Genomic DNA, 144,179 nt, shown 5'->3' with positions numbered 1-144,179 from the left:
GAGCCCCTAAAAAATCAAAGTCCAGATAAATGTCGATTCCATAGCTTGGCATGCACTTTGTTTTGTGTTTGTGTCTTTGTTTGTCGCATATGTGATATCAATTAAATGTGTCAATTATAGCTCTTTCCAATACGCTAAACGTGCTACAGATCAAATATGTTCTTTCAGACTTTCAGTTGCTACCCCTTGTCCTGCAGCCATGAGGAAATGACCTCGATAGAATGTGGGCAGCTCGACCATGGCAAGCGCTCGTTTGCTGAAGTTGTGAAACAAGGTGTGGGTATGGCTGAGCGTCGTCCTTCTGGATCCAGCTCCGGGGCAGCATCTCAACGAGGCCCTGCCCAACGTGCCCTAGCCCCCGTGCAGCGTAGGCGAGCTTCTGCTCCATCTGGTAAGGACCCTATGCCTGCACAGAAATCCAAATCTACTGCATCTACAACAACGTCCTCTCAAGTTCCTGCGTCTCAAGCTGTAGATGGTGAGGTAGAGCAAGTGTTAGACCCCAGGTATAAGGATATGATATGCTTCAATTGTGGAGGGCCTGGTCACGATGTTGGGAACTATGTGAAAACCAAAGCTTGCTTCATTTGCCAGCAGAATCATAATGTCAACAACTATGCTGCTTGGCCCAACACTACAAAAAAAAGACACATCCGTGACATTTTGGGCCGAACAAAAAAAAATTATGTCATACTTATGACACTTCTATGACGATAATTGTGACAAAACCCGGTATCATCATAGATGTGGTGGGCTCCTACTTCTATGACAAAAAATTATGACAGAAAAATGGGCTTTTCGTCCTGGGCGGGCCGGAGACGCAATTGCATGACATTCTTTGGGCCGTCCATGACGGAAAAAATCATGGTAGAAGCGAGGGCGAGGAAAATATCGGGGGAGTTCCCGGTTACGGTGGATGGTCGGGGCCGAGCGATGCGCGTTCCTCTCGTACGTACGCGTGTGTGCGAGGCGTTGGGCTCTAACTGAACCCGAGCGATTGCACTAGATACATTACTGAACCTGAGCAATCGATCCCTTGCTGTTAACTGAACCCGAGTGATTCCTTCACTACTGCTGCTAACTGAAGCTGATCGATGCTGCATATGGATGAACAGTGAGCGTTGTTGGGGGGTTTGGATGAACAGTTCCCGGTGGGGGGTTGGATGAACAGGAACCCGTGGTAGTAGAGGCCGTTGCCGCTGGATGAACAACACCCTGATCGATCGAGCCGGTGGATGAACAGGACCCTGTGGAGGGCTGGATGAACAGGACCCCGTGGAGGGCTGGATGAACAGTAGCCGGTGGAGGGCTGGTTGAACAGTAGCCGGTGGAGGGCTGGATGAACAGTAGCCAGTGGAGGGGTGGTTGAACAGGACACCGTGGAGAGGGGTGGTTGAAGGACCCCGAGAAGAGGGCTGGTTGAACAGTAGCCGGTGGAGGAGCGCGCGGTGGAGGCTGGATGAACAGGAGCCCGTGGATGAACAGTCACAGGTGGAGGCTGGAGGAGGTCGACGGTGGAGATGAACAATAGCCCGTGGAGGCTGGAGGAGGTCGACGGTGGAGATGAACAGTATCCCGTGGAGTCCCGTTTTACGGTACGCCACACCCCTCCCGATGAACAGGACCCCCGTTTCGACCATAGCGCTCCAACACAAGTCCGTTTCCTCCGTTTTGCGATACGCCACACCCCTCCCGATCAACAGGACCCCGTTTCGACCGTGGCCGGTCGAACACAAGGCCGTTTCCTCCGTTCTGCGGTACGCCAGGCCTCACTTCCATCGGCTGTTCCGTCCAAGCCGGTTGGCTCCCGATGAACACGACGACGCATTCCGTTCCGACCTAGCCGGTTGCCTCCCCATGATCACGACGACGGCGCAGCTTCTCCGTTCGGACCCAGCCATTTACACAAGCCATGGCCGTACGTATGCGCGAGTAGGCGTTCAAGACCCCGCCTGTATGTACGTACGTGGCCGTATTTACTTTCTTGCACCCTGGCCGTTGTACGTACGTGTACATGCTACGTGCGCACCATTACTATGACACATGCCCTTCCTTACTCGGCCACGGTTCATCGCTGCAGCCTGCAGATAGACCGATCGACAAGTATGTACGTACACGTTCGCCACCAGAATGACAACGCTACGTACGCTTCGACTAGGTGGGTCCCGACTGCCAGGCACTTCCTTGCGTGTGAAGATGTAGCTCGTGGGTCCCAGCAGTCAGGGAGAAATATTTTTTTCACGAAATACGGTGGCCCGTCCGGTGGGTCCCTGCTGTCAGGTGGAGGAATCATTATTTTCCGCGTAATAAGGAGGCACTTCCTTGCTGCGGCCATGGACCCAGCTGTCAGCCTCTCCACGTACAGTACTCTTTCGATGGAAGTCGTTCGTTGACCACATTGACCACGCCACGGCGAGAGCACCAAGGCGGTGGACGACGGCGAGGCCTAGGAAGGGAACGACGCGGAGCCACGGAAGACGCGGCAGTGGATGCCCATGCGGAGAGGAGTACGAGGGTTCACTGGTTCGATTGCGGTGTGAGGCTGCCGTCGCCGCACGGCCTGGCCAGCGGTGGGAATAGTAGGGGGCTGTGAGGCCTCCGCGGCAGCACAGCCGGCCACTGGAGGCAGGAGCAGGTGGCACGACCGGCGCTGCTTTGGGCGGCTGGAGCAAGAAGACCAGAGGTTGAAGAAGCACGACAGCTGTTGGATGGACATCGTACGGTCACTGCAGCTAGAATCGTTTATATTGACTAAGTTGACAAAGCCCTTGGTACGCGTCAACTTAGTAGGCCCACAGGTCAGCCTCCGAAACGGTGCACCCCAGATGTCATGGGAAGAAATTATTTTTTGGGCGGGTGAAGCTAGAATATCCGAGATTGAAGAAGAAGCACAACATCCGTTGGATGGACATCCAACGGCCACTGTTGCTAAAACCGTGTGTTCACTATAAGTTGATAAAGCCTTGCATACGCGTCAACTTTTTTTTGGGACGCGTCAATTTAGTAGGCCCACAGGTGTGTGGTAGAGAACTTATAACCCATTTGAGATTTGTAAGAATGTACAGCCCATTTTTGAATTCTAATGAATTTACTACAGCTCATTTACAGTTTGTTAAAAGTACAACCCATTTTCTAGCTAGGATAATGATTAATAATTTCAACCAACCGTTCAAAATAGAATTCAATAGAATTTACCATATTTTGATGGGATCCAAAATATTTTTATCCCTAAATTTCTAGTCAGATTAAATACAATTTCAATATAAATTTGTCTTACATAAAAATCCAACGAAACATTGCGCGCGCAACAATTAATGAAATTAAAATTTTCAAAATCCAAAAATAATATTTTATAAACTAATTACGTGTTTGGTGCATTTTTTATAGTTACAGCCCAGTTTTTATAATTACATCCCATTTATTATTTCTTAAAGCCCATTTTCTTTTTAAGCCTAATGCATCCGTTTTAGGAAAGATTTGCAGTCCGGCGGGGCGGAGAATAACAAGTTGACCTTGCCTGGGTATTCCTCAAAAAAAGTATAGTTGGGCTAGCCATTTTCAGCTTAAAAAAATTAATATCTGGGCTGGATATCTGGCCTGGGCTAGACGGGCCACAACCCGCCCAGTTAATACCCTGCTCTCCTCTGAACAACAACGAAAACGTTGCTCTTGTCTCAAAAAAATGAAAACATCGCTCAAGAAAAACTCTGCAGTGCTCACACCTCAAAACACACAAATACTGCTCGAGTTGCTTGGTCCCAGCTGTCGGCCGCTCCTTGCGCAATTCTCTCGTTTATTGACTACTTAGGTTGACAATAGTGTGGGACCGTGATGTCAGGAAACCAGGAGGAAGCAAAAAAATTTACAGTTGTAGTATATAATAAGGAGGCACTTGCAGACGTGCGGCTATGGCCCTGGTGGGTCCCCACTGTCATCCTCTCCAAGTAAAGTCATCTCCTCATTCCTCATGTCTGTTGACCATGTTGACAACGTGAGACGGCGGCGCCACGGCGAGCGCAACAACTCGAAGGACGACGAAGAGGGCCTCGCAGGCCCTACGGATGGTCTGGTACAACGCCTGCTGCTCATTCGGGAAGCCAGGATCATAGGGCCACATGTCCGCGACGGCATTGTCGTTCGCTTGTTCACCAGTGCTCGTTGACGAGACGGAGGTTGCAGCACAGGTCCTCCTGCGCTGGTTGCTCTTCCACCATTAAGGCATCGAAGTGCGGCCGCACCTGCTCTATGGTGAACACGGCATGAACCGGCTTGGACAGTGGCGCCGGCTCCTGGTCGGAAGTTACGTCCATCGTCTGATTGTCGTCGCTCAGCTCGGCAAGCTCGCTGGCGAGCCAGCATGTCCGGCTGCTGGACCGACCCGCTGCCAAACACGAGTCTGACTGCCCTGGCTCACCCAGACCGCCTCCCTCGCCCGCGCGCGCTTTCTGCCCGAAACGTTCAGCGGCGCCCGCCCCGCTTCCCCGTGCAGGCGATTGCTCCGCCTTCAAACGACACAAGTGTCGTCCGTCCGTCTGTCTACCGCCTACATTAATGATACGCGGTTGCCGAGGCGGCAACTTCGGCGCCACACCGCCGCCCACCATTGCTATATAAACTGTTGCGCAGGTCATAGCCGCAGTCATCCGCCTCCGTTCCCTTTCTCTTGTCCACACCACTACTGCCCACCATGGCTTCCTGATACGTCTCCATCGTATCTACTTCTCCAAACACTTTTGCCCTTGTTTTGGACTCTCACTTGCATGATTTGAATGGAACTAACCCGGACTGACGTTGTTTTCAGCAGAATTGACATGGTGTTATTTTTGTGCAGAAATAAAAGTTTTCGGAATGACCTGAAACTTCACGGAGAATATTTTTGGAATATATAAAAAATACTGGCGAAAGAATCAAGTCCAGAATTGCTACCCCAACCAAGAGTTACCCAAAGCGCAGGTTGCTACCTCAACTCGAGGAGGAAGCATTGAAACCTACATCACCAGCGTATGATGCGGCTGATCGGCCACCTCGCGGCCGAGACAGAGAGGCATTTCAGCCTGAAAACCAGCCCGCACCCCGCCGCCACCCAAACAAAAATACCAAGGGCCGGGGCAACATGCGGGACCTGCGATATGTATTGGAAAATAAGGCAAAACATGCAAGATCAATCTACGGATCACGGGGGCGCGCACCAACGCGGGACGATGACCGTCACGCCGGATACACTAAAAGAAAATCCGGCCGGGCCGAATACAGCAGGCAAGACTCATATGAACTGCGTCGTGATATAGCCCAGCACAGAGGCGCCGCACACCCCCTATGCTTCACTAATGAAGTAATGGATCACGAATTCCCAGAGGGTTTTAAACCCGTAAATATTGAATCATATGATGATGGAACAATAGACCCCGCGGTATGGATCGAGGATTTCCTCCTCCACATCCACATGGCTCGCGGTGATGATCTACATGCCATCAAGTACCTCCCACTAAAACTCAAAGGAACAGCTCAACATTGGCTGAATAGCTTGCCAGCAGACTCCGTTGGCAGTTGGGAGGATTTGGAAGATGCATTCCTTGACAACTTCCAGGGCACTTATGTGCGACCACCGGATGCTGATGACTTGAGCCATATAACTCAGCAGCCGGGGAAATCGGCCAGGCAATTCTGGACCCGGTTCCTAACTAAGAAAAACCAAATTGTCGACTGTCCGGATGCAGAGGCCTTAGCGGCATTTAAGCATAACATCAGTGACGAGTGGCTCGCCCAGCACCTCGGCCAGGAGAAGCCGAAGTCTATGGCGGCCCTCACGACGCTCATGACCCGCTTTTGCGCGAGCGAAGACAGCTGGCTGGCTCGCAGCAACAACACATCAAGAAGTCATGGCACTTCAGATACGAAGGATACTAACGGCAGACCGCGTCGTAACAGACACAAGCGCCGCAACAACGGCGACAACGCCGAGGACACGGCAGTCAATGCCGGATTCAGCGGCTGTAAATCCGGTCAGCGGAAGAAGCCGTTCAAAAGAAGCAATCCGGGCCCGTCCAGTTTGGACCGCATACTCGATCGTTCGTGTCAAATTCACGGCACCCCCGATAAGGCAGCCAATCACACCAACAGAGAATGCTGGGTGTTCAAGCAGGCCGGCAAGTTGAATGCCGAAAACAGGGACAAGGGGCTGCATAGCGACAACGAGGAGGAGCCCCAGCCGCCGAACACAGGAGGACAGAAGAGGTTCCCTCCACAAGTGAAAACAGTGAACATGATATACGCAACCCACATTCCCAAGAGGGAACGGAAACGTGCACTAAGGGACGTCTATGCGATGGAGCCAGTCGCCCCAAAGTTCAACCCATGGTCCTCTTGTCCGATCACCTTCGATCGCAGGGACCACCCCACTAGTATCCGTCATGGCGGATCTGCCGCATTGGTCCTTGACCCCATCATCGACGGATTTCACCTCACCCGAGTCCTTATGGACGGCGGCAGTAGCCTGAACCTGCTCTATCAGGATACAGTGCGCAAAATGGGCATAGACCCCTCGAGGATCAAACCCACTAAAACCACCTTTAAAGGTGTCATCCCAGGTGTAGAGGCCCATTGCACGGGCTCAATCACACTGGAAGTGGTCTTCGGATCTCCGGACAACTTCCGAAGCGAGGAGTTAATCTTCGATATCGTCCTGTTCCGCAATGGCTATCACACATTGCTCGGGCGAACCGCATTTGCCAGATTCAATGCGGTACCGCATTATGCATACCTCAAGCTCAAAATGCCAGGACCTCATGGGGTTATAACAGTCAATGGAAACACAGAACGCTCGCTCCGCACGGAGGAGCACACTGCGGCCCTCGCAGCTGAGGCACAAAGCAGCCTTTTAAGGCAAACCGCCAATTCGGCGATAAAGCCCCCGGACACCTTCAAGCGAGTCCGGAGTAACCTGCAACAGGATCGCCTGGCACATTCAGAGCTTGCCTAGCAATTCGGCCCCCGTCCTAGTCCCGGTCAAGCGACGAAATCTGTGCCGCGCGTACATAATTACGCACTAAAAATACCATGGGCATAGGCGGGGGCACGACCAGGGCACGTCCCACAATGCGGCTCAACCGCCCCAGGGGCTGTATACCTTTATCATTTCCTCTCTTTCAGGACCTTACTCTCTGGAAGCCCTTTCCGGCAGTCTGATTGCTGGACACATTACGGAAAGGAACAACCAAGGAGGCAAGAAGCTAAGACGTACAAGGGAATCCCCAGGTGGTCTCTGATAACACTCGAAGTACCCATTTTTAATACCCATACGCAGCTTACCCTTGGATAGGACATGTCAAATAGTCCTATTTTTTGCTTATTGCACTACTTGTATCAGTACGCTTCGACGTATTATTTAACAAGGTGTAGCATTAGTCTATAATTGCATTACCCTTATTTTTTCTTGTCTGTTTATTTACGACAACTTGCACCCGTACATTCTGGTACGACCATTACGCCAGGGGCTTCAGTATACCCCATAATACGGCGTGAGAAGTCCGAACACTTTCGACAGTGCGGCACCCCGAACTTATAGCATTATATGCATCAGCTCCGAATCATGTCTTGGGTCAATAGTTGGGTTTGCCCGGCTCCCATGTTTTGGTACCTTACGTTCCGCAATATCGGCTAAGGTAGCGTTGGGAGAACTACTGCGATTGTGTCCCGGTTCTTCCGGACGAGCACCTCAGTAGAGAAAGCCGAAAACTGACTGCCATGATAAGGCGAGAGCTGGTCGCTGTTCGAGAGGTCTCAAGTCCTTAAAGACTTTTTCCGCTTCGGGCAAGGAGTCAGCCTTGCCCGACTTAGGCGTATATAGCGCCCCAAATTCGGCCTTCCGAATACTAGGGGCTTCGCCAAAATTTAAAATTGTAGACTTCTATGGCTAAGGGAGAGTGATAAAGCCTTATAGTCCGATTGCCTGGTTCGTTGTGCTGAACACCTCCCTCGAAGGACCCAAAATTGGGATAAAGAGTGCTCAGGTTTATCCCGAACACCTCAGTACTAGTTACATGGGGGCAGAAGCCGACGACTGGCCAACTCTCAGATTTTATAAACGGCCGCACAGAAGGTAATATTTTAAATTCACAAGCATTGCATAGCACAAATGAACTCGTTTCATATAACAGGATCGCATGAGTACATTCATTCGAATGTTACATCCTTAGTACATTCCTCCGTCACAAGGCGAGAACCCTTCAGGACACTGTTATAATACATCTCGGGGTGGCGATGCTCCTTGCCTTCTGGCGGCCCCTCCTTCACCAGCTTCGCCCAGTGCACCTTTGCTCGGGCAAAAGCCATGCGCGCGCCCTCGATGCAGACATACCGCTTTATGACGTCAAGCCGCGGGCAGGCATTCACAAGCCGCCTCACCAGGCCGAAGTAGCTATCAGGCAGGGGATCGCCAGGCCACATCCGGACTATAAGACCCTTCATGGCCTGTTCGGCCGCCTTGTGGAGCTCGACCAGTTGCTTCAGCTGGTTGCTCAAGGGCCTAGGGTGTTCGGTCCCAGTATACTGAGACCAGAACAACTTCTCCGCCGAGCTCCCCTCCTCGGCCCGGTAGAATTCCGCGGCATCTGATACACTGCGGGGTAGATCTGCAAACGCTCCTGGAGAGCTCCGAACTCGGGTAAGTAAAAGGAAATTTTCTCTCACATGGTTGCTTTGCATACTGAATGCCTTACCCGTCGCTATCTTCTTAACCGCCTCAATTTCCTAGAGGGCCTTTTGGGCTTCGGCCTTGGCATGTTGTGCATTTTCGAGGGCCTTCGCAAGCTCGGACTCTCGCGTCTTAGAGTCAAGCTCCAAGGACTCGTGTTTCTTGACGAGTGCCTGGAGCTCTTGCTGCACCTCGCCCACCCGGGCCTCTTGTTTTTCCCGCTCAATGCGCTCCTTGGCCGCCTTGTCCTCGGCCTCGGACAGCGCCTTCTTTAGGGTCGCCACTTCGGTCGTGGCCCCTGGCAAAATTCATGACGATCCTATGATCTAAGCAACCATCCTTTTTTTCTTATCAACATACAGACGGGGTATAACTTACCTTTGTTCTCTTCGAGCTGCCTTTTGGCAAGGCCGAGCTCTTCCTTGGACCGCTCAAGGTCCCGCTTCAGTGCGGCGACCTCCGCAGTACGCGCGGCAGCGGCTAGCATGAAGCCTGCATATGCACATAGACATATTTCGATTAGACTCCTGCGGTTATTATTTGATCCTCTATTCGGCCTTTCTTCGCAAATGCCAAACAGAGCATCAGGGGCTAGTGTCTATGCGGTGACATTCTCTTATAATCCGGTTACTTACCTCAAAGCCCGTTAGGAGGCTGGCACAGGCTTCAGTCAGTCCGCTCTTGGCGGACTAAACCTTCTTGACCACCGCACTCATGATAGTGCGGTGTTCTTCGTAAATGGAAGCGCCGCGAAGCGCTTCCAGCAAGTTGTCTGATGCCTCTGGATGGACAGAGGCCACCGGCACATGCGGCTTGCCCCTCTTAACCGGGGGTCGCCTGACAGAGTCCGGAACCACTGGAGGTTCCGGCGCAGCGTTCGGCTGGGGGCCGAATTCGGAGCCCATGGGAGTCTTGCTCCCCTTGCGCCCAGAGTCCGGAACGTCGCCACGAGGCGCCTCCAGGACTACCTCCCCTCGGCTCGGTGCCCTTTGAGACAACACCACGACGTTGTCCGTAGGGCGAGGGGTGGAGGCGGTCGGAAGTGAATCGCTATTCATATCCGACGGGTCCAAAGAACCATCCGATGAAGATACGTCGATATGGGCTCGGGATGGACTGCATAATCATGTTCGGCGTGATGAGAAGCAGTGCAATAAAACATACCATGAATTACTATGGAATCCGGACACTTACGACCTCGCCAGGGGCTTGTCCCTGGGCAACCACTCGTCGTCGCTGTAGGCGGCCGTCGTGGAGCAGTCTGGGAGGAGGGTCCTTCCCTTCTTGGACCCTTCGGCCTCCCCGGTTGGGGCGGCCTTCCTTTTCTTGTCCCCCCGGCTGGGGGGGGGAGAGCTTTCCTCTTCCTCCTCCTCGTCTTCGTGGGAGGAGTGCGCCTCGGAGTTTTCGGACGATGAGTCCGATATAACCCTGCGCCAGAGACCCTTTCGGGTCCCCGTGGCCTTCTTCACCGGCACCTCGTAGGGCGCCGGAACCAGCATCTCCGTTAGGAGAGCATTTGCAGGATCTTCAGGCAGGGGGGCTGGGCAATCGATCTGCCCCGCTGTCTCTACCCAGTCCTGTTAAATGGCATGGAGGCTTAGATCCCGCACATGATTAAACTGGAGAAAATAAACATCCCATGAGATATGAAAAACTCACCGGATTGGCAGGATGCGTTGCGCTGAGTCCGCGGTCCTCGGTAAGGGGAGGAGGTACCTCGGCGCCCTTGAACAGCACCTTCCAGATGTCCTTGTGCGTCGTGTCGAAGAGCTCTCGTAGCGTCTAGTGCTCGGCCGGGTCAAACTCCCACAAATTGAATGCCCGTCGTTGACACGGGAGGATCCGGCGGAAGAGCATGACCTGGACCACGTTGACAAGCTTGATTTTCTTGCTCATCATGTTTCTGATGCATTTCTGGAGTCCAGTCAGCTCCACCGATGAACCCCAGGACAGGCCCTTCTCTTTCCAGGAGGTAGCCGCGTGGGGATTCCGGATCGGAATTCGGGGGCCGCCACCCAGTTGGTGTCGCGCGGCTCGGTGATGTAGAACCACCCCGATTGCCACCCCTTTATGGTCTCCACATAGGAGCCTTCGAGCCAGGTGACGTTAGGCATTTTTCCCACCATGGCGCCTCCGCACTCCGCTTGCTGATCGACCACCACCTTCGGTTTAACGTTGAAGGTCTTCAGCCATAGGCCAAAGTGGGGCCTGATGCGGAGGAAGGCCTCGCACACGACGATAAATGCCGAGATGTTGAGGATGAAATTGGGGGCCAGATCGTGGAAATCCAGCCCGTAGTAGAACATGAGCCCGCGGACAAACGGGTGGAGGGGAAATCCCAGTCCGCGGACGAAGTGGGTAAGGAAAACCACCCTCTCATGGGGCTCTCGCGTAGGGATGATCTGCCCCGCATCTGGAAGCCGGTGTGCGATATCCGCGGCTAGATATCCGCCCCCCCCCGTAGCTTTGTGATGTTCTCCTCCGTAACGGAGGAGACCATCCACTTGCCTCCTGCTCCGGACATGCTTGGAGTGGTTTGAGGAGAAAAACGCGAACTTGGGCGCTGGAGCTCGAGTGCGCAAGAATGGATGAGCAAGGAGGAAGAAGGCGTGGGTGAAAAGAGTGAATCCTTGTCCCTTTATAAGGGCGGAAGAGGCGATGCACCTCCCCACTCACCTGGTAAAATCGCTTATTCCCCAAGCATCGTAATTGATGGCGCGGTTGGGTTACCCACACCCGTATTGATGAGAATCCCGTGATAAGGGGACACGATCTCTGCTTCGACAAGACGTGCCAAGGAACCCGCCTCGCGATATGTGCAGTGGCTGGTTGTGAAAAACGGTTCGAATAATGACCGGGCCGTGGTGTGATGTCATGCTACAGAATGCGTCAGCAGATTAGATTTGTGGGAATATTATTCTCTCTATGGTGGTATGTGGAATTTGTTTTGCAGAGCCGGACACTATCCTTGTGTTCAAAATCTTCTATGGAATATTCGGAGGAGGAACCCGCCTTGCAATGCCGAAGACAATCTGCGCGCCGGACTCATCATCATTGAAGCCTGGTTCAGGGGCTACTGAGGGAGTCCTGGATTAGGGGGTCCTCGAACAGCCGGACTATATCCTTTGGGCGGACTGTTGGACTATGAAGATACAAGATTGAAGACTTCGTCCCGTGTCCGGATGGGACTCTCCTTGGCGTGGAAGGCAAGCTTGGCAATACGAATATGTAGATCTCCTCCCTTGTAACCGCCTCTGTGTAACCCCAGCCCCCTCCGGTGTCTATATAAACCGGAGGGTTTAGTCCGTAGGACAACAACAATCATACCATAGGCTAGCTTCTAGGGTTTAGCCTCTACGATCTCGTGGTAGATAAGCTCTTGTAATACTCATATCATCAAGATCAATCAAGCAGGAAGTAGGGTATTACCTCCATCAAGAGGGCCCGTACCTGGGTAAACATTTTGTCCCCCGCCTCCTGTTACCATCCGCCTTAGACGCACAGTTCGGGACCCCCTACCCGAGATCTGCCGGTTTTGACACCGCCAGGGGGCCCACACCCTGTCCACGAGGGTGGGGGGCGCGCCTACCCCCCTGGGCGCGCCCCCTGACACGTGGGCCCCCTGAGGCTCCACCGACCTCAACTCCAACTCTATATATTCACGTTCGGGGAGAAAAAAAATCAGAGAGAAGGATTCATCATGTTTTACGATACGGAGCCGCCGCCAAGCCCTAATCTCTCTCGGGAGGGCTGATCCGGAGTCCGTTCGTGGCTCCGGAGAGAGGAATCCGTCGCCGTCGTCATCATCAACCTTCCTCCATCACCAATTTCATGATGCTCACCGCCGTGCGTGAGTAATTTCATCGTAGGCTTGCTGGACGGTGATGGGTTGGATGAGATTTACCATGTAATCGAGTTAGTTTTGTTAGGGTTTGATCCCTAGTATCCACTATGTTCTGAGATTGATGTTGCTATGACTTTGCTATGCTTAATGCTTGTCACTAGGGCCCGAGTGCCATGAATTCAGATCTGAACCTATTATGTTTTCATGAATATATGTGAGTTCTTGATCCTATCTTGCAAGTCATTAGTCACCTACTATGTGTTATGATCCGGCAACCCCGAAGTGACAATAATCGGGACCACTCCCGGTGATGACCGTAGTTTGAGGAGTTCATGTATTCACTTAGTGTTAATGCTTTGGTCCGGTACTCTATTAAAAGGAGGCCTTAATATCCCTTAGTTTCCAATAGGACCCCGCTGCCACGGGAGGGTAGGACAAAAGATGTCATGCAAGTTCTTTTCCATAAGCATGTATGACTATATTCGGAATACATGCCTACATTACATTGATGAACTGGAGCTAGTTCTGTGTCACCCTATGTTATAACTGTTGCATGAGGAATCGCATCCGACATAATTATCCATCACTGATCCAATGCCTATGAGCTTTTCACATATTGATCTTTGCCTAGTTACTTTACCGTTGCCACTGTTACAATTACTACAAAACTGCTACTGTTACTTTTGCCACCGTTACCGTTACTTCCATATTACTTTGCTACTAAATACTTTGCTGCAGATAGTAAGCTTTTGAGGTGTGGTTGAATTGACAACTCAACTGCTAATACTTGAGAATATTCTTTGGCTCCCCTTGTGTCGAATCAATAAATTTGGGTTGAATACTCTACCCTCGAAAACTGTTGCGATCCCCTGTACTTGTGGGTTATCAAGACTATTTTCTGGCGCCGTTGCCGGGGAACATAGCTCTTTTCTTTGAGTCACTTGGGATTTATATCTGCTGATCATTATGAGGAACTTGAAAGACGAAAAAACCAAGATTTATCCCTCAACTACGAGGGGAGGTAAGGAATTGCCATCTAGCTCCACACTTGATTCACCTTCTGTTTTGAGTAAACTTGCGACACCTAAACCTGCTTCTGCTATTAATTTTGATATGTCGCATGTTATTGATGATGCCACTTCTGCTATGCATGATGCTTATGATGAAACTACTTCTATGCTTGATAATACTGTGTCACTAGGTGAATTTCTGGATGAACAACTTGCTAGGGCTAGAGAGAATGAAATTATTGAAACTGATAATATTGATGAAAGTGATGATGAAGATTCTCCCCTAGATATGAATTGCCTGATGTACCTGAGGGTTATGTTATGGATGAAGAAACTGCTAGAGACTTTCTTGCTTGCAATGATAGATATGATCTTAGGAAATTATTAGCTAAGCTGAAAGAAAAATCTTTGAATGCTAGAATGAAATATGACCCTGCTTTTGCTACTTCACCTATCTGTATTTCCGATAAGGATTATGATTTCTCTGTCGATCCTGAGATAATTACTTTGGTTGGATCTGATCCTTTTTATGGCTATGAATCTGAAACTGTTGTGGCACATCTTACTAAATTAAATGATATAGCCACCCTATTCACTCATGAGGAGAAAATTCGTTACTACTATATCCTTAAGTTATTTCCGTTCTCATTAAAGGGTGATGCTAAAACATGGTTTAATTCTCTTGATCCTGGTTGTGTGCGTAGTCCCCAGGATATGATTTATTACTTCTCTGCTAAATATTTTCCCGCTCATAAGAAACAAGTCGCCTTAAGGGAAATATATAATTTTGTGCAAATTGAAGAAGAGAGTCTCCCACAAGTTTGGGGGAGGCTTCTCCAATTACTTAATGCTTTGCCTGATCATCCTCTCAAGAAAAATGAAATACTTGATATCTTTTATAATGGACTAACCGATGCTTCCAGAGACCACCTGGATAGTTGTGCTGGTTGTGTTTTCAGGGAAAGAACTGTTGATCAAGCTGAATTGCTATTGAATAATATGTTGAGCAATGAAAATGATTGGACACTTCCTGAACCAACTCCTAAGCCAACTCTGAAGAAAAGGGGTATTCTATTTCTCAGTCTTGAAGATATGCAAGAGGCAAATAAATCTATTAAAGAAAAAAGTATTAAAGCTGAAGATGTTAAGAATTTACCACCTATTGAAGAAATACATGGTCTTGATAACCCGACACAGGTAGTAAAGGTAAATTCTCTCTATAGATTTGATGAAGGTGATATTCCTTGTTATAAGTCTGCTAGCCAATGCTTAGGTGAGTTTGATAATTTTATTGTTAAACAAGAAAACTTCAATGCTTATGTTGGTAGACAATTGAAACGAAATGCTTATATGGTTGAACACTTGAGTGATTATATGTCTAGAGTTAAAGGTGAACTTAAACTTATTAGTAAACATGCTTCTATGGTTACCACTCAAGTAGAACAAGTGCTTAAAGCTCAAAATGATTTGCTCAATGAATTAAATAACAAGAAAAATGGTAATGTTGTTAGAGTTGTGACTAGAGGGGGTAAAATGACTCAGGAACCTTTGTATCCTGAGGGCCACCCTAAGAGAATTGAGCAAGATTCTCAGAGAACTAATGTTGATGCACGTAGTCCTTCTAAGAGGATGAAAAAGAAAAATGATAGGACTTTGCATGCTTCTAGTGAACCTGTTGTAGACACACCTGAGAATCCCAATGATATTTCTATTTCTGATGCTGAAACACAATCTGGTGATGAGCATGAACCTAGTGATAATGTTAATAATGATGTTCATGTTGATGCCCAACCTAGTAATGACAATGATGTAGAAATTGAACCTGTTGTTGATCTTGATAACCCACAATCAAAGGATCAACATTATGATAAGAGAGACTTCGTTGCTAGGAAGCACTGTAAAGAAAGAGAACCATGGGTTCAGAAACCCATGCCCTTGCCTCCTAAACCATCCAAGAAAAAGGATGATGAGGATTTTGAGCGCTTTGCTGAAATGATTAGACCTATCTTTTTGCGTATGCGTTTGACTGATATGCTTAAAATGAATCCTTATGCCAAGTATATGAAAGATATTGTTACAAATAAAAGAAAGATACCGGAAGCTGAAATTTCCACCATGCTTGCTAATTATACTTTTAAGGGTGGAATACCAAAGAAACTTGGAGATCCAGGAGTACCAACTATACCATGCTCCATTAAAAGAAACTATGTTAAAACTGCTTTATGTGATCTTGGAGCCGGTGTTAGTGTTATGCCTCTCTCTTTATATCGTAGAATTGATTTGAATAAATTGACACCTACGGAAATATCTTTGCAAATGGCCAATAAATCAATTGCTAAACCTGTCGGTATTTGTGAGGACGTGCCTGTTGTGGTTGCAAACGTTACCATTTTAACGGACTTTGTTATTCTTGATATTCCCGAGGACGATAGTATGTCGATTATCCTTGGTAGACCCTTTTTGAATACTGCAGGGGCTGTTATTGATTGCAACAAAGGCAATGTCACTTTTCATGTTAATGGTAATGAGCATACGGTACACTTTCTGAGGAAACAACCTCAAGTCCACAGTATAAATTCTATTGGAAAAATTCCAACGATTACTATTGGAGGTTTTGAATTTCCTCTTCCTACTATCAAGAAGAAATATGATATTCTTATTGTTGGGGATGTGCATATCCCCGTTGAGGTAACCTAGTGTTATTCAAAAATTCTCCGATTTCATGCGATTCGGAATGAGTTTGTTAACAAGACTTGATCAACCTTGTTAGTGGATTCCTTTTGATGAGCATGAGATGGATGAAGTTAGAAAGCACAACTCTCTGTACCCTCCTTTTACTTTTTGTTATTTAGATTAAATAAAGCAAAAATAGTATTTTTTGTCTGTTTTCTGAATTATCCTTGTAATAAAAAATACCCCGAAAATAAAAGTTCTCCAAATGTCCCGAAAATGAAATATGATTTTTTGTAGAATATTTAAGGATATCTAGCACTGAGAACACACCAGAGGGGGCAACCACCTGGCCACGAGGGTGCAGGGCGCGCCCTACCCCCCTGGGCACGCCCCCTGCCTCGTGGGCCCCTCGTGCCCCCTCCACTTATTCCTGCACCCATACACTTCGTCTTCCTCCAGAAAAAAATCCCCACACAGCTCAAACTCGTGTTCTAGCTCGTTTTGCTGCGATTTTCGATCTCCTTGCTCAAAGCTTCATTCACAAAACTGCTTTGGGGGATTGTTCTTTGGTATGTGACTCCTCCAATGGTCCAATTAGTTTTTGTTCTAGTGCTTTATTTATTGCAAATTTTTGCTGCTTAGGTGACCCTGTTCTTGAGTTTGCATGTCAAATTTATATGGTCTCAAGTAGTTCTAATGCATGATATAGTCTCTAGGCACTTGTGGGAGTAGTTGCTATCAATCTTGTTGAGTTTGGTTCACTTTTATTTTGAGTTACTAAAAATTTCAAAAAAAATCAGAAATGATGAAGAGATTATTGAGGGGCTCTTCGAGCCGAAGCTCGAAGGATAAGCAAAGTGAAGAGAATAAGAAGCCCAAATATAATCTTACCGCGCAGGTTCGGCCGTGTGAATGGCCTTGTGATGAGTTCTTGAGAGCAGTCGGAATTTATGAAGATTTTTATTACTTGGCTGAGAATGCGGGCCTCGTCGACTTCCTCCATGACCAGCGCGAACAGTATCTCCTCCTCACTAATATTTTCGTGCAAAATTTTCATTCCCATGCTAGGAGATCGCCACCTTCGGTGGATTTTTATTTATATGATGAGTTTAAGGAGATGTCACTTTATGATTTTTGTGCGGTTTGCAAGTTACCCTTTGCGGGCAGCATAGAGGAACCACATCGTAATGATGTGGAATGGTTTACTGATATGATTGCTGTAGGGGAAACGAGGAAAGTTTCCGATGCAAGAATTACAGCGTACATTTTCCTATTTTGCGTTACTTTGCAATATTTGCTAGTAGATGCTTAATTGGTCGTGGGAACAGCGGAAACCTTAGTGCCCCTAATATTGTTATTTTGCGCCATGCCTTGTTTCGTGATACTACTTTCAGTTTAGGCGCTATTGTTGCTAAACGGTTAAATCTGAACCGTACAAGGGGTCCCATCTTTGGAGGCATCTTTGCTTTGCGCCTTGCCGCACACTTTAACATACCTATTAGGCATTATGATAAAGAGGAAAAGTTGCTGCCTCCTATTTCTCTAGATTATAAGGGTATGGTAGCACATGATTTTATTGTTAAAGATAAGAAGAAGATGCTTAAGTATAAATTGATATTTGATAAAAATTACTGTGAGATTATTACCTTGCCTGCACCCTCTCTGTTTAACATACTTTCAGGCATGTACCTCATCTTGCCGGAGGCCATTTATGCGTACTGGAGCCTGACACCAGTTCTAGAGCCTGAGCCACCCCTGGACCCTTATCGATACTCTGTTTATCAATGGGATTCGGAGGAGATCGCCAAACAATGGCACCCAGAGGACACTCATCTGCACACCGGAGAGAGCAACTTTGATCCTTGGGCATAGACCAACTTAGGCCAAAAGCCTAAGCTTGGGGGAGTACGTATTTCTCACCGACATTACATTCATGTTCACACTCATGCTAGTTGTCGGTGCTCATACTTTTTCATTGTACTATCCATGCTAGTTTATTTTCTGTTTTAAGCCTTCTTGTGTGCTTGAAAAACCTTAAGAAAACCCAAAAAAATTAGTTGTAGCTTTTAGCTAGTTTACTTTCCATGCTTGTAGTAGTAATAATTAAAAGAAAACCCAAAAAGATTGCTCGTTCTTCTTTTGCTTGTTGGGAGCTTTCCCGTGTAAATAGTTTTATTTCTTTTCTTACTCTTTGGGGGCCGAGAGGAGAAGACCATGATGAAAATGTTGAAGTGGCTCTTGTATGTATTATTGTTGATTTAACCAAGAGCCCATATTACCTTGTCTTCTCCCTTGAATTGAATGCTTGCAGATTCCAGCTTAGTCCAATGCACGTGCACTATTATTATTATCCACACCGTTCGGTCGTGCAAGTGAAAGGCAATAATGACGATATATGATGGACTGATTGAGATGAGAGAAGCTGGTATGAACTCGACCTATCTTGTTTTTGTAAATATGATTAGTTCATCGTTCCTGATTCAGCCTATTATGAATGAAACATGTTTGCAATGACAATTAGAGATTATAGTTGCTCATGCCATGCTTAATTAACTAGGAGTTTATAATAGTCTACCTTGCATGCCAACATGCTATTAAAATGGTTGTGATGTGGTATGATAGGATGGTATCCTCCTTTGAATGATTCGAGTGGCTCGACTTGTCACATGTTCACGCATGTAGTTGAAACAAAATCAACATAGCCTCCACGATATTTATGTTGATGGTGGATTATATCCTGCTCATGCTTGCACTCAATGTTTATTAATTTTAATGCATGTTCATGACTGTTGTCGCTCTCTAGCTGGTCGCTTCCCAGTCTTTTTTCTAGCCTTCACTTGTACTAAGCGGGAATACTGCTTGTGCATCCACTTCCATAAATCCCAAAGTTATTCCATATGAGTCCACAATACCTTCCTATATGCGGTATCTACCTGTCGTTCCAAGTAAATTTGTATGTGCCAAACTCTAAACCTTCAAATGAAATTCTGTTTTGTATGCTCAAATAGCTCATGTATCAACTAGGGCTGTCTGTATCTTCCATGCTAGGCGGGTTATTCTCAAGAGGAGTGGACTCCGCTCCTCACTCACGAGAAAATGGCTGGTCACCGGGATGCCCAGTCCCATGCTCAAATCAAAATAATTGCAAACAAAACTCCCCCAGGACTGTTGTTAGTTGGAGGCACCCGTTGTTTCGGGCAAGCCATGGATTGATGCTTGTTGGTGGCGGGGGAGTATAAACTTTACCATTCTATTTGGGAACCGCCTATAATGTGTGTAGCATGGAAGATATCGAGATCTCTCGGTTGTTATGTTGACAATGAAAGTATGCCGCCCAAAAATATTATTTATCTCTATTTCAAAATCGAGCTCTGGCACCTCTACAAATCCCTGCGTCCCTCTGCGAAGGGCCTATCTATTTACTTTTATGTTGAGTCATCATCCTCTTATTAAAAAGCACCAGTTGGAGAGCACCGCTGTCATTTGCATGCATTACTATTAGTTTATATTGAGTGTGACTATGACTGGATCTCTTTTACCATGAATTACAATGTTTAGTCAGTCCTTGATCTTCAGAGGTGCTCTGCATTTATGTTTTGCGGTCTCAGAAAGGGCTAGCGAGATACCATCTTGTTATATCATATTATGATTGTTTTGAGAAAGTGTTGTCATCCGAGATTTGAATGGACTCTAACTTGCATGATTTGAATGGAACTAACCCGGAGTGACGCTGTTTTCAACAGAATTGCCAAGGTGTTATTTTTGTGCAGAAATAAAAGTTCTCGGAATGACCTGAAACTTCACGGAGAATATTTTTGGAATATATAAAAAATACTGGCGAAAGAATCAAGACCAGGGGGCCCACACCCTGTCCACGAGGGTGGGGGGCGCGCCCCCTGAGGCTCCACCGACCTCAACTCCAACTCTATATATTCACGTTCGGGGAGAAAAAAATCAGAGAGAAGGATTCATCGCGTTTTACGATACGGAGCCGCCGCCAAGCCCTAATCTCTCTCGGGAGGGCTGATCTGGAGTCCGTTCGGGGCTCCGGAGAGGGGAATCCCTCGCCGTCGTCATCATCAACCTTCCTCCATCACCAATTTCATGATGCTCACCGACGTGCATGAGTAATTTCATCGTAGGCTTGCTGGACGGTGATGGGTTGGATGAGATTTACCATGTAATCGAGTTAGTTTTGTTAGGGTTTGATCCCTAGTATCCACTATGTTCTGAGATAGGACCCCGCTGCCACGGGAGGGTAGGACAAAAGATGTCATGCAAGTTCTTTTCCATAAGCACGTATGACTATATTCGGAATACATGCCTACATTACATTGATGAACTGGAGCTAGTTCTGTGTCACCCTATGTTATAACTGTTGCATGAGGAATCACATCCGACATAATTATCCATCACTGATCCAATGCCTATGAGCTTTTCACATATTGATCTTTGCTTAGTTACTTTACAGTTGCCATTGTTACAATTACTACAAAACTGCTACTATTACTTTTGCCACCGTTACCGTTACTTCCATACTACTTTGCTACTAAATACTTTGCTGCAGATATTAAGTTTTCCAGGTGTGGTTGAATTGACAACTCAACTGCTAATACTTGAGAATATTCTTTGGCTCCCCTTGTGTCGAATCAATAAATTTGGGTTGAATACTCTACCCTCAAAAACTGTTGCGATCCCCTATACTTGTGGGTTATCACTTCCTCGCGCTCCAGCGCTCTTCGGGACGGGCGGACGACGGACCACAAGGAGATGGCAGGCATTGCTGCCGACTGCCTGGCCGGCAGGCAGCTGGAGGACGACGACGTCCCAATGGAGAACATGGTAGTCGATGATCCGGCGCCAACCCCCTCCTTCGCGCCATCCTCGCTGGTGCATTGCACCATGACCATCGGCGAAGCCCGTGCCCAATACATGGGCACGGTGAGGCAAAAGCGTGAGGAGCAGTTCCGGGAGGCGCAGGCCGACGCCGCCTACAACCACCATCTCCTCCAGGAGCACCTGCAGGCGGAGGAGCAGATCACCGCGGAGCAGGAGGCGCTGCTCGACTCGTACCGCTACGCCCGCGAGGGCCGCCTCGAGCGCTGGCGGTACCGCATGCGGGTGGCGGAGGCTGCGGCCGCCTACAAAGAGGGCACGAGCGAGGCGCTATTTGGCGAGACCGAGGACGAGGCATAGGACAATGCCGGCTCCGACGAGTCCCCGCTCCACTGGCGTCGACGAGGCCCTGCTCCGTCGAGGCCCCTCGGCGCCAACAACGAGGCTGAGGACACCGCCAGCTCCGCAGAGGCCCCGCCCCACCGGCACCGAGGCGGAGGCCCTACTCCGCCAAGACCTCGCCCCGCCAACAACGAGGCAGAGGACATCGCCGGCTCAGCCGAGGCCCCACCCTGCCGGCAACGAGGGGGAGGATTTCCCCCACTCCACCGAGGCGCCGCCCCGCCGGCAACGAGATAAAGGACATCGCCGGCTCCGTCGAGGCCCCGCCCCACTGCCAACGAGGTCGCGCCATATAGAAAACGAGGAAGAGTAGAACACGGTAGGTCGCCGCCGCTCGGGTCCAAGTAAGGCCACCGCTGCTACCCTCCGGTTGAAGCCAAGCTAGGCGGCTTGACCATTGATGACCGATTAGCTTCTTGGCGGCGACGTGGAGTCGGAGAGCTATGTTGGAGAAGGACGCTGCTTCTACTTAACTGCTGGTGCAGTTGGCTCACTGACACGTGGGCCCAACAAGCATCTGGGCCACATGTCAGTTACGCAACTGCACGTGCAGTTAAGTCACTAAGCTCAGTCTGCTGGAGAAGAAGCTTCTGTTCGGCTCAGCCGGACACAGGTGGGTAGCTTCGGTTAATTAATTATACCTCCAGCGCACCCCCTTTTAGTTGAAGAATGTATGAAATGTAATGAAATCCGACATGTTTATATGAAATGCGACCGATCATGAATGAATTTAGTTCGATTAGTTCGAATTCTTGTATCACTGGCATTGGATGAACATGCAAAACAAAACGTACTAGCATTATTCCCAGGGTGATCACCTCGTTTGCAGCAGTTTCACATGTACTCCCTCCGGTCCTTTTTAGTCCGCATACAAGTTTTGTATGCAATCAAAGTATCTCTATTTTGACCAGAGTACAAAGAGTTTGAGCAGCTTTTTAGCGTTCCTGTACATTGCAATCAAACACACATGCCTGGCAATTCATAGAGAACATTCAAAATAATCGATGATTATGCATCTCAGTGATTCACATGTCAGAGCCAATATTTACTTCACAACTAAAGAATAAAGAAAAATAGATCGACGCTGCTGACAGCAAAGGGCGTCCCATTCGAAAATATCAAATGCATGTCTTATTGCTAACATCAATGAGCAAAATTTGACAAGGTTGTCCCATTCCAAAATGTCAAATGCTTGTTGTTTTTGTGCATCAATGAGCAAACTTTGACAAGGTTTTCCCATTCCAAAATATCAAATGCCTACGATTGTGGAATGGGCAGGGTTTGCCATCAGTTCAGACACTGACATGGCACCTCGTGCTAAATAAACCAGCTGTTCTTTTTGTGCAGTTCCACCAAAATCAACCAAATTCGCGCGTAGCTTGTATGATTTTGCCCTTATATGTTGCAACACCTTGAACATATCGGCACCTCCTTTCTTGTGATGAAAATGAATGATTTGATGTATTCATAAACATTTTGTGCAGTTCCCATTGAAATCAAGCTGAGCACCCCTGTTTGCACAAATACAAAAAAGTGATTAGTATAAAGCAAATTGTACTATGAATTGATAGTTTAAACAGGCACCTACACGGTCCATGTAGAGCACACCTTTAAAAAATGGAACTCACCGGAAAGAATCCTAGAACAACATTGTACTTGCGCATCACAGCAAAAAGATGGAGATATGTTAGTCCTTCTGAGCTGAAGTTAGTTTGGTCTTGTGGGGAGTAATGTAACCATCCTTCAACTGCTCCTTCTGATGAGAAGATAGACAGGGCTTCTTCATCCTGGCATAATCGGAACTAGTCACTTCACATACTCCGTATTCTTCTTCAGAGGAAGATGATCATGTTGTGCAAAGACAAGAGGACAACTAAATGCTAGCATCTCTGTTTGCTCGGAAAAAAAGGAAAGGAAATATTTAAAACAGCACAGATGAACTACTTTCTCATGACAGTATCTAAACAGTAGCACAACACCAATAGAGATGACAAAGCTCAATCATATGGATGAAATCTGTGGGCGAGTACCAACCTTTGTCAGGAGGCTTATTGTGTAGAGCATACAGATAAAACACTTCTCCGGAACCATCTGTTGTTATATACTGTGGTTGCCATGCTTACTATATACTCCTCGATTAGTTTAATGTTTCCAACATCTTCTTGTGCAGTTCCACTAAAATATATGGTATCTTCAAAGAAGATCCCTGTTTGCACAAGTAGAGATAATTACATATTACATTAAGAGTGGCATCAAATCAGTGGCAAAACAATTGCTCGTTCCAGCCATAGCAATTAATTAAGATGCAAAACTATAACATTACATGTGTCATCACAGTTCCAGTGCTTCATTACAGCACCGGGAGTTGATTTTTGTTTTTCTTCCACTTGTTCTTCCCCTTTATCACTTGGTTCAATAACAGACAAGCTTCGCCTTCAATGTAAGATTTGGCATGTTAATTAGGGAGCACAAGTATAGCACTAAACAACAACATTAATTTTTTGATGAAAGTGACAAAATACAGGTCAACAGTTGTGAAATATCATTATCTTACCTCAATGGGATATTATGGTGCACATACAGATTGGAAGTCTTGTCTCCATTTGTGCAGTTCACTAAAATCAAGCAACATTACCGTACAAGTAGCACAACATATATGAAAGCACACTGCACAATCATGTGAAAGAAAGCTAGTACTGACCTCTCATGACGTGGAATTCAAACAACTCACGAGAAGAAGATCTGAACCAAATTTGCCAACACGGATAGGAAGTAAGATCTCCTCTTGTGCAGTTCTACTAAGATCAAGCAATCAAGCAACATTGTCGGTGTGAAATTTTGGTTGAACTGCACAAAAAACTCTTAAACAAAAGTGTTTTGTGCAGTGCAACAAAAGGTCACAATAGCAACAAGGTGTAGTAGATAACCCTGTTTACACAGAGGTGCAAAGGAAACAACTAGTGGTCAATAACGGTGGATGACACAGAAGCCAACAAAAAGAAGCATCTAACTTATCTAAATGGGAAAGAAAGCAAGACAGTAGCATTTCTCAAACGGTGGCATTGATTAACATTAATAGAGAGATTATATTAACAATAAAATTCATTAAACATGTAATTTGCTTTTAACTATGGCATTGCATCAATTTTCCAGCGGCATTATTAGAGGGTGTCTGTTTACAGGGACTTTTTGGTGTAGGGACTAAAAAAAGTCCGTGCCAGTCCCATCTAAACCAAACAGGTGGGACTTTTAGGGACTAAAAGTGGGCATTTGGGACTAAAGAAAGAAGACCCCCAGGGAGAGTCTTTTTGGGACTTTTTCCAACAGTTGCCCCTGCCCCACATCACACGTTGTCTCTATTAGTTCATTACAAGGGGTAACATGGTCTTTTAGCATGTTATTTAATAACCTCTAGTCCATGTTTAGTCCCTAGAACCAAGCAGGTAGGGACTAGGGACTTTTTAACCAAACAGGGCCTTAGATTAACAACAGCTAAAGAGTTGCACGGGGCAGTGGACGCACCAGCACCATGTGCATCTACCGATGTATGAAGGGGTGATGCACAGTCTGTTGCAACAAAGAACAAACAACCAAGGAGCATATTTGTGTTGGTCCCAGCTTTGTTATCTTTAGACTCCTTTCCCTATGTGAGCGCAGCAAATCTAGTCATGCTCAAACTCTATAGCCTTGTCCCCCAAAACAAAAAGATCAGTTCGTTACAGATGTGCGTACTGCGTTTGTCATTGTTTTCCCTTTTCGGCCAACGTAGGTGCTGGATAGCCAGTCTGTACTAGTACTTTCCCCCTTCCTTTCCTCTTTGGACCACGTCCTAGATTCATGCTATACAACTTTCCCCACTACATTCCCCCATTCCTTTCCTCTTTGAACCACGTCTTAGATTCATGCTATACAACTTTCCCCACTACTTTCCCCCCTTCCTTTCCTTTTTGAACCACGTCCTAGATTCATGCTATACAACTTTCCCCACAACTTTCCCCCATTCCTTTCCTCTTTGAACCACGTCCTAGATTCATGCTATACAACTTTCCCCACTACTTTCCTGTTTGATCCAACACCTAGATTCGAGTGCAGAAGTGAAAAAAGCCCACATGCAGCTAGAGCAATGCATGTGGAATAAGTAAATTATACCTTAAGGTTCTTGGGGTGTGGTTCGGTGGGCGACCGGAGGCCGTTCGGCCCACACTACGTACGGCGGCGAGGAAGAAGGTGTCGGAGGCCCTCCCACGCCGCCGCTGGGTGAAAGAGAACAACTGTGCTGGTGGTGGATTCCCTCCCTCGCTGACGGCGACAGCATTAAGCCTCCTTCCCTTCCCGGCGGATGGATCCTGCCGGCTCTTTGACCAACAACGAGGGGAGAGAGAGAGGCCAACGAAGTCTTGTTTAGATCTGGAGAGGGTGAGAGAGTGTGAAGAGAGCAACTACAAGCGCTGAGGCTCCAGCGTGTATATATATACTGGAGAGAGAGTGTGAAGAGTGCAAACCCTAGAAAACAAGCATCGAGGCTGCAGCGTATACGTGATGAGGTGATTATACGGTCACTACGAGATTGTATAGCTCCGTGTCCATCCATTTTGACCAGTCAAAGAATCCTCCTGGCACCGCCCCAGATCACTTTCTCTCTCTGTCATGCGGGGCCTACCTGTCATTGGGTGGAAGAAAGAAGTCGAACAAAAACAAAATTATGCTCAAGTGTAGTTATCCAACCCGAGACCTCAAGTTTGATGAGTGAACAGGCTAACCAGCTACACCACCCTCCCGTTATGTTCAATGAGAGGAAAATAACCTTTTATACATTCCTGCATTCATGTGACAAGCATGCCGTGTTTTTTTTGCGTGCGAGTCATTGGGATTTAAATCATAATCGTGTCATGTGGCTTTGTTGGTAAGGTCTTTTGGGATTTAAAGCAGTGTTGGTAGTACAGAAATAATGCAGCCTTAGTCACCTTACCTCTCTCCACGTAGTACGTTGGGTCCCACCAGTCAGAGGGTGAAACAAACAAATTAATAAGAAAAATTAAAAGCGCCAGCAGTGTATCTTACCTCACACATCTCGCTACTGCTCGTGAACAGTGTCCAATTGATCCCTTTGTTCGCTCACGTACTATTTTAAGTGAATCCTTATTATAACATGCACACAATTTTGGGCACTTGTATCGACCTAAGTTAGTGTGCCACTGTATCTCGTACTACTCCCTCCATCTAGGTGTAATAAGTCACGTTAGAAGGTGCAGCGGGACCAAGGTGCAAGCAGATTGGAGGAGAAGGAGAAACTTGACCGGTCCTTCCTCTAATCAAAGCCCTGATTTCTGTCTCTACACGCAACAATTAATCCCAACAACTAAGAGATGTCGTTTTAGCTACCATGCAAGGCCACATATTAACTCGCATGCTAGCCGACTTTGATTTCTTAACTGATCAACGCGTAGTTGCGCTCCATGCATTGGGTTTCCGGGGGAGATAACAAGGCAGAGTAAGGAGCGTTTGGTTACATTGCTTAGGCTGGTCATAGTGGTGAGTAACTTGGACTAGTAACATGCACGATATTCCTATTCTATGAACCTGTGTGTGCGTGTGCGTGTGTGTTTAACAACATGTGTGTGTTAGAGAGAGCGACGCATCGACCTACTCCTATAGAGAGATGGTGTGTAGTGTATGATTTAGCCGCGAGAGTCGGTGCATCCTCTTCTGGGTGTCCGCTCGGGACAGGCGGACCGCTGCCACGCCCGCTCCTGACCAGCCTGGCCCACCCAAAGCCCCTCCATTTCCCACGCGCGCTTCCTGCCCAAAACGGTCAGCCGCTCCAAAGAATCGGTGCCGCATTCATGCCCGGGCAGAGCGGACGCGACCTCTCACTGGCGCATGCGTTGAAGAGAGAAGCGGATTCAAGAGTGATGGTTGCTTCGTCCGTCCAACTTATTGCTGGGTCTATGTGATTTGACGGCTCATTGGTCATTATTACTAAGGTGGTAGGACTGCTGGATGTCCCACGCTTTCGGCGAAAGGAGGCACTACTAGATTACATTTTTCTCCATTCTTACAGCGGAGGAGTGTGAGAGCAGTGAATACACACAGGCTCAGTGATTACATGGCCCACCTCACATTATCACCATATTTTCTGGACACTGTGCGACACCTAACTCTTTACATAGTACTACTAGTATAGTATGTACTGTAATTTATCAGCGAGATAAATTTGTACAATGCTATGAAGCTTCTAGCTTCTGTTTCATGTATCTTGCGTCCAAGGTTGCCCGTTGCAACATTTCATCAAATACAAAGGATACTAACATGCATGCTATTGCATCTCAATGATTGACAGATCATAGCCAATATGTACTCCCTCCGTTCCAAAAAGAGTGTCTCAACTGTATGCAAACTCTAGTACAAATAGTTGTACTACTACTAAAGTTGACACTTATTTTGGAACAGAGATAGCTAAAGAAAAAACGATCCATGCAGTCCCTAGCCCTTGAACTATAAACCCTAACCATGCTTTAATTTGCTGGCAACGTTGGAGCTTCCGAAGAAATGAAGTTTGCAACCCTTTGACCATCAGATCATTTTGTGCAGTTTCACCAAAATTGAGATGAGCATCCCTGTGGCAAAGAAATTGAAGAAGCGTGATTAGAATAAGATTACTGGGGCTAGTTGATGAGACATAAACTCATCACAAATACAGTACGTAGAAGCCAATAGAGATATGTGCGGGGCAAAGAAGTAGAGAAATATCCACATGGAGTGATGTGGGCAGCTGGAGCAGTGGTGCAAGCCGGCTGTAAAGGGAGTTGTACCTGAGGGATGTCGGGATGTAGCTCAACCTAGAGGAGGGCGGCGGGAGGCGGCAACTGCCCACGTCGCGGCAGTGAGCAAGGGACAAAGGCAACCTCACCGGCTTTGTGAGAGAGAACGGCGGGGACCCCTGATCGGGACGTGCCAACAGTGGGTTTTCGCCGTCGGCGACGGCGACCGCATCTACACTAAGCATCCACCCCTTCCCCCAGCGGACGTGATCCACCGGGATGTTAGAGATGTGGCCACAGTCGTTTTGTGCGAGAGAGTGTGAAGAGAGCAACCCCAGCAAGCAACCGCGTAGGCTCGTCCTGCCTATGTATATAATGGATCGGTTTCCTTTTCTCTCCATATGAACCTATTTATATTGCGTACGTGCCACTGAAGAAGAAAAAACTTTATTTATAAATGACACGACACCTACTACTCGTTCTCCTATAAACCTTGCGCTTGGCATCTCCAAAATATTAAACTTGCGATTGGCTCTTCGCCTCTTCGGGAAGTCGAGCAATAATAGTACTGCAATATATCACTACAAAAAAATACACTTCCGTGATGATACATGTTTGTCACAGTAGGTCACGTTTTCTGTCACGCATGTACATCCATGACAATTTTATGATAGAATCAAGATAGTCATACATGTGATGTCATAGAAGTGTTCCATGACATTACCAAAATTATCATCACGGAAGTGTCCACTTCCATGACGATAAATCGCGCGTCATAGAAGTGCTTTCATCAAAGGTGACCGACACATGGCATCCACCGTAACGGGATGTTGTTAAGCTATCGGGTCCGGTTTTGGATCCGATAACCCGTTAACAGCCCGGACCAATGGGAAATTTCCACGTGTAAAATTCTGATTGGCCGGAGGAAACACGTGTCAGCTCGTCAGTGGGTCAGATAGGCTCCTATGATATGTCGACACATGCGACTGCCCACCACTGGCCCATTTAGCTTACAAAGGCCGACCCGTTTGACTTGGTCAAAAGATAGCAGGCTGGCCCATGAAAAGCCTGTTAACGGTCTCTTTGCAAATAGCCCATTTTACGGCCCAGTAACTCACGGCCCGTTAGGGCCTACACGAAATCGGCCCAACAACGTCATGTGGGCCGTCAAATATAACACCAGCCCATTTCACTTTTGGCCCATGTATGGCCCACGACGTCTTTCGGGCCATATGAGGCCTTCGTATCTTTAGGCCGCCTTTAGAGGCCCACGGTGACTCTAGCCCATAATGAACAATAAATTTCTTTATACCCGTTAACGGCCCATGATTCACATGGGCCGTTTCCAGCCCGTGTTAGCTTTCGGCCTACTGGCGGCCCATACGTTCTTGGGCTCCTTTTCGACCCTCGATTACTTCCGGCCTGTTATTGGCCTGTTCCCCTAATGGGCCAAATTCGGCCCGTGGCAAGAGTCGGCCCGTTTCTGGCCTGTTAACCCATTGCGCCATTTCCAGCCCGTCCTATATTCTAGCCCATTAACGACCCGTTATGCCTGTGACAGAATTAAGCCTTTGCTGTCCTCCGGCCTGTTAACGGCCCGTTACCGTGCTGGGCCGATACCAATTACGCCCGTTTACGGCCCATGTAGATCCATTTATCCGACGGCCCGAGGCCCACCAATTCTACAGCCGTGTTGGAGGCCCATTTAAAGACGGCCCGTAGGAGGCCCATGGATCCTACGGCCCGTAGCAGGGTCAAGGTTACCACGGTCCGTATATGGCACATGGTTGTTGCGGCCACTAGCAAACCAGGGAAAAAGAAGACTAGGAAATAAATAAGCCCGAAACTAACACTAGGCTATTAAGGCGATTGCACAAATTACATCCAGTGGGCATCAAAGATCGCCACCACTGCAGATATAGGGAACACCCTACACTATACAAAAATGGCTTGCTATTTTCTTCAGCCGGTGGCTGGACGTTAAGAACAAAATTTTTATCGCAACAAAACAAATTACAACTATAAAACAAAAGGAAGATTGTCATAGAAGTTAACAGTCTGGCAGACAAATGCACCACCAGAAGTTCAGAAGTTCAGTTCATTTGACATGATTGTTATGTTTTCATGTTGTATTGTCCGATGGAGCACCATAACCTTCGCCTTCATTTCTCCCAGGCTCCTGAACAACATAGCAAATGTCTGATAGTCTGGTTTCAAAACCATGCATATCTTGACGACATCGAACAATGTCTGTCCTTGTTTCACAAAGGGTCTCTGTTAGGGAACGGACTTGTGTCTGGAGCGCAGATATAACATTGTTTTGAGCTTGCATATCTTGATCATGAGGTAGTTTGGACGAGATTGCCTTAACAACCAACCCAGTATTATGCAGGAACGTGCTTTTGGCACTGTTAGTGGACAGGTACTGACCCACTGCAGCAAGAGCTGACATTGCGGTTATAGTTACCTCGCCACCTTCAGAAGGTCGCGGTTCCACCATTTTTTCCATAGCTTGCTGAAAAGTTGAGTTTTTTACATTAGTAGTACCAGAACAGAAGATATTAAGGAGGCAGCAAAACCAAACAAAATAGCTTTGGTCTATATACAGAACTTATTCTGGTGAACCCTTGTAAAATATTAGTTGTATTTGACTGCAAAGTACATAATAAAACCAGGTTCCAAACATATGACCATGTACCATGGCTAATGTATTGTCTATTTCTTCATATTGTATTGACAACTAAGGATAAAGAGACAAAGTTTATAATACGGTAAGCATAGTATGACATCATTCATATCACAAAACAACTGAGAACTGACAAACAGGCAATTGTAATGTTGTGTGGGCAAGTCCAGCATGGAACTAGATTACAGGTCAAGATCAAAGGAACATCATTCCTCTCTTTTAAACCTTGTAAGGTGCAATGATACGCTAAGACAATTGTGTATAAAATTGAAAAGAGTAATAGGCATTGGCTGCAAACCATGAAGTTCAAGGCACAAGTCAGAGTAAGTAGTAGTTAAAAGGCATGAGGATTAAGGACCTACAACAGCGGCTTTGACTGGTGTAGTCATGCCCTTCATCTTGCTGGTGTGACAGTCCTTGAAGATTTCCACAGCATTTGGTTCAGGTACTTTTTGGTCCTTGCGAGCTTTCCTCTGCATTTGGAACAAGTCAATATAGATCTGATAATATGGTACAGCGAAAAGAGTGAAATAGCAGCTAATTACAAGAGCCTCGCAGTGTGTAATATAGCTACGAGATCCTGTCGGCTGTTGGAATTTCACTTTTGTACGGTTGGCCTTGTTCTTTGAACAATTCACCTACAAGAAGATAGATTTGTGTGGCACATGCGTAAATAGGACTTCAACATATGATCTGATCACATATATATATAGTGTACCTGATGCTTCAGATCAGACCAGTGTTTAACGAGGCCTCTCCAGTCTTCATCCGATATATTTTCCACTGGAGATGTTTGGGCAAGTTCACTGTTAGCCTTGCCTTCAAAGTGAGTTTTCCTCAAGTTATACCGATACTGTCACAGAGCAGACTTGAAAACATGGGTGCAAGCTTGTCTGGTTGCATCATCTTGGCTATCCAACTTGAACCTCATCTGTTGAAAATTATGGGAGTCTCATTATCAGCAACCTAGAAAGTATTGGACAGAGCAAGACGATATTACTAGTTTCCATACATAACCATACTTACAGATAAATGGTCGAGCAAGGTGTTGAACTGGGTTTCGTCTTTGTCATTCTTGTACTGAATCCATGTTGGGAGGATACGTACATGACACCTAACGGCAACCGCTGCCCCTGATACTAACTTGGCTGACTCTGTAGCATCACGTGGCCTTTTTAAACCTGCCTCAAAACGGATCTCCATTATTCCTCCTCTAGATTTAGTTAACCTATCGAGCATTATCCCTGATGTTTGTTTCCTCTTGCGCCTAGGTGCTAGTCCAACAACGAACATAGAAAGTGTTAGTGTACATCAAACTGTGAGACTACATATAAAGAAGCTTGCAACTGTAACTTGACTCCAGAAACTACCTTCTTGTTGTTGAAGCTCACAAAGTTCATCTGATCTTGCTAACTCATCTTGTGTCAAGAGTGCTTTGGAAGTAGTGCCAGGTGGCAAGGGAGCTTGGGAACGTGCTGCTAGCTGAGTTGATCAACGAGTAAATCGTGCAGCTGGTGGTACCATGGAAGGTGTTGCAACAACTAGGGTTGTCTCTGCTTGTTTGGTGGCAGCTATTTGTTTCTGTTTGGCTTGTTCTGCAGCTCGTGTAGCACGGGATATCCTGTCAGTACAATTTTCTGCTGGACTTTGACCTTCTATTGCACCATCAGTATCAGCAGAATCTGCAGGATTCTTCCGCTTCCCTTTCCCTGTCGTTCTATGTTGCTTCCCCTTTCTCTGTTCCATGTTAAGTCAAGCCGACAAGAAAAATGAATAACAATTTAGTTCTTTAGAACAAATTGATGCGTGATACAGACGAACTGAACTTTGATGTTAGACAACCACATGATAGGAGGATGTAATATGTATGAAAAACAAGACGGCATGAGATAACCAGAACTATGTCAGGGCGAACGACACATGGTTACAACGCATGTGTTCGCTGTGACAGGAATCCACTGTCATACGCAATACTTAGCAAGATCTATTACATTGGACACTGCCATTTCCTTGCCAAGGACAAGCCGCGTCCTACAAAATACCGAAGACGTGTGTTCAATGCAAAGCATGAAAACCGTGATGCGCCAAAGAGGCTCACCGCCGATGAGTTGCAAGTGGAACTAGAGAAGGTCAGACATATTACACCAGGAAACCATCCTGGTAATGGTAGCGGGAAAAGGAAGCGTGTCAACGCAGAAGAGAGATTATGTTTACCCGTAGGTCCACTTTGTGGGACTTGGAGTATTGGAAAGATTTGGATCTGCGGCATAATCTTGATGTGATGCACATCGAGAAAAATATATGTGACAGCATTATCGGCACACTTCTTAATATTGAAGGCAAGACGAAAGATACCTTAAAATCTAGGATTGATTTGACACACTTGGGTATCAGAAGGGATTTGCAGGTGCAAAATGAAGGTAAACCACGGGATATGGCACCAGCTGTGTACGTCTTGGACAAGGTAAAAAGAAAAGAATTCTGCGAGGTCCTGTCACGTGTGAGATTCCCACATGGATTTGCTTCCAACCCTGAAAGGAGAGTCAATGCAGATGGAAACAAGGTACAAGGGTTGAAAACTCATGACTGCCACGTCCTACTTCAAAGGGTTTTACGTGTTATCCTTAGAGGATTGGGCCGCCCTGACTTATACAGAGCAGTTGCAGAGTTGGGACAATTCTTCAGGGAACTCTGCAGTAGAAATATCAGGATAGATGCTTTGGAGCGTCTTAGAGACAAGATACCAACTATCCTATGCGACCTTGAGAAGATATATCCTCCAGCCTTCTTTGATGTGATGGTGCATTTGACTGTTCATCTACCTGATGAGGCACTACTTAGAGGTCCAGTACAGTATGGCTGGATGTACCCTATTGAAAGGCGGCTAGGCACTTTCAAGGGCTATGTTAGGAACAGAGCTAGACCTGAGGGTTCCATTGCAGAGGCCTACATTGCTACAAAAGTGTTGCATTCTGCTCAAAATACATTGAAACAGCTGATCAACTTAGCAAAGAGGTGGGTGAAGACAATCCCGGGCTCAATGTTTTCGATTATTCTGTTCGAGTTACAGGGAAGAGTCGACAAGTGGACAAACCTAAAGATTTGGACAAAATGGTTTGGTATGTGTTGAATAACTGTCCTGAGATACTACCTTATATCAAGTAAGTGCTAAGTACTGCAGCTTATACATGGTAATATACTAAACTTGCAGCACATTCTTATATATTTAGATGTTTGACGCGATCACTATGTTGTGTAGCATCTACAAAAAGGAGTTACTGCCGCAAAATCCAAGAAACATTAACAAACTGGTTATGGCAGGATTTGCGAAATGGTTTAAGAGCCATGTAAGCTTTTGAATTGCACTGTCAGTTTTTTTAATATATTGAGTACATAAGATGACCAGCTTGTCTATTTTCTAAACATAGGTTAAGAAGATTCGGGAGGATGGGTAGGCAGTTGATGATGCCCTTTACGTACTAGCAATGGGTCCTGATACTCGGGTAAGACATTATGAATCTTGCGTTGTTGGAGATGTGCGCTACAACACCCTTGCACGCGACGAAGGCAGGAAGACACAAAGCAGTGCCATCATGAGCACGGATACGTACGACAGAGTGACAACTGAAATGTATGCTAACATAATAGACATTATTCAGTTACAGTATATCTCCAGTTTCGAGGATCATCGGTGTATGGTTCTGTTGTGCTGTCATTGGTATAACCTGTTTTCTAGGATCGCAAAACCCAGATCTAATGATTATTTCAAATCCATCAATGTCAAGGCAGCGTACCAGACCAACGAGCCTTTTATTTTGGCAAATCAAGCAACACATATATTTTTCTTGGAAGACACATTTGCACATAGCGATGACTGGAGAGTATTGCAAAGGTTTGAGCAGAGGAATTCGTTTAATGAAGTTGCACAACAAGATGATGCTTACACCGCTCTTGATGTACAAGATTTCACAGATGTTCCTAATATCTGTGAGAAGAATCACGTCAATGATGCTGGCGAAAAGATTGCCTGTCGTGCTGTGGACATACAAGAGTTGATCAAGAAGAAGCCAACATTCGAGGACACTGAGGATGAAGAAGAAGATGACACTATGGGGAATTACGATTCAGACTGATACACATGGCGAAGATGTTGACGCTGCTGCTGCGGATGATGATTAGATTGCTTTTGTCGTATTTTCCTGTTAGAAGACATTTTTCTATCTACTATGTGAAATTGTGTTTGCTATGACAACTGAAACCTGATGAACGTGTTGTTTAGTATTTTGCTGTGAGAACATCACTTGTTATGTATGTTGATTTGTGTTTGGTGATTGTATGACGAGTAAAACATGATGACATTGTTGTTTAGTTGTACTCATATTTGGCTGTGAAACTTGAATTTGATGACATGGTTTGCTGTTGGATTGCAACTTGCTCGACGTCTTCGAATGGGAACAAAGCCGACTCGACAGGGCCTCTGCTAATTTATTTATTTATTACCAGAAGGGCCTCTGCTATTTATTTATTTATGAGCAAAAGGGGATACCCCCCGATTTCCGTTAATAGAAATCATTAGATGTTCACAACACTACGCCCAGCCTGCTACACAGGTTTCATTCATTACTAGTTTCAGCAAAGTGCTCATGTCATAGACACTGGATACATCATGAGTGCTACATACACTGCAAATAAAGAGATAATCATCCTACAGAGCACATCGATTTTTCCCATTATCTTCACAAGCTCTTTCATCTCCTCATTACTGTCAAGGCCGTTCAACAGTTGTTGCTTGGCCATGATCAGAGGAACTGCATCTTTAACCTTCTGCTTTGCATCTTCCTCTTCTGTTGTTCCTTCAGTTACTTGTCCAACACCCCAACCTGCTGGTATTGGGATACCTCGGCTAACCAAATAATCAGCGTAGTTGCATTCCCCCACATCAGCAACTTCCCAGAAATACAAATCACACGAATCTTCCCTTTTCTGCACTAATCAAATTGGAAGATCATCAACCAAACTATTAAAAAAATCAGCAACTGAAAGCGGCAGAACAACACTTAAACATATTATTACCCCATTATTCAGGCATTTGTAGAAGACTCGGCCAGGGTTGAGGATTGTGATTGAGACGCGACGGATGACTCTGCATGATTTGCAGCAGTGGCACCACACCAACGGCAGTGGGTTGCGATGAGCAACCGGCTGCGGTGCGTGTGCCGGTGGGGGTGTGATGAGACCCACAGGCAATGGTACGGGTGGCGACTTGGCGCATATCTGGTTGTTGCCTGCTGAAGAGCAGGTGGACGAGCAGCCAGCGGACATGGTTGCTGTGGCCAGAGCTTCTGGTGCTAGGCAGAGTAAGTAGAGAAGAGGAGAAGCGAACGTTGGATATGTCAGTTTCATTACTTGCAGAGTAGCATAGCACCATATATAGTCATAGTCTAGGTTTGGATTCGAACCAGCTACAGGAGCACGTCTCTCTTTTTTCTAAAACTCAGCAACGTCTCTTTACTGGTACACTAGCTTGTTCTGTACGCCTTCTCAAGTCTTTGATTTTCTTCTTTTTTTGCAAGGAAGGAAGGAGGACAAAACTGAGAGTTCCTGGGACTCGAACCCAAGGCCTCTCGGTTGAAAACCAAGGGTGCTAGTCACTTATGTGGCGAACGTTCCCTGGGAGGAGGACGACAGACGAACGCATTTTCCTCGGAGTTTTAGTTGCGACGCAAGATCGAACGGTCGTAGTTTCGGGAATGTTACAAGGTGAACGAGCCCAGTTTTTCTTTTGTTCCTATATATAAAAAAGTATGCTACTTGGTGTTGGCTTAGTCAACAAACGATTGTGCCAACCTTGACCGTTGGATTGACATTCAATGTCTATCGTGTTTCTTCAGTCTCTTCTTCCTCCAGCCGCCAAAGCCAAATCAGCGCCGACGGGACCGCCTGCTCTCGCCTCCCACGGCTGGCTGTGCCGCCGCGCACGCATCATGGCCACATCGCACCCTAAAACTCTGGGCATCTTCCCCGGCTCCTGTTCGTTCCTGTCCGAGGCCTCACCATCGTCCTCCGCCTTGGTTCGCTCGCCGTGGCGCCGCCCTCCGGTGTTGTCAACATGGTCAAAACCGAGAGGAATAAGGAGATGACTGTGCATGGTGAGGATGACAGTAGGGACCGAGCAACGCACGCAGTAATTTTGTTTTTTCGGGATGGAGAATGGGAGAAGGGTATCAACTGGCTTTTATTTCATATGTTTAGCACATGACCAACCTAGTTTGTTTTTTTCCTTTCTGAAAATGGCTAGCCCAGCTATTTTGTTTTTTGCAGAATAACCAACGTAGGCCTACTTGCTTTTCTATGCCCTGTTGGGCCGGAAATCTTTCAAGACGAGGAGGGATGCATTTTGCCCAGAAATTGGGCTATAAGTAATAAGAAATGGGCTATAAGTAAATAATAAATGGGCTGTACAATGAAAAAATACAACAAACAGGCAATTAGTTCTAAAATACTTTTTTCTTTCGGATTTTGATATTTTAAATTTCATTGTTTTTGTGCGGGTAAAATTTCATTGGATTTAAATTAAGGTATGTTTAGTTTTTAAATTAATTTGAATCTGGCTAGAAATTTCGGGCTGTATGTTGTTTGGGACAGATTTGGAGGCTGACTTGTGGGTCTACTAGGTTGACGTGTATGAAAGGCTTTGTCAACTTAGTCCACAAACGATTCTAGCAGCAGTGACCGTTGGATGTTAATCCAACGGCTGTGCTGCTTCTTCAATATCTGATCTTCTTGCTCCAGCCGTCCAAACCAGCGCCGGTGGTACTGCCTGCTCCCGCCTCCCGTGGCCGGCTGTGCTGCCACACAGGCTGCATCGCCCCATCCTACTCCATTGTTGGCCAGACCATTCCTCTACTCACCCACACCTCCTGTTATTTTCCGGCGACGGTAGTCGGACCAGTAAACCCTCGTACTCCCCACCGCGTGGGCAACCACTTCCGAGTCTTCCCCGGCTCCGTGTCGTTCCCTTCCTAGGCCTCGCCGTCGTCCACCGCCCTGGTGCTCTCGGCATAGCGTGGTCAACGTGGTCAACGAACGACATCCATCGGACGTGGACTGTACGTGGAGAGGCTGACAGCTGGGTCCACGGCCACACATAAGGAAATGCCTCATTATTACGCGCAAAATAATGATTCCTCCACCTGACATCTGGGACGAGTGTGCGGTTGTGAGATCGATGAAAAGAGGGGCGAGAGTTTACACGTGTGTGGGACCGTATGAGAGACACGAGGCATGGACACAGAAAGGAGGAGATGGAAGGTGTGTGTGTATGTTGTAGGCAGACATCGCTGGAGAGGTTTATCGATCAGTGTGTGTCAGAAAGGAGTTGTGGAGACTGTGGGAGAACGACCTAAAGAAAAAAATGAATGTGCGCAATAGATAGAATGCTGAGGGAGGGGGAGGGCGAGGAGGGCGTGTGCATGCACGAGAGAAAGTTAGTGCTAGCTACAAAGGTTAGAGGACTGTGTGGGTGTAAGAGACTAACAAAGATCATAATTTGATATGAGAGTGGATTCATATATTTGAATAGGAGATCATAGTGTTATAAACGTATGCATGCATGAATATAGCGGTGATACACGTGCTATGGTTTTGCACATGTTATACCATAATGTGATAATGCATGGTGTTTGCAACTCACAGCTAAATGTCGAGCAATCTAAACCATACTATACATCGAACAATCTCACATTTTACTTGAATTTGTGATAATGTGTGGCGTTTGCAGCTTACAACTAAATATCGAACAATCTAAACAATACTATATATCGAACAATCTCACATTTTATTTGAATTTGTGGCAATGTGTGGTGTTTGCAACTCACATCTAAATACTTGTAGGCGTAGGGGGCGGGGCACCATACATTATGTGATAAACACATTATACATATGAGACATGGTTTAGATCATGAAGATCTAGCTAGAGCTTGAAATGTAATGTGATTTGAAAACAACATAAAGTGGATTCAAAAAATCGAGTTCAAGTTCATATAGTACAAATAGTTCATATCTAACTCGAGAGTAATCATGTGGTGTGCTGTGAAGATAATACACAAACGATGGTTTAACTTGACAATAATGATGATTATAGATCTTATTAAAATAGAGAAATGAATTCAAATGGTTTGACTTCACAACAATCATTATTGTAGATCTTATTCAAATAGAGAAACGAATTCAAATTTAGTTCATATTGAAGCGGTAGTATATACGTTTGGAATGCACTAAAACATTCATTTGAGTAGCAGGTTGCATGCATTATACACCTGCGAAATATTTTAATTGAACATAACATGAATTCGAAGTTTTGAATGACATTTGTAGTGCGAATTGATTTGGTACAGTACACGGGACTAGACTCTCCTGTGTGCTGCGAATTGATTTCTTTTTGTTTTTTCGTCGACGGAAGTGCGAATTGATTTGGTACAGTACACACTAGGCTTGTCCAGAAATTTCAACCCGCGCCTTGTTACCCCGAAATATTTAAGATATATCTTTGTCTCATTGTGCTCCAACAACTCCCTCCATCTCAACCCGCGCCTTGCTATTCCAAAATTACAACGCGCGCGAAAACTTCCACCTCCTGTGAAATCCTGACACGCGAAATGCACGTGATACCCCTGAACCGAAAGAACCGCCTAGCTCAACTCGGTGGGGGTACTTTTGTAACTTACCCCACATTTCAGACAAGCGCGTCCCTAAGCCATGGTTCCCCACTCCCATCCCATCCGCCCACCCATTCGTACACCGAGGCCGCGAAAACCCGCGAAGCCCCACACCCTCCTCCGCCCGCCACCCAGCCGGAGCCTCTTCCCCGGCGATGTTGTCCACAGCAACACCTCGACGTCCCTCATCCACTGTACCTGATGAGGATCCGTCGTCGATCTCGTCGTCCCGCCAGTTCAGCCACCCCGTCCTCCACCTCCAAGGAGCTGCCCCGACGTTCCCCTCGACTTTCACGCCACCTCCATTCCCACACCGCCGTCTTCACCTGCACCACCAGAAGAGCATCATCATCACCGTTTCCTCGGATGAAGCTGGGGCCTAATCGGCGCCACCAAAGAGGTTATACACTAATCGCCGCATTTTCTTCTTGATTCGATCTCACGGTGCTGCCGGCGCTCGGTCCCAAGCCGACACGGCGCGGCTCCATCCATGGTGGTGTCGCCGGCCACTTTCTCCACGGCGTCAATCCCTCAGCGGCGACGTCCACATCAGTAGGAGCTGCTGCTGCTTTAGCTCTCGCTCGCGCCGCTGCTCTGCTCTTGCTCTCGGTCCCCTGCTTGGCCTGCTCTTGCTATTGCTCTTGCTCGCGCTGCTACACTCGCTCTTGCTTGCGATGCTGCTCCGATTTAGCAACACTTCAGTCGACTGAATCGATTTTTGGGTCAGTCGATTTTCGGGGGGGGGGGGGCTCGCCGGAGTTAAGGAAGAACCAGCCGTAGCGGGGAGGGGGGCTCGCCGCAGAGGTACCCCACTATCTATCTTAGTGTTCAGGGTGGGGGCGGTGGTCGCCGGCGGTGGTGGGACGGTGGCGTGGGGATTGCCGGAGAAAAAGCTCGGCACAGGGGGGGCTAGAGGGTTGGCCGGGGCGACGGCGGACCGGCGGTGGGGAGTGGTTTCGGGGCGGCGCACCCCCAGCCGCAGGCGGCGGGGGGCGGCTGTTTGGCTGGTGGTGGCTGGCGGCTCAGGGGGTGGACGTTGAAGATGAACTACAGGCCCTTGATTTCGTATCCAACGGCTGGAAAATCGACTGACCAGAGATGAAAAAGTCAGTCGACTGACATGTAGCCTCACCTGATGCTGCTACATGACCAGCTGCCCCGGCTCTCGCACGCGCTGCTGCTGCTACTAGTGCGTTCAGTTTCGACAGTTAAGTTCAGTTTCGACAGTTAAATTTAGGTTCGACAGTTAAGTTCAGAGATGAGCGGCTGATGTATTTTACATCTAGCACTTTTTTGTTATGTATTTTACGTCAGCTATTGGAGATGCTATTAGAATTCCACTCAGGTTAACGTTGTCTCTCCTGTCCTGCTTCAGCCTCGGCGTCGTACAACTCACCGGAGCTGCTCCAACAACAAAACCCTCCATCACAGCGGAGCAGTACCCCAGGCTCCATCTCAAGATGCCTAAGATCTTCTTCCCCTCCTCCGACAGCCAAGTCAGCCGGATCATCCTCACCGACCAACCCAATCACGCTGAGATCGGCATGGCTTCGCCAAAGAGGTTGTACACTTGTTGCATCTCTTTTTTACTCTACATGTTATATATATTGTCCACTGAGCACACGCAGTAACGTGAAATATGATTAGTTTCTCCTACTATATGACAAGCAGTGAGGTACCAGGCAACTTAGCTATCCGTGATGGACTCTCTTGAACGCCATCATTATTTATTTATGTGTGTTTGAGCTGTGCATTTGTCGATGGGCCTGGGAGTTGAGCTAGTAGGGCAGTGGCTTGGGTCCAAAGTAGTAGAAGTAGCACAAAAACATTTTTTGAGTGTAGGCTTTTCCTTGCTCAAGCCTGCCTCCTAGAATCGCCATTGCTTGAAAGGAAAAGTGAAGGAAAAACATAGGAATTGGAAAGTTTCCTATGGTACTACTATTCATGCATTTCGTTCAAAGGAATGGAGCAAAGGAAAACTGTAGGATTTGTTCCTTTAGTGTCTCCTTGAAAGAAAAACCCTAGGAATTTTAATATCCACTTGTCCTCCTTTTCAAATTCCTATTCATGTAGCACAATACTAAGAGATAGTAGCATAATAGCATTATAACCGTACATTTTCTTGTGGTTTGACTTAATCTCACCATGCTTTTTTGCATCCTGTGATCTTCCAATTCTTGTGAATCAAACACCCAGATTGGCAGAAATCCTGTGTTTTTAAATTCTCTGTTTTGCACGTGCATTCCTATCCTATTACTGTGTATTTCCTATCCCTGCGTTGTTAGAATCCTCCAATTCAAATGAACCCTTACAGAATTACTTCTCTTACAGATAGTTGTCAAAGAAAACCTTGTGTGGTTTGTCCCGCTCCTGCTGCGCCGTCGTCCACCCCAGCTCAGCTGCTCCAATGACAGAAGGGTCCAGCACAGTAGGGATCCGGCCTCCAGACTGTCTTTCGCTGCCTCAGATCTTCTTCCCCGCCGCTGGCAGCCATGACAACTGCATTACCATCATCAACCGAGCAGATGACCTCGAGGACTACACGAGTCCGCAAGAGAGGTCGCACTCTTTCGTGTCTGCTTACGTTATGCATCGCTTAATATTACATGCTACTTTATCTTCCTGTTCACCGATTAGACCCTGAGTTAGCTCCAAACTATTGGTCAAACTTGAGTTTTTAAATGGTTGTGGGGTACATATCGGGGCCGCAATCAATAGTATCTATCTACTATCTGGTTAATCTCTGTTGTCTACTATGATTTTCATGTTGGGTGGGAAATAAACAGTAAAGAAGCCATTATCTGTATTTTTTAACTGAAGCCATTATCTGCCTGCTATCATTGGTTTTGGGTCTATCCACAGGTTGCTACCATCACTCTGGATTTCTGCATGCACTCCTTACATAATCTCACTATGTTTTATTCCTATGCATGTCAGTTATTGTACACAATGGAACTGAACATGTAGATCAAAAGAGATGAGCCTTGCGCGGCAATAAAATTTCATGCAGACGTCGCTACATGGTAGGCGCAAAGGCAGCCCCCCTCCACCCATTTCGGACTGTAATCAAGAGGAAGATATCTGTTATGAGGGGGATTCAGAAGGAGAAGACCACTCCTATTTACCCTCTGAGGTCTTCACTCTAACTTGGCATGCTGATGTTGGTTATATCATGCATATGGTGCCTTGCATTGCTTACTTTATACATCAAATATGTCATCTGCTTAGTTTAGACATGCTTTGTGTGAATGCCATCTGTTTAGTTTATTCATCATTTATGTGAATTATGCAACGCCATCTTGTTTAGCCAGGCATCATATATGTGAATTTTGCAATGCCATCCTGCCTATCCAGTCATCTTATATGTGAATTATATCAGGCCATCCTTTTTTTCCGTTACATATTACATTTGTCAACAACGTTAGTACATTCAACTACTCTTCGTGTGCATCAGCCATTTGACACGGTGATGGAAAATTCTGGAGTGAAAACAAGGTCTTCAGAGTAGACTATGCTATCTGACGAAGCACATATCTCGCTGGTTACAGATAGCTCCTTAGAGGAGGATTCAGAGATAGATGACCAGTCCTATTTCCCCCCCCCAAGGTGTATGCTCTAACTTGGCAGGGTTATGTTACTCATATCGTGCGTATGGTGTCTTGCATTGCTATGTCATTTGATTAGTTTAGACATGCTTTGTGTGAATGCCACCTGTTTAGTGTCTAATTACCATATATGTGAATTATGCATTGCCATCTTGTTGCAAGACATTATATATGTGAATTATGCAATGCTATCTTGTTGCAAAGGCATTATATATGTGAATTATCCAATGCCATGCTGTTTAGCCAATCATCATGTATGTGAATTATATCATGCTATCATTTTTTTGTATTACGTGTTCCATTTGTCGACAACATTTGTATATTCAACAACTCTTCCTATGCATCAACCATTTGAAGCGGTGATGGAAGTATCTGGAGTGAAAACAAGGTATTCAGAGCAGACAATGCTACCTGATGAAGCAGACATCTTGCTGGTTACAAAGAGCTCCTCAGAGGAGGATTCAGAGACTGATGACCAGTGCTATTTCCCCCCTTAAGGTCTATGCTCAAACTTGCCAGGGTTATATTACCCATGTCATGCATGTTGTCTTGCATTGCTTAGTTTTTACATCATATATGGATTGCCATCTGCTTACTTGCTTACTATATAAATCATATATTTGAATTATATCATGCCATCATGTTTACATACACAACATCTATCTGAATTATGCCATGGCAACCCATTTAATAAAGACATCATATAGTTATATCATCTCATCCTGTTTAGTGTTTACAGTCATCATATTTTGAATTATGTCATTCTATCCGTGAATTATATCATGCTATCATGTTTCCATAAGCGGCATGTATGTGAATTATGGCATGCCAACCTATTTAATAAACACATTATATAGTTATATCATGTCGTCCTGTTTACATAGTCATCATATTTTGAACTATGTCTTTCCATCTTTTTTAGTTAGCCATCATAATGTGAAATTGTGTTATGCTATCCTTTTTAGTTAGCCATCATATATGTGAAATTGTGTCATGCTATCCTGTTTGGTTAGACAACATAAATGTGAATTATTTCATGCCCTCTTTTATTCCCCACTATCCATTGCACCTGTCTTATCATACAATGTCTATACATTCAATTACTTTTCTTGTTTATCATCCATTTGAATTGGAGAAGGTGATGGCCGTATCTAAGGGAGTAACAACACGGTCTTCAGAAAAGATAGTGCTACCAGTTGATGCAGATAGAACCACGCTTGTACTTGTCGGTGTTCTGGGAACGGGGGTCCCCAGACTTGCCTGCCTGCAGCCCACGGCGTGGCTCTACTCGCGGCCCAGTACGGCCTGTCTTCACCAACAAACACTCAAGACCCTCGCGAGGGGCCAAGCCTCGCGAGGCGGATGACACAAGACCTCCTCGGGAGCGGCCTCACCAAGCTGGCTCGCGAGGGGCGGAGAGATCAAGGCAAGGTGAACCTCGCGAGGTTCCACTGACGTAAGCCATGATGACCAAGGCCAGGCGGGCGCCAGGCGGGCGCCAGCGCACACAGTGTCCTTGTTTCCTCTTTGGTGCTAAGGAGGCAAGCGCAGGCGAGGAGTACCGAGGCATCAGACAAAGGTTTCCATATCGGTGCAACAAGACCAAGGCCAGCAGGACGACAGGACGGAGGTCACCAGGGAGCCCAAGACGGTGTCACCGCCAGAGCCTTTGGCAGGTGAAGACCACCTTTAGTCAGGATAGCTTGTACTAGCTGTCCCCCTTCGAATTTGGCCGTTGTTGGCTCCCTTCCCGCTCAATATTTGGGAAGAGGACCAGGGCCTCTATAAATAGGAATAGCCACCACAGCAAGACGGGAACAGATTGAGATCATCCTCACACCCACCAAGCACAAGAACACCTCGCCTCAGGAGGCTGTTCTTCCCCTTGTATTGTTCATCCTCAGCCCAAGAGGCAATCCACCACACCACACTGGAGTAGGGTATTACACCACATCGGTGGCCCGAACCAGTATAAATCTCGTGTCTCTTGTGTTGCGAGTTTGTCGAGCTAGGCTTTGAGATCGCGGTGAGGCTGAGGGCATGATTAGGTAGGGGGAAATCTTCATGCGCACCCCAATGTTCGAACCTCAAGGGTTTTGCCAGAACCCGAAATCCGACATATGGCGCGCCAGGTAGGGGTGCATCGAAGCTTTCCTTCCGTGGATTCGTGTCCTGTCGCATCCATGGCGGATGCTCGCCGAGCTCGTGCTGAGCGCCGGGCCGCCCTTGCCGCCCGCGTTGCTCAGACGGCTCCTATCGGCGGGCCACCCCTTTGTTCTCCGTCGCCTGCCGCCAACGCCGTCACCAGCCCGGCGGGGAACGAGCAGCAAGCGTCCTCGCTGCACCACTCGGTGCGGCGGGACGGCCGCACTGCCACTTCGTCGCTGACCCCGGCCGGCTCGTCGTCTCACGCTCGTCGCGCTCCCACGGACGCGCAGGCCGCGTTGCTCATGGCACGCGAACTCCTGCGCTACCGCCCCATCGACGACCTCTATGAGGACTGGCTGGACCTCATTGCCGAGCTCGTCAGCGCCGTAGGGGACTCCCCTGCGCCATCCCTCTCGCTGCCTTACCCTCCGCCAGCTGCGGGTGACGTGGCTCATGGAGCGGCATCACCACCACTGTCGGATGTGGGGTTCCGGCAAACCCTTAAGGTTCGAACACTAGAGTGCGCGCGAAGTCTTTCCCTCCTACCGATCTACCGCCCCAGGGGTCAAGTTCGGAGCACCGCTGGCCCCAAAAGCCTGCGGCCTCGGTCGACGCGTGGCGGTTGATTGGACGTGGGCGTCTCCACTTCCCCATGCTGCCCTTGAATCCGCCTGGCTACGTGGCCCTCACACCTTACACAGTTATTCTTCCTTCGCCCACGTCTGGCTCTTCCAATCTCCCTGCTCCCTCGAGGCCCTGCTTTGCGCTTCCAATCTAACCTGCGCTCCGCCTGCCCCATCGCCATGGCGCCGAAACAAGCTGAAAAGGGGAAGAAACCTCTGTCTCTGCCAACTGCATCTTCGTCCTTCGCGCCTGCGCTCGGCCGGTCTCGGGTGCTCAATGACGAGGCCATGGACAAGGTGCGTCCGATGCTTGCTTCCAGTTTCAACGAGTGGGGGGAGACGGTGGCTTGGCCTGCATCTCGCACCCGCACGGCTCTGGCGGCCACCGAAGTCCCAATCTTCATAGATGCCCTCTGGGCTGGCCTGATCCTCCCTTCTCTTCCTTCTTCAATGCGGTGCTTGAGCATTATCCGATCCACATGCTGCATCTCGACCCTTAGTCTGTGACTCTTCTCGCCGTCTTCGCCTTCGTGTGCGAAGCCATGGCTGGCATAGCCCCTTCTATGGCCCTCCTTCGCCATTTCTTCTCATTGCATCTGACCGACCCCAACAAAGCTCGGGATGCGTGAGCTTCCATGCCGTGGCTGCGACGGCGGGCGAGGGGATTGACTTCGAGCTTCCTCATCCACGAGCGAGTTCCGGACACGATGGGTGTTCGTTGATGCCGGCGTGCTCAGTCCTCTGCTTCAGGCTCCGTCGGGGCCCGCTGTTCCTAACTCCGGCTGGAGCCATCAGCGGCTCACGAGCCCCCGCCTTGCCCACGTCTGGCTCAGGTTGAGGTTGCTGAAAGACCGCGACGGAACTACGCCGATGGTGGTGAAAGAATTCGCCAAACGCCAGGTTGCTCCGCTTTAGCGCCATTCTCGCCCAATGTGGACCTTACTCAGCAGCCAGGACCACATGAGGTTCCAGGAGTCTGGGCTCCTCCTTGGGACGCGGAAGACAGTGCTCAAGGTCCTGACGAGTGTCTTCTTGCCGGCCGAACTGCCTGGGAAGAACTGTTTGCTGTACCGCTGCAAGAACAAGGATGAATTTGTAGAGAACATGCCTCCCTTTGATGAGTGGGGGCCACGGCCGATTGACCTGGTGGGGCCCCGTGAGAACCCCGTCGTCGTGGTTCCCTTCCTCGCCGCTGGCACCGAGCCCACCCCAAGTGATGGTGCAGGTGGGCGAGCTCCGACGGGGGCCGGTGGCTCGAGTGCTGAGGAGCGCCCGCTGAATGGTGATCCTGGGGCGTCGTCCTCGGGAGCCTGCGGCCCTCCTCCTGAGGCATCGGTTGCTGGAGAGGCGCGGCATGCGGTTCCCGAGGTCAAGGCTCCAGGACCTTCGGGAAGCTGTGGTGAGACGGCGCCCGGTCATTCGCCGCAACCGGGCATCCCCGCAGACATCCTTCCGAGCCCTTCTTTGCCCCCGCCGCGCACCGGTCGTCACGTCCAGCGCTTCGGTCGCCTTTGTGTGGACTTCGAGGAGCTCCGCAAGAGGAAAGGATCTCCTAGCGGCAACAATATCTTCGGGCCGTTGAAGCGAATGAAGTATATCGCTGTTGACGTGTAAGTGCCGCACTGCCATGGCTTATTGCGCGCTGTCTTCATCTCCTGACACCAGTCTTTCAGGGCTCCTTCCATCGAGGCTGCTGCATCTCCTGAGAAACGGCCTCCTCCTTCCTCAACTCTTCCGCGAGCCTCGAGCGCTCCGAGTCCACTTGTTGCCCCTGGAGCAGGGTTGGTTGAAGGGGCACTCCTGCCTTCTTGGCGTGCTGAACCTGCGGCCCTATTGCTCCTCCCCCCGGTGTGGCGTGGAGCTTGGCAGGCGTGCCCAAGACTCCTCCGCTGGTCATGGACGGCAATTTGTTGGCTTCGATCTTCGGATCCTCTTCAAGCAGCAGGCCCCGGTCAGCTTGGGCTCCTCGCGAGGACTGGTTGACGTCAGGCTCGGCGTCAGCCCCCAGCCCCCTGCCTGGAGGGGGTGCACCACTTGGTGCCACACCCACAGCCCCCGAGGCGGAGGACGAGGCGGGCCGAGCGTTCGAGCTCGAGCGCGGGCGGAGCGTGGTTCGTCACGAGCTCTTCCAGGAGCGATGGGCGCAATGCGTCGACTTGGTGAAGAGCTCGCGAGTGTCGATTCACGTCTTGAGGCTGAAGGTCTCCGGCTGGCGGAGGAGCGGCGCAAGCTGAAGGTGGCCATCAACCTCGGCCGCTATCAACGTGACCTTGAGAACGCGAAGGCCGAGGTGTCTCTCAAGGTTTCCCATGAAGCCCGCTCACGAGCTTTGGACGAGGCTCGCGAGGCTGACCGCCGCCGCGAGGCTGCGGAGAAGCGCGCGTGGGAGCTCCAGTCCTGGAGCGCGTCTCTTGAGCAGCAGGTGGAGGCGCGCAGGGCCGCTCTTGCGTCACTGAGGGGGACACCCGTGGAGGAAGAGGAGGTCCGGAAGCGTGAGGAGGCGCTGGCCCTGGAGGCCGTGGAGCGCAGCCTCGAGATCGAGCGACTGGAGACGAGGGAGCGTCAAGTTGCCCAAGCAGAAGATGTCGTCGGGGTTCGCGAGGCCGGAGTCGAGGAGGAGGTTGCTCGCCGGGTGGCCGAGGTTCACGCAGATCTGGAGGGTAGGTATGACCTGAAGCTGAAGCTCGCAGGCGCGGAGGATGAGGGCAGGGCCGCTGCCCTCAAGCCCAGGTTGGACGAGGCCGAGAGGCATGCGAAAGCCACGGCCGCCCCCTGGTTACGGCGCAGGCGGACTTGGCCTCCGCCCGCGCCGAGCTGCGTTCCCTCCGGAGGCGGGTTGATGACGCAGAGACCGTCGCGAGGCAAAACACGGAGGAAGTGCTCCAGCGACGAATGCTGGAGCGCGAGCATGCCCCTATGCTTCAGGATCTCCGGAACAGGGCCAATATCGCCCTGGGCCATATTTGCGACGTGGAGGCGCCGGCCCCTCACTCGAATGATTATGCCAGCCACCTGACCTTCTTCACCGAGGTGGTGACGCGTTTGGAGGCTCGATCTGCTAGAGCCCGCCAGCTTGTGGAGGAAAGGGGTCGTGGCCTGCTCGAGCGCGCTTTCTCCCGTGTCTTCAGCCACCTCCTGAATGCCGACCCCAACTTTGATTTCGACGCCGCCATTGCCCCCGTACCCACGGCTGTCCGGGGCGACCTAGCGCGTTGGGTTGAGGACAATGTGGACGCGTTGGTCAGGGCCTTCACTTCGGAGGATGACGCGGTGGTGGTCGTCGCAGACGAAGGTGATGTGGTTGACGACGGCGACGGGGCATCGCCGATGGCGGCGACGATGCCGATGAAGACGACGACGACGCGAGTGACGCATCCGCGGGTGACGCAACGAGCGACATTTCTGGCTGATCCCTTGTTCTCCTGTCATTTCATCCTGCGCACAAACTCGGGCGTGGCCCTTAGAAAACTTGTAAGAGCATTTTGAGAGGGGGAGCCCCTCATGTAAGCAAACTGCAGTTTTTTACTTTCCTATGCAGTGCGAGTTTGTGTCTTCGTGAGCTCATGAATCCGGGTGCGAGTCCTCTATCGGGGTTTACCTTAGTCAGTGCCAGCTTTGAGCTGGGTCACGACGCGTCGAGTTTCTGAGAACCCTGTGGAGCTTGTCGCCCCGTCAGAAGGGGCCCCACTAGAGGTGAGTACCAGTTGTAGTGCTGGCGCGCACTTGGCGTGCGCGCTTCGCGCTGCCCCGCTCGCGAGGAGCTCGTGAGGGGAAAGCGATGGACATGAGTCCCGGACAAAACGAGGTTCAGAAGGCAAGAAATCGCTTGAACGACAAAAGGCTCCCCCCGCGCGCATCAATAAAAACTCAACTTCAACTCAAATCCAGATCCAGAAAGCAAAGCTACAGAGAAAGAGATCCAAAGCAAAAGGCCGCGTCCGGCACCTAGTATAGTCTTCTTGTCTTCAAGTCTTCTCACCAGCACGGAGCTAAGTGCTACCACTAGGCGTGGGAGGGAGCCCCAGGGCCTGAGGCCAGCACCCCTGAGACTCCGAGGCGTGTACAGCCCCAACTCATTATTACGTGAGAGTGTCACGGGCGGCGAGCTTCACAGGCACTGGGCCTTCTTCACAGGTACTGGCCTTGCTTCATATCGCCAGACGAGGGCCCCACCTTGCACCACCCTTGACCTCCTTTGAGCCGACCGGTCACCAGGACGATACAAAGGAGGGAAAGAGGACGCCAGCGGTTCCCTCGGCGACCACAGGTCCTCTGCCCGGGGAAGGGTCGCTGAAGCCTCCCCGGCAGAGGGCCTACCTCCGGGTGTCCCCTAGCTTCGCGCGCCGTGGGGAGGGGCCTGGCTCCCGACCCCTCTCTTATAGCCCCCAACGCGATTCCCCTGGCGGCAGGGAGGCCGCCGAGCTGGGACCGCTTGCCGCTGCGGTGATCTGTTCCTCCTGCGACTCATGGTTAGCGTAAGCTTGCTCCTGAGGGATTAGGGGTACCCTGTAGTTGCCGTCACCGGCGCGATCGTCGTGGTTCTTTGTTGGTTCTTGAAAGGCTTCGGCTCCTAGCACCCCTGCTTCCCAATCTTCTCCAACGAACGAGCTGGGGTCGTCCTCTGGTGCGTACTCCTGGTCCATCATGTGAGGCACGTAGGCTTCCGGGGCCGTCACCCCGAACGCCTCGCTGTAGTGCCCCACGCTCCATGTTGCTCGGCCCAGGGCGGCATCCTGAGGATGGTAGCACGGTACCCGTCCTGGACCATGGGGGCGACGCTTGCGCCCATGCTTGTCACGTGCGGCATGGGGGAGGCGGAGCCCCCTGCGCCGCTGGCCGCACTGATGTTGATGAAGCCCCCCGGGCATGGCCGATGGCGCGCAGTTGTGGTGAGGCCCGTCGTGTGGCCCTGCAGTGGCCTGAGGAGGAATTCGATAGCAGAAGGGCGACGCTCCCGACGCTGCTGCATCCAGCAGCTCGGCAACACACTCTAGCAGTGCATCCCGGCCGCTCTCCATCAGTCTGCATCGCAGCAGCTCCCTCGCCACCGTGAGTGCCGCCCGCATGTTTGCTTGCTCCCGTCGCGAGTGCGGCGCTGTTGCCGCGGCGTGACTAGCTGCTCTCGCGGCGGCTCGTACTTGTCGTGGGGTGAGGGTGGATGACGCCTGGCCGCGCCCGGTGGAGTTCGGTGGCGCTCGCGCCGCCTGGAGCGTGGGGTCGAGGTCTTCATGGGCAGGCGATGCTGCCCGGGCTGGCCAGGCTGCCCAGCGGCCGGAGCCGGCCCTTGGGTCGCCGGACATCGCGGTGGTGGAGCGTCGGCGAGCTGGTTGGTGGAGGAGAAGCTCCGGCGCACCCCTACGTGGCGCGCCAAATGTCGGATGTGGGGTTCCGGCAAACCCTTAAGGTTCGAACACTGGGGTGCGCGTGAAGTCTTTCCCTCCTACCGATCTACGCCCTAGCTCGCTAAGATCTCACGGACGAACTCGACGAACTCGCAACACAGAAAGACATGAGATTTATACTGGTTCGGTCCACCGTTGTGGTGTAATACCCTACTCCAGTGTGGTGGTGGTGGATTGCCTCTTGGGCTGATGATGAACAGTACAAGGGAAGAACAGCCTCCTAAGGTTGAGGTGTTCTTGTTGCTAGGCTCTCGGTCGGGTTAGATCAAGCTAAGGTCAGATCAGATCAGATCATCCTACTACGGTGGCTAGCTCTACTTATATAGGCCCTGGTCCTCCTCCCAAATATCGAGTGGGAAGGGAGCCAACAACGGGGGACAAATTTGAAGGGGGACAGCTAGTACAAGCTATCTTGACAAAAAGCGGTCTTCGCCTGCGAAAAGCTCTGGTGGTGACGCTGCTTTGGGCTCCACGGTGACCTCCGTCTTGCCGTCCTCCTGGTCTTGGTCTTGTTGCACCAATATAGCAACCTTTGCCTGATGCCTCGGTACTCTTCGCCTACGCTGGCCTCCTTAGCACCAAAGAGGAAATAAGGACGCTGCGCGTGCTGGCGCCTGCCTGGCGCCCGCCTGGTGCCGTTCGTCATGGCTCACGTCACGAGGGCCTCATGAGGTTTGCCCCGCCTTGATATCTCTGCTCCTCGTGAGCCTGCCTGACTAGGCCACTCCAGAGGAGGTCTTGCGTCATCCGCCTCGCGAGGCTTGGACCCTCGCAAGGGTCTTGGATGCCTTGTTGATGAAGACGGGCCATACGGCCCGCTGGCTTAGCCACGCTGTGGGCCACAGGCAGGCAAGTCTGGGGACCCCCGTTCCCAGAACGCCGACAACCACCTCCACACCAAGACGGCGTCTTGGCGCCAAGGCGTGCGGCCCCCAGGCATGACCCACCGCGTCGGGCGCCCGCGCGCGAAGAAGGAAGCTGCCAAGAAGTTCCTCGTCCCTAAGAAAACGCTCCCGCGCTCCCAACACCACTACGGCAAAACCGTGCACCACCTGCGGTGGCGGTGTGCGGACATCAAGGGCAGGCTACACATCAGCAAAGGGTCCCGGTGGCTACCGCAGGCTGCCGTGCCTTCACTCCTGAGCTACATAGCGTCGCATGGTCGGGCAAGTTCAAGCCAGACCTGCCTCCACGCTACGATGGCACCCCCGACCCCGCGGAGTTCCTGCAGCTCTATGAGCTGAGCATCGAGGCGGCCAACGGCGACGAAAACGTCATGGCAAACTGGTTCCCCATGGCTCTCAAGGATGGCGCATGTTCGTGGCTCCTGAACCTGCCTCTAGGCTCCATCTCCTCCTGGAACGAGATGCGCGACCGCTTCGTCGCCAACTTCCAGGGCACTCGCGACCGCCCTCCGGCCGCGGGTGACCTACGCCGCATCCAGCAGCAGCCAGGGGAGACCCTCCAGAAGTACATCGAGCGCTTCAACAACGTTCGCCTCAAGATCCCCAAGGTGACGGACGAGGCCATCATCTCCGCATTTTCCGTTGGCGTCCGCGACGTCAAGATGAAGGAGGAGCTCGCCATCCACGAGGAGCTGTGCACGTCCTTGGAGTTGTTCAACCTGGCGACCAAGTGCGCAAGGGCGGAGGAAGGGCGTCTTTCCCTCCTCGACCTCCCAGCTGCCGACCTGGAGGAGAAGAAAGCCAAGGCCAAGGACGTGAAGCGCAAGGGAGTGGCCGTACTCGTGGCGGAGCCAGACACGAAGCGCGGCCGGGACCAGCCCGAGTCATCCAAGAGCAGCCGACCATTCTGCGCCTTCCACAATGTTCATAGCCACAACACCAACGACTGTCAAGAGCTCAGGGCCATTCGAGATGGACGTCTTGGTCGACGCCCCGAGCGCAACGAACGGGGCTCCGGCCGGGGAGGAGGATGTGGCAGAGGACGCTGGGACGACCGTGGCCCTCGCCAGGAGTGGCGTGACCGGCCTCGTGAGGACTGCTGGCAAGACTAGCCTCGCGAGGGCGTCTGGAGGGATCATCCTCGCGAGGACCGTCCCCAGGGCAACGCTGGTCTTCCTCCGCGGCCGCCACCACCAAGAAGTAAGGACGACCACCATCAGGACGAGGAGGCTGGGGGCTTCCAGGAGCCGCGGGCTATCGCCTGCATCTTGGGCGGAGCTCAGGCCCCAGCCTCTCAGCGAATCTTCAAGCAGTTTGCTCGCGAGGTGAACGCAGTCCTTCCCAGGCTCGAGACCACACGCCCGCTTAGGTGGTCCAAGTGCGCCATCACCTTCAGTTCAGCAGATCAGCTCAAGTGCGCGGCCACCGCTGGCGCTCTCCCGATGCTTTGCTCACCCGTCATCAGCAACGTACAAGTCACCAAGACCCTCATCGATGGTGGCGCAGGGCTTAACGTCCCGTCCGTCGAGATGTTCGACAACCTTCAAGTGCCCTACGATCAGCTTCAGCCTACCAAGCCTTTCTCAGGAGTGACCGACGGTTCCACCACGCTGATAGGGCAGGTCCGCCTCCCTGTCACCTTCGGACAGCACGACAACTACCACACCGAGCTCATCGACTTCGACATCGCCCACATCCGTCTGCCATACGATGCCATCCTCGGGTATCCGGCCCTGGCCAAGTTCATGGTAGTGACACACCACGGCGACAACATCCTCAAGATGCCAGGAAGCGGCGGGATCATCACAGTCCCCTGTGAAGAAAGATATGCGGTGTGCTCCCTCGAGCGCGCCTTCCAAGCAGCGTCAATCGAAGACCCCGACAGCAATGCGGTCCAGTACCCTCCTGAGGTCGCCCCAAGAAGAAGCAGCTACTCCGCACAGGGCCTCAGGAGAGCGGCGCCACAAGTGGAGCCACGTCAGGATCAGCGCCCGCGCTTGGGGCGCCTCCCTCCCTCGCATAGGAAGGCGCGCCTGGTGCCCTCCTCGGGCAGGGCTTGGGGGCTCTCTTCTGGAGGGCCTTCGACCTTGACAACGTCACGAGGGAGGCGCTCGGGCACCACGTGGAGGCGTGCTTCGCAGCACGTTTCCCTCGGGAGGACACCGGGCGAGGAGCGCCCGGCGCTCAGGAGTTCATTGCCAAGACCACTCAGGAACTGCAGGATGGAAGAGCCATGCGCGGCAACCGCCGCTCACCCGGCGCGGCTCCCCATCCAGGCGAGGATGGCGGGCTGCGCGTCTGCATCGACGTCCCAGGGCTCAACAGGGCCGCATCTCAGGAGCTTTTCTGGCCTTCACGCGTGGGACGCTGCAAGGGCCCGCCTCACAGCTACGTTCGCATGCCCTTCAGCCTGCCGAGCGTGGCGCCCGCCTCCCAGCGCAACCTGCGGAGCATCCTGGCGGCTCAGGAGGCCAGGCATCACGCAGTCCTGACGGAGATGGAGACAGTCCTCGAGGAGCCGCCCGGACCCCCAGATCCTCCCGAGGCTCAGGGTCCCGGTGACTCGTGAGGAGCAACCCCTTCGTCACGCGTCTTTAGCTGCCCCAACATTCCGTCAACAACAGAACCAGGTGTTCCAAGTTTATTTAGCTAGGAGCGCCCCTCGGGCCGCATCATTCCCAGGCCACGTGGGTCCGTCCCTATGGCATGTATCCCTTTACATCTTTAGCTTACTCTGTCGAGAGCGCCCCTCGGGCTGCATCATCCCCAAGACGCTCGGGTCCAGCCCAGTGGCATGTATCGTTCTTGCATTTACTTGAGCTAGCCTGCTTTTCATGCATAATCTATCTATGGTTATCACCTGCTTGACTGTCACCCACCATGGGAGCCGCGTGCTGATCGTCTTTCTTCAGGATCCTTCGCATAAGGAGGCTAGGCACGGCGTCTGTGCTCGGGCCCGTCCCTGCAGCGTCGATAAATCCAATGGCTGAGCTCTGTCTGGCGGGCCGGCCCCATTCACGTTACCTCCTGGGGTCGTTGGTGCTTGGCCTTCTCATGCGGTAGCCTCAGGAGATTCGTTTGGCGCGGGTTGTCTAACCATCTCGTAGGACCACCACAGCCACCAAGAACCAAGACCAGGCGCAACCCGCCTTGAGGTAGGGCCTCGTGAGTCCCGTGCTGGCTCATGAGTGCCCAGACACACCTCGTCTAGCCCTGCCGTGCAAGCCACGTGTCAGGGCAGGGCTGTACACACCCCGGGGGCTCTCCGCAGTAGCGAGTCCCCTCCCACGTACCAGTGGAGGCACCATGCTCCGCGCTGGCCGTCGACACTGCCGAGGAGCGGCTATGCCCGTGCAAGTGCGGAAGCGCCATGCTCCGCGCAGGTGATAAACAACTGAGGGCGGCCTCGCGGCCGTATCAACCTCAGGGAGCCCTTGAGCTCAGTGTTTGGCCTCATCGCAACACCTCCCCTCGGGAGAGTCGCACGAGGGGGCTGGGCACGGGGGCTGCGCTCGGGTCACACCCAAGCGTACGCCATCCATCCAGGTCCCCCGGACCTGGTCGTCGCGCGCCCCACCCAAGCCGAGCCTCGGCGAGGACAAAGGTATGAAGGTCGTTTGAACATCAAGGGGGACTCCTGAGCATCGCGACTCAGGAGCCTAACTGGCCACGTAGCACCTCACTCCTTGGACTCGTCCTGGTGATCCGGACGACCCAACGGCGGTTGAGGTATGCGCGGGGTCGGGCCCTGCCGACGCAGAACACTAGACCTACCCTTGCATCTCCTTTCCATAAGCTGTTTGCGCGTCAAGGGGGACTCCTGAGCATTGCGACTCAGGAGCCTAACTGGCCACGTAGCCCCTCACTCCTTGGACTCGTCTTGGTGATCCGGACGACCCGGCGGCTGAGGTATGCGCGGGGTCGGGCTCTGCGGACGTAGAACGTAAAGCAAATGGGAAGGAAATCGCAAAACCTCAAAGCAAATATTACAAGACATATTGTTCTCTGAGTATCAAACGCAAGTTTAAACGCCTCCACGAGGCACGGTACATGTTGCAGGAGTTTAAACAGGAAAGGAGCCGCAGGCAAGTCATCCCTGGACACCGCCGGCGCCCGAAAGATGCGCTCCTTCCTTGGTGGCGTCGCCTTCACCTGTACCACCGGCCGGGGCTACAGGATTAGTAGCACCGCCGGTCGAAGGCGCGGGAGCGAAGGCGCGAAACTTCTCCAGCAGGGCCTCCACCTGGCTCTTCACGGCTGCGGCAGCGGCTGCGCAGTGCTCGTCGTCCACAGGCTCCAGCAGCTCGTCAAGGCGGGCGGCAGGATCGCGAAGATGGAGGTGGCTGAAGACGCGCGTCAGCGCAGCTGAAGAAAGGACGCGAGCCTCTTCCTCTGCCATGGGGCCGATACCGCCATGACTTCCTCAAGCGCCTCGACCAAGTAGGGAAGCTGCTGGGCGGGGCCGTCCTCGTCGGTGGTCAGCGGCTTCTCCAAGCCCTTCTCATATAGTGCCTTCAGTGCCACGCGAGACCTCTCCTCGAGGAGCGCGAAGGCCGTACGGTCCTCGGCCAGAACCTTCGCCTTGGCGTCAAGTTCGGCCTTCTCCGCCTTCACCTTCCGCTCCAGCTCCTCTAGCCGGCCGCGCTTAGTGGCCTGCGCCTTTGCCGACTGCTCCAGCTCGGCGTTGCGACCCTTGATGGCGTCCTCCCGGGCCTTCATCTTCTCCTCCTCCGCCTTGCAGCTACGGGCTTCTTCTGCATGCTCCTTGCACAGGGTCTTCAGCTCGGCCTCCAGCGCGCGGCAGTGATCCTGGGCGGCCTCGACGTCCTTCAGCGCCGCCTCGCGAGCAGCCGCTGCTTGGGCGGCGGCCTGCTTCTCCTTCTCGGAGGTCGCTGTGGCCTGGCTCAGCGCCGCCCGAACAGACACGTCAGAATGGAGCGAGCTAGAGACTAGCTCCAGGCGCCCAGCCACAAGGAGGGGGTCGGCGCCCTGAAGATCTTCTCGCAGTCGGGTCATCTCAGAAAGAGCACGCTCCAAGACGTCAGGGGAGGCGGAAGAACCTGGAATCAGCGATGCAACAGGAGGAGGAGGAGAAGGTATCGTCACCATAGCCTGGGAGACTGGGGGCTCCTGAGCCTTGGAGACTTCAGCAGCCAAGCCGGACACCGGTGCCTCCGGAGCTAGCGGGGCCATGGGGGCTGACTCCTCCCGAGGATTCTCCTCCAGGCCTCGTGAGGACGACCGAGCCGGAGAGACATGAGCGCCAACGCTGCCCTTCTCCACGGAGGGAGACGCGGCCGGAGCAGGCAGGTTGGTCCCGAGCAGCACCACCGCCTCCTCCTTCCTCTTCTTCGCCGCAGGTGGCGGCCTAATCGCACAGCAGAGAAGCGTCAAGGTCAAGCAGTAGAAGCAAGAATGAAACAAGGCAAGAGCACTTACTGGTCCACCGCGGTGTAGTCCACCCTTCTCTTGCTAAGCTTGAAGCCCGAGAGCCTCCCAGCCTGGGGCGCGGGCGCGCGGGCTCCAGGAGCAGAAGGAGGGGCAGCAGATGGACCAGAAGCAGCCCCAGGTGGTGTCGGAGCAGGAGAAGCACCTCGGGAGATCAGAGCCGACCTGCCCCTTGTCGGGATCGCAGGCGGCTCCCCCTCTGGAGAGCATCGGACTCGTCATCGTTGTCAGGCAGGGTGCAGAGGATGTCAGCCTTGCACAAGGGGGAGGTCTTCCCCATCCCCTCGGGGGTCGCCTCCGAGTCGCGCTCCTCGTCTTCCTGCTCTTCCTCCTCCTGGCGAGAGTCGTCAGAGGACACGTCCACTGGCGCCGTCGCAGCCGGGACAGCAGGAGGCGCGGCGGCACCAGCCCGCACCCATCAAAGGTTGGCCTGGCAGCCACAACCTGTGCCCTGTCCTTGCGGCGGAACAAGGGAACGAAGGCACTCGGCGGGTATTCTTGGTCGTCTCCGACCAGGAGGCGGAGAGCCGCGGCCAAATCTTCGTTAGGCAAGGCCTCCGAACTCAAGCGAAGCTTGTCCTCTTCGCCCCCAAGCCTCCATAAGGGGCGTGTACGTGCCTGAAGCGGGGCCACGTGCAGCATCAGGAATTCCCTCAGGAGCATGGCCCCTGTCACCTTCGCCGCCTTCGCGTTGCCCGGCTTCAGGTCGGCGTTCATCTTCTCCAGCACCGACGTTGCCCGGTCGTCAGTGAGCTTCGCACAAGACCACCCCGCGTCAGACTGGGGCATCTCCGTTGGCAGCACCAAGCATGGGTGGACGCACTTGGCGTCCATCATGACCGACTTGCTCCTGAAGCTATCGGCCTTCTTCCCAGCCTTCGAGATCGAGTTGGCCTTGCCGGCCGCGATGAAGTTGGCGCACCCGGAGGTACGACCATCGTTGATGCGAAGGAAGAAGAAGTGGCGCAGTAGAGCCACGGATGGCATCACGCCGACATATGCCTCACAGTAGAAGGCGAAGATCGACAGAAGGAGAACAGAGTTGGGATGAAGATGCAGCGCCTGCAGCCCGTAATGGCCAAGGACCTCATAGAAGAAGTCGGAGAAGGGGGGAACCAGCCCCGCGACGACGCTGCTCATGAAGAAGGGGAAGAAGGTGCTTCCCACAGGCTCCAGCACGGCAGAGCCAGCCCGGAGTTCGGTCTTCCCCCTCTCGTTGCTCTCTCCCGCCGTCAGTAGGCGCGTGACGGCGAGGTTCTTCTCTGAGACATTGGGCGCATCCAGAGCCGGCTCATACCAGGCGGTCGGTGAAGAAACCTTGACCTTCCGGGGCGCCATTGGTTGCTGATTCGGAAGGGGATGGGAGTAGATCTGGAGATTTCAGAAGCGAGGGGCGAGAAAGGGGATCTAGAGCAAGGCGGAAGAGAGCAATGAAGGCAAGTGTTGCCCGCGCCAGCCTTTTGTTAGACGGGCAGTTGCCGAGGCAGCGTGGGGAAGCGGAGACGCCCATGTCCAATCAATCGCCATGCGTCGACCAAGGCCGCAGGCTGTTGGGGCCCGCAGCGCTCTGCTCGCCTCGAAGCCAAGTCCGAGCGCACCTTGGGCCTGGGGGCTACTGTCGGCGTTCTAGGAACGGGGGTCCCCAGACTTGCATGCCTGCGGCCCACGGCGTGGCTCTACTCGTGGCCCAGTACGGCCCGTCTTCACCAACAAACACTCAAGACCCCCGCGAGGGGCCAAGCCTCGCGAGGCGGACGACACAAGACCTCCTCGGGAGCGGCCTCACCAAGCTGGCTCGCGAGGGGCGGAGAGATCAACGCAAGGCGAACCTCGCGAGGTTCCACTAACGTAAGCCATGACGACCAAGGCCAGGTGTGTGACGCCCGGATAATTAAGCTACAGTAGCCCTCTGCTAATGATGCCACGTCACCTTGATTACTGTTGCTAGTCTTGCGTTAGTTCGAAACCGATTCAAATTCAAATTTAAATAAAGTCAAACAGTCAAAGTTTTCAAAAGTCAAAACTAAATTGTTCCTAATGTGTCAAATAATCCATAGACCATGTTGGTGGAGAGACCACACCTTTATAAAGTATTTAGATGCACTAAAGTAAAGAAAATTGTGGCTAAAAAATATATTTAAATACCTTTTAAATAATAAAAATGTATCAAGTAATTATTACTACACCAAACATGAACAAGCTAGTGGCCTATATTATAACGATACTTTAGGAGTTTGTTTTGTATTTTATAAAAACTGTAATAGGTGTAACCAAAATAGAACAGAAAATAATAAATAAAAACAAAGCTAAGAAAAAAAAAGACACCCCCCGCTGTGCCAACCGGCCCAGCTAACCAACCAGCCGGCCGGCCCACCCCCGCTGCCCCCTGCTTAACCCCCCACCCCCACCGAACCCTAGCACACGTTCCCCGCTCGTTCCCCTCCCCCTACTCGCTACCCCGATCTGGATCGAGATCGGGGCGAAGACCCGAAGCCGCCCGACGCAGCGCAGCTGTCGTCGCCGTCATCTCGCTGCCCGGAGCCCCCCCCGCCGTCGCCGTCGTCTTCCTCGTCTCCGCCTCGACCTCCCCCGTCCTCGACCGCCCCGCGTCGTCCTCTGCTTGTTGGAGGGTCGCGACGTTGCCGGCCTGCCTCCTCGCCTCCTCGTCCCTCTCCTCGCCAGAACGTCGTCCCCGTCACCCTCCTCGACGCCCGCTACCTAACCCCTACGGCCACCGTGAGCTTCCTCCCTTCCCCTCTCTATTGCCGGCGACGGCCACCCCACTTGTCGCACCGTGGCCGTGCCCCGCACGCGCTCACCCCGCCCCCCAGTTACTCTGCTCTGCCGTGGCCACCCCGCATCCTGCCTCTGCTCCTCGCGCCGTCGCGCACGCGCGCACTGCCGCTCGGCCGCGCCACCAACCCCTGTCGTCGTGCGCCGCCCGGTCCTAAGGCCGCTCGTGGCCGTACTCCGGCATCTCCCCTCTTCTGGCCACTACTCGCTGCCGTCGGCTGGCCTCGCCGTGGCCCTCGCAGCCGATGCTCCGGCCTGCCTCGCGCCCGGGTCGGACGCCCGCGCCCGTAACCCGACGCCCGATAGGCCCCCGTGCCTATGACAGATGGGGCCCACGCCCAAAAATAAAACAAAAAATAAGATTAATTAAATAATAATTGTTAATTAATTAATTAGTTAGTTAGTAAGTTAATTAGTTAACTTAAATAACCTGCTTAATAACCTAATCAACTAGATTAGTTAATCAAATGTTGTTTAGTAAAACATGTATCAATGACATGCGGGTCCCATGGGCCCTTTTGACCAGTCAACGGTCCAGTCAAACGCTGACTGGACATTTGACCAAGGCCCCACCTGTCAGCCTCTTAGACACACTCTGGGTACACTTCCTGCGTACCCGTAGCATCTAAATACAAATTTAATTTCGAATTAAATTAAATCCAAAAATTAGAAAATCATTTTAAATATTTTAAAATTAATATAAAATAAACCGTAGCTCGGATGAAAATACTTTGTACATGAAAGTTGCTCAGAACGACGAGACGAATCCGGATACGCAGCCCGTTCGTCCGCCACAATCCCTACCATAGCAAACACACAACTTTCCCCCTCCGGTTCACTTGTCTGAAAACGCGAAACACCGGGGTTACTTTCCCGGATGTTTCCCCCCTTCGCCGGTATCGCCTCCTACCGCGTTAGGGCACGCCTAGCACTGTTTGTTGTCTTGTCATGCATCATTATGCGTCTGTTTGCATTGTATTCATTCTCCCCCCTCTTCTCTCCGTTAGACTACGAGACTGGCGTCGCTGCTGGTGCCCCGATCGACTACGTTGTTGACGACCCCTCCTTCTTGCCAGAGCAATTAGGCAAGCCCCCCCCTTGATCACCAGATATCGCCTATTCTTCTCTATACTGCTTGCATTAGAGTAGTGTAGCATGTTACTGCTTTCGGTTAATCCTATTTTGTTGCATAGCCTCTCATTGTTGCTACAGTTGTTACCCTTACCTGCTATCCTACTGCTTAGTATAGGATGCTAGTGTTCCATCAGTGGCCCTACACTCTTGTCCGTCTGCCATGCTATACTACTGGGCCGTGATCACTTCGGGAGGTGATCACGGGTATATACTATATACTTTATATACATGACACATGTGGTGACTAAAGTCGGGTCGGCTCGTTGAGTACCCGCAAGTGATTCTGATGAGGGGGCTGAAAGGACAGGTGGCTCCATCCCGGTAGAGGTGGGCCTGGGTTCCTGACGGCCCCGACTGTTGCTTTGTGGCGGAGCGACATGGCAGGTTGAGACCACCTAGGAGAGAGGTGGGCCTGGCCCTGGTCGGCGTTCTCGGATACTTAACACGCTTAACGAGATCTTGGTGTTTGATCTGAGTCTGGCCATTTGGTCTATACGCACTAACCAACTACGCGGGAACAGTTATGGGCACTCGACGTCGTGGTATCAACCGAAGCCTTCGTGACGTCAGCGACTGAGTGGCGCGCGCCGGATTGGACTGGAACGCCTGCTAGGCTAGGTCTGCTTCCGGCCGCGTTCGCAACATGCAGGTGTGCAATGGGCGATGGGCCCAGACCCCTGCACCATAGGATTTAGACCGGCGTGCTGACCTCTCTGTTGCCTAGGTGGGCTGCGACGTGTTGATCTTCTGAGGCCGGGCATGACCCAGAAAAGTGTGTCCGGCCAAATGGGATCGAGCGTGTTGGGTTATGTGGTGCACCCCTGCAGGGAAGTTTATCTATTCGAATAGCCGTGTCCCTCGGTAAAAGGACGACCCGGAGTTGTACCTTGACCTTATGACAACTAGAACCGGATACTTAATAAGACACACCCTTCCAAGTGCCAGATACAACCAGGTGATCGCTCTCTAACAGGGCGACGAGGAGGGGATCGCCAGGTAGGATTATGCTATGCGATGCTAGTTGGTGAACTTACCATCTACTCTCTTCTACATGCTGCAAGATGGAGGTGGCCAGAAGCGTAGTCTTCGACAGGATTAGCTATCCCACTCTTATTCTGGCATTCTGCAGTTCAGTCCACCGATATGGCCCTTTACACATATACCCATGCATATGTAGTGTAGCTCCTTGCTTGCGAGTACTTTGGATGAGTACTCACGGTTGCTTTTCTCCCTCTTTTCCCCTTTCTATACCTGGTTGTCGCAACCCGATGCTGGAGTCCAGGAGCTAGAGATCCCGAGGATGATTCTACATGGAGTTCGGCTTCGAGCAGCAGTTAGGAGGTCCCAGGCAGGAGGCCTTGCCTTTTCGATCGTTGCTACTTTTGTGCTAGCCTTCTTAAGGAAAACTTGTTTAACTTATGTCTGTACTCAGATATTGTTGCTTCTGCCGACTCGTCTATGATCGAGCACTTGTATTCGAGCCCTCGAGGCCCCTGGCTTGTATTATGATGCTTGTATGACTTATTTATGTTGTAGAGTTGTGTTGTGATATCTTCCCGTGAGTCCCTGATCTTGATCGTACACATTTGCGTGCATGATTAGTGTACGATTGAATCGGGGGCGTCACAAGTTGGTATCAGAGACAACTGCCTGTAGGAATCCCCCTTCCACACTCCTTGGCCGAAGTTGAGTCTAGTCGATGAAAACTGTTTTACTAACATGGCTGTGCAGCCCATGGGCCCACGTCGCCATTGGGTGGTAGTAGGATCTTTTATTCCTCGTCTATACTCTGGGACTCTTATCTCTCTTGTACTCGGGTTAAATTGTTTTACTAACTCTAACTCTAGGTTCTCGTAACTACTTCCTCCCGGAGAGCCACTCGATACAGGTGATCGCCTGATGCACCGAAGGATTTCGAAGATACTCTCCGGTGTTCTCTCGAGAACTTTGTGCCCGTTGCTTTTTAATTCCCTAGCATCGAAATATTCCTATGGATAAATACATGCACTTGTCGTTCCTACTTTTATTCCCAGTTGATCTTATTATTACAAGATACCCCGAAGTACTCGCCGTTGTTCCGAGAATCCTTTGTGCCTACTGTCTTGCAGCTCCTTGTCGCTTGGATACACCTACAAATTAATCCTCACACTTATCGAGGATTTGTTTCTCCCTAGTTGTTCAGGTGTTTCACAATATTCTTCGAAATGTTATCTGATCTTTTGAGAATCCTCTGCAGCCTATGGCTCTTGAAATTCTTGTCTGCATGCATTATGGTTAATTCCAAATGCCTAGCATTATTCATTGACATCCTTTGTCACTATCATTTTGAGACCGTTGATTCAATATGATGCGGATGCTCGCAATCATCAGTCGCAATTAGAATTCCTCCTTCCGGCTCAGACGTCATTTTTGAACATGAGCTGGTTCTCGACCAATCTATTTGCCGTCGATTGTACCCCTAAGTCTATTCAACTTATCCATTCTTAATCAGACCATTGGCTTCTGATCCCTTGATTTGGAAATGATAATTCCTTTGCATTGAGCTTTGAGATACTCAGTTGTTTTTATAGTCCGATGCCCTTTTGTTCCTTCTTTCTCTGATAGAGTACCGATACTCGCATCAGCTCCGTTGTAGACCACAAGACCCCTTGTTGGGTTATTATCCGACAGTGTCCTTCATATTCAATAACCTTGTGATCATTTCCATGGATATATAATGCCTTTGGTAATTTGTATCCTCTGCTTGATAACCATACTCTACTTTTGAGCTGGTGATTTTACTCTTGAAGTTTGAGGTATATGTTTCTAAGATGCCCCGATGGATTGAACCTATACCTTCCCTAAAAACCGTATGAACCCGAAGGTTTTCACAAGCCATACCCTTCTGGTATTTTACCAGATAATTTTCTACCATACAACTTCATCGAATGCGAGAAGTGAATGAAAGGTTATGCATTGAAGAAGTGGGAGTCGACCTTGAACCTTGCGTCAATGCCCATGGGCACGATGTAGATCTTATCATTAAAGCTTTTCTTAAAATAAATATTTCTTGGTATAAGTTTATCTTATATCTGGGATCTGGCATTTTGCAATCGTGGTTCCAACCATGTTCTCTTCAAATACCATTTCTCGTGCAAGTTTAAGCACTTGTCTTCTGTAGAACAATACCCAGTCCAACCTCTATTCTGATCTGTCGTCGAGTATTACCCCCTGGTATCTCGAGATTATCACAGAACTGCATAACCTCTTATGACTTCTTCATCAAGTACTACATCCTCACTGATTCCAAATTTTCACGGGTTTCGAGTTTTTAAACACTCAAAGGCACTGATAACTGAACCGAGTCTGCATTACGGTTCAACAACTCTTACTAATATTCTTTACTTACGAGTTTGTACCCGATCATGTCATTCCTAGCCTGATCGGCTATATCATTATTGTGCTAATTCTTAACTGTGCTACCCGGTCCTTCTTCCCGGAACACAATTGTTGACGCTGAGCTAAGCTTGCGTTGATTTCCTTGTCTTATCATTCCGCCTCGAACAACAAGCTTGGTTTTGAGTTTGTGTCGTAACCATGGTTCCAATAACCTCTTGCTTCATCATTCCTTTGACTTGATGTCATCGATGAGCGATTATATCTTCATGAAACCTCTCGACAAATGTGTCATGATCATCATCAACATTCCGAGCTCCTCAAGGATATCAATTGAATTCATGATGAGAAATACCATCCTTGCCCTCGATGATTTGTGTTATCATTGACCACTCGATTGCCTTCCATTCAACACAAACTTGTTCGTGTTTGGTGTCATACCTTGAGTTCCTTGCTACCCATCATTGTTCTTCTTTACCTTGGATATTACCACCTTTTGTGTCAAGAATGCCGTGGGAATTTCACCACCTCTTGAGAATTCTTGGTATGGTGATACTTCTCACCATCACCATTCTTTCTTGGGTCCTCATGTTGATTCCAACCGGAGTACCAACAAGTGAGCGGTGCTGTTTGGATTCTGCCCTTCTAGCAACCCTCTTGCTTTGAAGTTAATGGCCGGCTGTTCATTCTTAGACTATTGATTATTGAATCACCATTCCGACGTTGGTCGTGCAACCCAGCCCATATTCGGGTGCACCTTTCAACCAATGTTTAATTGTGTATGTTTTCCTCGAGCATACATCATTATACCATTTGATCTGACAAATGTTATCTCCTTGTTCACATAATTGTGGAAATCCATCTTTTATTAATCTCGATGAATTGCCGCTGATTCCATCAGCCACCTCCTCATCCTCTCATTGGTTTACTGATGAACTCTTGTTTTGGAACTCGCTTCCATAGTTCATTTCTCGAGAATTTTACAATGTCATCTCGTCAATTTGTATTACACCTTTTCCTCTCAGGCATCCCGAGTCTGAGGTATTTTGACACTGATCAGATCTGAATCTCGGTCAGATATGATGGTTGGAACATATTTCCAAGAGTTATAACATTGGTCTCTACATAACCCGGTAAGGTGGTGTCTTTGCTTAGCACCCCTAGCCAGAGGACCTTTTGTTATAATTTCCTTTTTAGCAAGGTTAACCATTCTTCCATGAGGAAATTGAAAGACTTATTCTATATGTTGTTCCTGATGAATCCTTTTTGTATCCAAGTCCGACCTTTGCTTGAAGACCATGTCAATGCTATCTCGAAGCATGTCTGTGGTACTCCGATTTTCAACAAGAACACTTATCCCAATGCTAATTGTTTCTTGCTCAATTATCCAAACACCGTTGTATGGGTAATGTCATGAAAATTTCTCTCCCCCTACCTAGACGGTTTTCTACATTATATCCTGTCACGGATATCATGCCCCGCTTGTCCTTGGGAAGGATATACCCTTGAAATATGTGTTTAAACATTTTCCTTTCCATTATTCTGTTTACTCTCATAATCATATTTTCCTTTCCATTGTTTTGTTTAACCTTTCTTGTAATCTGACTTAGCTGAGCAGAGATAATTCCCTGCTTAGTTGAGCACCTTGTTGTACCACTCTCTCAGTAGACCATGTTACTTTTGTTGATGACATTTCGGTAGCCACCGATGGATGAGAACTTTGCCTATTGGTCCGCCTCGTTTCAACGAGCAGGAAAATGGTTCTCTTCGTCCCTCGCCCTTGGTACCAACGTGTTGCCGACATAACTGACAGGGTACTCTCTGACATGCCTTGCTATCATGACCGTGCAAGATGTTACTGCTCCTATAAAAAACCCACATGGTGGGCCCATAACCCATAGGTCCACTGGATCGAAACCTGACTCTTCTTTATAACCCGGATTCTAATGTATCCTTTGCACCTGGCTTCGTATGTGATTCACGAGCTGAATGCTATACCATTATTCATCCTGGAATCAAACACATTGTTATTCTCGTTGTTCAAACCCCCATTCTAGCTTCTGCCTAGTCATCGAATGATTGCCTACTCGTTTGAAACTTTGGTACCATCGTATATTGCACTCAACGAATTCACCGAAATACAACTCGTGGGGTACCTTTTGTATTTCCCATTGAGTTCACCGTCAGATGCCCAGCTTTGTGGATATGCGTTCTTCCGGAGTTTTCCCCCTTGGTCGCCTTCATAGGACGATGGAGATCCCGAAGAAAGGATGACGACTGGATCATGGTGACTTGAAACAGAGAAATGAAGACATCAACGAAAGGGATCAACCTCTTCGAAAGGGCAGCCAAGATCGAGAACGCTCGTTAGAATTTTGTAACCAAATCCCTTCCCCTCTTAAATCTCGGGACGAGATTTCTTGTAGTGGAGGAGAATTGTGACGCCCGGATAATTAAGCTACAGTAGCCCTCTGCTAATGATGCCACGTCACCTTGATTACTCTTGCGTTAGTTCGAAACCAATTCAAATTCAAATTTAAATAAAGTCAAACAGTAAAAGTTTTCAAAAGTCAAAACTAAATTGTTCCTAATGTGTCAAATAATCCATAGACCATGTTGGTGGAGAGACCACACCTTTATAAAGTATTTAGATGCACTAAAGTAAAGAAAATTGTGGCTAAAAATATATATTTAAATACCTTTTAAATAATAAAAATGTATCAAGTAATTATTACTACACCAAACATGAACAAGCTAGTGGCCTATATTATAACGATACTTTAGGAGTTTGTTTTGTATTTTATAAAAACTGTAATATGTGTAACCAAAATAGAACAGAAAATAATAAATAAAAACAAAGCTAAGAAAAAAATAAAAGACACCCCCCGCTGGGCCAACCGGCCCAGCTAACCAACCAGCCGGCCGGCCCACCCCCGCTGCCCCCTGCTTAACCCCCCACCCCCACCGAACCCTAGCCCACGTTCCCCACTCGCTCCCCCTCCCCCCACTCGCTACCCCGATCTGGATCGAGATCAGGGCGAAGACCCGAAGCCGCCCGACGCAGCGCCGCTGTCGTCGCCGTCATCTCGCTGCCCGGAGCCCCCCCGCCGTCGCCGTCGTCTTCCTCGTCTCCGCCTCGACCTCCCCCGTCCTTGACCGCCCCGCGTCGTCCTTTGCTCGTTGGAGGGTCGCGACGTTGCCGGACTGCCTCCTCGCCTCCTCATCCCTCTCCTCGCCGGAACGTCGTCCCCGTCATCCTCCTCGACCCCCGCTGCCTAACCCCTACGGCCACCGTGAGCTTCCTCCCTTCCCCTCTCTATTGCCGGCGCCGTCCACCCCGCTCGTTGCACCGTGGCCGTGCCCCTTACGCGCTCACCCCGCGCCCCCAGTTACTTGCTCTGCCGTGGCCACCCCGCATCCTGCCTCTCCTCCTCGCGCCGTCGCGCACGCGCGCACTGCTGCTCGGCCGCGCCACCAACCCCTGTCGTCGTGCGCCACCCGGTCCCAAGGCCGCCCGTGGCCATACTCCGGCATCTCCCCTGTTCTGGCCACTACTCGCCGTCGTCGGCTGGCCTCGCTGTGGCCCTCGCGGCCGATGCTCGGGCCTGCCTCGCGCCCGGGTCGAACGCCCGCGCCCGTAACCCGACGCCCGATAGGCCCCCGTGCCTACGACAGATGGGGCCCACGCCCAAAAATAAAACAAAAAAATAAGATTAATTAAATAATAATTGTTAATTAATTAATTAGTTAGTTATTAAGTTAATTAGTTAACTTAAATAACCTGCTTAATAACCTAATCAACTAGATTAGTTAATCAAATGTTGTTTAGTAAAACATGTATCAATGACATGCGGGTCCCATGGGCCCTTTTGACCAGTCAACGGTCCAGTCAAACGTTGACTGGGCATTTGACCAAGGCCCCACCTGTCAGCCTCTTAGACACACTCTGGGTACACTTCCTGCATACCCGTAGCATCTAAATACAAATTTAATTTCGAATTAAATTAAATCCAAAAATTAGAAAATCATTTTAAATATTTTAAAATTAATATAAAATAAACCGTAGCTCGGATGAAAATACTTTGTACATGAAAGTTGCTCAGAACGACGAGACGAATCCGGATACGCAGCCCGTTCGTCCGCCACAATCCCTAGCATAGCAAACACACAACTTTCCCCCTCCGGTTCACTTGTCCGAAAACGCGAAACACCGGGGTTACTTTCCCGGATGTTTCCCCCCTTCGCCGGTATCGCCTCCTACCGCGTTAGGGCACGCCTAGCACTGTTTGTTGTCTTGTCATGCATCGTTATGCGTCTATTTGCATTGTATTCATTGTTTCTCCCCCCTCTTCTCTCCGTTAGACTACGAGACTGGCGCCGCTGCTGGTGCCCCGATCGACTACGTTGTTGACGACCCCTCCTTCTTGCCAGAGCAATCAGGCAAGCCCCCCCTTGATCACCAGATATCGCCTATTCTTCTCTATACTGCTTGCATTAGAGTAGTGTAGCATGTTACTGCTTTCGGTTAATCCTATTCTGTTGCATAGCCTCTCATTGTTGCTACAGTTGTTACCCTTACCTGCTATCCTACTGCTTAGTATAGGATGCTAGTGTTCCATCAGTGGCCCTACACTCTTGTCCGTCTGCCATGCTATACTACTGGGCCGTGATCACTTCGGGAGGTGATCACGGGTATATACTATATACTTTATATACATGACACATGTGGTGACTAAAGTCGGGTCGGCTCGTTGAGTACCCGCAAGTGATTCTGATGAGGGGGCTGAAAGGACAGGTGGCTCCATCCCGGTAGAGGTGGGCCTGGGTTCCTGACGGCCCCCGACTGTTGCTTTGTGGCGGAGCGACAGGGCAGGTGGAGACCACCTAGGACAGAGGTGGGCCTGGCCCTGGTCGGCGTTCGCGGATACTTAACACGCTTAACGAGATCTTGGTATTTGATCTGAGTCTGGCCATTTGATCTATACGCACTAACCAACTACGCGGGAACAGTTATGGGCACTCGACGTCGTGGTAGCAGCTGAAGCCTTCGTGACGTCAGCGACTGAGTGGCGCGCGCCGGATTGGACTGGAACGCCTGCTAGGCTAGGTCTGCTTCCGGCCGCGTTCGCAACGTGCAGGTGTGCAATGGGCGATGGGCCCAGACCCCTGCGCCATAGGATTTAGACCGGCGTGCTGACCTCTCTGTTGTGCCTAGGTGGGGCTGCGACGTGTTGATCTTCCAAGGCCGGGCATGACCCAGAAAAGTGTGTCCAGCCAAATGGGATCGAGCGTGTTGGGTTATGTGGTGCACCACTGCAGGGAAGTTTATCTATTCGAATAGCCGTGTCCCTCGGTAAAGGACGACCCGGAGTTGTACCTTGACCTTATGACAACTAGAACCGGATACTTAATAAAACACACCCTTCCAAGTGCCAGATACAACCCGGTGATCGCTCTCTAACAGGGCGACGAGGAGGGGATCGCCGGGTAGGATTATGCTATGCGATGCTACTTGGTGAACTTACCATCTACTCTCTTCTACATGCTGCAAGATGGAGGTGGCCAGAAGCATAGTCTTCGACAGGATTAGCTATCCCACTCTTATTCTGGCATTCTGCAGTTCAGTCCACCGATATGGCCCTTTACACATATACCCATGCATATGTAGTGTAGCTCCTTGCTTGCGAGTACTTTGGATGAGTACTCACGGTTGCTTTTCTCCCTCTTTTCCCCTTTCTATACCTGGTTGTCGCAACCCGATGCTGGAGTCCAGGAGCTAGAGATCCCGAGGATGATCCTACATGGAGTTCGGCTTCGAGGAGTAGTTAGGAGGTCCCAGGCAGGAGGCCTTGCCTTTTCGATCATTGCTACTTTTGTGCTAGCCTTCTTAAGGCAAACTTGTTTAACTTATGTCTGTACTCAGATATTGTTGCTTCCGCTGACTCGTCTATGATCGAGCACTTGTATTCGAGCCCTCGAGGCCCCTGGCTTGTATTATGATGCTTGTATGACTTATTTATGTTGTAGAGTTGTGTTGTGATATCTTCCCGTGAGTCCCTGATCTTGATCGTACACATTTGCGTGCATGATTAGTGTATGATTGAATCGGGGGCGTCACAAGGTGGGTGCCAGGCGGGCGCCAGCGCGCACAGTGTCCTCGTTTCCTCTTTGGTGGTAAGGAGGCAAGCGCAGGCGAGGAGTACCGAGACATCAGGCAAAGGTTTCCATATCAGTGCAACAAGACCAAGGCCAGCAGGACGGTAGGACGGAGGTCACCGTGGAGCCAACACGGCGCCACCACCAGAGCCTTTGGCAGGCGAAGACCACCTTTAGTCAGGATATCTTGTACTAGTTGTCCCCCTTCGAATTTGCCCGTTGTTGGCTCCCTTCCCGCTCAATATTTGGTAAGAGGGACCAGGACCTCTATAAATAGGACTAGCCACCACAGCAAGACGGGAACAGATTGAGATCATCCTCACACCCACCAAGCACAAGAACACCTCGCCTCAGGAGGCTGTTCTTCCCCTTGTACTGTTCATCCTCAACCCAAGAGGCAATCCACCACACCACACTGGAGTAGGGTATTACACCACATCGGTGGCCCGAACCAGTATAAATCTTGTGTATCTTGTGTTGCGAGTTTGTCGAGCTAGGCTTTGAGATCGCGGTGAGGCTGAGGGCGTGATTAGGTAGGGGGGAATCTTCGTGCGCACCCCAGTGTTCGAACCTCAAGGATTTTTCCGGAACCCAAAATCCGACAGTACTTGCCCGAGAACCAGCCCCACCACACATAACCCAGACTCCCACAGATTGTACCCCTACCCAGTTGGACAGAGAACTAGCTACACCCCTTCTAACCCCAATCCCAGCAGATAGTAACCCAGTTCCAGTTGACACAACACCGTCTCCACCACAGAGCACCCAAACACGATCAGTTAGTAAGGGAACTGCAGTGCCCAAAGCACGAGGACCACCACTCCGAATCCCAACTCAACGCTTAAAGGAGAAGAAGAATTGTTCTCAGGTCAGGTTCCGTAGCTATGGTTCATACTCCTTTGCTCTTGCATCACTGTATTTACTCATACCAACTATTCTCAAATTTGAAGGATGGAATTGAAACTCCAATGGCGCAACAGGTATGTTTTAAACCTGTTTCTTTAACTAGTTTGCTGTTGTAACTTGCTCTATGTTGATCTCAGTTTCAATTGAATAAACAGTTATGTTCTCATGTCATGCACATTACAAGTGTTGCTATTGCTCTATAGTTTCCCACACTTATACTTTGTCTATTCTGCTTTGTCTTGAACAAATATTATTTGAACTGTAATAATATATTTGAATTATATCATGCCATCATGTTTACATACATAACATCTATCTGAATTATGGCATGGCAACCCATTTAATAAAGACATCATATAGTTATATCGTCTCATCTTGTTTAGTGTTTACAGTCATCATATTTTGAATTATGTCATTCTATCCGTGAGTTATATCATGCTATCATGTTTCCATAGGCGGCATGTATGTGAATTATGGCATGCCAACCTATTTAATAAACACATTATGTAGTTATATCATGTCATCCTGTTTACATAGTCATCATATTTTGAACTATATCTTTCCATCATTTTTAGTTAGCCATCATAATGTGAAATTGTGTCATGCTATCCTGTTTAGTTAGCCATCATATATGTGAAATTGTGTCATGCTATCCTGTTTGGTTAGACAACATAAATGCGAATTATTTCATGCCCTCTTTTATTCCCCACTATCCATTGCACCTGTCTTATCATACAATGTATGTACATTCAATTACTTTTGTTGTTTATCAGCCATTTGAATTGGAGAGGGTGATGGTAGTAGCTAAGGGAGTAACAACACGGTCTTCAGAAAAGATAGTGCTACCAGTTGATGCAGATAGAACCACGGTTGTACTTGCCCAAGAACCAGCCCCACCACACATAACCCAGACTCTCGCAGATTGTACCCCTACCCAGTTGGACAGAGAACCAGCTACACCCCTTCTAACCCCAACCCCAGCAGATAGTAACCCAGTTCCAGTTGACACAACACCGTCTCCACCACAGAGCACCCAAACACGATCAGTTAGTAAGGGAACTGCTGTGCCCAAAGCATGAGGACCACCACTCCGAATCCCAACTCAACGCTTAAAGGAGAAGAAGAATTGTTCTCAGGTCGGGTTCTGTAGCTACGGTTCATACTCCTTTGCTCTTGCATCACTGTATTTACTCATACCAACTATTCACAAATTTTATGGAATTGAAACTCCAATGACGCAACACGTATGTTTTAAACCTGTTTCTTTAACTGGTTTGCTGTTGTAACTTGCACTGGTGCGCGTCGGTCCTAAACAAATGGTTTTTAACCCCTTTCCGTGACGGCATTCGGAACCATCGCCAAGTGAGTGTGGGCGATAGGGGGGTCCTTCCCACACGACCCAGAAACCGTTGGGGATATGCCCTCCTCGCACACACACTCGGCAAAATGAGGTCGTGTGCGACCGGCGAGCACTCAAATACAGAAATACGTACAGTAGTGCTAAAAAATACAATTATACAGGCGAAATCATTTCCGGTCATAAGTACATCCCACACAGTCAGTCACCACTAAACATTTCCATTCGTATATACATCCCACACAGTCACTACAAGGAAAACATTTGTGCAAGGTGGCGTAACGCGAACAGTTTTGAACAGAATGTCATGTGTGATTGTTCATTGATCCAACACGGTTTATTCCTATAAACTGTGTGCGTTGCCTGAGGTCATCGCCCATGGTGGTTTCTCATTAACCGTTTGCAATAGGAAAACCCAATTAGCGGGCTAATTGCCCTATTATTAATAATCCATTTACTAATCTAATTGACATTCATATTAAGAACATAATATATTCCATTTCCATATTAAGGAAGCATGATTTCATAATTGAAATACATCAGAGTACAACATGTTATAGCTTCAGCACTCAGCTACCCCATTACACAACTGCACCAGCAGCAAGTTTCACATGCAACATCTAGAACCTTTCGAAATTAGCATCGTAGACGATACATAGAGAGATGCATCTCATCTGGAAAACTGCTGAAGCGGAAGGCGAATACTGAGCCTTCATTCATGTTGAAGGTCTTTGCAACTTTAGGCTAGTGCCTGTGGATGATTGATCGTCCATCCTTCGACCTCTTTAGGAACACTTCAATATTGAACCGTGGTTGTTGTATGAAAACTTTCCTCGCCTCCTGACCACAGAGGTGGTCTGAGAGGTAATCATCAGTGAAGCCTGAAAACAAGGATGTGCATAAATATCTTCTCTATATTGGAAATGGGGCAAAGGAATACAAAAAGGCAAGGTATAATAGTTAGTACCATCTTGTAAACCTCAGTGCTTCCCATTGTTTCCCTACAACACATATAAGGTAGTTAGTCATCAGGTTAAGTAAGGGTTCGCATGCTATCAGTAAAATATGTTGATGATGTCGGATCTGGGGTTCCGGCAAAACCCTTAAGGTTCGAACTCTGGGGTGCGCGCGAAGTTCTTTCCCTCCTACCGATCTACGCCCTAGCTCGCCAAGGTCTCGCGGACAAACTCGACGAACTAGCAACACAAAGACACAAGATTTATACTGGTTCGGGCCACCGTTGTGGTGTAATACCCTACTCCAGTGTGTGGTGGTGGATTGCCTCTTGGGCTGATGAAGAACAGTACAAGGGGAAGAACAACCTCCTGAGGTTGAGGTGTTCTTGTGTTCGGTGTGGCTAAGGGTTGGCTCTCGATCAGATGAGATCCAGTTACCTCCTTTGGTGGTGGCTAGTCCTATTTATAGAGGCCCTGGTCCTCTTCTCAAATATTGAGCGGGAAGGGAGCCAACAACGGCGGCCAATTTGAAAGGGGACAGCTAGTACAAGCTATCCTGACAAAAGCGGTCTTCGCCTGCGAAAGGGCTCCGGTGATGACGCCGTCTTGGCTCCACGGTGACCTCCGTCCTGCTGGCCTGCTGGTCTTGGTCTCGTTGCACTGATATGCAAACCTTTGCCTGATACCTCGGTACTCTGCGCCTATGCTTGCCCCCTTGGCACCAAAGAGGAAACAAGGACGCTGCGCGCGCTGGCGCCCGCCTGGTGTCGATCGTCATGGCTCACGTCACCTCATGAGCCTGCTTGGAGAGGCCGCTCCTGAGGAGGTCTTGCGTCGTCCGCCTCGCGAGGCTTGGCCCCTCGCGAGGGTCTTGAATGCCTTGTTGATGAAGATGGGCTGTACAGGCCTGCTAGCAAAGCCACGCCGTGGGCCGCAGGCAGGCAAGTCTGGGGACCCCCGTTCCCAGAACGCCGACAGTAGCCCCCGGGCCCAAGGCGTGCTCGGGCTTGGCTTCGAGGCGAAGCCAAAGGTCAAGTACGAAGCGCCGCGGGCCCCAAAAGCCTGCGGCCTTGGTCGACGCGTGGCGGTTGATTGGACATGGGCGTCTCCACTTCCCCACGCTGCCTCGGCAACTGCTCGATTTGACAAGAGGCTGGCGCAGGCAACGCTTGCCTTCACTGTTCCCCTTTGCCTAGCCTCAGATCCCCTTTCTCGCTCCTTGCTGTCGATACCTCCAGATCTGCTCCGATTTCGCTCCGCATCTGCGACCCATGGCGCCGCGCAAGGTCAAGTCCTCCTCGGCGCCGGCTTGGTACGAGCCAGCTCTTGAAGCACCCACCGTCACCGAAAAGAGCCTCGCCTCCGCGCGCCTACTGACGGCGGGGGAGAGCAATGAATGGCGGAAGATGGAGCTCCGGCTTGCCTCCGACATGCTGGAGTCTAAGGGAAGCACCTTCTTCCCCTTCTTCTCGAGCAGCATTGCCGCCGGGTTGGTTCCCCCCTTCTCCGATTTCTTTTATGAGGTCCTCGACCACTACGGGCTGCAGGCGTTGCACCTCCATCCCAACTCTATCCTCCTCCTGTCCATCTTCGCCTACTACTGCGAGGCATACCTGGGTGTGATGCCATCCGTGGCGCTTCTACGCCACTTCTTCTTCCTTCACGTCAGTGATGGACATATCTCCGGGTGCACCAATTTCATCGCATCTGGCAAGGCCAACTCAATCTCGAGCACCGGGAAGAGGGCCGACAATATCCGAGCCAAATGGGTCATGATGGATGCCAAGCGCGCCCATCCTCGTTTCGCATTGCCAACAGAGGCGCCCCAGTTCAACAAGGGGTGGCCCCGCGCGGAGCTCGCTGATGAGCGGGCGTCGTCTGTGTTGGGGAAGATGACGACCGACTTGAAGCCGGGCAACGCGAAGGCGGCCAAGGTGACGGGTGTCATGCTCCTGAGGGAATTCTTGATGCTGCGAGTTGCTCCACTTCAGGCGCGCGCGCGCCCCCTGTGGAAGCTCGGAGATGAAGGAGACAAGACCCACCTGAGGCCGGGGGCCCTGCCAGACGACGAACTGGTCGCTGTCCTGCGCCTCCTGGTTGGCGACAACCAGGAGTACCCGCCGAGCGCCTTCGTTCCTTTGTTCCACCGCAAGGACTGGGAGGAATTTGTCGCCTCCAGGCCGACCTTTGACGCGCGCGGGCTGGTGCCGCCGGCGCTCACAGGAGCCTCTGCAGCACCGAAGCCGGTGGAGGTGTCCTCTGACGAGTCCCATGGGGAGGAGGAAGAGAAGGCGGACTCGGAAAAGACTCTTGAAGAGGTGGGGGAGACTCCTCCTCTGAGCAAGGCCGAGATCCTCCGCTCCCTGCCAGACGGCGCCGAGACCGACGCTCGCCAGGAGGAGAGGGAGCAGCCCCTCATCCTGACAAAGGGTAGATCGTCGTTGGTTCCTTGAGATGCTGCCTCCGTCTTGACGCCTCCCGGGGCCGGCTCCGGCCCTTCTGCCGCGCCGCCTTCTGCCGCTGGGGCCCGTGCGCCCACTTCTCAGGCCCCGACGCTTTCAGGCCTCAAGTTTCTCAAGCGGAGGGTGGAGTACACCGCGGTGGACCAGTAAGTGCTTGATCTCCGTCTTGTTTTTGCTCATGTCGCTGCTTCCTGATCTTCGTCTTTGGTTGTCCAGGCCGCTGTCTGCGGCGAAGAGGAGGAAGGAGGGTACGGCGACTGCACCCCCTTCTGCTGAGAAAGGAGACGCCAGCGCTCGCACCTCCCCAGCCCGGTCGTCTTCGCGAGGCCAAGGAGAGCATCGCCGGGAGGAGTCAGCCCCCATGGCCCCTCTGGCTCCTGAGGTGCCGGTGTCTGGCTCGGCTGAAGAGGTAACGACTGCTCCAGAACCTGCAGTCTCCCAGGCCCTGGTGACGGCGTCGTCTCCTCCCACTGCTGCACCTCCACTCTCAGGTTCTTCTGCCTCTGCTGCCGTCCTGGAACGTGCTATTTTGGAGATGACCCAGCTGCACGCAGATCTCCTGAGCGCGGACCCGCGCCTGATGGACGGGCGCCTGGAGTTGGCCTCTGGCTGGCATCACTCTGACTCGGCGGTTCACGCGACGTTGAGCCAGGCCGCGGTGTCTTCCGAGAAGGAGAAGCAGAGCGTCGCCAATGCTGCAGCCGATCGTGAGGCGGCACTGAAAGACGCCAAGGCCGCCCGCGACCGCTGCCAAGAGCTGGAGGACGAGCTGAAGAGCCTGCGCGACAAGCACGCCGAAGAAGCACGCGGCCGCTTGGTGAAGGAGGAGGAGATGAAGGCCCAGGAGGACGCCGTCAAGAACCGTGACGCTGAGCTGGAGGAGTTGGGGAAGACACAGGCCGCCGAGCGCAGCCGGTTGGAAGAGCTGGAGCGGAAGGTGAAGGCGAGGGAGGCCGATCTTGATGCCAAGGCGCAGGTCCTGGCCGAAGACCGCGTGGCCTTTGCCGATCTCGAGGAGAGGTCTCGTGTGGCACTGAAGACGCTCTACGAGCACGGCCTAGAGAGGCTGCTGACCACCGATGAGGACGACCCCGCCCTGCTGCTTCCCCTCTTGGTGAAGGCGCTCGAGGAAGTCACGGATGGTATCGGTCCCATGGCAGAGGCAGAGGCTCGCGTCCTGTCTTCAGCTGCATTGACCCGCATCTTCAGCCATCTCCACCTTCGTGACCCCAACACTTGTCTTGACGAGCTGCTGGAACCCGTGGCTGATGATTACTACGCAGCCGCCGCCGCGGCCGTGCAAGGTCAGGTGGAGGCCCTGCTGAAGAAGTTCCGCGGCTTTGCCTCTGCACCCTTGTCCGGCGATGCCGCCGATCCTGCGGCTGGTGGCGCAGGTGAAGGCGACGTTACCCGAGGAGGAGCACCTTCTGCAGGTGATGGTGGTGTCCAGGGGTGACCTGCGGCTACTCTCCAGTTTCGTTCCTGTAATATGCATCAGGCCTCGTGGAGGCGTTAAACTTTCATTTGATATTGTGAGGATAATATGTTTTGTAATATTTGCTTCGAGATTTTGCGGTTTTCTTCCTATTTGCTTTGTGTTTTGCAGCGGCAGAGCCCGGCCCCGCGCATACCTCAACCGCCATTGGGCCGACCGGAGACCAGGACGGACCAAGGAGTGAGGGGCTACGTGACCAGTTAGGCTCCTGAGTCGCGATGCTCAGGAGTCCCCCTTGACGCGCAAATAGCTTATAGGGAGAGTACGCGAGGATAGATTAATGTTCTATGTCGGCAGAGCCCGGCCCCGCGCATACCTCAAACGCCATTGGGCCGACCGGAGACCAAGACAGACCAAGGAGTGAGGGGCTACGTGACCAGTTAGGCTCCTGAGTCGCGATGCTCAGGAGTCCCCCTTGACGCGCAAACAATCTCCATACCTGCCCTTGCTGAAGCCTCGGGAGGGGCGTGCAACGACCAGGTCCGGGAGACCTGGTTGGGTGGCGTGCGCTTGGGCGTGATCCGAGCGCAGCCCCCAGGTCCGGGAGACCTGGTTGGGTGGCGTACGCTTGGGCGTGACCCGAGCGCAGCCCCCATGTCCAGCCCCCTCGCGCGGCTCTCCTGAGGGGAGGTGTTGCGGTGAGGCCGGACGCTAAGCTCTGGGGCTCCCTGAGGTTGGTACGACCATGAAGCCGCCCTTAGTTGTTTATCACCAGCGCGGAGCATAGTGCTTCCGCTTGTGCACGGGCATAGCCGCTCCTCGGCAGTGTCGACGGCCAGCGCAGAGCATGGTGCTTCCACTTGTCCGTGGGAGGGGGCCCCCTCCGGGAGGAGCCCCCGGGGCGTGTACAGCCCCGCCCTGACACGTGGCTTGCACGGCAGGGCGGCGAGGTGTATCTGGGCACTCGTGAGCCAGCGCGGGACTCACGAGGCCCTATCTCAAGGCGGGTTGCGCCTGGTCTTGGGTCCTTGACAGCTGTGTGTTCCTGCGAGACGGTTAGGTGCAAGCGCTCTATGTCCTCAGGTCCCGGCCCTCGAGCGAGCTCAGCCGTCGCTGGTATGCCAGGTCGCGATGCCGTGGTCAAGGTCAGGGGGTGAGGGATGGAGAGCCAGTAAGAGCTCCTGAGTCGCGATGCTCAGAAGCCCCCTTTTAACGTGCAAGCGAATTGCATGATGAAGGGACGTACCCGTGGTAGGTGGCAATCGAGCAGGTGATAATCATAGGCAGGTTAAGCATGGAAGGCAAATCAGCTTGGGTAAATGCAGAAAGATACATGTCACTGGGTCAGGCCTGAGCGGCTTGGGGATGATGCAGCCCGAGGGGCGCCCCCAACAGGGTAAACTAAAGATATAAGCAAAAGGGATACATGCCACAGGGACGGACCCATGCGGCCTGGGAATAATGCAGCCCGAGGGGCGCTCCAAGCTTAATGAACTTCGAAAATGTCACCTGGTTCTGTCGACGAAGGAGAGTTGGTGCAGCTGAAGGCGTGCCGCGAAGGGGTAGCTCCTCATGAGCCACCGGGGCCCTGAGCCTCGGGCGGCTCTGGGGGCTCAGGTGGTTCCCTGAGGACCGTCTCCATCTCTACTAGGACGGCGTGGTGCCTGGCCTCCCGAGCTGCCAGGGCACGCTGCAGGTTGCGCTGATAGGCTGACGACACGCTCGGCAGGCCGAAAGGCATGCGAACGTTGCTGTGTGGTGGACCCTCGCAACGGCCCACGCACGAAGGCCAGAAAAGCTCCTGAGATGCGGCCCTGTTGAGCCCTGGAACGTTGATGCAGACGCGCAGCCCGGCATCCTCGCCTGGATGCGGAGCTGCGCCTCGTGAGCGGCGGTCGCCGCGCATGGCCCTTGCGTCTTGCAGTTCCTGAGTGGTCTTGGTGATGAACTCCTGAGTGGTGGGCACTCCTTGCCCTGTGTTCTCCTGAGGGAAACGTGTCGCGAAGCACGCCTCCAAGTGGTGCCCGAGCGCCTCCCTCGTGATGTTGGCAAGGTCTGAGGCCCTCCAGAAGAGAGCCCCCGAGCCCTGCCCGAGGAGGGCGCTGGGCGCGCCTTCCTATGCAATGGAGGGAGGCGCCCCTGGAGCGGGCGCTGATCCTGACGAGGTTCCAGCCGCGACACCACCCTCCTGAGGTCCGGCATGGCGTAGCTTCTTCTTCTTCTTGGGGATGGCCTCGGGAGGATCCTCGCTCTTGTTGTCGGGGTCGTCAATTGCGGCAGCTTGAAAGGCGCGCTCGAGGGAGCACACCGCATCTCTTTCTTTGCACGGGACCGTGATGATTCCGCCGCTTCCTGGCATCTTGAGGACATTGTAACCGTGGTGTGTCACGCCATGAACTTGGCCAGGGCTGGATACCCGAGGATGGCGTTGTATGGCAGACGGATGTGCGCGACGTCGAAGTCGATGAGCTCGGTGCGGTAGTTCTTGCGTTCCCCGAAGGTGACAGGGAGGCAGACCTGCCCTATCGGTGTGGTGGAACCGTCGGTCACTCCTGAGAAAGGCTTGGTAGGCTGAAGCTGCTCATATGGCACCTGGAGGTTGTCGAACGTGTCGACGGACATGACATTGAGCCCTGCGCCGCCATCGATGAGGGTCTTGGTAACTTGCACGTTGCTGATGACTGGTGAACAAAGCATTGGGAGAGTGCCAGCAGTAGCCGCGCACTTGAGCTGATCTGCCGAGTTGAAGGTGATGGCGCACTGGGACCACCTGAGCGGGCGCGTGGCCTCGAGCTTGGGGAGGACTGCGCTCACTTCACGAGCAAACTGTTTGAAGATACGCTGCGAGGCTGGGGCCTAAGCGCCGCCCAAGATGCAAGCGATTGCACGCGGCTCCTGGAAGCCCCTAGCCCCCTCGTCTTGATGGTGATCGTCATTCCTTCTTGGTGGTGGCGGCAGCGGGGGAAGACCGGCGTTGCCCTGAGGACGATCCTCACGAGGCTGGTCCCTCCAGGCTCCCTCGCGAGGATGATCTTGCCAGCGGTCCTCACGAGGCCTGTCGCGCCATTCCTGGCATGGGCCACAGTCTTCCCAGCGTCCGCCTCCACGTCCTCCTCCTCGGCCGTAGCCCCGGTCGCTGCACTCGGGGCATCGACCTAAGCGTCCCTCGCGAATGGCTCTGAGTTCTTGACAGTCACTGGTGTTGTGCGTGTTCATGTTGTGGAAGGCGCAGAACGGTCGGCTGCCCTTGGATGACTCGGGCTGGTCCCTACCTCGCTTGGTGTCCGGCTCCGCTGCGAGCGCGGCTGCTTCCTTGCACTTCACGTCCTTGGCCTTGGCCTTCTTCTCCTCTGCGCCCACAGCTGGCAGCTCGAGGAGGGAGAGGCGCCCCTCCTCAGCTCTTGCGCACTTGGTCGCCAGGTTGAACAGCTCCTGAGATGTGCATAGCTCGTGGATAGCGAGCTCCTCCTTCATCTTGATGTCGCGGACGCCGTCAGAGAACGCGGAGATGATGGCCTCGTCCGTGACCTTGGGGATCTTGAGGCAAGTGTTGTTGAAGCGCTGGATGTACTTCTGGAGGGTCTCTCCTGGTTGTTGCTTGATGCGGCGCAGGTCACCCGCGGCCGGTGGGCGGTCGCGAGTGCCCTGGAAGTTGGCGACGAAGCGGTCACGCATCTCGTCCCAAGAGGAGATCGAACCCTGAGGCAGGTTTAGGAGCCACGAACGGGCGCCGTCTTTGAGCGCCATTGGGAACCAGTTTGCCATGACTTTCTCGTCGTCGTTGGCCGCCTCGATGCTCAGCTCGTAGAGCTGCAAGAACTCCGCGGGGTCGAGGGTGCCGTCGTAGCGAGGAGGCAGATCTGGCTTGAACTTGCCCGGCCAGACGACGCTAGGCAGCTCGGGGGTGAAGGCGCGGCAGCCGGCCGTGGTTGCCGGGGCCCGTCTCGGAGGTGGAGCTTGGTCTTGACGAGGCCCGCGTGCCGCCACCGCAGGTAGCGCGCGGTCTTGGCGAGGCGGCACGGGGAGCGCATGTGCAGCTTCCCATGGCCGAGGAATTTCTTGGCAGCTTCTCTCTTCGCGTGCGGGCACCGGGCATGGTGGGTCGCGCCGTGGGGCCGCGCGCCTTGGTGCCAAGGCACCGTCTTGGGGAATAGGTGGTGGAGGCGCTCCATGAGCCACGTCGCCCGTGGCTGGCGGAGGGCGTGGCAGAGAGAGGGACGACGCCGGGGAGCCCCCTGCGGTGTGGATGAGCTCGGCGACGTGGTCGAGCCAGTCCTCGTAGAGGTCGTCGACCGGGCGGTAGCGCAGGAGCTCATTCGCCATGAGGAGCGCAGCCTGCGCGTCCATGGGAGCGCGACGTGCGTGGGACGAGGAACCGGCCGGGGTCAGCGATGGAGTGGCGGTGCAGCCATCCTGCCGCACCGATGGGTGCAGCGAGGGCGCTTGCTGCTTGTTCCCCGCCAGGCCGGTGGCGGCATTAGTAGCAGGCGACGGGGAACGATGAGGTGGCCCGCTGACGGGAGCCGTCTGAGCAACACGGGCGGTGAGGGCAGCCCGGCGCTCAGCTCTAGCACGGCGAGCGTCCGCCATGGAGACAAGGAGCGACGGAGCACCAATCGACGGAAGGGAAGCTACAGCGCACCCCTACCTGGCGCGCCAAATGTCGGATCTGTGGTTCCGGAAAAACCATTAAGGTTCGAACTCTGGGGTGCGCGCGAAGTTCTTTCCCTCCTACCGATCTACGCCCTAGCTCGCTAAGGTCTCGAGGACAAACTCGACGAACTAGCAACACAAAGACACAAGATTTATATTGGTTCGGGCCACCGTTGTGGTGTAATACCCTACTCCAGTGTGTGGTGGTGGATTGCCTCTTGGGCTGATAAAGAACAGTACAAGGGGAAGAACAGCCTCCTAAGGTTGAGGTGTTCTTGTGTTCGGTGTGGCTAAGGGTTGGCTCTCGATCAGATGAGATCCAGTTACCTCTTTTGGTGGTGGCTAGTCCTATTTATAGAGGCCCTGGTCCCCTTCCTAAATATTGAGCGGGAAGGGAGCCAACAACGGCGGCCAATTTGAAAGGGGACATCTAGTACAGGCTATCCTGACAAAAGCGGTCTTTGCCTGCGAAAGGGCTCCGGTGATGACGCCGTCTTGGGCTCCACGGTGACCTCTATCCTGCTGGCCTGCTGGTCTTGGTCTCGTTGCACTGATATGGAAACCTTTGCCTGATACCTCGGTACTCCGCGCCTGCGCTTGCCCCCTTGGCACCAAAGAGGAAACAAGGGCGCTGCGCGCGCTGGCGCCTGCCTGGCGACCGCCTGGTGTCGATCATCATGGCTCACGTCACGAGAGCCTCGCGAGGTTTGCCCTGCCTTGATATCTCCGCTCCTCGTGAGCCTGCCTGGAGAGGCCGCTCCTGAGGAGGTCTTCCGTCGTCCGCTTCGCGAGGCTTGGCCCCTCGCGAGGGTCTTGAATGCCTTGTTGATGAAGATGGGCTGTACAGGCCTGCTAGCAAAGCCGCGCAGTGGGCCGCAGGTAGGCAAGTCTGGGGACCCCCGTTCCCAGAACGCCGACAAATGATAAATAAGCACATTGCAGATTCATCAGATTAATTCAAGCCACATGGAAAACCCATTTATCCAAACCAAGCATGATTAAGAACTAGGAAATATATCACTTGTATATGTTTCTCATGTATTAAGTGCAGCCAAATTCGATTTATTCCTCACATGGTATACAATAACAGAATGCAGCCACATCAATTGAACATCGCATTGCAGAATTGAACCAAGCAGTTAACTAAACACCATAACAAATGAACCAAACGTTAACTGAGCACCACATTGCACAATATAACATACTCCTAATAGAAGATCAAACAGTTAACCAAACCAAGCATGCTTAACAACTTGGAAATATAGCAATTGTATTTGTTTCTCATGTATTTAGTACAGCCAAATTCGATTTATTCCTCACATGGTATACAATAAGAGAATGCAGCCACAACAATTGAACATCGCATTGCAGAATTGAACCAAGCAGTTAACTAAACACCACAACAAATGAACCAAACGTTAACCGAGCACCATGCACAATATAACATACTCCTAATAGAAGATCAGACAGTTAACCAAACCAAGCATGCTTAACAACTTGGAAATATAGCAATTGTATTTGTTTCTCATGTATTTAGTACAGCCAAATTCGATTTATTCCTCACATGGTATACAATAACAGAATGCAGCCACAACAATTGAACATCGCATTGCAGAATTGAACCAAGCAGTTAACTAAACACCACAACAAGTGAACCAAGCCACAACAAATGAACCAAGCAGTTAAGTAAACACCAATTGAACAATATAACATACTCCTAATAGAAGATCAGACAGTTAAACAAACCAAGCATGCTTAACAACCTGGAAATATTGCACCCTGAAGAATTGAACATCACATTTGCAGAATTGAACCAAGCAGTTAACTGAACACCACATGGCACGACATATAGAACATATACACTATAGCAGAAGATTGCATGGTGAAAGTAGATAGCACAATTCACTAGAATTTGTTAATGAAAGGCAGTAGCTAGCAAACTGAACATGGGTCCTTATAGTGAGCTAATAAGACAAGCTACTCCTCATTATCGGAGATATCGATGACGATTGGCTCCTTGGACATGGAAGAGGGCGAGGCCTCCGCATCGTGGGTGCCCTAGTTGTAGTGGTGAGTTGCCTGAGCCGCTCCGGGCACCAACCTGCTGGCTCTCGAGATGAGGTAAGCACGTGCACGCTGAGAAAACACCTCATAGTCTTTGTCGAAGGCACCGACGGTGGCCTCGGGAAAACGCCATGTACTGTCGTTTAAAGCAGCCAACCGCGTCGCGGCGTTGGCGCGCGAGGCGTCAACGGTGGCCTCGACGGCGAGGTGCTCCTCCAAGATCCGGGGGTCAGCACGAATGGCAGCCATCGCAACCTCATCCGCGCGTGCGACCGCGATTTGCTTCTCCGCTGCCAAATGCTCCTTGAGGTCCTGGCTATACTGCGTGCACCATGGCTTAGGCCGGCGCTTATTTGGTGGAGGGGTCGGTGATTTGGGTGGAAGGTGTCGTGCTCGCGCCGGCGGTCGGGGCATGTGGGATGTGGAAGGAGGAGGAGGATGGGGGTTAGCTGTGGATTACCTGCCTGGATAGGCGAGGCCGAGCAGCGTGAAGGAGGGTCGCCGGCGAGGAGGCGGGAGCGCTGCAAGCAAGGAGTGAAGGTTTTAACTTGGAAAGGAAGGTGGAAAGGGGGGGAAATGTGGCTTTTGGTAGGGGGCGCAGGGAGGTAGATATTTCCGCGGAAGCCAAAAATTTGGAATCGCTTCAGACAAAAAACTGGCGCGCAAAGTGTCATCAGACATGGTCCCTTATTCAGACACGGTTTGAAGATATTTTGTGCTGCATCTCACACGGTTGGTTATAATAAACTGTGTGGGATCTACTTGATTTTTGGTCTTGATTTGAATTACATAATGGGGTCACAACGGCCATGGACGGTGTTTGAATTGCTAGACCTTTTATCTGCAGTGATCATAAAAGAATTGGAATTATTCAGGGTTCGTTTGGACATTTTTATGCATTAAGTGAGTTTTCAATGCATTTACGTGCATAATTCAAATTTGAACTACATGCACATGCTCCAGTGCATATAAATTCGTTGAAAAATCAAATATTTGTCCTTGGGTGCATGCTTAGGTCCCATGCAAGAAAAGGGAATGAATTTCAAACACCATGGCACCATTGATTGCCGGCAAAACATTGAGATGCCTGGTTTTTAAATTCTAGTAAATCCAAAACTCGTCTGAAATTCATGAAACTTGGCATGCTATCATGGAGCGGCATCAACATGCCGTGGTACAAATTTTGTCCCATTTGGGGCAGGTTTGGGTATATGCTTCTCACAAACCAGAGCTTCTCACAACAAGCATGATGGTTTTCGGTAGGGAACGTCCCACATTTGGGGACGAAACGATATCCATTGCCTCTTATTGCTTTCAAGTTTTTTTTCTCGTGTCAACACAGAACAACATGAGTGTTGTGTGAAGTTTTGTTATTTTTGGGGGTTCGTTTGGACATTTTTATGCATTAACTGAGTTTTCAATGCATTTATGTGCATATTCAAATTTGAACTACATGCGCATGCTCCAGTGCATATAAATTGGTTGAAAAATCAAATATTTGTCCTTGGGTGCATGCTTAGGTCCCATGCAAGAAATGGGAATGAATTTCAAACACCAGGGCACCGTTGATTGCCGGCAAACATTGAGATGCCTGGTTTTTAAATTCTAGTAAATCCAAAACTCGTCTGATATGCATGAAACTTGGCATGCTATCATGGAGCGGCATCAACATGCCATGGTACAAATTTTGTCCCATTTGGGGTAGGTTGGGTATATGCTTCTCACAAACCGGAGCTTCTCACAACAAGCATGATGGTTTTCGGTAGGGAACGTCCCACCTTTGGGGATGAAACGATATCTATTGCCTCTTATTACTTTCAAGTTTTTTTCTCGTGTCAACATAGAACAACATGAGTGTTGTGTGATTTTTCGGGGTTCGTTTGGGCATTTTTATGCATTAACTGAGTTTTCAATGCATTTATGTGCATAATTCAAATTTGAACTGCGCACGCTCCAGTGCATATAAATTGGTTGAAAAATCAAATATGTGTCCTTGGGTGCATGCTTAGGTCCCATGCAAGAAATGGGAATGAATTTCAAACACCAGGGCACCGTTGATTGCCGGCAAAACATTGAGATGCCTGGTTTTTAAATTCTAGTAAATCCAAAACTCGTCTGAAATTCATGAAACTTGGCATGCTATCATGGAAGGGCACCCGACATGCTGCGGTATTTTTTGTGTCCATTTTGAGAGAAGGCGCACTCGAATAATGACAGCCAACAAAGGCATTTTGAAAAAAATAGCTGCCACTTTAATATCTCAAACGTTTGTATAATTCAAACCGTGTGTGTTCGGTTAACCATTCACGTGACGCCACGTGTCTTGGTTTTAATGGCTATAGGAGGTGCCGTGTGGACAGCTGCTTGACTGAATGGGAGGCGTGCAAGCGCAGTCTGGTGCGCAGGCTCACCGGAAAGCGTACACGCTGTTCAAAGCAAGATCTGTGCATCTCTTCAACGCGAATGGTTCAGATTATGGTATGCAAATTAAAGCCAGACTTCGGCGCTAAGCCAAGAGATACTGCGATTTGTCAAAATATGCAGCTCAAAATCAATATTAATATCTATTTTTTGCAACTAAAATTCAGTAATTAAGCATAGATTTCATTCATACTAGAGATTAAGCAGTCGTTCTCACTGGGAAGCGAGACAACCTTGGACCGCCGCCTGCCTCGCTCCCACTGGTCTATATTAATGGCGCCGCCGAGTGGCCGCACCCCCCATCCTCGCCACACTCACAATTCCTCTCTCTCTGCCCGCATCCTCGACGCCGCTCTGAGTCCTCAAAGCCGTCAGTGTACGAGGATGCCGCCGAAGCGCCCCATCGGAGGGAGTGGTGATGCCGGGGATGCTGAAGCACCGGAGCACAGCGTGAATATGGAGACAGAGGTTCCCGTCCCTGCCGACGAGGTGGAGAACGAGGCTGCCAACAAGTGGAGGCGGGTCGAGAAAGAACCGCAAGCGACTCCAGCAGGCCTAGACTTCATCAACAACCTCCCCGATGATATGTTGATAGTCATCATATCCCTCCTCCCAATCAAAAATCGGGCGAGGACAACCACCGTTTCCCGGCGGTGGCGCACCCTATGGCTCCGCACCCCTGTCGACCTCCTCCACGCCCACAAGCTCTACCATGGCTATCACCAAAGCTTGGATGAGTTCTCCCAGATCCTCGGCAGTCACCATGGCCCAATCAAAGGCCTTATCGCGGGCAAGTTCTGTTCCAATGGCAGGGAGCGAGGCAAGCTTGATGAGTGGTTCCGATCCCGCGCCATAGATCAGCTCGAGAAGCTAAGTTATAATGATGGGCATATGAGCTTACTGCCAACGTCCGCGCTCCGCTTCGCTCCCACGCTACGCCTCGCCAAGTTCATGAACTGCCATCCCCCCTAATGACGCGCCCGCTCTTTTCCTACCATGATTGAAGCACCTCGAGCCCGTCGCCATCCGCATCCCAAAGGATGACATGGAGCGCCTGCTCCGCGGCTGTACTGCACTCGAGTTCCTTCGTCTTCAGGCGATGAATTGGTCGAGTACCTTGCACATCACCTCCAGGACTCTCCGCACTATTTATGTGTGTTGTTGGTGCTGCAACGAGAGATCACAAAAGGTGGACCACAATATGGTCATCCAGGACGCACCTTCACTTGAGAGATTACTTGTAGTTGATCAACAAGGTCCAACAAGAATCAATGTCATTTCTGCGCGGAAATTGAAAGTGGTGGGCTACTCGTCTGTCAAATACTACAACTTTCAGGTACAACAGTCGCCTTATATACCTCTCCTTCTTGATATCAACGTTATTTCTAGTTTTGAAGTTGTATGTCCGTCTGTCATCCAGTGAAGCTTCACCCAGACTCTGGGCACAGTGAAGGTCTTGGCACTAGAATCTATCGTCCCCAACCTGGACCAAGTTTTCAGTTGCCTGAGATGCTTTCCGTGCCTGAAGAAGCTGTATATCGAGGTGATGTTCATTTCCTGTTAAATGTTAACCATAAGGGAGTTCAATTTTTTGCACCTTTTCCCAAGTTTACAATGACTATGTACTATGATTTCTGAAGGAACTTTGGAGGATTTTAGGACATACACCCCCACCCGATATTGGTTGCTTCATTCATATGGTTACAATCGTCCATAAGCATTTCTCCTTTGGATTCATCTGTACTAGTTTTCTTAGGGAATTTTTCATCCAATTCAACCTCTTGTGAAGAAGGCTACATGTTTCTAGATTGTAATCAAATTAATGCCCATGTTAATCATGACAGATCGAAGATGGCACGTTGGTGCATTTTACAATCCCGCAAACCAAATGGGCATGTAGCAGTGTTCAAAAATGCATGTAGGCACTAACACGTTCTCTTCTTTTGAAGTGCATATTAGGCCCGGTGGAAGATGTTGATAACGACAATCATATCGAATGCATGGATCTGCATCTCTCAAATATTACTTTGAACTCCTACCGAGGGACCCCACCGGAGATTACACTCGCCATTTTCTTTCTTGCCAGAGCAAAGGTGCTGAGGGTACTGAGGTTGAACACGCATTTAATTAGAAAGATCAATGGTATGATTATCAGAGGCGGCTGGTACTGCTAAATGGAAGTGCCTCCAAAAATGCCAAACTTCGTATTGGAAGAGCATATGGCAAAGCAATTGGAAGTTATTGTGTCAAACCCATACATGACTTGTCAGCGGCTGATCCCTTTTCAGAAATGACGCAAGAGGCAATGTTTGAATTTGGGCGTTGTAATCTTTGAATTTGAACCTTGCAATATTAATGGTATTTGTCATATTGAACTGTTTCTGTTCTCTTGTCTCAACGCAAACAGTTCATCCGGGTGAACCGCATGTCGTACATCGGACACACCTTGATCTGGCTGACCGTTTCTTTTGTGTTGCCTAATCACAAACAGTTCATCCGAGTGAACTGTATGCTGTACATCGCACACACCTTGATCTGGCTGACCATTTCTTTTGTGTTGCCTAATCACAAACAGTTCATCTGAGTGAACCGTATGTTGTACATCGCACACGCCTTCATTAGTCTGCCCGTTTCTTTTGTTCCACCTCATCGCAAATGGTTCATTGGACTGAACCATATGCCCTGGATCGCACACCCAACTAAAATCTGAACCGTATTTGATGCATCCTCCATTGCAAACGTTTTGCACCTTTTTTGACAGTTTTTTTACATCCCCGTTTGTGATTAATGCATCGCACACAGTTTTGTGAAAGGGTCTCTGATCGTAGTGTCGCGTTAGCAGCATCCTGTAGTAGTGTTGCTCTATGTCGATTTCAATTTCAATTGAATAAACAGTTATGTTCTCATGTCATGCACATTACAAGTGTTGTTATTGCTCTATAGTTTCCCAGACTTATATTCTGTCTATTCTGCTTTGTCTTGAACAAATATTATTTGAATTGTGTCTCTCTTGATTTGGCAACAAAAACTAGAATGATATAGACCATAAAGTGACCATGGTACGTAGATATATGTTTGTTTCGTGCTGTTATCCTGTCCACTTTACTACTGAACTGATTTACCAAAATGAGTTTCATATACAACATGGTAAACCTGTGATGTGTCTGCTTATTTCTTTTTTAGAATGCGGAAAAAATATTGGAGAACAGTACCCCATTATGCAATGGTAAAGGAAGTAATGCAGATAAGGTTCAAGATAGTGAGACATCCCTGTTGGTCTCCAAGAAAGCTGATAAAAACTATCTTGACGACAGTGAGAGAACCCAAAAGTCCTGTCTTGATGTAGTGTTCGAGTTACTGGCCACTACTGCTGGCACAAGCTCCTCGAACTCGCTGCCTAAATCAGTTCGTCTTCTTGAGTCTCAACTTCAAGTTGAAAGACATTGATCAGATGTGCTGCGACAGGAAGCTGAAGGACTGAGGAAGTCCCTGCAGAATTCAGATGCATACTTTCTGGTGCAATAGCAAGTGCTGGAGGATTTAAGCGCCAAACAAGAGAAAGTTAATAAGCTTGCTAAGCATCTTGCCAGCATTATGGGTACCCAAGATATTGTTTCTTGAGATCTTCTGAAGTGGTTTCAGTTCTGGACTTCTTTTGCTGCGGCGTTTATTTGCGCTGGTCGCCAACTTTGACAACCAGTGTATATAATATGCTGCTTTGTTCCCTATATTTGCACTCGTGGCGAACTTTGATGCCCAGTGGATGTAATATGTGTAATAGCCATGATAGCCTAGCATAAGTTGCTTGCTTATTTATTTCCTTGTTGTCTTGTTTATTTCTTTGCTTGTAGTCAGTGTAGTTCTTTTTTTCGTGGTTTGGCCGCAATAACCTATTTTTTAAAACTAGGCCACAATAACCATGGGCTACATATTTACTGTAGTTACCATGGGCCTCCTACGGGCCGTAGAAACAATGGGCCTTGTAAGGGCCGTAGAAACAATGGGCCTTCTACGGGCCGTAGCATCAATGGGCCTTCTACGGGCCGTATGATCGATCGACCAAACATGGGCCAATAACAGACCGCATTATGGGCCGTAAACGGGCTAGATTTGGAATCGTCCGTTCATGGGCCGACAATAATGGGCCGTCGTTAATCGGTTGTATTTGATGACACTATGAAACGGCCCAACGGATTAACAGGACGCAAATGGGCCGATTGTTACCATGGGCTGAATTTGGCCCACAAGCAGAAAAGGCCAGTAACGGGCCGTAAGTAACCGAATGCTGGAAATAAGCCCAAGAATAAATGGGCCCTGAGAAGGCCGGAAGATAACACGGGTTGGAAACGGACCAATGAAATAATGGGCCGTTAGTGGGTATGAAGCGATACACTGTTCATTGCGGGCCAGATTCACTACGAGCCGTTAATGGGCCAAGAGTTACAAATGGCCTCGTATGGGCCGAAAGACAACATGGGCCATACATGGGCTGGAAGTTACAATGGGCTGGAATCATATTGGACGGCCCAGATGAAGCTACTGGGCTTAATTCCGAGAGGCCGTAATGGGCCATGAGTTAGCGGGCCGTAAATGGGCTATATAGGATTAGGCTTTCCGTGGGCCGGCCCGTTACCTTTTGACCAAGTCAAACGGGCCGGCCTTTTCACCGGAATGGACCTTTGTTGGGCCGCGCAATGTGTCGACCTATCATAGGCGCCTCCTGTCCAATTAATGGATGACATCTATCCCAACGGTGAGCGAACACGTGTTTCCTCCGGCCAATGACAATTTTACACGTGGAAAATCCTCCTTGGTCTGGGCTGTTAACGGGTTATCGGATCCAAAACCAAACCCGATAGCTTAATGGCGACCCGTTACGGTGGATGCCACGTGTTGGTCACCCTTGACGAAAGCACTTCCATGACGCTGATGTCTACTACACAACCTTCTTCTTGTAGACGTTGTTGGGCCTCCAAGTACAGAGGTTTGTAGGACAGTAGCAATTTTCCCTCAAGTGGATGACTTAAGGTTTATCAATCCATGGGAGGCGTAGGATGAAGATGGTCTCTCTCAAACAACCCTGCAACCAAATAACAAAGAGTCTCTTGTGTCCCCAACACACCCAATACAATGGTAAATTGTATAGGTGCACTAGTTCGGCGAAGAGATGGTGATACAAGTGCAATATGAATAGTAGATATAGGTTTTTGTAATCTGAAAATATAAAAACAGCAAGGTAGCAAGTGATAAAAGTGAGCGTAAACGGTATTGCAATGCTAGGAAACAAGGCCTAGGGTTCATACTTTCACTAGTGCAAGTTCTGTCAACAATAATAACATAATTGTATCATATAACCATCCCCTCAACATTCAACAAAGAGTCACTCCAAAGTCACTAATAGCGGAGAACAAACGAAGAGATTATGGTAGGGTACGAAACCACCTCAAAGTTATTGTTTCTGATCGATCTATTCAAGAATCCGTAGTAAAATAACACGAAGCTATTCTTTCCGTTCAATCTATCCTAGAGTTCGTACTACAATAACACCTTAAGACACAAATCGACCAGAACCCTAATGTCACCTAGATACTCCAAGGTCACCTCAAGTATCCGTGGGTATGATTATACGATATGCATCACCCAATCTCAGATTCATCTATTCAACCAACACAAAGAACTTCAAAGAGTGCCCCAAAGTTTCTACCGGAGAGTCAAGACAAAAACGTGTGCCAACCCCTATGCATAAGTTCACGAGGTCACGGAACCCGCAAGTTGATCACCAAAACATACATCAAGTAGATCACGTGATATCCCATTGTCACCACAGATAAGCACATGCAAGACACACATCAAGTGTTCTCAAATCCTTAAAGACTCAATCCGATAAGATAACTTCAAAGGGAAAACTCAATCCATTAAAAGAGAGTAGAGGGGGAGAAACATCATAAGATCCAACTATAATAGCAAAGCTCGCGGTACATCAAGATCGTGCCAAATCAAGAACACGAGAGAGAGAGATCAAACACATAGCTACTGGTACATACCCTCAGCCCCAAGGGTGAACTACTACCTCCTCGTCATGGAGAGCGCCGGGATGATGAAGATGGCCACTGGTGAGGGATCCCCCCTCTGGCAGGGTGCCGAAACGGTTCTAGATTGGTTTTCGGTGGCTACAGAGGCTTGCGGCGGTGGAACTCCCCATCTAGGTTATGTTCTGGGGGTTTCTATATATATAAGAGGTTTTGGCATCGGGAACAAGTCAGGGGGGTCTCTGAGGCGGCCACGAGGTAGGGGGAGCGCCCAGGGGGGTAGGGCGCGCCCCCACCCTCGTGGTGGCCTCAGGACTCTTCTGGCCCATCTCACGTACTCCGTGGGCTTCTTCTGGTCCAAAAACAATCTCCGTTGAATTTCAGGTTAATTGGACTCTGTTTGGTTTTCCTTTTCTGCGATACTCAAAAACAAGGAAAAAACAGAAAATCACACTGGGCTCTAGGTTAATAGGTTAGTCCCAAAAATCATATAAAATAGCATATAAATGCATATAAAACATCCTAGATGGATAATATAATAGCATGGAACAATCAAAAATTATAGATACGTTGGAGACGTATCAAGCATCCCCAAGCTTAATTCCCGCTCGTCCTCGAGTAGGTAAATGATAAAAACAGAATTTTTGATGTGGAATGCTACCTAAAATAATTACCAATGTAATGTTCTTTATTGTGGCAAGAATATTCAGATCCATAAGATTCAAGAAAAAAGTTTAATATTGACATAAAAATAATAATACTTCAAGCATACTAACTAAGCAATCATGTCTTTTCAAAATAACATGGCCAAAGAAAGTTCATCCCTACAAAATCATATAGTTTGGTCATGCTCCATTTTCGTCACACAAAATGCTCCCATCATGCACAACCCCGATGACAAGCCAAGCAATTGTTTCATACTTTAGTATTCTCAAACTTTTTCAACTTTCACGCAATACATGAGCATGAGCCATGGGCATAGCACTATGGGTGGAATAGAATATAATGATGGGGGTTGTGTGGAGAAGACAAAAATGGAGAAAGTCTCACATCAACGCGGCTAATCAACGGGCTAGGGAGACGCCCATCAATTGATGTCAATGCGAGGAGTAGGGACTGCCATGCGACTGATGTGGCACCCCGGCTCAGAGAAAACCAGAACGCCCCGTATTCCAGCCCAGAGATCGAGGAGAAGTCTTCTGGAATACGGCACTGCTTAGCATAGAACAAACCAGCTTTCTATTATTAAACGAATATGAATACAAGGTCTCCGATATTACACTGAATAACATCGGCACGGCGACACTACGCCATCCTCAGTTGCTCTATGCAAGCAGCAGAACAACTCGAAGCAGCGGAATAACTCTAGCAGCGGAACAACGACGATGGTGGTGAACTCCACTCCGCAGGGACTCTGGCTGGAACGCTTATCCTAGCTCGCGAACACAGGAACAACACCAAACAAGCAAGCAATCCAGGCATGACCAGCAAGCTGGCATGACACGCCAGGTCAGTACATTGAATGTACTTGCAAGCTCACAATTAACCAGAAGCATTCAAGACAAACAACAGCATGGCAATTACAAGTTAAGCAGGAATTATCATGAGATCATCAGGATAACATGGCATGAACACCATGAACTTAATACTGCTAGAACAAGATGAGCATATAAATCTGACGATACTAGCATGCAACACGATGACAATATATGCACTATTTATTCTACTTGGGTTACTTCGTAACCATCACATGCATCACTTACCAACCTCGGACATCATACGATTATCTCTGGATCAAATCAAGCTTGGTATAAACAATACCGTAGTAATCATTAAATGACCACAAGGAGCTTGATCTTTACCCACGATTCTCGCACAACATCACGAATATCCAACAACTCGGTATCCTCGATACCACGGTGATCTTTCTGGCGATCACAACCATGACCAACACTTGGTCTCCAACGGTGATCTTTCCGGCGATCACAACCAACTTATCTCCTCAACAAACCGGGGTTGTTATTAAGCACATTATTATTAATACTGTTGACTCACGGTGTGACCGACTACGAACTGGGCCCTTATCCGCGGGCGCGGCTATCGATAGATTTAATATACACTCTGCAGAGGTTAGTACACTGTACCCACACCACGGGACCCATGGCCTCGCACTCCCATTCGGGTGGACCAACGGCGTTCCGACAAACCGATCTATTGTCATGACACTCTCCCGGCCACTCCGACTCACTCCCCATTAGGCTAGTCCTGGGTGGCCCCGTGTGTACCAAAGACACAACGACCACCATCGTGGTCCGTCCCAAACAGGGACAAACGTGCTTATCATCCAACTACGGGCACACAAGGTTATGTCTGCTTACCGGGCCAGGGTACGCACGCCCATAACCTTCCCTAGTTGGAGGCACCGGTGAGAGGCACGACAATAGACCCAGTTAGGACCCCCCATAAGGCAAGTGTGGTTGCACTGGTCAGCTCGATTTGGTGGCACCATGACTCAGCCAACAGTTGTTCAAGTTCACTTTAATCCGGTTAAACTTGAATGCAATATGCTGAGCCATGATAAAATAACATGATGCAAATTACAATACATGAACATGATATCAACATAAACACGGGGTGCAACATAACTATCCACCATATCCACAATGAATCATATCCAACTGAGCATAGTATAATGACGAGCATGAATATTACAAGTAAAACACTACTCATAGAAACCTAGCATGACCACTAGAATCAACAATAAATATTATGCAAGACATAACAACAATGCTACCATGCAATCATTTAACCAACTGGATGCAATGCATAACAACGGTACTCGGGACAGACGGCAGTCATGCACCGAAAACCATCACCAACATCAACATTTACTACTAGAAAGCATAAGCATATGAAAGGAATACTAGCAACTAGCAGGGCATGAAAACCAGGTGCATAACAACATAGCAAGCAAGTAAGCACTAACCCAGAAGCATTACCGAAACAACGATCACCATATTTTAAACAAGCAATCATTTAATAAATATTCAAGTTGAAAACCATGGCTACTGCATGAATATCATGCAAGTGGGTATTGTGGCTTGCCTGAGGGTGAAGAAGGCACCGGGAAGAAGTGCGGAACGATCGCGGAAGTAATCACCAGAAACAGTTCTCCCTCGGAGGGGCTGTTTGCGGGCAAGGGCAAAAAGGTCATTTTCAGAATGTTAAAACATAGTGAAAATGATACCAACAGAACGGGCTTGATGAGACGAAGAAGTGGGCTTTGGAATCACCTCATTTGGAGTTGTGGTTAAAAAGATATGAATGTTTTTCTGCCAGGGACCTATCTGTAAAGAAATCATCACAAACAGGCCCTCGGCTGGAAAAACAGAACGCGCCTTTCTCAGAAATACGCTTTCCAGAGAGGAAAGCGCATTCTGGACCGAAGAAGGAGCGGAATATGCTTTCGATAAGGGAAAGCGTACTCCCCAGGAGTACGTCTCCACTTATCCACGTCAGCGGTGGCGGGACCGGGCCTTGGTCTCGCTGACAAGCGGGGCCCGCTGCCTCTTCTCTCTCCTCCTGGCCTTCTCCTTCTTCTCCCCCGACGCCGCACGCAGAGCAGAGGAGAGGCCACCGGCGCCGGCGCTCGCTCCGGCCACTCGGGCCACCTCTGGCGGAGCTTGGACCGCCGGAGTGCTCAGGACGGCGAGGCGGACCTGTCCCTCCACCACCCGAACGTCAGGGAGCATCGGGTAGGTCGGGACCATGGTCGCGGAGGAAGGGAGCTGTGGGCGTCGACGTGCTCGCGGCCACGGGTGCTCCGGCGAAGCGGGTAGGGGCTGGGGAAGCTCGGGGGTGGTGGTGGAGACCTCTGGTGGTGGTGGACGGAAGAGATGGGCTCGGCTTCGGGCTACTTTAGCCGGCGAGGAGTGGTGGCCATGGAGGCAGAGGGAGGGGAGGAGAGGTTCTCCGGCTCGGGTGACTGGTCGGGGAAGTTGCTGGAGGTGGTGTGAGGCTGGTGGTGAGGTCGCACGGCCTCGGGGTGGGCTTATATAGCCGCGGGGCGAGGAGGCCGAGCTGGCGTCGCCGCGGACGCGTGTCCGGCGCCGTGGACGCATGCCCACGCACATGAGCTCGGAGGTAGAAGACGATGGAGGCACAGGGAGAAAGCTCACGGGGAAGAGGCGGCTAAGGGAGCGCAGGGAGGATGACAACGGCGACGAACCGAGCCAAACCGCCACTGTGCGCCCGTGGGCATGCGACGGCTTGCGTCGGTGAGGAAGCTGCCAGAGGGGGAGCGGGGTCCAGGTGATCGGCGATGATGAGAGGAAGACAATGGACATGCTCACGCGCGCTAAGACGATGAGGGGGAAGCAAACGAAGCAGAAACGGCGCCCTGGACGCGGCCACTGCGCACAGAGCGCGTGCACATGCACGCCATCGTCGTAGTCACCACGTGAACCAGGGCATTCAATGCTCTACAGCACCCAAAACGTTGTCTAGCTGATAGTCCTTCCAAGATAGGTTTCAACTGCGGTGGTAGATCGATGAAACACGCTCTGGTTAAAAGGTAATCAACCTCTAAAGTTTACTGCAGTAAACTTGGCCGTGAAACAGTGATCAACTTAGGTGAGATTAGAGGCAAACGAGTTGTCTGGGGTGATTAGCTTAGGAAGAACTACCATATTGGGGAGTTTGGCAGGAAATGGACCAAGATTTAATGCACTTGGTTTGCAACTGCATAATCTGGTCCAGAAACTTGATCAGGAACGTGCACTCACATGGAGTGTCAAATTGAGCTCAAATTGGGCAAGGCAGAGTCATTTGGTCCTATGAAGATGCTCAAAAAGTCTCATACCAATTGGCCAAGCCAAACTGGTACTTGCTTCACAAACATCTCCTCTGGACAGAAACTTGCAAATATTCTAGAGGAATAATGGCTTGATGAACCATGCCTAAAATGGGTGGAGGTAGGTTATATGGATAATAGAAGGCCTAGAAAAATTGGCAGCCAAAATGGAGCAAGATAAAATACACTTGCTTCACAAACTGAAATTTTGGACAGAATCAAAGAATTGAAGATGATCTCACATGGAGGCATGACATGATCTCTACTTTGGTGGAGGGCTATGGTATGATGATATGAGGGATCATGCAAAATGGCAACTCATTTGGATATGCCTAGCTTGCACCTCCTTCACAAATCATCTTTCTGGATAGAAACTTTGGAAAATCATAATTAAATAATTACTAGGCAAATGAGGTTGCATTTTGGCATGTGGCTATGATATGGACAGGAAAAGGTGTCCAAGGAGTTTGAGCTCAATTGGGAAAAGTAAAATAGCACTTGCTTCACAATGTGTCGTTTAGGGCAGAATAGGAAATGAATTATTTGAGCATGATGATAAACATGAAAAATGAAATATTTTGCCATATTTGAGAAAGATATGACCCAAACAATTTATGAGAATTATTTGGGAATTTTAGGAGTGATGGAAATAAAGGTTGCTTCACAACCTAGGGCAATTTGAGTTATTCCTTTAATAGAAAAGGAATATTCCCAATAAAAAGAATATTGTGATTTGGGCTAGGATGGAAATGACAGGGTCTAGGGAAGGGTTTGGAAATGACAAGCCACTCTGGAAACAAAGAAGAGGGCATCTTCTTCAGTTTCCAGACCACAAAGCCACGGAAAAAGAAAACTCAAACAAAAACCTCAGAAAAACAAAAGAAAAAGAAAGGGCCAAAAATCAGGCTGTCACAAACCTTACCCCCTTAAAGAAATCTCGTCCTCGTGATTTGGTTGCTCAGGGAACAAGTATGAAGATACTGACTTAAGGAAACCGTTTCCAACTCGGGTATCCTTTTTCTTATTTTTGTTCCCACTAAACTTTTATCTGACTGGCCCTGGGGTGGTTTGCTTTAATATATCCATATTCTGACAGATCTTACCTTGCTTGTTCATGCTTATACAGGCTCCAATTTGTTTTTAGATCTGCTGACTTAGCTGACTGTGATTGATTCTCACGACTGAAATATATGTCGGTCTCACAAATCCAAGAGTTATTTCCGCTGGGTGTGTCATCCGGCACTGACAATCTTTCATGAAGTGGTGATCAGATTTTTCTAGTGGACACCCAAGCTCTAACTCCTTGCATTGGGTTTCTCCACTAAATGCAGGTCCTTCGGGTTCCAAATAATGAGTTGGGTCATAACCGCTTTCCTGACAGATTCTAGCTTATCGCGGAAGTTTCTGAATCATCTTAACTGGTTCCACTGTCTTGAGTATCGGATCCGTACCAAATATTTGATTGTCGCCTGTCGTGGCTAGCATAAGAGTTTGACCTGTATGATAATATCTGCAGACTTGACCGACGGTGGTTCTGCACCACGCGGGTCTTGCAACAATTTTCATACCTGCATCACTGGTCTTGCTCCTTCATTATTGTTTTCTTGGTCTAGATCCTTGGCTGAAAGAGCTGGGTCATATTGCTTCTTCGTATCACCATAGGTACCGTCGGTACAATTTTTCGGCAATCGTAGCTTATCCTCATTTTTTTGACAGGGTACCCCATTAAATGGCAGGTTCAACACCCCTCAAGTTCTGACCGCAGGAAAATGATCATCCGAAACTTTGCAAGAAATCGGAAAATAAATCAGTAGCCACCAGAACGGTCTTTACAACTCAAATCTGGGACATTGCTGAAATAACTCAACCACGGCTCAGGACGGCCGAAAAGCAGCTCAGAACATGAGACCGGGTTGATAAGAAGAAGGTGGCAGCTCCCTAAAATAGCCAAAAAGCAGCTATAGGGCTACTGTCACAAAAAGAAACTCAACAGGTGTACGAGACGACCGAAAAGTAGCTCAGAACTCGTGACAGTCATTGAAGAGAGAAATAAAAAATTGGCATCCACCCCAGATAGCTAAAAATAGCTTAGATCACAGGCGCGGTGCCGTCATTGGAGAAAAAGGGGACAAGGGCTCGTCAGGATCATTTTCCAGGTTCACAGGTACTTGTATTGAGCTCATTGATGTCGTCAATCCTCATAATCCTTTGTCACACTGCGGTGTATACTGGCTTTCTTCTCTTAACCATCCTCACGTGGTTGTCAGATCCTCATCCGAGTGACTTGTAAGATCTTGGTGGTATGCTCACCGCATATATATATATATATATATATATATGAGAATTTGGTTCCCGAGACAGACGTGTATTCTGACTGATTCTTGCTTTTGACCAAAATGTTGCGGATCTGATTCTTGGGATTCACTGCCATATGCTATCAATTCACAGTGTACTACCTTGTACTAATGTCTTACTAATGAAGATTGGCTGGCTTGTGCTCGAAACTTTCAACGGACAGCTTGCTGAAAAAGACTGGGTATCGTGCTTCAGAAGCTTACCCCCTTAAAGACTTTGCTGGGGAAAGACTCAGTACCTTATGCCGGAAGCTTTTGCGGTTGCTTACTGAAGAAGGCAGAGTACCTTGTACGGGAAATCATCCATGTATCGTACTGAGGAAGATAGATGAATCTTGCCTCATAATCCTTTGTCACACTGCGGTGTATACTGGCTTTCTTCTCTTAACCATCCTCACGTGGTTGTCAGATCCTCATCCGAGTGACTTGTAAGATCTTGGTGGTATGCTCACCGCATATATATATATATATATATATATATATATATATATATATATATATATATATATATATATATATATATATATATATATATGAGAATTTGGTTCCCGAGACAGACGTGTATTCTGACTGATTCTTGCTTTTGACCAAAATGTTGCGGATCTGATTCTTGGGATTCACTGCCATATGCTATCAATTCACAGTGTACTACCTTGTACTAATGTCTTACTAATGAAGATTGGCTGGCTTGTGCTCGAAACTTTCATCGGACAGCTTGCTGAAAAAGACTGGGTATCGTGCTTCAGAAGATTACCCCCTTAAAGACTTTGCTGGGGAAAGACTCATTACCTTATGCCAGAAGCTTTTGCGGTTGCTTACTGAAGAAGGCAGAGTACCTTGTACGGGAAATCATCCATGTATCGTACTGAGGAAGATAGATGAATCTTGCCTTGGAAGCTTCTCGGGTATCTTTGATAATATTCTGTCAACTTTGCACACAATTTATCTTCTTGCTGATTTGATCATTTCTGCTATGAGGAGTTCACGCAGAGGGAGACTTGACACCCAGTAACATGATCAGATATCCCCCAATCTGAATGCAGTCAGCTGTGAATTCCATACTGTTGCGAGGAGTGCATATTAATGCAAACTTTATACTGACATTCCACCCAGGATTTCTTTTGTATTCAGACGAGCTATTTCCAATTTCACCGTAGTCTGCTGACAATTCCATTCTGATTAGCCGAGTTTCCAAATATATGCATTTCTTGCTGACTCTTCGGGTTCGGTGTCGGCTGACGAGAAACTTTAATAGGGGAAAAATTTGTAACACTAGAGGCCCAAAGAAAGAAAAAAGAAACGACTAAAACAAAAGCACACAAGCATACTACTAATTTAATTAATCAAGCAATCATCACATATTACTGCTACTCACACCATAGTATGCATGCACACCTAAGCACACAAATCGCGCGGAAACTCCGGTATTACGGTCTAATATGCTGTGGTGGTGTGCACGAAAATTATATCCATGTGTGGAAGGAGTTGGCGTAACCGAAGCTACACCAAGCACTGGCTGAATAGTGGCTTAATCTGGATGGATACACAGGTGAGGACGGACTTGACAATCAAGTAGCGAGACACAAAAGTCACGACCACATCATCATCAAGCGTACGAAAGGGATTCGTACACGTCCAAAGAATAGAATGACGGGGTAGGGTAGCGGTGAAAAAACAAGGCTCGCTGGCATTGCCCTTTTCTGATAACCAAGATCGGTAAGGGTTGCCAGAGGGACGAGATGGATGGCATGATTCGGGATAGAAACAAGTCTATCACCGAAATAATATGGGTGGGTGGCGGGAAAATATACGCGATACCCGAGCATAACTCCTGCAAATGGTGTCTTGAACTCTGGGCACCAGGGCATCACTCTGCTGGGACAGAGATAACGCCGAACACCTAAGAGCAGACATGCTAAGAAAGAGGGTGCAGGCGGTGGACCGAAAACGATGCCACCTATACTCACAAGATTAACCATTAGTGACAAAATAATAATCTATATGCATGCTATGCGACAAACAAATGGAATAATCAAGTGCAACAAACCAACTGGGGTCTATACTACCGCTTTCTAACGTTCGCGCGGGCTAGGGCATCCTACAGCCAGACCTTGCTCTGGTACCAAGCCTATGGCACCCCGGCTCAGAGAAAACCGGAACGCCCCGTATTCCAGCCCAGAGATCAAGGAGAAGTCTTCTGGAATACGGCACTGCTTAGCAGAGAACAAACCAACTTTCTATTATTACACGAATATGAATACAAGGTCTCCGATATTACACCGAATAACATCGGCACGGCGACACTACGCCATCCTCAGTTGCTCTATGCAAGCAGCAGAACAACTCGAAGCAGCGGAATAACTCTAGCAGCGGAACAACGACGACGGTGGTGAACTCCACTCCGCAGGGACTCTGGCTGGAACGCTTATCCTAGCTCGCGAACACAGGAACAACACCAAACAAGCAAGCAATCCAGGCTTGACCTGCAAGCTGGCATGACACGCCAGGTCAGTACATTGAATGTACTTGAATTAACCAGAAGCATTCAAGACAAACAACATCATGTCAATTACAGGTTAAGCAGGAATTATCATGAGATCATCAGGATAACATGGCATGAACACCATGAACTTAATACTGCTAGAACAAGATGAGCATATAAATCTGACGATACTAGCATGCAACATGATGACAATATATGCACTATTTATTCTACTCGGGTTACTTCGTAACCATCACATGCATCACTTACCAACCTCAGACATCATACGATTATCTCAGGATCAAATCAAGCTTGGTATAAACAATACCGTAGTAATCATTAAATGACCACAAGGAGCTTGATCTTTACCCACGATTCTCGCACAACATCACGAATATCCAACAACTCGGTATCCTCGATACCACGGTGATCTTTCCGGCGATCACAACCATGACCAACACATGGTCTCCAACGGTGATCTTTCCGGCGATCACAACCAACTTATGTCCTCAACGAACCGGGGTTGTTATTAAGCACATTATTATTAATACTGTTGACTCACGGTGTGACCGACTACGAACTGGGCCCTTATCCGCGGGCGCGGCTATCAATAGATTTAATATACACTCTGCAGAGGTTAATACACTGTACCCACAGCACGGAACCCATGGCCTCGCACTCCCATTTGGGTGGACCAACGGCATTCCGACAAACCGATCTATTGCCATGACACTCTCCCGGCCACTCCGTCTCACTCCCCATTGGGCTAGTCCTAGGTGGCCCCGTGTCTACCAAAGACACAACAACCACCGTCGTGGTCCATCCCAAACAGGGACAAAAGCGCTTATCATCCAACTACGGGCACACAAAGGTTATGTCTGCTTACCGAGCCAGGGTACGCACGCCCATAACCTTCCCTAGTTGGAGGCACTGGTGAGAGGCACGCCAATAGACCCAATTAGGATCCCCCATAAGGCAAGTGTGGTTGCACTAGTCAGCTCGATTTGGTGGCACCATGACTCAGCCAACAGTTGTTCAAGTTCACTTTAATCCGGTTAAACTTGAATGCAATATGCTGAGCCATGATAAAATAACATGATGCAAATTACAATACATGAACATGATATCAACATAAACACGAGGTGCAACATAACTATCCACCATATCCACAATGAATCATATCCAACTGAGCATAGTATAATGACGAGCATGAATATTACAAGTACAACACTACTCATAGAAACCTAGCATGACCACTAGCATCAGCAATAAATATTATGCAAGACATAACAACAATGCTACCGTGCAATGATTTAACCAACTGGATGCAATGCATAACAACGGTACTCGGGACAGACGGCAGTCATGCACCGAAAACCATCACCAACATCAACATGTACTACTAGCAAGCATAAGCATATGAAAGGAATACTAGCAACTAGCAGGGCATGAAAACCAGGTGCATAACAACATAGCAAGCAAGTAAGCACTAACCCAGAAGCATTACCGAAACAACGATCACCATATTTTAAACAAGCAATCATTTAATAAATATTCAAGTTGAAAACCATGGCTACTGCATGAATATCATGCAAGTGGGTATTGTGGCTTGCCTGAGGGTGAAGAAGGCACTGGGAAGAAGTGCGGAACGATCGCGGAAGTAATCACCAGAAACAGTTCTCCCTCGGAGGGGCTGTTTGCGGGCAAGGGCAAAAAGGTCATTTTCAGAATGTTAAAACATAGTGAAAATGATACCAACAGAACGGGCTTGATGAGACGAAGAAGTGGGCTTTGGAATCACCTCATTTGGAGTTGTGGTTAAAAAGATATGAATGTTTTTCTGCCAGGGACCTATCTGTAAAGAAATCATCACAAACAGGCCCTCGGCTGGAAAAACAGAACGCGCCTTTCTCAGAAATACGCTTTCCAGAGAGGAAAGCGCATTCTGGACCAAAGAAGGAGCGGAATATGCTTTCGATAAGGGGAAGCGTACTCCCCAGGAGTACGTCTCCACTTATCCACGTCAGCGGTGGCGGGACCGGGCCTTGGTCTCGCTGACAAGCGGGGCCCGCTGCCTCTTCTCTCTCCTCCTGGCCTTCTCCTTCTTCTCCCCCGACGCCGCACGTAGAGCAGAGGAGAGGCCGCCGGCGCGGGCGCTCGCTCCGGCCACTCGGGCCACCTCCGGCGGAGCTTGGACCGCCGGAGTGCTCAGGACGGCGAGGCGGACCTATCCCTCCACCACCCAAACGTCAGGGAGCATCGGGCAGGTCGGGACCATGGTCGCGGCGGAAGGGAGCTGCGGGCGTCGACGGGCTCGCGGCCACGGGTGTCCGGCGAAGCGGGGAGGGGCTGGGGAAGCTCGGGGGTGGTGGTGGAGACCTCTGGTGGTGGTGGACGGAAGAGAGGGGCTCGGCTTCGGGCTAATTTAGTCGGCGAGGAGTGGCGACCATGGAGGCAGAGGGAGGCGAGGAGAGGTTCTCCGGCTCGGGTGACTGGTCGGGGAAGTTGCTGGAGGTGGTGTGAGGCTGGAGGTGAGGTCGCATGGCCTCGGGGTGGGCTTATATAGCCACGGGGCGAGGAGGCCGAGCTGGTGTCGTCGCGGACGCGTGTCCGGCGCCGCGGACGCATGCCCACGTGCATGAGCTCGGAGGTAGACGACGATGGAGGCACAGGGAGAAAGCTCACGGGGAAGAGGCGGCCAAGGGAGCGCAGGGAGGATGACGACGGCGACGAACCGAGCCAAACCGCCACTGTGCGCCCGTGGGCACGCGGCGGCTTGCGTCGGTGAGGAAGCTGCCGGAGGGGGAGCGGGGTCCAGGTGATCGGCGACGACGAGAGGAAGACAATGGACATGCTCACGCGCGCTAAGACGACGAGGGGGAAGCGGACGAAGCAGAAACGGCGCCCTGGACGCGGCCACTGCACACAGAGTGTGTGCACAGGCATGCCATCGTCGTAGTCACCACGTGAACGAGGGCATTCAATGCTCTACAACACCCAAAACATTGTCTAGCTGATAGTCCTTCCAAGATAGGTTTCAACTGCGGTGGTAGATCGATAAAACGCGCTCTGGTTAAAAGGTAATCAACCTCTGAAGTTTACTGCAGTAAACTTGGCCGCGAAACAGTGATCAACTTAGGTGAGATTAGAGGCAAACGAGTTGTCTGGGGTGATTAGCTTAGGAAGAACTACCATACTGGGGAGTTTGGCAGGAAATGGACCAAGATTTAATGCACTTGGTTTGCAACTGCATAATCTGGTCCAGAAACTTGATCAGGAAGGTGCACTCATGTGGAGTGTCAAATTGAGCTCAAATTGGGCAAGGCAGAGTCATTTGGTCCTATGAAGATGCTCAAAAAGTCTCATACCAATTGGCCAAACCAAACTGGTACTTGCTTCACAAACATCTCCTCTGGACAGAAACTTGCAAATATTCTAGAGGAATAATGGCTTGATGAACCATGCCCAAAATGGGTGGAGGTAGGTTATATGGATAATAGAAGGCCCAGAAAAATTGGCAGCCAAAATGGAGCAAGATAAAATACACTTGCTTCACAAACTGAAATTTTGGACAGAATCAAAGTATTGAAGATGAGCTCACATGGAGGCATGACATGATCTCTACTTTGGTGGAGGGCTATGATATGATGATATGAGGGATCATGCAAAATGGCAACTCATTTGGATATGCCTAGCTTGCACGTCCTTCACAAAGCTTCTTTCTGGATAGAAACTTTGGAAAATCATAATTAAATAATTACTAGGCAAATGAGGTTGCATTTTGGCATGTGGCAATGATATGGACAGGAAAAGGTGTCCAAGGAGTTTGAGGTCAATTGGGAAAAGTAAAATAGCACTTGCTTCACAATGTGCCGTTTAGGGCAGAATAGGAAATGAATTATTTGAGCATGATGATAAACATGACAAATGAAATATTTTGCCATATTTGAGAAAGATATGACCCAAACAATTTATGAGAATTATTTGGGAATTTTAGGAGTGATGGAAATAAAGGTTGCTTCACAACCTAGGGCAATTTGAGTTATTCCTTTAATAGAAAAGGAATATTCCCAATAAAAAGAATATTGGGATTTGGGCTAGGATGGAAATGACAGGGTCTAGGGAAGGGTTTGGGAATGACAAGCCACTCTGGAAACAAAGAAGAGGGCATCTTCTTCAGTTTCCAGACCACAAAGCCACGGAAAAAGAAAACTCAAACAAAAACCTCAGAAAAACAAAAGAAAAAGAAAGGGCCAAAAATCAGGCTGTCACAACTGATGCACTAGAGCTATAAATGTATGAAAGCTCAACAAAAGAAACTAAGTGGGTGTGCATCCAACTTGCTTGCTCACGAAGACCTAGGGCATTTTGAGGAAGCCCATCGTTGGAATATACAAGCCAAGTTCTATAATGAAAAATTCCCACTAGTATATGAAAGTGACAATATAAGAGACTCTCCATCATGAAGATCATGGTGCTACTTTGAAGCACAAGTGTGGAAAAGGATAGTAGCATTGTCCCTTTTATTTCTTTTTTTGGGCCTTTCTTTTTTTATTTGGCCTTTCTCTTTTTTTATTTGGCCTTTCCCTTTTTTTGGCCTTTTTTCGGGACAATGCTCTATTAATGATGATCATCACACTTCTATTTATTTACAACTCGATATTAGAACAAAGTATGACTCTATATGAATGCCTCCGGCGGTGTACCAGGATGTGCAATGAAACAAGAGTGACATGTATGAAAAATTATGAATGGTGGCTTTGCCACAAATACGATGTCAACTACATGATCATGCAAGGCAATATGACAATGATGAAGCGTGTCATAATAAACAGAAGATGGAAAGTTGCATGGCAATATATCTCTGAATGGCTATGGAAATGCCATAATAGGTAGGTATGGTGGCTGTTTTGAGGAAGATATAAGGAGGCTTATGTGTGATAGAGCGTATCATATCACGGGGGTTGGATGCACCGGCGAAGTTTGCACCAACTCTCAGGTGAGAAAGGGCAATGCACGGTACCGAAGAGGCTAGCAATGATGGAAGGGTGAGAGTGCGTATAATCCAAGGACTCAACATTAGTCATAAAGAACTCACATAATTATGGCAAAAATCTACAAGTCATCAAAACCAAGCACTACGCGCATGCTCCTAGGGGGATAGATTGGTAGGAAAAGACCATCGCTCGTCCCCGACCGCCACTCATAAGGATGACAATCAAAGAACACCTCATGTTTCAAATTTGTCACACAACGGTTACCATACGTGCATGCTACGGGACTTGCAAACTTCAACACAAGTATTTATCAAATTCACAACTACTCAACTAGCACGACTCTAATATTACCATCTTCATATCTCAAAACAATCATCAAGTATCAAACTTCTCATAGTATTCAATGCACTTTTTATGAAAGTTTTTATTATACCCGTCTTGGATGCCCATCATATTAGGACTAGTTTTATAGCCCAAGAAAATTACCATGCTGTTCTAAAGACCCTCAAAATAATATAAGTGAATCATGAGAGTTCAATAATTTCTATAAAATAAAACTACCGCATGCTCTAAAAGGATATAAGTGAAGCACTAGAGCAAATGACAAACTACTCTGAAAGATATAAGTGAAGATCAATGAGTAGTCGAATAATTATGTAACGATGTGAAGACTCTCTAACATTTAAGAATTTCAGATCTTGGTATTTTATTCAAACAGCAAGTAAAACTAAATAAAATAAAATGACGCTCCAAGCAAAACACATATCATGTGGTGAATAAAAATATAGCTCCAAGTAAAGTTACCGATGAATGAAGACGAAAGAGGGGATGCCTTCCAGGGCATCCCCAAGCTTAGGCTCTTGGTTGTCCTTGAATATTACCTTGGGGTGCCTTGGGCATCCCCAAGCTTAGGCTCTTGCCACTCCTTATTCCATAGTCCATCGAATCTTTACCCAAAACTTGAAAACTTCACAACAAAAAACTCAACAGAAAACTCGTAAGCTCCGTTAGTATAAGAAAATAAATCACCACTTAGGTACTGTTATGAAATCATTCTAAATTCATATTGGTGTAATATATACTGTATTCCAACTTCTCTATGGTTCATACCCTCCGATGCTACTCATAGATTCATGAAAATAAGCAAACAACACATAGAAAACAGAATCTGCCAAAAACAGAACAGTCTGTAGTAATCTGTATCATTCGAGTACTTCTGTAATCCAAAAATTCTGAAATAATTTGGTGGACCTTAGGAATTTGTCTTTTAATCATCTGAAAAAAGAATCAACCTAAAATCACTCTCCAGTAAAAAATGGCAGCTAATCTCGTGAGCGCAAAGGTTTCTGTTTTTTACAGCAAGATCGCATAGACTTCACCCAAGTCTTCCCAAAGGTTCTACTTGGCACAAACACTAATTAAAACATAAAACCACATCTAAACAGAAGCTAGATGAATTATTTATTACTAAACAGTAGCAAAAATCAAAGAACAAAAATAAAATTGGGTTGCCTCCCAACAAGCGCTATCGTTTAACGCCCCTAGCTAGGCATGATGATTTCAATGATGCTCACATGAAAGATAAGAATTGAAACACAAAGAGAGCATCATGAAGAATATGACTAGCACATTTAATCCTAACCCACTTCCTATGCATAGGTATTTTGTGAGCAAACAACTTATGGGAACAATAATCAGCTAGCATAGGAAGGCAAAACAAGCATAACTTTAAAACTTTAAGCACATAGAGAGGAAACTTGATATTATGGCAATTCCTACAAGCATATGTTCCTCCCTCATAATAATTTTCAGTAGAATCATGAATGAATTCAACAATGTAACCATCACATAAAGCATTCTTTTCATGATCTACAAGCATAGAAAATTTACTACTCTCCACATAAGCAAAATTCTTCTCATGAATAATAGTGGGAGCAAACTCAACAAAATAATTATCATGTGAGGCATAATCCAATTGAAAACTAAAATCATGATGACAAGTTTCATGGTTATCATTATTCTTTATAGCATACATGTCATCACAATAATCATCATAAATAGGAACTTTGTTCTCATAATCAATTGGAACCTTTTCCGAAATAGTGGATTCATCACTAAATAAAGTCATGACCTCTCCCAAATAGTGGGATCATTACTTCCTAAAGTTGACACTCTTCCAAACCCACTTTCATCAATATAATCATCATAAATAGGAGGCATGCTATCATCATAATAAATTTGCATATCAAAACTTGGGGGACTAAAAATATCATCTTCATCAAACATAGCATGCCCAAGCTTGTGGCTTTGCATATCATTAGCATCATGGATATTCAAGGAATTTGTACTAACAACATTGCAATCATGCTCATCATTCACATATTTTATGCCAAGCATTCTATGTAATTCTTCTTCTAGTACTTGCGCACAATTTTCCTTCCCATCATTTTCACGAAAGACATTAAAAGGATGAAGCATATGAGGCACCCTTAATTCCATATTTTTTTGTAGTTTTCTTTTATAAACTAAACTAGTGATAAAACAAGAAACTAAAAGACTCAATTGCAAGATCTAAAGATATACCTTCAAGCACTCACCTCCCCGGAAACGGCGCCAGAAAAGAGCTTGATGTCTACTACACAACCTTCTACATGTAGACGTTGTTGGGCCTCCAAGTGCAGATGTTTGTAGGATAGTAGCAAATTTCCCTCAAGTGGATGACCTAAGGTTTATCAATCCGTGGGAGGCGTAGGATGAAGATGGTCTCTCTCAAACAACCCTGCAACCAAATAACAAAGAGTCTCTTGTGTCCCCAACACACCCAATACAATGGTAAATTGTATAGGTGCACTAGTTCGGCGAAGAGATGGTGATACAAGTGCAATATGGATAGTAGATATAGGTTTTTGTAATCTGAAAATATAAAAACAGCAAGGTAGCAAGTGATAAAAGTGAGCGTAAACGGTATTGCAATGCTAGGAAACAAGGCCTAGGGTTCATACTTTCACTAGTGCAAGTTCTCTCAACAATAATAACATAATTGGATCATATAACTATCCCTCAACATGCAACAAAGAGTCACTCCAATGTCACTAATAGCGGAGAACAAACGAAGAGATTATGGTAGGGTACAAGACCACCTCAAAGTTATTCTTTCCGATTGATCTATTCAAGAGTTCGTAGTAAAATAACACGAAGCTATTCTTTCCGTTCAATCTATCCTAGAGTTCGTACTAGAATAACACCTTAAGACACAAATCAACCAGAACCCTAATGTCACCTAGAAACTCCAATTTCACCTCAAGTATCCGTGGGTATGATTATACGATATGCATCACACAATCTCAGATTCATCTATTCAACCAACACAAAGAACTTCAAAGAGTGCCCCAAAGTTTCTACCGGAGAGTCAAGACGGAAACGTGTGCTAACCCCTATGCATAAGTTCACGAGGTCACGGAACCCGCAAGTTGATCACCAAAACATACATCAAGTAGATCACGTGATATCCCATTGTCACCACAGATAAGCACATGCAAGACATACATCAAGTGTTCTCAAATCCTTAAAGACTCAATCCGATAAGATAATTTCAAAGCGAAAATTCAATCCATTACAAGAGAGTAGAGGGGGAGAAACATCATAAGATCCAACTATAATAGCAAAGCTCGCGGTACATCAAGATCGTGCCAAATCAAGAACACGAGAGAGAGATCAAACACATAGCTACTGGTACATACCCTCAGCCCCGAGGGTGAACTACTCCCTCCTCGTCATGGAGAGCGCCGGGATGATGAAGATGGCCACTGGTGAGGGATCCCCCCTCCGGCAGGGTGCCGGAACGGGTCTAGGTTGGTTTTCGGTGGCTACAGAGGCTTGCGGCGGTGGAACTCCCCATCTAGGTTATGTTCTGGGGGTTTCTGTATATATAAGAGGTTTTGGCATCGGGAACTAGTCAGGGGGGTCTCCGAGGCGGCCACGAGGTAGGGGGCGCGCCCAGGGGGGTAGGGCGCGCCCCCCACCCTCGTGGTGGCCTCGGGACTCTTCTGGCCCATCTCCGGTACTCCATGGGCTTCTTCTGGTCCAAAAACAATCTCCTTTGAATTTCAGGTCAATTGGACTCCGTTTGGTTTTACTTTTCTGCGATACTCAAAAACAAGGAAAAAAACAGAAACTAGCACTGGGCTCTAGGTTAATAGGTTAGTCCCAAAAATCATATAAAATAGCATATAAATGCATATAAAACATCCTAGATGGATAATATAATAGCATGGAACAATAAAAAATTATAGATACATTGGAGACGTATCAGACGCGACATTTATCGTCATGGAAGTGAACACTTCTGTGATGATAATTTTGGTAATGTCATGGAACACTTCTACGACAGCACAGGTATGACTATCTTGATTCTGTCATAAAATCATCATGGATGTACATGCATGACAGAAAACGTGACCTACTGTGACAAACACGTATCATCACGGAAGTGTCTTTTTTTTGTAGTGCAAGATCCAACCCTCTGCTACTTTCTTCGGGAGTGGTGCTAGTGGATTAGGTTTCTACCATGTGGATGTCCCTGCTGTTGGAAATATGCCCTAGAGGCAATAATAAAATGGTTATTATTATATTTCCTTGTTCATGATAATTGTCTATTGTTCATGCTATAATTGTATTAACCGGAAACCGTAATACATGTGTGAATACATAAACCACAACATGTCCCTCGTAAGCCTCTAGTTGACTAGCTCGTTGATCAATAGATGGTTATGGTTTCTTGACCATGGACATTGGATGTTGTTGATAACGGGATCACATCATTAGGAGAATGATGTGATGGACAAGACCCAATCCTAAGCATAGCACAAGATCGTGTAGTTCGTTTGCTAGAGCTTTTCTAATGTCAAGTATCATTTCCTTAGACCATGAGATTGTGCAACTCCCGAATACCGTAGGAGTGCTTTGGGTGTATCAAACGTCACAACGTAATTGGGTGGCTATAAAGGCGCACTACAGGTATCTCCGAAAGTGTCTGTTGGGTTGGCACGAATCGAGACTGGGATTTGTCGCTCTGTATGACGGAGAGGTATCTCTGGGCCCACTCAGTAATGCATCATCATAATGAGCTCAATGTGACTAATGAGTTAGACACAGGATCATGCGTTATGGAACGAGTAAAGAGACTCGCCGGTAACGAGATTGAACGAGGTATGGGGATACCGACCATCGAATCTCGGGCAAGTAACATACCGATGGACAAAGGGGACTGTATACGAGATTGAATGAATCCCCGACATCGTGGTTCATCCGATAAGATCATCGTGGAACATGTGGGAGCCAACATGGGTATCCAGATCCCGCTTTTGGTTATTGGCCGGAGAGATGTCTCGGTCATGTCTGCATGGTTCCCGAACCCGTAGGGTCTACACACTTAAGGTTCAGTGACGCTAGAGTTGTTATGGGAAATTGTATGTGGTTACCGAAGGTTGTTCGGAGTCCCGGATGAGATCCCGGACGTGACGAGGAGTTCCGGAATGGTCCGGAGGTAAAGATGTATATATGGGAAGTCCAGTTTCAGTCGCCGGAATGGTTTCGGGGGTTATCGGTATTGTACTGGGACCACCGAAAGGTGTCCGGGGGTCCACTAGGTGGGGCCACCTGACCCGAAGGACTTAGTGGGCTGAATATGGGTGGAAACCAGCCCCCTAGTGGGCTGGTGCCCCCCAAGGGCCCAAGGCGCATAGGGATGGAAACCCTAGGGGGAGGGGGCGCCTCCCACCTGCTCTGGGGGGCAAGTTTCCCCTCCTGGCCACCACCCCCATCTAGATGAATCTAGGGGGGCCGGCCCCCTCTCCCCTTCCCCTATAAATAGTGGGGGGGGAGGGCTGCAGTACCCCTTCCCCTGGCGCAGCCCCTCCCTCCTCCAACACCTCCTCCTCCCCCGTAGTGCTTGGCGAAGCCCTGCAGGAGAACCGCAAGCTCCACCACCATGTCATCATGCTGCCGGAGTTCTCGAAGGAGGAGACGTCCCTGGGTTGTACGTGTGTTGAATGCGGAGGCGCCGTCCATTCGGCACTTGGATTGAATCTTCCGCGATTTGAATCGCCGCGAGTACGACTCAATCAACCACATTCTTGTAACGCTTCCGCTTAGCGATCTTCAAGGGTATGAAGATGCACTCCCTCTCTCTCATTGCTAGCATCTCGTAGATTGATCTTGGTGACATGTAGGAAAATTTTCAATTATTACTACGTTCCCCAACAGTGGCATCATGAGCTAGGTCTATGCGTAGATTCTATGCACGAGTAGAACACAAAGTAGTTGTGGGCGATGATTTGGTCAATTTGCTTACCGTTACTAGTCTTATCTTGATTCGGTGGCATTGTGGGATGAAGCGGCCCGGACCAACCTTACACGTACTCTTAGGTGAGACTGGTTCCACCAACAGACATGCACTTGATGCATAAGGTGGCTAGCGGGTGACTGTCTCTCCCACTTTAGTCGGATCGGATTCGATGAAGATGGTCCTTATGAAGGGTAAATACCAATTGGCATATCACCATTGTGGATTTTGCGTAGGTAAGAAACGTTCTTGCTAGAAACCCATAACAACCACGTAAAACATGCAACAACAATTAGAGGACGTCTAACTTGTTTTTGCAGGGTATGCTATGTGATGTGATATGGCCAAAAGGATGTGATGAATTATATATATGTGATGTACGAGATTGATCATGTTCTTGCATGTCGATGAGTATGACAACCGGTAGGAGCCATAGGAGTTGTCTTAATTTATTGTATGACCTGCGAGTCAATGTAAACGCCATGTAATTACTTTACTTTATTGCTAACCGTTAGCCATAGTGGTAGAAGTAATAGTTGGCGAGACAACTTCATGTAGGCACGATGATGGAGATCATGATGACGGAGATCATGGTGTCATGCCGGTGACGAAGGTAATCATGCCATGCCTCGAAGATGGAGATCAAAGGCGCAAGATGATATTGGCCATATCATGTCACTTTATGATTTGCATGTGATGTTTGTCATGTTTACATCTTATTTGCTTAGAACGACGGTAGCATAAAATAAGATGATCCTGAAGGAAATATGCCCTAGAGGCAATAATAAAGTTGTTATTTATATTTCCTTATATCATGATAAATGTTTACTATTCATGCTAGAATTGTATTAACCGGAAACTTAGTACATGTGTGAATACATAGACAAACAGAGTGTCCCTAGTATGCCTCTACTTGACTAGCTCGTTAATCAAAGATGGTTAAGTTTCCTAGCCATAGACATGTGTTGTCATTTGATGAATGGGATCACATCATTAGAGAATGATGTGATGGACAAGACCCATCCGTTAGCTTAGCCCTATGATCATTTAGTTTATCGCTGTTGCTTTCATCATGACTTATACATGTTCCTCTGACTATGAGATTATGCAACTCCCGAATACCGGAGGAACACCTTGTGTGCTATCAAATGTCACAACGTAACTGGGTGATTATAAAGATGCTCTACAGGTGTCTCCAAAGGTGTTTGTTGGGTTGGCATAGATCGAGATTAGGATTTGTCACTCCGTGTATCGGAGAGGTATCTCTGGGCCCTCTCGGTAATGCACATCACTATAAGCCTTGCAAGCAATGTGACTAATGAGTTAGTTATGGGATGATGCATTACAGAACGAGTGAAGAGACTTGTCGGTAACGAGATTGAACTAGGTATGATGATACCGACGACCGAATCTCGGGCAAGTAACATACCGATGACAAAGGAAACAACGTATGTTGTTATGCGGTTTGACTGATAAAGATCTTCGTAGAATATGTAGGAGTAAATATGAGCATCCAGGTTCCGCTATTGGTTATTGACCGGAGATGAGTCTCGGTCATGTCTACATAGTTCTCGAACCCGTAGGGTCCGCACGCTTAACGTTCGATGACGATTTGTATTATGAGTTATGTGATTTGATGTACCGAAGTTTGTTCAGAGTCCAGGATGAGATCACGGACATGACGAGGACTCTCAAAATGGTCGAGACATAAAGATTCACATATTGGAAGGTTACACTCGGACACCGGAATGGTTCGGGTCGTTTTGGATGAGTTTCGGAATACCGGGGGTTACCGAAACCCCCCGGGAAGTTACTGGGCCTCATGGGCCTAGTGGTGGAAGAGAGGAAGCAAGCCAGGGAGTGGCGCGCGCCCCCCCCTTGCCCAATCCGAATTGGACTAGGGTTGGGGGGCCGGTCCCCCTTTCCTTCTCTTCTCCTCCTCCTTCCCCCCTTCTCCTTGTGGGAATAGGAGGGGGGGGGCGCGAATCCTACTTGGAGTAAGACTCCCCCCCTTGGGCGCGCCACACCTTGGCCAGCCTCCTCCTCCCTCCCCCCTTTATATACGTGGGAGGGGGCACCCCAAAGACACATAAGTTGATCTTTTAGCCGTGTGCGGTGCCCCCTCCACAGTTACACACCTCGGTCATATCGTCGTAGTGCTTAGGCGAAGCCCTGCGCCGGTAACTTCATCATCACCGTCACCACGCCGTCGTGATAACGGAACTCCCCCTCGGCCTCAACTGGATCAAGAGTTCGAGGGACGTCACCGAGCTGAACGTGTGCCGATCGCGGAGGTGCCGTGCGTTCGGTACTTGGATCGGTTGGACCGCGAAGACGTTCGACTACATCAACCGCGTTACTAACGCTTCCGCTTTCGGTCTATGAGGGTACGTGGACACACTCTCCCCGCTCGTTGCTATGCTTCTCCTAGATAGATCTTGCGTGATCGTAGGCAATTTTTTTGAAATACTACATTCCCCAACAGTGGCATCCGAGCCAGGTCTATGTGTAGATGTTATATGCACGAGTAGAACACAAAGAGTTGTGGGCGATAATAGTCATACTGCTTACCAGCATGTCATACTTTGATTCGGCGGTATTGTTGGATGAAGCGGCCCAGACCGACATTACATGACCGCGTTCATGAGATTGGTTCTACCGCCGTGCTTTGCACATTGGTGGCTAGTGGGTGTCTGTTTCTCCATCTTTAGTTGAATCGAGTTTGACTACGCCCGGTCCTTGTTGAAGGTTGAAACAACACACTTGATGAAAAATCGTTGTGGTTTTGATGCGTAGGTAAGAGCGGTTCTTGCTAGAAGCCCATAGCAGCCACGTAAAACTTGCAACAACAAAGTAGAGGACGTCTAACTTGTTTTTGCTGGGCTTGCTGTGATGTGATATGGTCAAGACGTGATGATATATAAATTGTTGTATGAGATGATCATGTTTTGTAAAAGTTATCGGCAACTGGCAGGAGCCTTATGGTTGTCGCTTTATTGTATGAAATGCAATCGCCATGTAATTGCTTTACTTTATCACTAAGCGGTAGCAATAGTCGTAGAAGCAATAGTTGGCGAGACGACAACGATGCTTCGATGGAGATCAAGGTGTCAAGCCGGTGACGATGGTGATCATGACGGTGCTTTGGAGATGGAGATCAAAGGCACAAGATGATGATAGCCATATCATATCACTTATATTGATTGCATGTGATGTTTATCCTTTATGCATCTTATTTTGCTTAGTACGGCGGTAGCATTATAAGATGATCTCGCACTAAATTTCAAGGTATACGTGTTCTCCCTGAGTATGCACCGTTGCTACAGTTCATCGTGCCGAGACACCACGTGATGATCGGGTGTGATAAGCTCTACGTTCACATACAAGGAGTGCAAGCCACGTTTGCACACGCAGAATACTCGGGTTAAACTTGACGAGCCTAGCATATGCAGATATGGCCTCGGAACACTGAGACCGAAAGATCGAGCGTGAATCATATAGCAGATATGATCAACATAGTGATGTTCACCATTGAAAACTGCTCCATCTCACGTGATGATTGGACATGGTTTAGTTGATATGGATCACGCGATCACTTAGATGATTAGAGGGATGTCTATCTAAGTGGGAGTTCTTAAGTAATATGATTAATTGAACTTTAATTTATCATGAACTTAGTACCTGATAGTATTTTGCATGTCTATGTTGTTGTAGATAAATGGCCCGTGCTACTGTTCCGTTGAATTTTAATGCGTTCCTAGAGAAAGCTAAGTTGAAAGATAATGGTAGCAACTACACAGACTGGGTCCGTAACTTGAGGATTATCCTCATTGCTGCACAGAAGAATTACGTCCTGGAAGCACCGCTAGGTGCAAGACCCGCTGCAGGAGCAACGCCAAATGTTATGAACGCCTGGCAGAGCAAAGCTGATGACTACTCGATAGTTCAGTGTGCCATGCTTTACGGCTTAGAACCGGGACTTCAGCGACGTTTTGAACGTCATGGAGCATATGAGATATTCCAGGAGTTGAAGTTAATATTTCAAGCAAATGCCCGGATTGAGAAATATGAAGTCTCCAATAAGTTCTACAGCTGCAAAATGGAGGAGAATAGTTCTGCCAGTGAACATATACTCAAAATGTCTGGGTACCATAATCACTTGACTCAACTGGGAGTTAATCTTCCGGTTGATAGTGTCATTGACAGAGTTCTTCAATCACTGCCACCAAGCTACAAAAGCTTCGTGATGAACTACAATATGCAAGGGATGGATAAGACAATTCTCGAGCTCTTAGCGATGCTAAAGGCCGCGGAGGTAGAAATCAAGAAGGAGCATCAAGTGTTGATGGTTAACAAGAACACTAGTTTCAAGAAAAATCGTAAAGGGAAGAAGGGGAACTTCAAGAAGAACGGCAAGCAAGTTGCTTCTCAAGTGAAGAAGCCCAAGTCTGGACCTAAGCCTGAGACTAAGTGCTTCTACTACAAAGGGATTGGTCACTGGAAGCGGAACTACCCCAAGTATTTGGCGGATAAGAAGGATGGAAAAGTGAAAGGTATATTTGATATACATGCTATTGATGTGTACCTTACTAATGCTCGTAGTAGCGCCTGGGTATTTGATACTGGTTCTGTTGCTCATATTTGCAACTCGAAACAGGGGCTACGGATTAAGCGAAGATTGGCTAAGGACAAGGTGACGATGCGCGTGGGAAATGGTCGCAAAGTCGATGTGATCGCCGTCGGCATGCTACCTCTACATCTACCTTCAGGATTAGTTCTAGACCTGAATAATTGTTATTTGGTGCCAGCGTTAAGCATGAACATTATGTCGGTGTACAAAAGTAGGGGCCCTTTTTGTACCCCTCTACTTGTGGACGAGCAGTTAGAGCCACGCCCGCGGCCACACTAAGTAGGGAAAAGGAAGGCACAAGACGGCCAAAGTAACACTTGGACAGAGACACAAAAAGCAAGAGGGCGAGGCAGACTCCCCCGGCAAGATCCTTGCCGGGGCGGCCTCCGCGGCCCCAGCAAGAGCCTTGCTGGGGCAACTTGCCCAATGCCAGCAGAGCGAGCCACCCTCGATCCCAAGGGTTCCAGACACCGACAACCACATTTGGAACCCAGGCTCGGGAGGCACCTCCGTGGTGGCATGGAGATCTTCGTCAAGATCATAAACACACAAGATCACATGAGGACCAGAAGACGAAGATCCTCGGCGGGATCCTAGCCGAGGAAATCCACAAGACCCCAGGCAAGATTCTTGCCAGGGAGGACCGCGATGCCACGGCAAGACCCTTGCTGGGGCCCCGGCAAGGCCCTTGCCGAAGACACCTACGGGGCCGCAGCCAGGCCCGCGTTTGCCAAGACTCCACCGCCGTTCCCATATAGCTGCCAGCCCAACCAGCTGGGCAGGCACCTGCGTGGCAACGTGCGGCTTCCAGGCCAGCTCATCAAGCATCTGCATGGTGGCATGCACATCTTCGTGAAGACCCTACCACCACGCCATCTTAGCAGCCAGCCAGCCTACATGGCGTTTCATGCCTCGTTGGCCTGGACGCGTGTCGGAGCAAGACGAAGCGGCGACGGACGGGACGGGCCTCGTTGCCATCCCCAATAAATCAATGGGACACCTAAGGAGCACATTTAATGCGCCTTGTCCCGTAATACAGGCGATAAGCTTGTGTACTGTACACCTCTCCACCTCCTGTGTGCCACTGCGGCAACCCCTTTTGTCTATAAAAGGAGGCCCGAGGCGTCCAGGAGAGGGATTCAGATCTTTTGGACTAGACACGCACCGTAGCTAGTTCAAGAACTCAAGAACACTCAAATACACAGCAAAGCAGGACTAGGGTTTTACTCATCCTCGCGGCCCGAACCTGGGTAAACGATCTTTGTGCTGGCTCCTAGACCTGCTCTTTGCATGACCCCATGCCCGCCAACCGTAGAAGGGATCCCCGTGATCCCATATGTGTCGTTTCCACCGACATCTTTGGCGCGCCAGGTAGGGGGCGCAGTTGTGAAAATCTGGTCTAGCGGCTAGTTTAGCAGTTCTTCATCACCATGGCTCCCAAGAAGAAGACGATCACGGCAATCAGTTCGTTGGGAGCCGAACGGTCCGTACCGGTGCGGGCCAGTGGCGGGGCGGTCGCGGACGGAAGCCGAGGCGCGGCCCGCGAACACCCGCATCGCTCCGGCAGTCAAAGCAGGGCGAGCGGCATCATTCGTGCGCGAGACGACGGGCCGCACGCCGCGAAATCCAAAGACGAAGCCGCCCCCCCTGCAGGCGGCGCGGGGCCCTCCAGGGACGGCGTCGTGCCACCTACGGGCGGCGCGGTGACTTCCAAGACGCCTACGCCAGTGCCCACAACGCGCTTCTCCCAGGTTGTGCGCGATGAGCAGCGTCACCATGCTGGTGACCCTGGGCGCCGTCGTGGGAAGAGTCCTGCGCTTCATTCGCGGGAGGTAGAAGGCCAGCATGCACGCCGAGACGCTGGAGAAAATGGCGCACAACCGCTGGGCCATGACAGAGCTCCTTCTAACGTGGTTAGAAGCCGGAGCGCGTCACGGTCCATGCAGCTTTCGCCGCCACCCACGCCAGCAGAAGCCTTAGCGCGCGCAGTTACTCCTCGATTTTCCCCCTGCTGCGGAAAAGCTTGACGAATGGAGAGCCACCATCCGGAGCCTCGTCGGCGTTGCCAACAAAGATGAGCCACGACTAGCGGGGCCCTCAGGCCGGCGTTCCATCGAGCCACCGCATGCAAGTGGTGGAAGGACCGGAGGTGCTGCGGCCACGGTGCACTCTCCTCTGCCACGCCAGCCACCGCGGGTGTCGGTCCATCGTGATGATGCTTGTGATAACATTTCCATAGCATCGTCCGACCCATGGACCCACCGCGATCAGCGCCAAGTTCTTCGGGAGCAAGCTCATGAAGACGCTCGAACCACCATCGAGCGCCGGCGCGATGCGCGCCACCAGTCAGATAGGCGGGCAGGGCCCACTATGGACCACCCAGCGCCAGGTGGCTATGGCGGCCTACCCTACGAGGTGGGTTGCCCAGCCTTTACCCGTGAGCTACGGCAGTTCCAGTGGCCCTCCCACCGCACGTTCAAGCCCGACGTCGGCGAGAAGTACAACGGCAAGACCCATCCGTCGGAGTCCCTCAGCATTTACACCATCGCCATGCAAGCTGCTGGGGCTCGCGACGATAAGGTGCTTGCCAATTACTTCCCGTTGGCACTTAAACCCAATGTCATGCCATGGTTGATGCACTTGCCGGTGGATTCTATTTCTTCTTGGTCGGATTTGTGCCATGAGTTTGTTGGCACCTTTACGGGGGGCCACCAAGCTCATGGCCAGGCAAGCGATTTGCATATCATCCCCCAGAAAGAAGGTGAAACCCTGCGCATGTACATACAGAGATTCAGCCGGGTGCAGTACAACATCCCAGATGTTCATCCCGCTGATGTGATCAGCGCATTCCATCAGAATGTGCGCAACCGCAAGATGCGTGAAGAGCTGGCGATGAACAAGGTCAAGGATCTGGCCGAACTTTATGTTCTGGCCGATAGGTGCGCTCGAGCTAAAGAGGGGAGGAAGTACCCCGGCGAGGATGCTGGTGCGGAAACCGACTCCACAGACGAAGGCACAGCCACCCTGATGAAGAAGGGCCGGCGCCGCAACAGGAAACGCAAGGGCAAGACTATGCTTGCCGTCGAGGGATCCGAGGACACCGGTGCTGCCAAGAAGGCCAAGGCAGACGACCCCGGCAAGGAAATTGCCGGGTGCGCCGCTTGTCGGGCCTTGGTGGCTGCCGTCAAGCCAGGAGGCTCCGACAAGCAGTACCGCAAGATCCATCGCACCAAGGGCCATGACCTCCAGAACTGCTGACAAGTTGAGCTGCTTGCTGAAAAGCAAAAGGCTGTGTATGAGAGGCGAGACAAGGAGAAGGGTTAGTATGGTGCCGAAGGATCCGGCAAGAAGCGTGGTGGCCAAGGGGGTCGCCGCGGCAAGGATAGCCAGCAAGAGAGGCCCGCTCGGGGCCGCGACAAGAAGTAGGAAGATGACGGTCATGACGAGGACGACGAGTCCGGCGTGCAGGAGTTTCAGAAAGCTACGGAGGCCATGTGCGTCGACGGTGGCGCCTCGCTGCACACTTCTCACCGCCAGCTCAAGCAATGGGCGCGTGAGATCACAGCAGCGGAACCATCATTCGATGCTCAAAAGCCACTAAAGTGGTCCAGCACGCCTATCATTTTTGACGCCGAGGATGACCCCAATCAGACAACTACGGTCGGGTGCTTGCCGTTGTTGGTTTCACCAACGATACGCAACCTCTAGGTGACAAAAATGCTAGTTGACAGCGGGGCCGGTCTGAGCTTGATCTCGCCTGTTGTGATCAAAAGGCTACAGATTCCTAATGGAGACCTTGAAGAGTCAGGCATGTTTCAAGGGGTCAACCCGAGAAGCAGTCAACCGAAGGGTAAGGTCACGCTGCCCGTGACGTTTGGAAGCGAGTTGAACTACAGGACGGAGAGGATTGTTTTCAATGTAGCCGAGATCCCCTTGCCCTACAACGGGATCCTCGGCCGCCCGGCACTAGCTAAGTTCATGGCGGCGTCACATTACGCCTACAACACGCTGAAGATGCCTGGGCCGATGACCATCATCACCGTCCCCTGCGACAAGAAGAATGCGTTGATCTGCACTGACCAACTCTACCGGGAGGCAGTTGCAGCGACTGCCGCCAAGGCACTTGCTCCTGCCGCTGAAGCCCCGGGAGGGAAGAAGACCGGCAAGACCTCTCACACCCACTCCGGCAAGCGCACCTCTTCAGAGTGTTGTGCTCCCGTCGAGGACGTGCCAGAGAGCTCCACCGGCAAGAGCAAGAAATCCAGAGCTGCGCCACCAGAGACCAAGAAGGTGTCCGTCAAGGAGGATGGCACGGGAGGGGCTTTCACCATAAGCTCCTCCCTTGACAGCAAATAGGAAAGCGCGCTCGTCACCTTCCTGCGGGCGAATGTTGATGTGTTTGCATGGCAAGCATCCGACATCCCCGGCGTTCCCAGGGAGGTGATTGAGCACCATCTTGCTGTCTGTCCTCATGCGCGACCCGTCAAGCAGAAGGTCAGGAAGCAAGCTTTGGACCGGCAGGAGTTCATCACGGAGGAGATCAGGAAGTTAGAAGGGGCAGGCTTGGTGAGGGGAGTACTCCACCCGACGTGGTTGGCCAATCCAGTGGTGGTGCGCAAGGCAAATGGGAAGTGGAGGCTGTGTATTAATTACACGGATATCAATAAGGCTTGTCCAAAGGACCCTTTCCCATTGCTCCGCATTGACCAGATTGTTGACTCCACGGCCGGGTGCGACTTGTTATCGTTCCTCGACGCCTACTCAGGATATCACCACATCTTCATGACAAGAGAAGATGAAGAGAAGACAGCATTCATCACCCCATGTGGTACATTTTGCTTTTTGCGAATGCCTTTCGGGTTGAAGAGTGTTGGCTCAATGTTTGCAAGAGCAGTCCAAATTGGTTTTGAGCCCCAGCTACATAGAAATATGGAAGCTTATATGGATGACATAGTGGTCAAAACCAAGGACAAGGCAACACTCGTGCAAGATTTAGAAGAGACGTTTGCAAATTTGCGCAAGATCAACCTCAAGTTGAACCCTGAGAAGTGTGTCTTCGGTGTTCCGTCCGGCAAACTTCTTGGGTTCCTTGTGTCACAGCGCGGGATCGAGGCGAATCCAGATAAGATCAAGGCCATTGAGCAAATTGAGGCACCTAAGTGGATCAAGGATGTGCGCCGGCTCACTGGCTGCGTTGCCGCCATGAGCAGGTTCATTTCCAAGTCTGTTGAGCGTGCCCTCCCCTTTTTCAAAATCTTGAAGAAGGCGGGCCCGATGGAGTGGATCCCAGAGGCTGAAGCTGCACTGCAGAATTTGAAGAAATACCTATCCTCTACACCAATACTGGTTGCGCCTAAACCGCAAGAGCCGTTGCTGCTGTATCTTGCGGCAACGAACCAAGTGGTTAGCACTGCGCTAGTGGCGCAGAGGGAGGTCGACGAAGAGGCAGCAGCAACGACAGTAGGGGCAGATGACGAGCCAGGGCTTCCCCCGGCAGGGCCTGGTACCGGCGAGGCGAGGCCCCCAGCAGAGTCTAACGCCGGCAGGACGGGGCCCGTGCAACCTAATGGAGTGGTGCGGAAGAAGAAGATGATGCAGCACCCAGTTTACTTTGTCAGCTCCCTCTTGCAGGGGGCTAGATCAAGGTACTCCGGCATGCAGAAATTGCTCTTCGGCCTCCTTATGGCCTCGAGGAAGCTGCGTCATTACTTCCAAGCCCACGAGATCACCGTCGTCACCCGCCTCCCGTTGCAACGGATATTGCATAACCCAGACACAACTGGGAGGATTGTGGAATGGTCCTTGGAACTGCCGAGCTTTGGTTTGAAGTTTGAAAGTACTTCAACGATTCAGAGTAGTCTTGGCAGAGTTCATTGCCGAATGGACCTCAACGCCCGACGAAGAGATCCAGGAGACCACTCTCCCCGGCAAGGAAAGAAGTCGCAACTGCGTTATGTACTTTGACGGGGCTTTCTCGCTGCAAGGCGCCGGTGTTGGTGTGCTACTAGTGGCACCCACCGGAGAGCACCTCAAGTATGTGGTCCAGATGCACTTTTCTAGGGAGATGTCGACGAACAACACTGCTGAGTACGAGGGGTTGCTTGCCGGTCTCAGGATCGCGGGAGACCTCGGAATCAAGAAGCTCATCATTAGGGGTGATTCGCAGCTTGTCGTCAAGCAAGTTAACAAAGACTGTCAAAGCCCATTGATGGAGGCCTACGTAGATGAGGTGAGGAAGCTGGAGGAGCGTTTTGACGGTATACAAGCAGAGCACGTTCCCCGAGTGGAGAACGACACCGCCGATTACCTGTCGAAACGCGCTGCACTCAAACTACCTGTGGAACCAGGTACTTTTGTGCTTCGGTTAACTCAACCATCCGTCGAACCATCGACAGAGCAGAACAAGCGCTGGAAATCAGGCCCCGGCAAGTACTTTCCTGCCAAGCTCGCAGGAGCCGCCGGCAAGGATGTTTCCGTGGACACCAAGCCTGCCATGGGGCCACAGACTCCGGCAGGGCGTCAAGCCCTGGCCATAGAGGCAGCCGCTCCCATGGTAGAGGAAATGCCTTTGGTCCTTGCCATCGAGCCCAGGCTCCGGCATGGGCACAACATATTGTCCGATTCCTCCAAACAGTGGAACTCCCTGAGGAGCAGGAAGCAGCGGAGAAAGTAGCCCGTCGGTCTGCCATGTATCAGTTCGTCGACAACGTTCTGTACAAAAAAAGACCGAACGGTGTGAAATTGAAGTGCATTCCCCGGGAGGAAGGACTGGAGCTGTTGGCAGAGATACATGGAGGCATATGTGGCTCCCACATAGGGTCGAGGGCCCTTGCCGGCAAGGCATTCCGGCAAGGTTTCTTCTGGCCCACAGCCCTCTAGGATGCAACGGCACTAGTAACCAAGTGTGAAGCGTGCCAGTTTCATTCAAAGAAGCTTCATCAACCAGCTCAAGCTCTCCAAACAATCCCTCTTTCCTGGCCATTCTCGGTCTGGGGGCTCGACGTACTGGGCCCCTTTGTTGGTGTCAAAACCGGCGGATCTCGGGTAGGGGGTCCCGAACTATGCGTCTAAGGTCGATGGTAACAGGAGGCGGGGGACACAATGTTTACCCAGGTTCGGGCCCTCTCTATGGAGGTAATATGAATATGAGTATTACAAGAGTTGATCTACCACGAGATCGTAATGGCTAAAACCCTAGAAGTCTAGCCTGTATGACTATGATTGTCCGTCTAAGGACCTGGCCCTCTGGTTTATATAGACACCAGAGGCCTCTAGGGTTACATAAGGTCGGTTACAAAGAAAAGAATCTTCGCATCATGGACGCCAAGCTTGCCTTCCACGCCAAGGAGAGTCCCATCCGGACATAGGTAGAGTCTTCGGTCTTCGTATCTTCACAGCCCATCAATCCGGCCCATGGCTAATAGGCCGGACGCCCGAGGACCCCTTAGTCCAGGACTCCCTCAGTAGCCCCCGAACCAGGCTTCAATGACGAGGTGTCCGTTGCGTAGATTGTCTTCGGCATTGCAAGGCGGGTTCCTCTTCTGATGACTTCGAAGTGATGTATCCGGCCTTCCATTTAATATCGTACCCCTCGGCTTTTGTGTATCAACAACTTTGGCTTAGACGTGTCACGCGAATGCGAGAGGTCAGGGTGTTTTTTGCACATTACACCCCAGCCATGCGAGAAAGAGCGTCTATAAAGAGATTGGATCTCAGATCCATTCGGCACCACGCGGAAGAAATCCTTAGGGACTGCGAGGAAAGACCACTCCAACATGGCTAGCGCTCCCAGCTCCTCCTCCCATCCCTGCGGCCCAAAAAAAGGCGAGTGGGAGAAGTGCTCCGTTCCTCATAGTCAGCTGGAGAAGCTGCAGACGCAGGGGTTTCTTCCCCCTGCGGATCTGGTCCCTGTTTGAGCGCGGTTGACCTCCTTCAATGGTGAGGACCAGGCGGAGGATTTCCCCAGTCCATCTGAGGGGGAACGAGTGTGTTTCGTCCCCTACCTGCTAAGAGGCGTCGGGTTCCCAATTCATCTGTTCCTCAGGGGGCTTCTGGAGTACTATGGCCTCCAACTGCACAACTTCACGCCGGCCTCCATTCTGCATATCGCGGGCTATGTCACCCTTTGCGAGCTATTCCTGGGTTGGGAGGCCCACTTCTAACTGTGGAGAAGGCCATTCTGCCTTGTCCCACGTAATCATGAAGGATCAATATTCGAAGTGGGCGGAGCTGAAATTTGGCGCATTGCCGAGACCGGATACCTATCCGGCACACCGAAGAAGGCGTCTGAAGAGTGGCCTTCCGAGTGGTTCTATATCGAGGACGTCGTACTTCCAGACCCAATCCGGAGAGGTCTTCCTGAGTTCACAAGTGTTCCTTTGAAGAAACGCCACAGCTGGCGCCCTCGGAGCCTCGAGGAGGAAGATAGTGCGGAAGTTCGCCAACTCTTGAGCAAGATAAGGATGCTCGCCCAGTCCGGATATACGATAGTCGAAGTAATGGCAACCCCCATAGTGCGGGGAGTCCAGCCACTCCAATACAGAGGACTTCCCATGTGGCACTACAATGGGGAAGATGACGCGTCCCGCTGCGGCAGGAAGGGTCCGGACACCCCTGCTGCCCTGGCCAAAATATTGGCTGAACTGTTCAAAGGGGAGGAAGAGGAGTTCCCGCGCATCAAGCACAGAGAAGGATGTTCTATGTACAATCCTCCTAGCTGGTTAAGCCCCCAACTCCTCTTCTCTACTCATTCCACTCCCTGAGCTACGTTCAATGAATATTAACCCGTCCATTTATAACAGCACTGGCGAAAGATTTCCGAGGGGCTTCACAGCCCCGCCCCGCAGCCCGAGGGCCACAATCGGGACCTTGAGCCCGGATTCGAAGAGGATCCGGATAAATTTGTGGTGCTTGAGAATGGGGTGTTTTACCAGATGAGCTACGACGGCACAGAAGTGGCCATCATCGCCAGTTGCACTCCCAACACCCGGGATCCGGTCCTCGCCGAGGAGACGGGGGTTGATAGGGGAGCGGCGCCGGGCTGTCCCTCGGCTGATGGCTCGGAAGATATGTCCGTCACCAACTCGGAAGTGGAAAGCGCCATGAATCATCGGCACCGGAGGGCCGTTTTACGAGATCCTCGCTTCTCAAAAGAAGTGTTTAGTGCCTTCAGCTCGGCTGATGCGTACATCCGGGCTGCTCGGGATGGTCATAAGAGGGCCACGGAGCAGCATTTAAAAGATGTACAGGTAAGTTTAATTTGTCCGAATATGGTAACCATATACCAGTAGCCCCCGAGACTTGAAGCAGTTGGTACAAGTGATTTAAGGATCGTTGTATAACCAGGTTCTGACGGAGAAGAATAATCTGCTAGCCCAAGAGCTGGAAAAATGTCGGACATAGCTAACTGCAGCAACCGCCGAACTGGAAGAGTCCAAGAAGGCGTCGTTTGGTAATGTTTCCCTCCATTGAGAAACAATAATTATGTACTGGCTTGTGCTAATATTGTTGCTTGTCATAACAGGATCGTCGGATCAACTGGAGGAGAAGCTGAAAATCGCACAAGCGGGAGAGAGAGAAGCCAAAAGACTACACGTCGAGGGTGAGCGTGTGCTAGTCCGGGTCAGGGAGGAGAAAAACAAGCTCCAAGATGCCCAGACCCAGCTGAGCGAAGACCTAAAAGATGTACGGGCCTAGCTGGCTGATTCCGTGAAGGAAAATAAGAGGCTGCGAGGCGGCATATTCGGTATGTGGTAGAACTTACCTTCGAATAATTCGGAGATAGCAGGAACTGAGAGAGTTATATCTGCAGGTATGCTGATCGGTCGTCCCGAAGAGGAGATGTCCGGATTCTCAGGCAATCTGCTACAAGAGCTGTCACATATGCATGAGCAGGCTCGGCAGGCGATGCGGGGCGTTGCCAAAGCCTTGTGGACATCTGCCTCCCCTCCAGGAAAGATGGAGGAGCTCCTAGAGCTATTCAAGGGAGCGCGGCGGCGCTTTCGATTGTGGAAAATATCGGCCTCCCGGGAAGGGGCACGAGAAGCCTGGGCCATGGTGAAGACACGGTACACCAAGCTTGATCCGGATCATATGGCTCGGGTCGGACCTCTAGGGTCAGATGGGAAAGAAGTTCCCGTTAATTTGGTATATGACCAGGTAAAAGTAGCCGCCAAGTATTCCCAACAGGATTGTATGTTAGATAGCCTGCTGGATGGTATAGAGGAGGAAATTTTTGAGTCCAAATGACTGTGCATTTTCCTTCTAGCTGAATTGTAAAACGATTGTCATGGCAGAATTTTTCGCTTTGACCTCTGGACCCGAAGGTGCGGAGTGTTTCCGAATACCTGAGCGGTAAAATAGACCAGGGCATGCTTGGAAACCAGGCGTAGGGGTCATAGTTGCTTGAACAGACAAGTTGTATCCGGCTAGTTATGTTATATTACATTATAATTGTAAGAAACATCTTCCAGAGAGAATAGTTCTGTTAAGGGTTCCTTTCCCTGGGTGTGCATGCGTTTAGAATGCATGTCCGCACTGTGATTGGCACGATCGCAGTGCAGATAACATCTGGGGGTTCATGATGAAGTGAAAGCGAAAACATCTTTAATTCGCCGACCGAATATTCCCTTAAGAATGCTAGCTTTCGGCTTCACCCAGTCTGAGGTACACATCCAGATGACCCGACAGTAACAATCACAGAGGTGCTCCCTTTATGCCCTAGCCGAACTAACGTGAATGTAGGGCATAAGCACAGGAGCCAGGCAACCCAGCTTGGCCAAAACTTAAGTCATATCGATGCATATAATGGTGAAGAAAAGGTACATATGGGGAAAGCACGCATATGTGATGAGCTTGATGCTCAAAAAATAACATTAACAAACTTTTGTCAAAGAAGCCCCCAGGCATAACAGACGTACATATTTGAGTATATGTATGTCGCAGGTGCAGGGTTGAGCTGCACGAAAAGCTTTAAGGTTAATAAAAAGGGAAAAGCGAAAAGAGAGGAAAAGCAATGGGAACAATAAGGAGGAGGAAACGAACAAAGAGGTCGGTGCTAGGCATAGAATCTTCGGAGTCTGGCCGCGTTCCAAGTGTTCGGCTCTAGGCGATTGTCTGACGCATCACGCAGGCGGTACGCTCCTCCGGTGAGAACTTCGTCAATGATGAAGGGACCCTTCCATTTGGGCTTGAGTTTGTCCTTTTTCTTCTCCGGCAAGCGTAGACCGAGTTCGCTAACGTTATAAGTCTTGGCCCGTACTTCTCTGCTTTGATATCTGCGGGCCTGTTTTTGATAAAATGCGGAATGGGCTTTTGCAACGTCGCGCTCCTCCTCCAAGGAGTCTAGGCTGTCCTGCCGATCGAGCTCGGCCTCTCTCTCTTCGTACATCCGCACCCGAGGTGAGTCATGTATAATGTCGCAGGGTAGCACAGCCTCTGCGCCGTACACCATGAAAAAAGGTGTGTATCCGGTAGTGCGATTGGGCGTGGTCCGCAGCCCCCAGAGTACAGAGTCGAGCTCCTCAACCCAGTGCTTGTCTGATTCCTTCAAAGACTGCACCAGCCTGGGTTTGATGCCGCTCATAATAAGACCATTGGCCCGTTCGACTTGACCATTTGTTTGCGGGTGATAGACGGAGGCGTAATCGAGCTTAATGCCCAGATTGGCGCACCAAATTTTTACCTCATCGGCTGTGAAGTTGGAGCTGTTATCGGTGATGATGCTGTGTGGAACACCATAACGGTGTACAACGCCGGATATAAAGTCTATTACTGGTCCGGCTTCGGCCGTTTTAACTGGTTTGGCCTCTATCCACTTGGTGAATTTGTCCACCATGACCAGCAGATATTTTTTCTTATGGATTCCTCCTTTAAGGGGTCCGACCATATCAAGCCCCCAGACCACGAAAGTCCAAGTGATGGGGATTCTTTGCAAAGCGGTAGGTGGCATATGTCTCTGGTTGGCGAAAAGCTGGCATCCGATGCAATGTTGGACAAGGTCCTGCGCGTCTGCTCGGGCCGTCGGTCAATAAAAACCTGTACGGAAGGCCTTGCTGACAAGGGCCCGAGCTGCGGCGTGATGGCCGTCGAGACCGGCATGAATTTCAGCCATGAGCTACCGCCCCTCCTCCTCGAAGATACATCTTTGAAGGACTCCGGTAGCGCTTTTCTTGTAGAGCTCTCCTTCATGAACCTTGTATGCCTTCAAACGCCGGACAATGCGGCGGGCCTCGTTCTGATCTTCAGGGGGTTCTTTCTTGTTGAGGTAGGCCAAGAGGGTTCAGTCCATGGGGCAATTACTGCCATAATGAGATGGGCCGATGGTGTTACTTCGGTGGCTGAGCCCCCGATGGTATCGGTGTGTTCGGAATCTGGGGTTGTGTTGGGGTTCGGACTGGTATTGCCGCTCTCCCCTTGCCACACCATGGATGGCTTGAAAAGCCTTTCCAGAAAGATGTTAGGTGGGACGGGGTCGCGCTTGGCGCCGATGCAAGCAAGGACGTCCGCCGCTTGATTGCTTTCTTGAGCCACGTGATGAAACTCGTGCCCCTCGAACCGAGCCGACATTTTCAGGACGGCATTGCGATAAACCACCATCTTCAGATCTTTGGCGTCAAAATCTCCATTTATTTGAGATATTGCTAGGTTTGAGTCCCCGCGCACTTCTAGGCGTTGTATGCCCATGGAGACAGCCATCCGAAGACCATGCAACAAAGCCTCGTATTCGGCTGCATTATTGGAGTCTGTATATAATATTTGGAGTACATACTGAACTACATCTCCCGTGGGGGACATTAAAACGACGCCCGCTCCTAATCCTGCCAGCATTTTGGAGCCGTCGAAATACATAACCCAGTTTGAATAAGTGCCGTACTCTTTAGGGAGTTCGGCCTCTGTCCATTCGGCGACGAAGTTCGCTAGTACTTGGGATTTAATGGCTCGACACGGTTTGTATGTTATTCGAATGGAAGGAGCTCAATGGCCCATTTGGCAATCCGGCCTATGGCATCGCGGTTGTTTATTATATCATTGAGTGGTACTTCGGAAGCCACCATGATCGAACACTCTTGGAATTAGTGTCGTAGCTTCCGGGATGCCATGAAGATCGTGTATGCTATTTTTCGATAGTGAGGGTACCGTGATTTGCATGGTGTGAGGATGCTGGATACATAGTATACCGGCTTCTGAAGCGGGAATTTGTGTCCGTCCTGTTCTCGTTGAACGACGAGTACGGCGCTCACCACCTGGTGTGTTGCCGATATGTATAATAACATTGGTTCGCCAACGTTCGGTGCGGCCAGGATTGGGTTACTCGCCAAAAGGTTTTTTTATTTCTTCCAGTCCGGCCGTTGCCGCGTCCGTCCACTCGAAGTGATCGGCGCGCCGTAGAAGACGATAGAGTGGCAATGTGTCACAGCCCCAGATCAGCCCTTGCTTGATTTTTCTTGCATCCATGCATCATGTTTAAATTCAAATGAAATTTGAGTTGAGGAATTTCCAAAGCCTCAGAAATCTTTTAAAAATGATCAACATTAAAATCTTCTCAAAGAAGCCCAAGAAAATGTTCCTGTTAAACCTTGAAAAATATTGGCAAGAATAAAATTCAAAACCAATATTTTTGGAAGGTTTAACATAATTATTTTGGGCCTTTGAATTAATCCAATAAATATTTGAATTGGATCTATATTTATTATATAATAAATATATGTTCAATAATTCTGGAAATTGTTGTGTAGCTTTGGATAAGTCCATTTAGTTCACACAATTATTTTCATGAATTTTGAAAATGGTTTGGTCTTTGAACTAAATCAAAACATAATAGCAAAAATAGAAAAACAGAAACAGAAATAAAAGAGAGAGAAAGGAGTCTTACCTGGCGCTTACCTGGCCTGGCCCAGCACGGCCCAGCCCGCTGGCCTGGTGCCAGTCATCGCCTACCTCTGCCAGTAGGCAGAGGAGGGACACCCCGACGCCGCCGCGCGCGCCACGGCGTCACCTGCTTGCCGCCCGCGCCCCTGGAGGATCTGGACGACGCCCACGTCGCCCGCTTCACCGCATCGCCAGGAGCCCGTAGCACCATCGCACGCCCCTCTCCGCGCCCTCTAGCTACGGGTTCGACTACACCCGTACCCCGGCCGCCGCACAGCTCGTCGCCGGTGCCACTCCGGCCACTCCCCGGCCGCGCCACCCCCACGGTTGGATGCGGACGAGCGTCCGCATCCCGTAGCTGTGCTCCGCGCGCCAAACGGCGCCCCGTAGGGCAAACCCGTGGCTCGCCGCCGCGTATGGCCTCGCCGGCGGCTAAACGCCGGTGAGTTGACCCCAGTTTGACTCCCCCTGAGTCACTGACGTGTGGGCCCATGCTCTTAACTAAACTAGATTAGTATTAGTTTAGCGCTAATTAATCTGGATTAGTTAGGTTAGTCACTGACATATGGGTCCCACTGTTAGGTTTGACCTGGACCAGCCGCTGTTGACTTGCTGACGTCATCCTGACGTAGTGCTGACACGGTAATTTAATTACTGGAATTATTCTTATACAGGAAATTCCAGAAAATGCCCAAAACTTCTAAAATTCATAGAAAATTATCTGTAACTCCAAATAAGATAAATTATATATGAAAAATGATCAGAAAAATCCATTCTATCCATCTGTACCATTTTCATGCATGTTAGAACAACTTATAACTACTATTTAGGACAAATCTTATAAATGGCATTTAAACCCTCACATATGGAGTTTGAATTTGAACCTAGGATTCAAACCAACTCCATTTAACATGTTGCTAGTTGCATCAGCTTAAAACACAGCATATTGACATGTCATGATCATGCATCATATTGTGCATTGCATTGATTGTGTTTTCCTTCTCTGTTGCCGGTAATTGTCCCCTCTCGATAGACGTTGTCCCGACGCTGTGATCGTTGACACTGATGAAGACTCAATGCTATCTTCAGAAGTGTCAGGCAAGCAAAACCCCCTTGTTCATTCCGATACAATCCCACTCTCTCGCTCCTGCTCTCTTTTACTGCATTAGGACAACGACGTTTCATCTGTTACTTGCTACGGTAGTTGAACCCCTTTCCTCTGCATGACCTGTCATTGCCACAGTAAATAGATGAAACCCACTAGCATGAGTAGGAGTTGTCTGAGCCCTGATGTGCCTACTCATTCATGCTTGTTTGTCATGCCTGCTATTGCTTAGAGTTGTGTCAGGTCTGATTCATCGGGAATGAATTGGAAAGTGGTGAACATGTCCTACTGTGTGAGAGCTAAGTGTGTGAACACGATTTGGTAAAGGTAGCGGTGAGAGGCCATGTAGGAGTACATGGTGGGTTGTATCATTGAAACTGTCCTCAGGAACTGAGTTCTGTGTTTGTGATCCATGAACAGTTACTACCACACATTGGGTTCCGGTAACTCGACCCCTCTCGACTTATTAATCAACTTGATCTCTGTCCAGGAGTTGCAAGTAGTTTCTGGTGTTTGTAGGTTGTGTTAGTAGTCTACCAAGTGGTACTCGGTACAGGTGGGCATGGGACAGACTAGGCACCGTGGCATGGTGTACCAAGCGTAGATCCATCCGTCGAGGTGGGCTTGGGAACCCTGTTCACATCGTTTGGGGCCGTGAGCGACACCCCGGCCGGATCTCCTTGCGGATGGAATCCGAATAGGCGATAAACCTGGACTAGAGACTTGTGTGGTTAGTCAGGTCGTGGCCGACTCCCTCGCCAGGCTTCCGCTTGAAGGTTGCCGAGGTACACGACGTGTAAATGGTGGTAAGTGGCGAGAACGTGTGTGACGAAGTACACCCCTGCAGGGTTAATATGATCTATTCGAATAGCCGTGTCCGCGGTAAAGGACTTCTGGGTTGCCTGTACAGTTCATAGACAAGTGAAAGTGGATACTCTAAAATGCGCAAGATAAGCGTGAGTGCTATGGATGGCGTTCTCGTAGGGAGACGGGAGCGGATCCATAGTGGTGTATTGATATGGTGAATATGTGGACTCGTGTGCGCCACCTCAAAAGAGTTACTTGCAGTCGTAGTTTAGGATAGCCACCGAGTCAAAGCTGGCTTGCTGCAGTCAAACTCCACCACCCCCTTTGTTGATACCGATGCATATGTAGCTAGTTCTGATGTAAGTCTTGCTGGGTACATTTGTACTCACGTTTGCCTATTTTATGTTTTGCAGAGAGATGTCAGTCTCGCTAGTAGTTCCGTGTGGACTTCGACGTTTAGCTTGTTACCTTAGCTACGATCCTGTGCCCTCGGCAGGGTCTTGTAGATAGCCAGGCTTATCAGCCTTTTTCATTTGTAGATGTCTGTACTCAGACATGTTAAGCTTCCGCATGTGTTTGACTTGTATGCTCTGAATGCTGGGTCGAGAGACCCATGTTTGTAATATCTGGCTCTTCGGAGCCTAATGAATAAATACTCTGAGTCGTAGAGTCTTGTTGTGATGCCATGTTGTATTTGCACATATCGAGCATATTGTGTGTATGATTGAAATGCTTGGTATGTGTGGGATCCGACAACCTAGTTGTTTATCCTTGGTAGCCTCTCTTATGGGGAAATGTAGTCTTGTGCTTCCATGAGCCATAGTAGTCCGCTACAGCCCGGTTCACCGGAGTCCTGCTAGCCCAGCACTACTGCTCCGTAACACTTGACTGGCCGGCATGTGTTTCACTTCGTTCCTGTGTCTGTCCCTTCGGGGAAATGTCACGCGGTGACATCCGGAGTCCTGCCTAGCCTGCTACAGCCCGGGTTCCCGGAGTCCTGTTAGCCCAGTGCTACAGCCCGGATTCACACGCTGCTGACCGACATGCTCGATGTTGATTCATGTATGCCTGTCCCCGTAAGTTGGTGCCACTTTGGGTTCACGACTAGTCATGTCGGCCCGGGTTCTCTGTCATATGGATGCTAGCGACACTATCATATACGTGAGCCAAAAGGCGTAAACGGTCCCGGGCCATGGTAAGGCGACACCCGTGGGAATACCGTGCGTGAGGCCGCAAAGTGATATGAGGTGTTACAGGCTAGATCGGTGTGACTTAGAATCGGGGTCCTGACAGCTTTGGTATCAGAGCCTGACTGCCTGTAGGATTACCAAGCCAAACTGGTCGAAGTCGTGTCTAGAAATGCTTTAGTTATATAAGGGATTTGATTGTGGATGGGAACGTAAGGCTCTTTTTACTCCTTTACCTTATAGCCTTCTGATCTGAGTCATCCTCTTCTCTTCTACGGGGATTAAGAACTAGGCTTCTCATCTTTCTATCTGGATCACGTGTTACTAATCCGTAGACTCGTAGGATTGTTGGTCTCAAGCCTCAGTTCAGTTTCTACCACTACAGTGTGTTGTTTGTTGGACTTGGAACCTTGATATGATGTTGTTGAGTGGTTATGCCACCATTTTTGCAGGATGTCTCAATTCTTTTTGAGCATTTACAGTCGTTATGCTATCCGAGTCATCCCAGGTTTCTAAACAGTCTGATGCATTTGCAAAATCCTTTCCCTCTGTTTTGCGTCCCTTTGGGCCAGATTAAGCACACCATCGGTGCGTTGAGGTACTCCGTTACCTCGTCATATATGTTGGAGCTATTATTATGACCCCAGTCGTCTTAGAGAACCACTTAGTAATCTAGCAATGCTTTGCATTCCCAGTGTGCGGATTCTGGCCATCATTCTTGAAAGCATCCCGTGATGCCATTTAGTTAGTAGGCATTCTATTTCTGGGTTCTTGAGCCCAAGATTCACTCTACTTACCTCCTGTTGATAGTGTTTGTCGTTCCTTTAGGTTATTAGTAACATTTGCATTAGTCCTCGAGGTCTGTGGTATATCGTTCTTCCAATACCATGAACCACTATGGCAGAAGTTCTCTTGAACCAAAAGATCACAACCAGAGTGCTCTTGACGAGTTCTCCATTCAAATTGTGAATCTGCCAGTCCTTCTTCTTCTGCATGGGTTATCCGGAAGAAATATGTTGAACTTGTTCGACATGCTAAACCATGCATCCACAACTCAGAAAATCATACGTTCCTTTGGGTTGTCCCTCTTTAGTTATTTTCTGGCCCTCGTCTATCAATTGATAGTCAAGAGAATGTGTGCAATCGTGCTCATTGATGCCTATTATTCTTGTGGTCCGTCAAGCCATTCTATTCTGGATGGCTAGGAGAAACAAACTCCGGTACCTCGTCCATATCTAGGATTGGGTCAAAGTAGTTGTATTCCACAGACCAAAATGCCAATCCAGTTTTTGTTCTGTTCTACCTTGGAGTGTTACCATCTTTATGTCAAGAGTGTCACGAGAATTGCACCACCTCTTATGAATTCTTGATACAGTGATACTTCTCGCCGTCATTAATCATTCCTCGGTCCCCGTGTTATTGCAACCGGAATGCCGACAAGTGAACCATAATGTGTGAAATCAATACTCCTAGCAACTGTGTTGCTTGGTAGTTAATGTACATTAATATCATTCTTAGCGTGTTGGTTACTGAATCACATCCTAAGGTTGATCGTGCTACCCAGTCCTTATTCCAGGTGCACTTTTCGATCAATGAGTTAGGATAGTGTCAATCCCTTGCTTATTTGATCATATCGTCTCGCTCTGAAAAGCAAGATTGTTCTCGAGCTTAGTAACATATTGGTGGTACGTGATTTTCCGAATATCTTCTCGGAAGTATCACCAGGTCGTCACCTGACCGCTATGTTGAGTTCGTGATCATGTTGGTATTCTTGTAAACCATCCTTTCTCCAAGAATCTGTGCTGGATACCCTGAGCTAGTTGGTTAAGCTAAACAACAACTTGGAGAGTTGGAAGATAAAAGCTTGCCAGCTTAATTCATTTCAAGGGATATATTTGCGTGTGTTGAAGATAGATGATATCTTCATCGATTGGTCCCTGTGATCAGTTGTTGGACCTATTGTCGTATCAAGACTTTGATTTGAGTATGGGCTATCATCAAATCAATCAGAACCAACGATGTTCATAATGTTGTCTTACTCGTGGTTGATCCCTCGAGAATACACCATTATATCTTTTGGGTCTTACCAATGCTATCACTTGTTCACATAATTATGGAATTCCATCTCCATGGAAACCTGGATGAATTGTTGTTGAGCCCATCAGCAACACTGCTACCTTCTCCATGACTCGTGTTGAACATCTAGCTAGTATTGGAAACTTTATAAGCATGATCTTCGTGTTCCGTTCATGAAGCATATGTTTGGATGAAAGTAGTGACTTCCTCTAATTCACGTGCATTTGATGTAAGTTGTCGCCGTGGATCCGAGAAAGTTTGTTTTTGCTTCCTCTGGAATCATCCCAAGCCATTCATGCATATGTGCGAAGTATCCTGTGGTTTGGAGACTTGCAACCTTCATTCCATATGTTCCCTAGCACCCTAAGCCACTGATTGACTTGTTTAAGGAAAAGAAGTCTAGCGCGCGTAAAGACTTCGAAATCCTTGATGATGGATCCTAACCTGAACTCGGTAGTGTTTTATTATAAGACTACCATGTGATCATGCTTGTCTGGGACAACGTGCTCACATGTATGTAGCAGAACCAGCTCATGTTTTGGAGCTTGCTATCGTAGTTCATCCCCTGAGAATCTCGCAACGTCATCTCGTCGATTTGTGTTGCAAACTTTCATCTTCCTTCTAGACTTGATGAGTCTGGAATATCCTGACACCAACCAGATCTGAATCTCGGGCAGATATGATGGTTGGAACATTTTCCAAGAATTATAATATTGGTCTCTCGATAACCGGTAAAGTGGATGTCGTGGCCAACACACCCAGCCGGAAGACCTATTATGGTAGTATCTTGATTGAGTAAGTTCGCCACCTCCCCATAAGGATTTCTTAGGATTTATTCCACTAGTTATTCCTTATGGATTCCTGCGCACCCGAAGTCCGACCTACTACTTGATGTTCAAGATACCAAACCACATCTAATGGGTTACGCTAGAACATCAAGGAGAACATTAGAAGCGGAGTGCTAAATGTCTCTCGGTCGATCATCCAGATTTTGCTCCCTTGGCTTTGCTAAGGTGAAATCTGAGAAAGTGTTGTCCTCCTTGCACCTGCATCCTCCATCACCGTTCATCATGGTAGTATGATGTGTTGCCAGGATCCTCGGCACGGATGTTGGTAAAACCTTGATGAATATGGAAATGCTCAAGTTCTGGAGAGCATACTCAGACACTAGGTTATATCCCCGGTATCAACGGGAATGTGCCTTCCGTTTGCCGAGTTGCTCCATAACCATAGTTTCCTTTCCGATCTGAGTATCCCATTTCTCTGAACTCCTTCAAATGATCGTTTGCGATTCTCCTTGGGCCGGTTCAGAGAGTTTCAATGATCTTTGAATCAAAAGTAATTCTTTTTGCCGCTTAAGGGAATAACTCTACGAGTCACCTTCCCCAAGGTGCCCCGTTATGGAATCATGGCAATTTTTCCTCGCTACTTTGAAACCCTCGTCAAATTGTTTCTTCCGTCCCTCCTGGTGCATGTTTTGCCTCTCAGCTCGAGAGATGTTTCAATGCCTCCCTCCATGAGTTGATCCTGAGTTGTTCGATATTCGAAAAGATCGATCCTTCTAGAGTTTTCCCTTTCCTCTTGTTGTCTTGTCAGTTGGAGTTCTCAGAGCAAGACATCGAGACAAAGATGGTGATCGAATCAACGTTCTTATGAAGTGCAACTTGGATCGTGAAGATCATGTTAGCTTGTACCCCCTCTGTCTTCTTACCTCACGTCTTGAATCTCGGGACGAGATTCTTGTTTAGTGGGGGTGAGTTGTCACAGCCCCAGATCAGCCCTTGCTTGATTTTTCTTGCATCCATGAATCATGTTTAAATTCAAATGAAATTTGACTTGAGGAATTTCCAAAGCCTCAGAAATCTTTTAAAAATGATCAACATTAAAATCTTCTCAAAGAAGCCCAAGAAAATGTTCCTGTTAAACCTTGAAAAATATTGGCAAGAATAAAATTCAAAACCAATATTTTTGGAAGGTTTAACATAATTATTTTGGGCCTTTGAATTAATCCAATAAATATTTGAATTGGATCTATATTTATTATATAATAAATATATGTTCAATAATTCTGGAAATTGTTGTGTAGCTTTGGATAAGTCCATTTAGTTCACACAATTATTTTCATGAATTTTGAAAATGGTTTGGTCTTTGAACTAAATCAAAACATAATAGCAAAAATAGAAAAACAGAAACAGAAATAAAAGAGAGAGAAAGGAGTCTTACCTGGCGCTTACCTGGCCTGGCCCAGCACGGCCCAGCCCGCTGGCCTGGTGCCAGTCATCGCCTACCTCTGCCAGTAGGCAGAGGAGGGACACCCCGACGCCGCCGCGCGCGCCACGGCGTCACTTGCTTGCCGCCCGCGCCCCTGGAGGATCTGGACGACGCCCACGTCGCCCGCTTGACCGCCCCGACACCTCATTCCCCCCTGCTTCTCTCTCTCGCCCTCTCCTCGCCATGGCCGAAGCAGCCGTCGCCGTCCCGCCGACGTAGTCGCGCCCACCGTGCTCCCCTCGCCTTCCCGACGTGTCCACGAGCATCGCCACGCTGCCCACATTCCCTCCGTCGATTCACACCTCGCCGGAAGCCTTGCTCCATCGTCACGGCGTCGTCTTCAACCTCTCGGTCGCCGAGATCGCCGGCGACCTCCCGACGTCGTTAGCCCGTCCCCGACCGCGCCGTTTGCTTCTACGTGACCGCAGTGAGCTCCGTTACCTTCTCCCCCTTCCCGTTCTCGCTCTCGAGCTCCGTAGCAACCGCACGTAGCTCACCCGCACGCGCCGCCGCCGAGCTCGTCGCCGACGAGGCTCCGGCCATCCAACGGTCGCACCACCATGGCCGTTAGCTTCACCGCATCGCCAGGAGCCCGTAGCACCATCGCACGCCCCTCTCCGCGCCCTCTAGCTACGGGTTCGACTACACCCGTACCCCGGCCGCCGCACAGCTCGTCGCCGGCGCCACTCCGGCCACTCCCCGGCCACGCCACCCCCACGCTCGTCCGCATCCCGTAGCTGTGCTCCGCGCGCCAAACGGCGCCCCGTAGGGCAAACCCGTGGCTCGCCGCCGCGTCTGGCCTCGCCGGCGGCTAAACGCCGGCGAGTTGACCCCTGTTTGACTCCCCCTGAGTCACTGACGTGTGGGCCCATGCTCTTAACTAAACTAGATTAGTATTAGTTTAGTGCTAATTAATCTGGATTAGTTAGGTTAGTCACTGACATATGGGTCCCACTGTCAGGTTTGACCTGGACCAGCCGCTGTTGACTTGCTGACGTCATCCTGACGTAGTGCTGACGCAGTAATTTAATTACTGGAATTATTCTTATACAGGAAATTCCAGAAAATGCCCAAAACTTCTAAAATTCATAGAAAATTATCTGTAACTCCAAATAAGATAAATTATATATGAAAAATGATCAAAAAAATCCATTCTATCCATCTATACCATTTTCATGCATGTTAGAACAACTTATAACTACTGTTTAGGCCAAATCATATAAATGGCATTTAAACCCTCACATATGGAGTTTGAATTTGAACCTAGGATTCAAACCAACTCCATTTAACATGTTGCTAGTTGCATTAGCTTAAAACACAGCATATTGACATGTCATGATCATGCATCATATTGTGCATTGCATTGATTGTGTTTTCCTTCTCTGTTGCCGGTAATTGTCCCCTCTCGATAGACGTTGTCCCGACGCTGTGATCGTTGACACTGATGAAGACTCAATGCTATCTTCAGAAGTGTCAGGCAAGCAAAACCCCCTTGTTCATTCCGATACAATCCCACTCTCTCGCTCCTGCTCTCTTTTACTGCATTAGGACAACGACGTTTCATCTGTTACTTGCTGCGGTAGTTGAACCCCTTTCCTCTGCATGACCTGTCATTGCCACAGTAAATAGATGAAACCCACTAGCATGAGTAGGAGTTGTCTGAGCCCTGATGTGCCTACTCATTCATGCTTGTTTGTCATGCCTGCTATTGCTTAGAGTTGTGTCAGGTCTGATTCATCGGGAATGAATTGGAAAGTGGTGAACATGCCCTACTGTGTGAGAGCTAAGTGTGTGAACACGATTTGGTAAAGGTAGCGGTGAGAGGCCATGTAGGAGTACATGGTGGGTTGTCTCATTGAAACCGTCCTCAAGAACTGAGTTCTGTGTTTGTGATCCATGAACAGTTACTACCACACATTGGGTTAATATGATCTATTCGAATAGCCGTGTCCGCGGTAAAGGACTTCTGGGTTGCCTGTACAGTTCATAGACAAGTGAAAGTGGATACTCTAAAATGCGCAAGATAAGCGTGAGTGCTATGGATGGCGTTCTCGTAGGGAGACGGGAGCGGATCCATAGTGGTGTATTGATATGGTGAATATGTGGACTCGTGTGGGCCACCTCAAAAGAGTTACTTGCAGTCGTAGTTTAGGATAGCCACCGAGTCAAAGCTGGCTTGCTGCAGTCAAACTCCACCACCCCCTTTGTTGATACCGATGCATATGTAGCTAGTTCTGATGTAAGTCTTGCTGGGTACATTTGTACTCACGTTTGCCTATTTTTTGTTTTGCAGAGAGACGTCAGTCTCGCTAGTAGTTCCGTGTGGACTTCGACGTTTAGCTTGTTACCTCAGCTACGATCCTGTGCCCTCGGCAGGGTCTTGTAGATAGTCAGGCTTATCAGCCTTTTTCATTTGTAGATGTCTGTACTCAGACATGTTAAGCTTCCGCATGTGTTTGACTTGTATGCTCTGAATGCTGGGTCGAGAGACCCATGTTTGTAATATCTGGCTCTTCGGAGCCTAATGAATAAATACTCTGAGTCGTAGAGTCTTGTTGTGATGCCATGTTGTATTTGCACATATCGAGCATATTGTGTGTATGATTGAAATGCTTGGTATGTGTGGGATCCGACAACCTAGTTGTTTATCCTTGGTAGCCTCTCTTATGGGGAAATGTAGTCTTGTGCTTCCATGAGCCATAGTAGTCCGCTACAGCCCGGTTCACCGGAGTCCTGCTAGCCCAGCACTACTGCTCCGGAACACTTGACTGGCCGGCATGTGTTTCACTTCGTTCCTGTGTCTGTCCCTTCGGGGAAATGTCACGCGGTGACATCCGGAGTCCTGCCTAGCCTGCTACAGCCCGGGTTCCCGGAGTCCTGTTAGCCCAGTGCTACAGCCCGGATTCACACGCTGCTGACCGACATGCTCGATGTTGATTCATGTATGCCTGTCCCCGTAAGTTGGTGCCACTTTGGGTTCACGACTAGTCATGTCGGCCCGGGTTCTCTGTCATATGGATGCTAGCGACACTATCATATACGTGAGCCAAAAGGCGTAAACGGTCCCGGGCCATGGTAAGGCGACACTCGTGGGAATACCGTGCGTGAGGCCGCAAAGTGATATGAGGTGTTACAGGCTAGATCGGTGTGACTTAGAATCGGGGTCCTGACACAATGCCTTTTCTCCCAATCGGGAGATAAAGCGGCATAGAGCTGCCACGCAACCGGCGAGTTTTTGGACCTGTTTAAGGTCCGTTGGGATAGTCAATTGTGACAGAGCTCGAATTTTGGCTGGATTTGCTTCAATTGCTCTATTTGAAACGATGAAGCCCAGCAACTTTCCGACGGGGACGCCGAAAACACACTTCTCCGGATTGAGCTTGATGTCATATGCACGAAGGTTATCGAATGTGAGACGTAGATCGTCTATGAGTCTTTCGACGTGTCTAGTTTTAATGACCACGTCGTCCACGTATGCTTCAACTATCTTGCCGATCTGTTTTTCCAGGCATGTTTGGATCATGCGTTGATAGGTGGCACCGGCGTTTTGAGCCCGAAGGACATGGTGTTGAAGCAGAAAGGCCCATAGGGGGTAATGAATGTCGTTGCGGCTTGATCGGACTCCCTTCATCTTGATCTGATGGTATTCGGAGTACGCATCGAGGAAACATAGTGAATCGTGTCCTGTGGTTGCATCAATGATCTGATCGATA

This window comes from Aegilops tauschii, chromosome 3 (assembly GCF_002575655.3).
Source record: "Aegilops tauschii subsp. strangulata cultivar AL8/78 chromosome 3, Aet v6.0, whole genome shotgun sequence".
NCBI classification, from domain to species: domain Eukaryota; kingdom Viridiplantae; phylum Streptophyta; class Magnoliopsida; order Poales; family Poaceae; genus Aegilops; species Aegilops tauschii.
This window is presented reverse-complemented; position numbering follows the sequence as displayed.